Source organism: Coregonus clupeaformis, chromosome 30, assembly GCF_020615455.1.
Source record: "Coregonus clupeaformis isolate EN_2021a chromosome 30, ASM2061545v1, whole genome shotgun sequence".
Lineage (NCBI taxonomy): Eukaryota > Metazoa > Chordata > Actinopteri > Salmoniformes > Salmonidae > Coregonus > Coregonus clupeaformis.
Genome location: NC_059221.1, coordinates 11,116,810 through 11,260,988, shown reverse-complemented (window position 1 = coordinate 11,260,988; position 144,179 = coordinate 11,116,810). Strand labels below are relative to the sequence as shown.

Here is a 144,179-nt window from a genome sequence, read left to right as displayed (position 1 = left end):
CCAATACTCTTCAAAAAAGAGTTCTACCCATATTATAGCTCTACCCATATTTGGGTTTAACACATGTTCACAGGAAAGTCAAACAGATCTGTTTTTGGTCGTCACTCTAATCCCTCGTTAAAGGGTTAACTCATTACTCCTGACAGACTGTGTGTGTGTGTGTGTGTGTGCGTGGGGCGTTGAGTCTGTTTAGTCTGGAACAGGGTATTGATTTCATAACATATCACGAGCAGGCCCTTTTCCCAGGAAGGTGTTAATTCCTAATGGTAACATACTGATTAAAGCAATTTAAAGTAATTCCTAGATATCTATTCCATAGACATTGATCATGAACCATGCTGCAACTGTGCTATTGAGATTAAATAATAGGATCCCTGCAAGATACGTGGTAAAATAGCTGCATACACACATGGAATAGCAGGTGCTACACATACCGTATATAACATGGTAGTAAAATGGTTACGTATGACTAGGCTACATTAGCCTATATGGGCAGAAGTCATTTTAAAACAAATGTGCTACTGCATGTAAACTAGATAAGTGGTTCTGGGGATATTATCTGCATGAAGACCGTGAGGTACATTTTTCTTACTCTGACATTAGGAAACCTCATTGTAATACTATTATATTACTTATGTACTATACGTTATGCGTCAGTACCCTCTATACCCCAAAGCTGATATTGTTCTATAACTCCATCATGTTGAGACATGATGGAGACAGTTCATTTAGTTGTCTCTGACCGAAACTCAGCCTCACCTTGTCCTCTAAGCCAATAAGTCTTACAGTGTAACTGAAGGGGCCGCAAAGGGACCCGATACACTACTATCTCTTCCTGGATGTTGATATGAAGTGTTTCACTGTAGGAAACTGTAAGGCATTTTATATATCTGCTATATGAAACTTTGTTATATAAGCAGTGGTTTAGAGGTGATGGAGGTTGGGTTTATGAGATCCTGAGTAAGGCTGTTTGTGGAGCCCCTGTGGGGCAGGGTGGGACGCCCAGGCATTGGGAGGGGAGCCATGATTCCCATCACCTCCACAGCTCAGTTAGGCTACACTCTGGCTCTGTTCGAGCTTGTCCCTGATCTCAGCCCCGTAGCATACAGTAATTACTGATAAGAGCTGGCAAAGGCCAAAAGGTGGGAACTTGAAATTACATAATCCCGCATGCAGCAACCACAAAGCGCTTTAGTTCCAAATTTGAAGAATGGACACTAAGGAATAATATAATAATATATATTTTTTATATATTTTTTACTGTAAGTTGAACCGGGTACAAAAACAAGACAAACCCTTATTTTAAAGCGTCATGGTGTTTTCACAATAAACGGTTTGGGTTCAAACCTACTGTCCACTAGTAACCCCATATCAATGTTCCCCTGCAAGTCTGTACAGACGTGAAAGTGTGAGTGCACCAACTTAAATGTGTTTGTGCCGATCTATGCTTGCCTGCATGCATGTACAATATATATTGTGTGTGTGATGAAATGCAAGAGGAATCACAGCTGTATAGTATATTTGTCATTTGGTTTTATGGACATGAAGAGAATCAGAGGAATGCCAAAAACACTATCTTTCATTACAACACAAGGCACTCAATTTGCAGATGGCTGGAGGTGCATATTTCCCAAGCTCACTTCCATTTCCTGACCAGGACGAGGGAAGGAGGAGGAGGGCTCCCTCAGACAGAGAGCAGTCTCTGAAGGCCACACTGTGCCCTGGGGGAGGTGGGTGGATACCACAGGACTGCTGAGCACTGCCAATCTTATCAGACTGCTGAGCACTGCCAATCTTATCAGACTGCTGAGCACTGCCAATCTTATCAGACTGGAGACCTTCTCTCCAGCTATTCCCTCGTTTACACTGAGCTTTCTATGTCTAGCGTTTAGCTGTGCAACTGTCGGGTGAAGAGGTTAGGGAGACGGATTTGAGACCAAAGGGCTGCAAGTTCATAGTTCATACAATAGGTTGAACTTTGGTTGTTGAAGAATTAACTGGATGTTGGATTTCCTATTTGTGGGACTACATATCTGGCTGGTGAATGAATGATATGCAGGTTGACGTTTATTGTCATGAGTCTTGTCCTGGAGGCAGACCTGAGCGATTCCCTCTTAGTTAGGCCAGCTGCAAAGTCAAAATTGGCTATATTGTAAAAATTCATGAAAACTAAAATTAGCGTTTTGGTCTTAATTTAGGGTTAGGCATAAGGGTTAGCAGGGTGGTTAAGGTTAGGGTTAAGGTTAGGGTTAAAATCTCATTTTATGACTTTGTGGCTGTGCCAGATAGTGACCACTCTGCAGAGCTGCCCCCAGAACAAGATTCATGACAAAAAAACACTAACCCACAAATAATATGGGACAAATGCATGCTTTATGCTTGCTGAGTGAGTGGAAACAAAAAAATATGTTTAAAACTCATTTGGCCCAGTATTAGGTCATGGATTATAATCTAATTAGTATGACAGAAAGTCAGTCAAAGCAAAGTGCTGCTTGCTACCAAAACTTTTAACTTCATTCTGCAAGTGTGTAACAGAATGCAGATGGAGAGCAAACAGAGAGACAGCTACTGTAGAGGGGGCAAAGTCTGCCCGCACTTCAAAGGCCTTAATCTAATCTCAAACTCTGCAATAGAAGAAAACACAGCGATATGGAGACAACGAGAGAGCATGAGAAGATAACAAATTATATATGGATTTTATACAAGGGAAACAAATCATTTTAGTTCATCATATCCAATCGAGCTGACGTACAATTTGGAAAATTAATTATGTTTTCTCGTCAAATTCAGCTCTGTGTTTTGCAAAACAGCTGGAGGGATTGACTTTGAAAGGAATCATATCACTCCCTGGTAATCAGCAAGCGAAGGAAGTTGATAACCCTGTTAACCTCTGTGAAGAATTGATGAATCTCAGATAATACAACCACAGTCAACAGAGATAGTTGCATACTATGTTGCATCTGCAACTAAAACATGGACTGGTGTCCCTAAACTGTCATACCTGGATGGACCATCACAACTAACAGCTGAACATCAACCCTGTTGCACTAACTGTCACTCCTGGACTTCACTTTTAACATACAGTGCATATAGTCACATGAATAACCACACACTGAGTATACCTATGAGCTCCACCTGTGAAGTAAGACTCTAACCCAACCTATAACGTGCTTGAACCCACTCACCTCCATCCACAGCCAGGCCAGGTGCAGGCAAAGGGCTTCTCCCCCGTGTGCCTCCTCAGGTGGGCCTTCAGGTGGCTGCTCTTGGTGTACATCTTGGCACATCCAGGGAAAGTGCACTTATGCATTTTTATAAGGTCCGCTACCGAGCTCTTCTGGAACTTCTGTCCTCCCACCAGGATCCCTGCAGCCTGGCCACCTGCAAGCCCACCCTCCCCGGGACCCAGGGGTTTGGAGGCTATGGGTACAGGCGCGATACGCACAAATTTAGAAGATGTGCCATTGAGATTAGCTGGAGACACCAGCTGGGGCACCAGGGCAAAAGTCTGGCCCTGGATGTTGACCAGGAGCTGGGCGATTTTGATGTCTGAGGAGGGCTGGGAGGTCTGCTGTGGTACTGGTGTTGGTATCGCACTTGGGATTGGCTCTTGCTTAATTTGGATTGGTTGAATTTGCAGGATGACAGGCGGCACACCGGACCCCTCTACTGATGCTGGTGTACCAGCAGTGTCCTCCTGTTTAATCCCACTACAAAAGTTGGAGTCTATTATTGGGGATGTTGGTGTGTGTTTGGTCTCTGTGGTAAGGAGAGTAGCACTGGCAACAGGTACTGTTTGGTCTGAGTGTGCTAGCCCAGGCTCTGACCCTGTCACCTGACTGTTTACATCCAACATCCCTCCCTCACAAGCCTCATTCTTCAACGCCACCACCTCCATATTCTCCTCCAGGAACTCCTCTATCTCCTCCAGGGTGGGCTGAAACAGCAGCCCTATGTGATCATCCAGGTCCGCTGGGAACTCAGGGAACTCAAAGCACTCCTCTTTGGTTGGCGGAGACAGGCGGTCCCTCTTTGACTCCCATGCTAGACCCATGGGGAGGATGGGTGGTACTGAGGGGGATAGAGAGGGAGAAACTCCACTTCTCAGTGTGGCCTGGGAGAGCAGGAAGTCCAGGAGACCATCCTGGCTCTCTCCACTGCTGCTGCTGCTGCCGTAGCTGGAACCCAGCACCTGGGACTCAGGGCTGGAGCAGGAGCAAGGGCTGGACGAGTCACTCAGGTCGTCCTCTGAGAACGGGGAGGACAGCGCCTGGTAGACGCCCATGTCTGTCACCATGTCCGATGCGTAATGGTCTGCCGGAGAGCCGGCGTAATACATGAAGGTCTCCTCGCCTATCGGCAAGTGATCCACCACTCCTGACCTGAGCCAGTCACAGATCTGCTCCTCTCTGGTTTATACTAGTTATAAGTGTGATTCAGTTCCTCCTCTTCTCCCTAGAAAAGAGGAATAGATGTCCATCATGTGTGGAAAATTGCATGGCAATGGAGAAAATTACAAGAAAGAGAGATCATGTTATCCTCTGCTAACAACAATAACTCAAGTGTCATAAGGATAAAACAAAACAGTTATTTGTATAACACTTCTATAACACTGCCTCTTGCACCAGAGCATGAGCCTGCCTGGGGCTTTAGACCAGTATTTCCCATCTCCAGTCCTCCAGTACCCCTAACAACACACATTCTTGTTGTAGCCACGGACAAGCACAACTGACTCAACTTATCAGCTAATCATCAAGCCCTCTATTATCTGAATCTGGTGAGTTAGTCCAGGGCTAAAACAAAAATGTGTGTTGTTGGGGGTACTTTAGGAGCTGGGAAACACTGGTTTAGACAGTAAATACCAGCTGGCCTGCCAGGGGTTAATGAGTTCTTATTAAACCTCAGCTTGGGCCTGGAGCACTGCCACTGAACTTTTTAGATGTTTAGATTTTGGTGAGCCGTTTTGCACGCCAGGAGTGTCCTTATAGCCATTCCCATTTAAAGAGTATGTTTCCACTTCACTTTCACATATGGTTGTAAACCAAGTTCGAAAATAGATGACCGACCACAATTGTCAAAGCTTTTCTTCTAGATATACAGGTAATTGACAAAATAAAGGAAACACCAACATAAAGTGTCTTAGCATTGGGCTACCACGAGCCAGAACAGCTTCAATGCACCTTGGCATAGTGGTGGAAAACACTGTCTTGGCGCCGCTCCAGAATCCAGAAAGTGTTTAATTGGGTTGAGATCTGGTGACTGAGACGGCCATGGCATATGGTTTACATTGTTTTCATGCTCATCAAACCATTCAGTGACCACTCGTGCCCTGTGGATGGGGGCATAGCCATGTGAGCCAAAATAATGGCCCAAAAAATAGCCTGCCCAGCAATTTCATAGATGAACCTAAGCATGATGGGATGTTAATTGCTTAATTAATTCAGGAAACACACCTGGGTGGAAGCACCTGCTTTCAATTACTTTGTATCCCTCATTTACTCAAGTTTTACCATTATTTAGGCAGTTACCTGTGTATCATTGCAACATTAGCCTAGTGTAATAGTAGTCCTAGTCTAATTCCCATAGGCTACTCCAGGGCATTCAACAGTTGCAGTCAACCTAACTTGTCCGCTTTAAATAATAGACTTGCTTAACCACACATTTCAGTGAATTTTATCATCAAGTGATGGGCAACTGATTTTTCTACTATTCATTCAATAAGATTAGTGGATATGATAAGTAAGGTACATGGTGTATTCTATCTTTACATTATTTAAAAACATTTTATTCATTTAGTAGACGCTCTTATCCAGAGCGACTTACAGTTAGTGAGTGCATACATTTTCTTCCAAGTAGTACCTGCTGGGGATTTTCCTTGGTAAAATTTAGGAAAAAATTGTCTGTACAATCGAAGAGATTTTGTTGGCAATGATTCTCTGCTGTTGGCTTTGATCATTATTAAAACATACGTGTTTTACACTGTAATAAATGTGGGTGCTTGAAACAAGTTGAGCGCCCCCTTCCGTAGACCTACAGCGTTCAGTGATTTGACCGATAATAACCTGAACATCATAAAAGCGTTGACAGCGTTGACTTGGCTACAACAAACACTTTGAATGGATCGGGCTGGGGGCAATGAACTTCTGTCATACTACACAGTAGCCTATTTGAATAAACCAAAAACATTATTTAAAAATACGTAGCAGATAAAATGGTGACAACTATGGTGTAGGCAATGTTAAAGAGATTTACATTGTAGGCCTAACCACATTGATAACATGTGACAGTCTCCCATTCCCTTTCTGTAAAAAACATTTTTTCTAGTTGAATGCAATAACCTATGCATCTAAAATATAGCCTATCCAAAACAGTGCCATTTTGATGCATACATCCACTGTGAAGAATATGTCCCTACACTATGCACATTATGAGCATATGTCAACATACTCAGCATAAACCTGTTCATTCGACGTAGCAGTTTTCCCTGGACTGTGTGCGCCCCATAGGCAGAAAGGATTGAGCACCATGCGTCCTCTCGACGTAAATATGTTGTAGTGTCCAGTGAAGCGATGGCCGAGGGAGCGCACCAGGGGACTCATGCGTTTTCTGCCATCACTTCCCATGTAAAACACTATTCACGGCATCATTTATGCACTTACCTTTATGTATAGAGAGAATTTTTTTCCTTTCACTTTTAGCAAGTCTTAGTAAGAGATCACTTCTCCGTTGGTGAGATGGCGTCAATAGGGTTGTAGATAACCCCTTGAGAGGAGCTTCTCATCGCAATGCGGAGCGGTAGGGCTGGCGCGACGATCTACTGTAGTAGTAGTACACGGTTACAGATGATTGGTGCTGTGTAGTTTATAAGTAAAATAAGGGGTTGGCAGTTGGTTTATGAAGGCTCGTCTGCTCTGCGCTTCGTATTGGTTGACAACGCTTGGAGGCTGGACTCCAAATGTGTCGTCAGTAAACTCTCTACAGACAGACTCTACCCACGTTCACGTCCACAGTTTTTATGCTAGTAAATTCATACCGTATATACAAAAAACACAACAGCTGTGATGGACAATTATATAAATGCCGACAGATAATTAGTTGTATGTTCGACATGGTGGGATCTTTTTGTGTCGGTAAAATGAATTAAAGTTTAAGTTTACTTCGATACAATGGTTATTAAATAAATGTTTGCGCATAAAGGCGTTTCCACCGCTATTTCTCTCAAGTATTGATTTAATAACCATTGTATCGAAGTAAATGTGGAGTCACGCGATGATATGGTGTGTGGTCCTCCCACTACGAGTCCGGAAACCATGCAGTTTATTAGGCTACAGATGAAATAAATGATGATGAACTTCACATGGTGGTGAAAGTGCACGGTGATCTTGATGCTCCTTTCCAATACATATCGAGGGTATTACTCTGATGACGTGATGATCGATGGTTGACTGCCGTTCGACAAATAAAACTATTCTCGCTCTTATCCAGAATAACCTCACTACGTAGACTAGCCTACATGCACATCCCACCCGCACTGTATCTGCGAGCTGTTGGCTGTAGCGCACGTGCCAAGACCAGAGTAGGCACATTTGCTATTTAATGCAACAGTTTTTGAGACAAAACTATCCGTAGAGTTGAAAATGCATGGCATTATATTGAACTTTAGATTTTTATTAGGTACATGATAACTTAAGCGAAAAAGTAAATGTTGTGTACACTAGGTCATCAAGTACTCAATCAATCAATCACATTTATTTATAAAGCCCTTTTTACATCAGCAGATGTCACAAAGTGCTTATACCGAAACCCAGCCTAAAACCACAAACAGCAAACAATGCAGATGAAGAAGCACGGTGGCTAGGAAAAACTCCCTAGAAAGGCAGGAACCTAGGAAGAAACCTAGAGAGGAACCAGGCTCTGAGGGGAGGCCAGTCCTCTTCTGGATGTGCAGGTGGAGATTATATGAGTACATGGCCATTAAGGCCAGATTGTTCTTCAAGATGTTCCAACGTTCATTGATGACCAGCAGGGTCAAATAATAATCACAGTGGTTGTAGAGGGTGCAACATATCACCACCTGATTTTTTTATCTGCAACAAGTCAATTTGGTGGAAACACCTGGTGGGAAAATGTCCATATTTTCTTTATGCGGATTCTAGAATCTGTCGCCATTTGGATGGAAAAGTAGCTACTGCAATTAAAATTAATTCCCTCTCATCTTCCTGCAGCTAAACACAATAGAGACTGTTGGAAACTTTTATGCAAGCATAGTGAATACCACATAGAAATTGATTTAATTATAAGAACATGTGTGTTTGTATCTAAAATTGATTGTGCTCCATAAAATAAATTGAATCTAGCAGATCTGGTCATGGGCAATTTGTACACTGTAAAAAAAAAAAAAAGAATACACCCACAAATGTTGTTGTTTCAACTAATTATTATGAAGTAACTGGTTCAATAGCCTTTTTTTTGTGAGATGGCCAAATAGTAATTTCTAGTTGAATGAACATGAGACAATTTGAGCAAACACAACATTTTAAGTTCAATTAATTTTTGCATACATTTTCTCATGTTGGAGCTACATTTGGGTGAAATGTTGCGTAAACTAAGTTGAGTAAACTAATATTCAGTTGAAACAACTAGATTTGTTTTTACATGGTACATTTTAAGTGCCTCCTGACTGCTCCTTGAGGTCACGCCACACCTATGGCACAGTCCAAAGGTATAATGAAAGGCAGACTATACTCCACAGTGGCCGGTCTATATTTCCCATACAGATTAGATCTCTCCTGATTAGTTAACTAGCTAATGGTAACTTTAGGGAGCACCAGATTACACATGGGTGATTACGAATAACATGGGAGTAAAAGTCTCACCTGGCCGTTCTTTCTCCCACTAAATAAGTTGTTTTGGACTGGTTAAGGGACATGTTGTTGTTTCAATAGCCTACTCACAGACCCCTACACATTAGCTGATTGATTCCATAAGAAATAATAACATGTGATAACATAGCATTTGCATGATGGATTTAGTACATTTAAAATGGTAATCTTCTCTCTAGACAGGATTACTCTAATCTATTCTATATGTACGCCCTACATGTAAAGAAATATCTACCATGTTGGTTGCATGCAAATAGAATAATGGCATATTGTGTATAGAATAATGGCAGACAGGACAATACATCTTAGTGCAGGATACTGGGGACATGTTTACTGTCCATAAATGAATGTCATTGTCCAGTGCAACGCCAGCCCTTAAAGGGGGTTAGTGTGGTAATAGACAATCCTGGTCCCCCATAACTCCAGTCCCAACAGGAAGCTTAAGCATGTAGTGGCCAGGCCAGGCTGGGGTGTTGAGGTTTTTCTCCAAGCTGCTGAGTTAAGACAGGAGGAATTATTCTGGGAACTAGGGGGCAATTAGGGGCAGCGGGACACTTGACTTCACCCTCAGACAGATACTCCCACCTAGACACAGAATAGGATCTATGCTGGATTGCTGTCAAGAGGTCTCACTCCCAACAAAACTATGTTAAATACAGTACTAAAAACTCTAGTTGAGAGCCAATGAGAACACAATGTCAACACAACAGAGCCCCTCCTGGCTCTCCCCTCTGGCCCCTATATCTAATGCACTTATTAGACAGCTTAGAGAGCCTTTGTTACATCGGACTGTCTCATCCTCTTTAATGGATTAGGCCCTCGCCTTTTGCCTACTTCCACACATGTTGGCGGGGGATATATATATATATATATATATATATATATATATATATATATATATATATATATATCATACACCAAACCTGTGTTCACCTTTTCACTATTGGATTTGTGAAAATGTGTTATTGTAATTTAATGGATGAATGCATTTACTTCATGAATGGACATTGATATGTTGTTTGTACAGTCTAAAAGGCATTTGAGGGTAAGGTGATTATTTTAGAGCACCTAGGATGATTGTGTATGATAGCAGAGTTGTATAGACACACACACACGCATGCATGCACACACACACACACACACACACACACACACACACACACACACACACACACACACACACACACACACACACACACACACACACACACACACACACACACACACACACACACACACACACACACACACACACACACACACACACACACACACACACACACACACACACACACACACACACACACACACACACACACACTCTTCTGGAAGTATAAGGGAGATGATAGGTGAGAGGAGAATTGGACTCCTGAGTGTTTCTCAAGTTGCTGAACCAGAACCCAGGAGAGAGAGAGAGAGCAAGAAAGAAAGAGAGAGCGAGATAGAGAAAGAGAGAGAGACACACAGAGACAGAGCGAGAGAGAGAAAGAGACAGAGAAAGAGAGAGGGAGAGAGATATAGAGACAGAGAAAGGGAGACAGAGAGAGAGAGAGAGAGAGAGAGAGAGAGAGAGAGAGAGAGAGAGAGAGAGAGAGAGAGAGAGAGAGAGAGAGAGAGAGAGAGAGAGAGAGAGAGAGAGAGAGAGAGAGAGAGAGAGAGAGAGAGAGAGAGAGAGAGAGAGAGAGAGAGAGCTGACCTATATCCTCTGGAGGCCATGACTGAACTTGAGCTCCAACCCCAAAGCCCCCCACTCTGCCTTCAGCCAATATCCAAGCTATTCATTGTAGACTGCCTATTCATTGTGGACCACCAGACAGGTTCACTGCCATCTATCAGTTGCTGTTGGTTTAGCTCACATAGCCCTGCATCTTGATCAATTGTGACGCTCCTGCTATGTCACGCTGATTGCCAAATCTGTAATATAACATTTGCCATAATCAATAGCCTACAGATAAACCTATGAAGACATTTTCTAAATAGTTATTTTTTTTCAAAAAGCTAATATTCCTTATGGGAGAATAGCTACAACAATAACTTCACAATGTAAGGTAGGCTATTGTTTGCAAGAAATGATTTCCATTTTGTTTACCTGGGAAGTTCAAGGCCTCGATATACCAACATGGTGTCCTCCCACGGATTCTCTGGTCCCTCCTGGTATACGAGGTCCCGATCTCTACAGTCGAAGGCTTTGAGAGAAGGGTCAGCAGTTACCTCCGCAAATGGTTGTGTTTATCTCGAAGCTTGAGCAGCATCGCCCTGTATGGTCAGAAGAACAAACTGAATCTACCCATCAGCAGCCTGAATCAGGAATTCATGGTGGACCGTACAAGGGAGGTGCTGCAATACAGGGAGTCAAGCGACCCAAAAGTCTCCCAGGCCGGTATAGAGGTGAGGGCGGGGAGGATGTGGAGTGCTCAGGATGCAGTGGAGCAAGCTGAATCACGGCTGCAGCACAGCGTGCTGTTGGGCACGGTACCTCCCGGAAGAACTGGCCTTGAAAGCATTACAACACCACGCAACGACAAGGCCCAATCACAGCCAGCCTTCTTACTTATTTAAGGTACTTTGTAACACAGTAATTACACTATTCCCTATGTTGCTAACTATCATGTAAATAGGACTAAATAATTGGTATCCTAACCAGTTTTCTCGGCCGAAACATCACTTTGTAGTCCTATAACCCCCACTATCTACAGAGAAACATACAGCCTTCAGACTAGCAGGACCTCTGACCTCTGGCAGTGACACCAAGCCTCCAGTCTCAGGTGACCTGACATCCTGGTGCATTGGACTACTACCTCTATCTGGTATTCACCTGGCAACAATCACAGTGTTCAGTACGGTTATGTTCAGTAAAGGTATGTTTATGTATGCTTATGCAGAGGGAAAAATAGAAGTGCAGACAGTGAGGAGGAATCCCTTCAAACTCCCAGCAGACAACATCTTCCTCCTGAGAAACAAGGAGAATGAACAGAGGAAGCTGGTAAAGAAGCCATGTTGTGTTGTCTGTAGTTTTTGACCATGCTCTGTTTGACTGTATCAGGGTTCCCTTTCCACTGTGGATGTGGACCTGGCCATATATATATATACATTTTTTTTTACCAAACTCTATTCCTCAGTGCCTTCTTTCAACATCTTTTAACATACCATTCAAGGACCATGCTCATTTTTGTACTGAACCATAGGCGCGCCAGTGGCAGCAGACTCTGAAGGTCCATGAGAAGTGCACCTACAGTACGCTGGATTGCATCCCTGAGACGACTATGGGAAAAATCTGTTGATGTGCCCTTGAGCAAGGCAGTTAATCCTAATTGCTCTTGTAAATCACTCTAGATGAGAGCGTCTGGTAAATTATGCTTTTTTACTGTAGTCTCAGAGAGGGGAATCCTAACATTTTCACTGATTCTCCCATTAACATCAACGCATTACTAAGTGAAAATTCGACTTGGAAGTGGAAGCTAGGATTTGCCCCAGAGACATTGAGGATAAATTACTAACTTGACAAGTTATTGAATATGACAATTGACGAATAATGAAATGATGTATGCTCTGTTGTTTTCCAAGACCAGGATTACTTAGCCATTGCTGTTTTTCAAGACAAGAAAGTGTTTTGTGTTTCTGTAGAACATGCCCTTTAGTCTTGGTTCTGGTCTCCTAATCCTAATCCAAACCATTTTAGAGAAGAGAACAAAGATGGTTCTGTATTCAGAGTCAAAGGGACTTCATATGTATCCCATCTCCTGTCTTTGCCTCAAAGTATTTGAGTTAGCATAAAAGCACTGTCCAGGTGATTGATGGTAAAAGGACAGGCAGTAATCAATTAAAGTTTTTCCCCTCATCAGACTCCAATGACGGGGAGAATATTAGTGAGTACATCACCAAGGAGAGAGAGAGATGTTTCTCATTACATAATGCTTACGCCCCGATTAGACCGATAGCGTCATTGCATCAATGCTGCATAATCAATTCTGCAATCCAAAAGTTTTTGTGTATATGTGTGCAACAGAAGTTCAACATTCACCTTTTGCTACTATTTCTGTTAAGTTTGCGTATAAAATTTGATGCATCCTTTGGATAAATCCAACATACAGTATATATATAAAAGCATGTGGACACCCTTCAAATTAGTGGATTCGGCTATTTCAGCCACAACTGTTGCTGACAGGTTTATAACATCGAGCACACAGCCATGCAGTCTCCATAGACAAACATTGTTAGTAGAATGGCCTTACTGAAGAGCTCAGTGACATTCAACGTGGCACCGTCATAGGATACCACCTTTCCAACAAGTCAGTTTGTCAAATTTCTGCCCTGCTAGAGCTGCCCCGGTCAACTGTAAGTGCTGTTATTGTGAAGTGGAAACATCTAGGAGCAACAACGGCACAGCCGCGAAGTGGTAGGCCACACAAACTCACAGAATGGGACTGCCTAGTGCCGAAGTGCGTAGCATGTAAAAATGGTCTGTCCTCGGTTGCAACACTCATTACCGAGTTCCAAACTTCCTCTGGAAGCAACGTCAGCACAAGAACTGTTCGTAGGGAGCTTCGAGAAATGGGTTTCCATGGCCGAGCAGCCACACACAAGCCTAAGATTACCTTGCGCAATGCCAAGCGTCGGCTGGAGTGGTGTAAAGCTCGCTGCCATTGAATTCTGGAGCAGTGGAAACGCAGTGATGAATCACGCTTCACCATCTGGCAGTCCGACAGATCAATCTGAGTTTGGCGGATGCCAGGAGAACGATACCTGCCCAAATGCATAGTGCCAACTGTAAAGTTTGGTGGAGGAGGAATAATGGTCTGGGGCTGTTTTTCATGGTTCGGTCAAGGTCCCTTAGTTCCAGTGAAGGGAAATCTTAATGCTACAGCATACAATGACATTCTAGACGATTCTGTGCTTCCAACTTTGTGGCAACAGTTTGGGGAAGGCCCTTTCCTGTTTCAGCATGACAATGCCCCGTGCACAAAGCGAGGTCCATACAGAAATGGTTTGTCGAGATCATTGTTGAAGAACTTGACTGGCCTGCACAGAGTCCTGACCTCAACCCCATCGAACACCTTTGGGATGAATTGGAATGCCAACTGCGAGCCAGGCCTAATCGCCCAACATCAGTGTTCGACCTCACTAATGCTCTTGTGGCTGAATGGAAGCAAGTCCCCGCAGCAATGTTCCAACATCTAGTGGAAAGCCTTCCCAGAAGAGTGGAGGCTGTTATAGCAGCAAAGGGGGGACCAACTCCATATTAATGCCCATGATTTTGGAATGAGATGTTTGACGAGCAGGTGTCCACATACACTACAGTTGACCGGGGCAGCTCTAGCAGGAAAGGTGGCATCCTATGATGGTGCCATATTGAAAGTCACTGAGTTCTTCAGTAAGGCCATTCTACTGCCAATGTTTGTCTATGGTGATTGCATGGTTGTGTGTTCGATTTTAAACACCTGTCAGCAATGGGTGTGGCTGAAATAGCCAAATCCACTAATTTGAAGGGATGTCCACATACCTTTGTATATATAGTGTACTTTTGGTCATGTAGTGTATGCACCACACAGAACACAGTCAGAACGCACTGAAACTGCCTCTGCAACGCAATCAAATTAAATCAATTGTTATTTGTCACATGATTCATAAACAACAGGTGTAGACTAACAGTGAAATGCTTACTTACAATGCTGCAAGGCAAACGCAGCGTTCCATTGGAAACAAATGTATTTCTGGTGTACCAAAACGCAATGATGTCAGTCTGATCGAGATGTTAATACTGTTTCTAACCCACCATACACCAAACCAATCACAGTCCAGTTATGTACGATAACTGTTTCTCACTCACAAAACCTAAGAGACACATCAATGCACTAACAGAAGTTAACACAGCATTATTGTTTTCACCACTGGAATATATATTTTCTAACCCTTCAAACCACAAGGCTTCTTAGCTTTAGCGTTAATAAAAACAACAAAAGCTGTTTTATACGTAAAGTAGTTTGGGGATGAGGTAAGTGGAAAAACAGAAAGGTGCGATTGTTGTTATTGGTAACACAGCACATGGCTTGGTTCAGCTTCGTGTGCGTCTCCTATTTGCTTGAAGGCTCCGTTTATATTTGCCCAAAGTTTCCCTGAGCTATGCTTGTCTGAACTATTACCAAAGCTCTGACAAAACCCGGTTTGTTTGAGTCTCTGTAAAAACGCACATTTTCGCCAGATGTTCCCCTTATTTCTTTCCACAGCCTCATAAAAAGCTTTTTTTTAAAGGGCATAATTACATCAGGATATGCTTGTTGTTGTCCAGTCCTAACCGTTACAGAGAAAGTAAATAGGGAAAGTAATATGAAAACACCTTGAGGCAGTAGCTTACTTGAAAGGCATCAATCCCCAGGTCTCGAGCTGCGTGTCTAATAGGTCCCTTGGCGTCACATTTCACCCTCGTAAGTCCCAGAGCCACACACACACTTCCATTTCCTGAGAAATCCAGACCCTACAAACCTATAAATACTTCCTTCACTGAGGAGTCTGTTTGCCTCAAGAGACAGAGCTCTTTAACTGATTACATTTATTAGAATAACACGGCAAGAAGAACACTTCTAGTTCCTCAGTGCAATTGCAGCTATCTCTTTAATGTTACCTTTCCTCGTATCTTCCCATTGCTATACAACACAACAATAAACACTATCTGTCTCCATTCTTACTTTGACCTGTTGTCTGTCTCTGTTTTGAACGTCAAGTCTCTCCTCTCTTTCCTTCCTGTGGTCACTGACCTCTAACCATGGTGTATTCCCCAGTGCTCCCTGGCTGTGAAGAGGGAGGTGATTCAGAAGCTGGCCAAGATGGCCACCAAGGAGGAGAAGAGGCTGCAGCAGGTGGAGACATAGTGCCAATAATGATCGAACTACCTGTATTCAAATGACCTTGTGTGTGTAGAAAAATGTGTTGTTGTGTTCTACATTCTCCCATTCTTAATCTTCCAAGAACACCTGAGAGAGCATACTGTCAAGAATGCATCAATGCAAAGCACTTAAAATCTGTCAAATTTGAAACTTACTTTGCATGTTTCCAGGGAGCAAGAGACCGAGCAGCTGACCCAACAGATTGACATAAGGAAATTAAATTCATTCAGCCTCACATGGCTCTTGTACTGACATGATGCCCGTTAACCCTATGTGCAAGATATGATGTTGGAGGCCCTGGGCAGGAAGGTGGTGGAGGTGTACAGGAGCTGTGCTGGGGACAGTGAGGCCAACCTGACCACGCTGCAGATGCCGACCAACATCGAGGGCCGCTGGAGAACGTGGAGCTGGTTCCCAGGGACCGCATGCTCATGGCCAAGAGGGTCAAGGAGAAGAAGAAGAAACTCAGGTGGGTCAACAGTACATTCAGTTAGTGGTCCTCTGTAGCTCAGATGATAGAGCATGGTGCTTGCAATGCCTAAACTGTAGGTTCGATTCCTGGGACCACCCATACGTAAACTGTATGCACGCATGACTGTAACTCACTTTGGATGAAAGTTTCTGCTAAATGGCATATATTATATTATTATTGTTTAGCTAAAATATCAGGGTACGTTTGCATGTGTGTACTACAGTAACTGACCCACTATACCGTAACTGTATAATCGACATTGGTTGGCATACAGTACAATAGTTTTTCTATTTTAAGAATTAAGTCCTCAGAGTGGAGTTAGCTATAGGACTGTGGATCTTAGGGCTTTCCATATGTCTGTATTTGCAGGCTAAGGGAGGAGAAGGGCCGTGTGCAGAAGATGCAGCAAGAGGAACGCCTGCGTAAAGCCCTGGAGAGAGCTCAGGCTGACATCAAGAGACCTGTGAGTGGAACACACAGCAATACATACACAATACCAGGGGCGCATTTTTACACAATCCAATATGCCGTCTCCATTTAGAACAAAAAGTAAGACAAAATGCCCACAGTTATCAAGCTAGGTAAGAGACCATTATTAAATATGTTTCAGTGATTAATGAGACTGAACTAGATCAAAGGTAATTCAATAATAAATATTGTGTTGCACCTTTAACCAATAGCCTAACAAATTAAAAACTCTTGAAAAAATATGAAGACTTTTGATTGTCTTTATTAAAACATCCTCTATATCAGATTTCAGCCAGACTGACCAGCCAGCCCGAGCCGCCTGCACTCCCAACCCCCACCAGTCTAGTCAATAACTCAACTCTCTCCCAACACAATTTCCTTCCCAGTTCACACCTTTAATTTTTTTTTATTCCCAAGGGAAAGGTTTGGAAACAAAATACAAAACAAAAAACCCCACATACACCTCAAATATACATGAACACACAGAAACAGCAAATTCTCCATACAATTACTCTCATAGTCTCATAGACTAATAGGACTGTAGAGCTCTTTTTACTTGCACACAATATACAGTTGAAGTCGGGAATTTACATACTGTACACCTTAGCCAAATTCATTTAAACTAAGTTTTTAACAATTACTGACATTTAATCCTAGTAAAAATTAGGATCACCACTTTATTTTAAGAATGTGAAATGTCAGAATAATAGTAGAGATAATTATTTATTTAAGCTCTTATTTCTTTCATCACATTCCCAGTGGATCAGAAGTTTACATACACTCAATTAGTATTTGGTAGCATTGCCTTTAAATTGTTTAACTTGGGTAAACGTTTCGGGTAGCCTTCCACAAGCTTCCCACAATAAATTGGGTGAATTTTGGCCCATTCCTCCTGACAGAGCTGGTGTAACTGAGTCAGGTTTGTAGGCCACCTTGCTCGCACACGCTTTTTCAGTTCTGCCCACAAATGTTCTATAGGATTGAGGTCAGGGCTTTGTGATGGCCACTCCAATACCTTGACTTTGTTGTCCTTAAGATATTTTGCCACAACTTTGGAAGTGTGCTTGGGGTCATTGTCCATTTGGAAGGCCCATTTGCGACCAAGCTTTAACCTCCTGACTGATGTCTTGAGATGTTGCTTCAATATATCCACATAATATCCTTCCTCATGATGCCATCTATTTTGTGAAGTGCACCAGTCCCTCCTGCAGAAAAGCACCCCCACAGCATGATGCTGCCACCCCCGTGCTTCACGGTTGGGATGGTGTTCTTCGGAAATTGCTCCCAAGGTCTTGGCTGACCCCTAGATTTCTTCTAGGGGTCCACCACCCTGTAGCGCCCCAACCCAACACATCCCGCTCAGCTTTAGGATCTTAGTGAAACATTCATTATTGGTTTCGGGTGTTTTAGGCCAAGGCCAGAGTGACAACCCACAGGACGGCAGACCTCCAGGGCCAGGACTGAGCAGCCCAGCCACTAGGGATTTCCTAAATAGGTTTTCAATACAGACTCCTTTAATCGTACTGTATTCCATATAAGGCATCCAGACCTTATGAAAGTTACCCAGCATACCCTTAATCTTGTAATAAATCTAACCTAGTGATACATAACTTGACATTTTGGGAGGATAATCAACTTTCCAATTAATGGCAATGCTTTTTTTAGCTGCTATAAATGCTTGGGTACACAGTTTCTTCAGATAACAGTCTCCAGTATCAACATTTCCAAGCAAACAAAAACAGGGAGAAGGGAGAAACTGTAGACATACTGTGATAAAAGAACATACTCTTTGCCAGAATTCAGCCAGCCTTCACAAGACCATAACATATGCAAATATGTCCCCTTTTGTGTTTTACACCTCCAGCAGAGGAATTACATTTATGAGTGCATGTAATTCAGTTTCACTGGCATATAGTACGTTCTATGGATGGCCTTAAACTGCAGTAATTTATGTCTGAGATGATATAAACATGACTGGGCATTCTAACATCTGTATCCATTCATCATCATCAGTAGCATCTACCAGGTCTTCCTCACATTTTTATTTTACATGTTTTGTGTCATCGGGAAAAGCCTCTATCAACCCTTGATACAGTTTGGAAATCAACTTTGGAGGTTTGTCAGACTGCCTTAAAATAGCATCTGGCTTGTCCAGTGTTTTATGCACAGAGAGAATAAAGTGTTGTATCTGCAAAAATTTACCTCACCTCCGTCACAGACTGGACTTCCCTGGCTGCCTGACCCTGCTGAGACCCCTGTCACCATCTGATCCTCCTAAATGAGGCATGACAAAGAATTATCTTGGTGTACATTTATACATTATATTATCCAAGAATAGAATCAATGATTCAATAATTGAAATGTCCATTATTCCCAGATCCCAGACTGTAGCGTTAAGCTTAAGCTGCTGTCCTGTAGCTACTGCAGGTCTACCCATCAATTCAAGATGGAACTTTGTATCATTCAAAAAAATTGTTAATATAGGCCTACTGCAAAATTAACCTGAGCTCCATAGACTGGTCTTCCCTGGCTGTCTGACCCTGCTGGGACCCCTGTTACTATTTGATCCTGCTAAGACATGATGAGCATACTGTAATGTTGTGTACTGACTACACTAGAGGGCTGCATTCCTGCGGGATGCCTGCGGGACCTGCAGATTTTTCATGCTGCGGCCGGGAGTGGGTGGTCAGACAGACTTCATATTTTTTGCATTATTCACACACTCAGAATTCGCTGCTTCAACTTCAGTAGCCTACCTCTCCTAGTTGGGCGTGAGAGTTCAAGTGCGCCTATTATGTGTGGTCTCATTGAAATAAAGTAGACTGCCTACATTGGCGGAGAAGCAAGTGGCAGCTAACTTGAATATGAAATTAACTTAAATATGATTAAACTGTAGTTTAATACAGTGTCTGTAAATAAATATTAATAATGAAAAGAAGTGGAGGGCGCTCAACCAACGTGAGTCGAAGTGCAATCATTTTTTTTTATTATGATTGAAAAGGAAAAGGCACAACGCGCACATAGGTTTAGGCTGCTATGGTGAGCGAGTGTTGCGCCTTTTCATTTTCAATAAATATTGATTACCCATTTATTTGTCTCTGCCTGCAAATAGTCCTCCTAAAAGGTAGGCTATATCCTATAGGACTATGCAAAACGTAGCAAGTGTCGCTGTCATCATTTATGCTGCTTCCAGTTCAGTAGCCATACATGCGAGATCAGGTGCGCGTGTGGTCTCAATTAAACACAGTAGGCTATGGCCTATGCATGGGCGGAGAAGCACGGGCAGATATTATTCCATGGAAATGTTCTTCCTAAATAGTCCTATGATTAGGCTATAGTTTACTACATTGCCTAGAAATAGGCCTAAATATTGATCACTCCATCTGAAAATCTTCCCACTCTTAAAAAGTAGGCTATAAAAATAGCTCAAGAGAAAATGCAAGTCTCTCCAACTCTGCTCTCTTCAAACTACCTATATAGCCCAGTAATACAATATAAGGGCCATGTGAGAATCTCTGGTAACTTAAGTTATTTTTGTGCATTTGATATTATAGGGCGCAAAATTGCTGGGACCATGGCTGGCAAGTGAGCTGCGTCACATACGCATAAAATAACATTGCGGGACTGCGGTTGGGTTTGGGACCAGTTCTTGCGGTAGCGGGTGGGAGTTGGTCAGAAAGCCAGCAGGTGCAGGGCAGGAGCAGAATGAATCAGTCCCATGCAGACCTCTACTGTGCACCATGACAGTGAAGCCTGTAACGTTAGAGCTGTTTATTACAGTGTCAGTGTGAAAAGTAGAGAATTAGCTAGATCAATAACGTGACATTGCCAAAAAACATCAGAATGTCAATCTTCAATTGTTTGGTCAATGGTTTCATAATTTGATTCAGGTCTAGTGTGATTGAGGCAAAAATAATAGCTAAGGTTAGCCAACTTTTGGGCAGCTCTCGCTCTAACGGTACATCAACCTGCAAAAGTTAATTTACTTCTGAAATGGGACAAAACAAAGGCTACAAAACATTTCCGTACAAAAAAAAAGCTGTTAGATAGTAATTTTAGCCACCTCATATCGCTCTCTGACAGATAGCTAGAGACTGGAGCTGACCTGGCTGTGGTAGCTGCTAGCTAGCATAGCTTGTTCATTCACCTCAGTGATAGCTAACGTTACATGTAAATTACAATACTAGCTCAGTACTGCGAATAAACACTAGTTTATTTATTTTTTGTTAAGTTAAACAGCAGTTACCTTGCCAGATACATCAGTCAACTAAAGAGTAGCCAGTTTCTGCTCTGCTTGCTTTTACAACTCGGTGAAAGAGCGCAACACATACAAACTGAACTATGCTCAACTCTCCCGTGCTGTTCCAGCCAGCCTTCCAGAAGCTTTGCCTTCACACAGCCTGTCAGCCCACTCTGTGGAGACTGCGGTTCTAAATCCAGCTGGCTGAACACTCCAAGCAGCCTGTCCGACCGCTCTGAGGTCCTAAAGCACACCGTTGCCGCTTTTTGTATCACATTGCAATGATAAAACTGGAGGGGACAAAAATGCAAATTCAGAATGTAGGGAGGACATGACCCCGTCCCCCATCCCCAGTGAAAGTTGCACCCATGCACAGTACACACAGACAATACACAAAATGTTGGACACAGAGCTTACAAAGCATCATACATGACAAGCCTTACCGGATATAGGTGTATAGCTATATCGACACAGACACTAATGTGAATTTTGTGATTTCAGGCTAGGAAGAAGCTGATGCCTGGCTCACTACCTCCAGGGAAAGAGCAGCTGGTTAACGATGATGGAGACACTGACATGGAGATCGAGAAACAGCTCTACTTCTTCACCTAGACCCACTATCCCCTCCTTCTACACCATGGACCTTGATGGAGCTTCGGGACTTGATGTACAGACATTTTCTAAACGTGTTCTGTATGTTAAAACAACATTTTCTTGTAGGTATGTGCATATTCTACTTTATTGTGGAGAGTTTATATTTTGCCAGTACATTTTCACTACCACAAGATGGCACCAAGATCCCTAGATCAAGAGTATGTAGAGGCTAAGGAAGACACCATGAATGGTCCTGTAAACTGAAAGTACAGGTCTTTAGAAATACTGAACACAAATACACCCACACACTCTGGGACTTTGTTTGAAGTGTTTTAATGTAACTTGATGCGTTCACATAAAGCTGAGTTCGGCTGGGATTCAAGCCAATCGAGGGTGATAGGTATCGCACATTTTAAAGGTAATTCTCCATTGAGCCGAAATATGCAGTGTTTACTGTGAATGGGATCTCTATGAAAGCAGGAACATTGCCTTTTAAAACTGCAAGCCTATAACCCGCAATCGTATTGAATCACGGCTTTATGGTATCTGAAGCCAAAAACCACAGGAATGGGTTTCTAGACATTGGCCTACTGTGTGAATCTCAACATCAGAACCAAACTGGCAACTCACAGACAAAATAGGTGAAAAAAAAGCATTAATTTAGCATTTTGCATTAATAAGGGCTCTCTCCTCATTTAAATCACCCGATAGTTAACACTCACTGCACAATCTATACAAATACGTTTGGATTGGGAGTTCCCTTCCACCTTCTGTAGCCTATAAACGTGTAATAACCGCTAAAATACAATCAAAATGATGAATATCCAATATGGCAAACTAAACGTATTCAGATTAGTTGGCTGTCCTTGGTTGAAATACTGTACATTGGATAATAACAGAATCGGACATTGACAAACACATGATCTATTTGACAGGAACAATAACTGATTACTATATGTATTGTTTACATTCATGACACATCAAAATAAGAGGACACCCTCATATAAAAAGTAAACCTCTAATTCTAGCATATTACGGTAACAAACTCTTCAGTTGATGTTCATTTTTACAATGGATGGACATTCAAATCATATCGGTTGCATTATACATCTTCATTGAGATAACATTTACATTCATTTATCTATTCACATGTGTTGTTCTAAACACTAACTAAATCCCATAGTACAAAACATTTAGCATTCTCGGTTTCAAGTGAAATATGTTGATCAAAAGGAAAATGTTAAGAAACACAGGTTAAATGCATATTATTCTGATGGAGATATATATTAGTGGACAGCGACGAATCATCATCAACGAAACATTATCATCAAACACCAAAAAAACAAGGATTATATAATATAAGTCTCAGCATGCTAATTCTTGTCATTGTACAAGACAAGGTCTAACCTACAGAGATGCACAACTAACTGTGGCACACAAATCCCTAGCCACACTAACAGACATGACTTTGCAAAGTGAGGGATTGTATGGTCACACACCAGTCCACATCAACTGAACACATATCTACCACGGATTCATGTTGGTCTGTAATATCCTTATACTGTGACCGCACTCTCTGCGGATGTCTCAGGGGGAGTTGGAATATGCAAAAAAACACCTTTCCTGTTCATGAGTACACAATAGGACAAATATAAGCACCTACCAAATGATTATTATTACACTATCAGTGACCACTAGGTGGTAGCTCTGAGCCACTCTACAAAGCAGTCAGTTGAATGAATTATTGAATTATTGCTGCATCTTAGTGATTCATTCGGTTTCCATTCCATCTGATACTGTGCAAATACAATTAATAGTAGGGTCTACAGTGTTAACTCAACATTGGCAATGTCAGGTGCTGTGGTCAACACATACTGGTGTAAAAAGTGCTGTATTCATTTTAATGAACATTTTGAACATTTATCAAGCTTTTTAATGATGTCACAACCAGGGGATGTATTGACATTGTAATGCTGTGATGTCAGCTCTGATAGAACATGAGTCAGAATCAAAACCATAGAAATAGAATCAGAACCATAGGAACAGAATAGGATTCTATTTCTATGATCAGAACTATGCCTGGATCTTCAGGTGGCAACAGGGTTCTAATTCCTAGTTATATGGTTGCTAGTTCTCCACTGAATTATGACAACACAATTAGCAACAAATCCAATAAATCTCACCTCCCTCTCTTTCTTTCTCCTTTCTTTTCTGACAACCACAAAAAAAAAAACACTGGAACCCTACTGTCACACTCCTCAACCTCCCTCCCCTCCATCCTCTGTCTCCCTCTCCCTCTATCTCTGCAGGGGGGCACTGAGACTGCCATTTGTGTTCCAGCAGGGAGTAATCTGGGCCAAGCCTCAGCCCATGCTGGGCAGGATGGGTATGATAGAGAGGGGGGTGAGAGTGACTGGCACTAATGAACATGTGACCTGGGCCCCATGCCTGCCCTGTCGACACTCTCCTGTTTCATGACACAGGACCTGCTTCCTGCATCAGATCAATCAACAACAAAACAAACAACAAAACACTGAATGTTAAGTTTGTCAAGGATAACCTCTTCATTCACCTCCCCACTAACAGTCAACTGTCTGAGCTCGTGTTTTTGTGCTTGGTTTGTATAATATGACTCTTTTAGTTTCAACAAAGCAAATGAAAGTCAAAGCATACAGATGTCTGATCTTAATTTGACCCGTTTCGTCGCAAGGGGGAATAATCCTGCAGCATGATGATTTTAATATCTGAAGAAATATTTAGAATTGCCACCAGGGGGCAGCTGGAAGCGATGTTTGTATACAATGCAGTACCGTACCTACATTGTACACTATACATACAAAAGTAGTGGATTCGGTTGCTGACAGGTGTATAAAATTGAGCACACAGCCATGCAATCGCCATGGACAAACACAGTCAGTAGAATGGCCTTACAGAAGAGCTCAGTGACTTTCAACATGGCACCGTCATAGGATGTTGCCTTTCCAAGTCAATTTGTCAAATGTCTGCCCTGCTAGAGCTGCCCTGGTCAACTGTAAGTGCTGTTATTGTGAAGTGGAAACATCTAGGAGCAACAACGGCTCAGCCACAAAGTGGTAGGCCACACAAGCTCACAGAATGGGACCGCTGAGTGCTGAAGCGCATAGCTCGTAAAAAATAGCACTTCTGTCCTCGGTTGCTACACTCACTACCGAGTTCCAAACTGCCTCTGGAAGCAACGTTAGCACAATAACTGTTCATAGGTAGCTTCATGAAATGGGTTTTCATGGCCGAGCAGTCGCACACAAGCCTAAGATCACCATACGCAATGCCAAGCTTCGGCTGGAGTGATGTAAAGCTCGCCGCTATTTGACTCAGGAGCAGTGGAAATGCGTTCTCTGGAGTGATGAATCATGCTTCACCATTTGGCAGTCCGACGGACTAATCTGGGTTTGGCAGATGCCAGGAGAAAGCTACCTGCCCGAATGTATAGTGCCACCTGTAAAGTTTGGTGGAGGAGGAATAATGGTCTGGGGCTGTTTTTCATGGTTCGGGCTAGGCCCCTTAGTTCCATGAAGGGAAATCTTAACGCTACAGCATACAATGACATTCTAGACAATTCTGTGCTTCCAACTTTGTGGCAACAGTTTGGGGAAGGCCCTTTCCTGTTTCAGCATGACAATGCCCCCGGGCACAAAGCCAGGTCCATACAGAAATGGTTTGTTGAGATCGGTGTGGAAGAACTTGACTGGCCTGCACAGAGCCCTGACCTCAACCCCATCGAACACCTTTGGGATGAATTTGAACGCCGATTGTGAGCCAGGCCTAATCGCCCAACATCAGTTACAAACCTCACTAATGCTCTTGTGGCTGAATGGAAGCAAGTCCCCACAGCAATGTTCCAATATCGAGTGGAAAGCCTTCCCAGAAGAGTGGAGGCTGTTATAGCAGCAAAGGGGGGACCGATTCCATATTAATGCCCATGATTTTGGAATAAGATGTTTGACGAGCAGGTGTAGTGTACCTTCGACTGCCGTTCCACTGGGCTCTGGTTCAAATAGCCTATTTAGGCTACGTGCAGGCAACAGTGCATCTGGTGTGAATTCTTATGTGAATTACAATAAATTACAAAAAGAAGTGGGACTGCCCCACTCCTTAAAAAATACCTTTAAGAAATAATAAATCATTGGAAAATAACAATTAGATTGTGAGCGTACATCCAACATAAAACAGGATTATAAATAGTACAAAGTAGGCTAAATGAATTCATAGAACATACACAGACCTAGCAAGCAACAATTAATGCTATGCTGACTGATTCCACCTGTGCTGAGATTCAGGTCGGAGATTTTGAGGTGGAAATTAAAAACTTCAGAGGACTTTTAAACCTCAAATACATTGCAAGTTTGTCCTTGGAGTTCCACCATCGGATCGTAAATTTGTCAATTAATTTAGATATTCTATAGCCTACATTAGGCCCACAAGTTAATTGCATTTATTTCAATGTTTTTAAGAAGTAAAACGAATAGTCTGTAATTTACACATCAAAGAAAAGTGTCTCAGCTCAACGAAACCAAAGTCTTTCAAGATATGTTTCCCCTCTGGTTGGTATTGTCATCGGAACAACGTAGTCCTTTTTGAACAGACTAAGGGCGATTTATCTATTTGACAAGCATTCAGTACAATATAAATAAAGTATTTCCTTGTTTACCACAGCAAATCTACTGTGGCAATTTACCAGACACTTTGTATGAATAGAAACTAATGTTGGTGTAGCCAGTTATTATTTTATTTGTTTCCTATTTATGTTATCCATTAAGGCGTCACTACAGACCCCCTGGTTCGATTCCAGGCTGTATCACAACCGGCCGTGATTGGGAATCCCATAGGGCGGCGCACAATTGGCCCAGCGTCGTCCGGGTTTGGCCGGTGTAGGCCGTCATTGTAAATAAGAATTTGTTCTTAACTGACTTGCCTAGTTAAATAAAGGTAAAATAAATAATAAATAAAACAATTTGTGTCTGGTATGGTCATTTCTTATCAAGATTGACCCAGCTAACAACAAACATTCCCACAACTTTAGAGAACGTTCCCTTAAGTGTCTCTTTAGGTCAACCAAAGTTTTCATATGAATGTTCCCGTGATGTGCAAGGAATGTTTCCAAGAGACCATTCCCTTAATGTCAAATAGAGCTTGGAACGTGGTTAACATGTTCTCAGAACTTAGGATATGAATGTTCTAGACATGTTTCATGGGAACATTGTGAGACCATTCATGTGTCCAGTTTTTTGTGGGTTAGGAGAATATTCCATCAACGTCCCACAAAACATACACAGAACATGGTTGCCATGTTCTCAGAATATAAGATATTAATGTTCTCGACACGTTTCATGGGAACGTTGCAAGAACATTTCTGTGTATCAGTTGTCAGGACGTCGCCTGATGGTCCCAAAGAAACGTTCTCCAAATTTTGTTGCATTACAGAACACGTCTTGTTACTATTGCGAAGCCCTGATTGCTGAACCACTGATCTACTCACAGCTCTTTTTGTCTGTTGGCAACATTAGGGATACTCACACACAGAGTACTTTTATCTTGCGTACAGTGCCTTCAGAAAGTATTGAAGTACACATCTACATTTTAGTCACTTAGCAGACGCTGTTATCCAGAGCGACTTAAGCAAGGTTAAGTGCCTTGCTTAAGGGCACATCAACAGATTTTTCACCTTGTTGGCTCAGGGATTAGAACCAGCGACCTTTCGGTTACTGACACAACGCTCTTACCCACTAAGCTACAACACCCTTGACTTTTCCACATCTTGTTGTGTTACAGCCTGAATTTAAAATGTATTATATTGAGATGTTTTGTCACTGGACTACACACAAAAACCCATAATGTTAAAGTGGAATTATGTTTTTTTTTCGAAATTAATAAAAAATTTAAAGCTGAAATGTCTTGAATCAATAAGTATTCAACCCCTTTGTTATGGGAAGCCTAAATAAGTTCAGGAGTAAAAATATAGGATGTTGCATGGACACACTCAGTGTTTAACAGGATTCTTTAATGACTACCTCATCTCTGTACCCCACACATACAATAATCTGTAAGGTCCCTCAGATTCAACCACAAAGGAGGTTTTATTGGCAAAGGGCACTTATTAGTAGATTTAAAAAAAGAAGCAGATGTTGAATATCCCTTTGAGCATGGGGAAGTTATTAATTAAACTTTGGATGTTGTCACTACAAAGATACAGGCGTCCTTCCTAATGCAGTTGCCGTAGAGGAAGGAAACCACTCAGGGATTTCAGCATGAGGCCAATGGTGACTTTAAAACAGTTACAGAGTTTAATGGCTGTGATAGGAGAAAACTGAGGATGGATCAACAACATTGTAGTTACTCCACAATACTAACCTAATTGACAGAGGGAAAAGAAGGTAGCCTGTATAGAATACAAATATTCCAAAACATGTATCCTGTTTGCAACAAGGCACTAAAGTAATACTTCAAAAAGTATGGCAAAGCAATTTGGGCCAAATCCAATACAACACATTACTGAGTACCGCTCTCCATATTTTCAAGCATAGTGGTGGCTGCATCATGTTATGGGTATGATTTTAATCGTTAATGACTGGGGAGTCATTCAGGATAAAAACGGAATGGAGCTAAGCACAGGCAAAAACCTGGTTCAGTCTGCTTTCCACCAGACACTGGGAGATGAATTTACCTTTCAGCAGGACAATAACCTAAAACTCCAGCAGTACAATAACCTAAAACTCAAGGCCAAATCTACACTGGAATTGCTTACCAAAAACAGTGAATGTTCCTGAGTGGCCGAGTTACAGTTTTTACTTAAATCTGCTTGAAAATGTATGGCAAGACCTGAAAATGGTTGTCTAGCAATGATCAACAACCAACTTGACAGAGCTTGAAGAATTTTGAAAATAATAATGGGCAAATGTTGCACAATCCAGGTGTGCAAAGCTCTTAGAGTTACCCAGAAAGACTCACAGCTGTAATCACTGCCAAAGGTGATTCTAACATGTATTAAATGAAGATATAGTGTTATAGTTTTCATGAATTTTTTACAAAAGCCAAATGGGTGTGAATACTTTCTGAAGGCACTGTATTGGACATACGTGATTATATTGTGCATGTTCATTTATACAGTAATAATTATTAAACATGTCCACACCTGGGATTTGAACTCACAACCTCTTGGTTCATGGCATTCAGATCTTCCTGCTACACCACCATGTCTGTTATCAGTTAATTTGACTATTCTCTCATCATTTATTTGATTTACTTATTTCAACACTTTAAGGGCTTTCTGTATAGTTGTCTAATGTTGGTGGGGCATGTTAACCTGTTTTAAAGTTTGTTATTTGCCAAAAGGGAGTGGGCCAGAATCGAACCCACAGCGACATGTTAGGCCTTTATCTGCACGTTGAAGGCAGCGGCCATAACCGCTAGACCACCTCAGGCCACAATTGAACTACATTTTGACAGTTGATTCGTAACCCTCTTTTTCAACAATATATACTAAATTGTCTTTTTGGTTTTAAAATCAGTCGCTCACTTTCAAGCGCCATTACGCTCCGTTCCGTAGGCTACCTCACTATTCTCAATTTTGTGTTGTCTTTACATCTGATATTATAGGCCTGTGTGTGATTAGTTTTGATAGGCTACAGTAAGCTATAGTTTAGTTCTACTGTACGGCCGCATTTCGGATACACTTGTGTCATAGTGGAGACTAATATCTATGTTGTGTTATTAAGCAATATAAAATGATGGTTGTTGATGTGTATGGATACATTTCAGATACATTTTTGTACATTTGAATGTTGTGGTAATAGGACCTATAGGCCTACAGTAGCAGTAGGACATTTATTAATATTCTGTCGGGTGCTTTTAGCGTTTGAGAGTGAGGAAGGATGATTTTGATAGCTGGCACTGGTCCGAATGACTCGACTGCCCCCACATGGAGAATAAGAAAAACTGTGGGTTTTCAGTGAACATATCTAAATCGCAAGACTCATTTGAATGTCCTGATATTCAGGAACATTTTCTGCGACAAAAGAGGGATCAAATTAAGATCCAACATCTGCATGAAGTAGAAAGTCAACATAAATAAAACATATTGTTTGTTGCATGAGAGCATTTATTCCTGTAATTCCAGTGGATAGGATACAGTAATTCAAGCAGATTTTATGTGTATAAAAAGAGTAACCTCATGTATGAGGGTGTGGGTTTGGAGGTGTGGGCTGAAAGCAATATGTCAAGTTGTTTACGTGTTTTCTCTTCAGTTGATGGCTAAGCTGCTTTGTATATACTGTATATATACACACACTCCAGAAGCTGAGGATTGGATTTTTAGATTAAAAGTGAAAATCTAATTGTCTTTTTGTGTCTGAGTTTCTTAGATATGTATATTCTACATCAGTAACTTTCACAGTCTGTAACTCCCCCCTCTGCATATGCGTGTGAACTTGTGTCACATCATGGCATAGTAAGTTATATTTCTTCCTTCTCTTCAGAAGTCACTGTGCTTGTGGGTATTGCATTGGGTGCTATATCTACTCACCCCTATGTGTTCAAATGCACAATGTATACATAGACTCATTCTTTGTGTGTATGTACTGTACTGTGTTTAGCTGCAGTATGTGCACTGTAGTGTTAGGGAGAGGGGCCATCGACTTGCAATGAGATGGCATAGGTTTTGGAGAGATGAGAGAGATGTCAAGTGTGTGTGTATGTGCACATCAAATGTGTGTAGACCCAGTTAGGGTGTTGAGAGGTACTGTCCCACTACAGTAAAGGGTGTCAGATGTGCCTGTGGAGCTCGGGCAGGTCTGAGGAGGAGAAAGCGGGCCGGGGCTCGATGCCTCTGGTCTTCATGAAGCCCAGAAGCTGCTCAGGGATCTCAGCCAGTACGTCTTTGGCCAGCCGGGCCATGCTCAGGACCTGGTTCCCTGACTGGTCCACGTAGTCCCGGAAAGGAACAAACTGTATGGGGGTTGGGGGATGGATGACAACAGGGACAGGACACACAACTGTCGTAGGGTACTGAAAGTATTGAATGTCTGGGAGAAAAAACGTATTGGTCCTACTACTGATCATGAGCATCAAATACTAAAGACTAAAGCAACAAATTCAAGTTTCTTTTGGAGAATCTCAGTTGCATTTCCTTGATTCCTCTGCTGCTTCTCAAACCCCATTGGATGAGAAGGTCAGAGGGGAGGGACCACTGACCTTCTCATCCAATAGCTTTTGAGAAGGAGGCGAGGAGAGAGGATGTGAGGAATCAATGATATGCAATTGAGATACTCAGTTGTTGTCTGGCCATAACCTACCTGCACAATGTCTCTTTCAGCAAAGCGCCCTCTGGAGGACACTCTGACTTCGTCTCCATCCAGCTCCTCCATGGCTAGACAGAGACACAATACATGAGAAGCTTTTCAGACTAGCACTCTGGGGAACAGTTGAAGTCAAAACATCTACAGATACTAGAAGGAAAATGTTATGTGCTACTAGCAGTTATTTAAAATCGGACTAATCACTGCTAAGCACTGTGGACCCATTTATGCTGTAAGTGCTTTTGAATAGAAAGGTCATTCTAAAAGGCTTGCAGAATTCAGCTGGCTTTAGAACATCTCATTGAGTCTGATACTCAGACAACTCAACCCAGACATAAACAAGTATTCATAACTGCACACAATCCTGCCACACTACAGTGCACAAACTCTTAGATAGACACATCCAAACGAATGCACAGACACACACAGGAGTGCAGCAAAAGGAAAAGAAACCAGACAACAAGGCTTGAAGCACACATATCAACACACATTTTCAGACACAGCTACTGCTGAAGAGTAACTCCTCTGAACTGCCATCAAGTGGTCTGAACTCATGACCTCTGCAATGCCTGACTGACTTCACAGCGTTCGATTGCCTAACCAAGTGAAAAATTCAGCCGAATCGAGCGCAGATGATGCCCAGAGTTACGCCTCACTGGGCTGAAACAGAGACTACCCTCCTTCTGTCTTTCTGTCTGTCTGTCCCTCCCTCCCTCCCTCCCACCCCCCTTAAGGAGTCATTGATCTAAAGAGGGCCTGGATACTTGACACTGCAACACTGACTTTCTAAAGCAACCCTCAAAGGAGAAATGCACCGTAAAAATACAAAAGCAGCTGAGCAGGACTGTGCTTCTCTGTTCTACCTTTATGGGCGCCACACTCACCGTCAAACTTTGCAGGTCCAACCCCTACGATGATGATAGACATGGGGAGAGCAGCTGCCTAGTAGGGAGAGAAAGAAAGAGGAGTTACAGACAAACAGTAGTAGCCTCGATAGTTCGATAGTTCACTGTCTACATATAAGCTGGCCCTGCTGAAGGAGGAGCTGTACTGTGTACTCCACTCACGTTGACCACAGCCTCCTTGGTCTGCACCATGTCAGAGATAACTCCGTCTGTGATCATCAACAACACAAAGTACTGAGAGCCATCTGTCACATCCTGCGCAGACCTGAGGGAGCACATGCACGCACGCGCACACGCGCACACACGCACACACACACACACACACACACACACACACACACACACACACACACACACACACACACACACACACACACAAGAGAGTTAACAAGCAGTGTTAGGAGTGTGTGCCTGAGCGAGATTGAGAGTGAGTGAGTTTATATGTGATGGCAAATGTTTACAGCCTCTCACTAGAGAGATACAGTAATTAAGGACCGTTGTCCAGTGAGACTTGACACTTTGACCTCTGGCATTACCCAGTCGTTTCCTCTCATCTCAGAACAAGAGGAGCGAACAAAAACAAAAGAGAAAAATTACATTTTTTCCAAATCCCCTTCATTCCAATTTCAGCAAGGGAGCCACAGGCACTGTGAGAAATAAAATGAACAACAGAGACACTCATTTCAGGCCCCAGGTGTTATTATGTTAGACAAGCTCCAAGACGCGTCTCACAGTTGTTTGTCTGAGTCGGAAATGTTCTCCCTGGAGTGTCCTTCACCTGGTTTAGGCTCCGAGAACACATTCCTAATAAAGGTAAATAAGATGTTCCACCTGGCTGAGTGTAGCATCGATCCCTGTCTGAGACCAGAGCTGTGGGGGAGTAATGACCACTATCCCCCCCGGACCGAGGGATATACTGCACTCTGATATATCCAAGAGCCAGGGGTGTCAGCGACATACAAAGACCAATGGGATGTTAGACAGGTAACAGTGAGCTGTAAGGGTAGGGGATGGCACAGAGGCTAGTGCACATCTCAATGAGCAAAATTGGTTGAAATATGTATTTCCAAAATTTTTTTCAATGTTTTTTCAACATCTTTTCAATGTATTTTCAACCAAAAACATGTATTTTCAACTTCTTGTGCTTATAGGGGTGACTGGTTGTTATTCTAGTCACTTTACACAGCTGCTATTGCAATGCCCTGTTGCCCTGTCCTCTTCCCTTCACCATCATGGTGGAATGGGATGCTAAAACCGTTTGTAGTTTTTTAATTCTTAGCCAGAGCTCTCCTGAAATGACAGCCTCTATGATTTGAGAAGAACCAAAAACTTTTAAATGACACTCTGGAGGAGACAAATTCTCTCAGCACGTGTAGAAACATGCATATTACTCAGAGCAGAAGCTACAGAACAACATCAGTTGTCTGAAAGACATCCTCCACATTGTGCTGTTGGTGCTCCTACAATTAGACCTAATAGACTCATACTGTATAAACCATGGAATGAATTATACGTGCGCCAGCCATCTGCTCGTCGGAGAGGGAGAGCATCGCTGCCTAGGGGAGAAAGAGCCTGGCAGAGATAACAGCTTCAAGTACATAGTATAGCCTTGCATCTCAAGGGGCTGTGTATATGTGTATGTTCTAATCTAGTACAGGGGTTCCCAAACTTTTTCACTCGGGGCCCCTCCTCCAGCATTGGGGAACATCCCGTGCCCCCCCGCACACACGCCACTGTTCATGACACAAACTGTTCACACCCCTCTTGTTAGTGTAGAGAATTTTGCAGGTTTAAAGACAATTTACTGCAATTCTACATATTTTGTCATGGGGTGCAAAGAAAATGGTGCAGTTTGCTATGTCTAATGTGTATTCATGTGATATTTGAGAGACAAAAAAATTACAACAATATCTATGGGCTAAAAAACCTAAATAAAAAAACGTTAGCTGACATGGGCTAGTTGATCTGGACATTTCTGACAAGTTATAAATAGATCTCTAAGGTATGGAATGACTGACATGACAAAAGGAACTGATGATGCACTACCCAATTTCGAAATTGCACCTTGTGCAATCTACTACTACAACTTTCAAGAGTAAGTTTAAAGCCGGCTAGGCTACCTTCCGTAGCATTCATATCAATTCCATTCCTATATAGTGTGTCAGAGGTTTCCAGAGGTCTAGTCCATTGTGATCTCTTTACCGTGCCACCTGGTTGATGACTGGAGAGAAGTTGGTGGGTCCGTAGAGTTGGACCGTCCTGAGGCTCTGGAAGTATGCCTCCAACACTCCCTCTATCCCCACACAGTTAGGGTTTTCATTGTCACCACTCTGCAAGGGACAGGAGGAGATGCATGTCACCATGAAACAGTTGTCAGACTTAATGTACTTAAAGACATTCAGTTATCAATAACTTCATGGTAAATTGTGTCACTGGTGATCAAAACCTCAACAATCAACCCACCTTTACACATCCACTCCTTTCTACAATAAGGCCCAGGAAAAGTAAGAGCTAAATGTGCAGTGTAATAACAATAAAACGACAAACACCTGCCAAGATTTTTTTAAAATAATAAATAACGTTCTGTTCATAATTAATATGGGTCTTCAATATTCAATAGCCACTGGAGAACCAACCAGCCCAGTGTTCACAATGCTCAAGCCTTTGTTGTTGTTGTTGTTGTTTGGGAAGTAATGCTGCAGGTCAGAGAGACGGAGAGCTCTTTTGGCTTGACAACAGCAGCCAGTGGAGCAGAGCCTGTGATTGGAGGAAGCTCCTTAGAAGGATGTGAGTGAGGATGCTGGGAGTCCCCCGCAGGGCTGGGAGATGAGCCGGCTTCTGAGTGCGTGCGGCCAGCTGTCACCGCGGCGATGAGGCTTGGCCCCTGTCCTCAATCAGGTCCTCACTCAGCGGGCAGAACGCTGTCACAGCTGCACTGAGACAGTGACAGAGCACGTTTACTGCTGGTGTTGGAAATATGATGGAGTGATGAGAGGACACTCTGCCATCATACAGACAGACAGCAGACACACTCAGGGGTGCCCTTGAGACGTTAACTTTTGGAAAATGTGTCAGGAAGCTAATCAGCTTTTTGGTTTGATGAACAGCAACTTTAAAGCAAGGCATACTTTCTCTGATGGATTATTTATGGTCACAGTGTCCTTTTCTTCTGAATCTGAATGATCTGAGAGAAATTATTTATTTTAGGCAAACATTTAAGTGGAGGGAAAGTACATGAAGCCAAACAACGGAAAATTACTTTTATGTGTCTGCCAGTTGATTTGCTTGTTTACTTTTCTCATCATCAGCACATCTCCTCCTCATGGGGGAGAGATTCCCAGAAGCAGCGCTCCACATCCTCAAGCAGATGATACCCTTCTCTATCCCCTTCCCTTCCTGATGGAGGGTTGGCTTCAAAAGTCTCAAATCAAACAGGCTGCATCATCACTGTGATAACTACAGAAACACAGCAGGGCGGAGGGACAGGTGTTCTCTCTCTCTCTCTCTCTCTCTCTCTCTCTCTCTCTCTCTCTCTCTCTCTCTCTCTCTCTCTCTCTCTCTCTCTCTCTCTCTCTCTCTCTCTCTCTCTCTCTCTCTCTCTCTCTCTCTCTCTCTCTCCTCTCTCTCTCTCTCTCTCTCTCTCTCTCTACTCTCTCTCTCTCTCTCTCTCTCTCTCTCTCTCTCTCTCTCTCTCTCTCTCTCTCTCTCTATCTCTCTCTCTCTCTCTATCTCTCTCTCTCTCTCTCTCTACTCTCTCTTCGTCTCTCTCTCTCTCCCTCAATCTCTGAGTCTTGCTGATTGGGAGAGCTTATCACTAAGCAGGATAAGACACACATTCTTACTCCAGAAACTCATCTTTTGATGAATAACAAATAAACAAAAAGAAAGAAGAATGCCTTCATTCTGAGGAGTCAATAGCTTGGTTATTGAAGGTACACACTTGCTTTTTTCTTGCACAGGTGTGTTTTTGATATTCAGGTGCTGGGTGAGTCACAGGCTTCTCTAGCTCTCAGAAGGTTAAACGAAGCAAGGTTAACCATGAATAACCGATAACAAGCCTCTCTGCCGACTGGCCTTGTCCACACCAACCCGTAATGTGCAGCATTACACAATATCCTGCTCTAATACAGTACATTCGGAAAGTATTCAGACCCCTTGACTTTTTCCACATTTTGTCACATGCCTTACTCTAAAATTGATACAATAATTTTTTCCCCTCATCAATCTACACACAACACCCCATAATGACAAAGCGAAAACAGGTTTTTAGAATTTTTAGCAAATTTATAAAAAATAGAAATACCTTATTTACAGAAGTATTCAGACACTTTGCTATGAGACTCTAAATTGAGCTCAGCTGCATCCTGTTTCCAATGATCATCCTTGAGATGTTTGTACAACTTGATTGGAGTCCACCTGTGGTAAATTCAATTGATTGGACATGATTTGGAAAGGCACGGACCTGTCTATATAAGGTCCCACAGTTGACAGTGCATGTCAGAGCAAAAACCAAGCCATGAGGTGGAAGGAATTGTCGAGGCACAGATCTGGGGAAGGGTACCAAAACATTTCTGCAGCATTGAAGGTCCGCAAGAACACAGTGGCCTCCATCATTCTTAAATGGAAGAAGTTTGTAACCACCAAGACTCTTCCTAGAGCTGGCCACCCGGCCAAACTGAGCAATTGGGGGAGAAGGGCCTTGGCCAGGGAGGTGACCAAGAACCTGATGGTCACTCTGACAGAGCTCCAGAGTTCCTCTGTGGAGATGGGAGAACCTTCCAGAAGGACAACCATCTCTGCAGCACTCCACCAATCAGGCCTTTATGGTAGATTGGCCAGACGGAAGCCATTTCTCAGTAAAAGGCACAAAAGGCACAAAAGTGGTCCTCTGTAGCTCAATTGGTAGAGCATGGCGCTTGTAACGCCAGGGTAGTGGGTTCGATCCCCGGGACCACCCATACGTAAAAATGTATGCACACATGACTGTAAGTCGCTTTGGATAAAAGCGTCTGCTAAATGGCATATTATTATTATTATACAGCCCACTTGGAGTTTGCCAAAAGGCACCTAAAGGACTCTCAGACCATGAGAAACAAGATTCTCTGTTCTGATGAAACGAAGATTGAACTCTTTGGCCTGAATGCCAAGTGTCACGTCTGGAGGAAACCTGGCACCATCCCTACAGTGAAGCATGGTGGTGGCAGCATCATGCTGTGGGGATGTTTATCAGCAGCAGGGACTGGGAGACTAGTCAGGATCGAGGGAAAGATGAACGGAGCACAGAGAGATCCTTGATGAAAACCTGCTCCAGAGCGCTCAGGACCTCAGACTGGGGCGAAGGTTCATCTTCCAACAGGACAATGACCCTAAGCACACAGCCAAGACAACGCAGGAGTGGCTTAAGGACAAGTCTCTGAATGTCCTTGAGTGGCCCAGCCAGAGACCGAGAGACTTGAACCCGATCAAACATCTCTTTTTTTTTTTTTTTTTTTTTAATGTATTTGCAAACATTTCTAAAAACCAGTTTTTGCTTTGTCATTATGGGGTATTGTGTGTAGATTGATGAAAAAAACAATGTAATCAATTTTAAAATAAGGCTGTAACGTAACAGAATGTGGAAAAAGTCAAGGGGTTTGAATACGTTCCAAATACATTGTATATCTGTATGCCTACTACACAAGCATTGAAGCTGAAGGCCCTATTCAAAACTGCTCACCAAGTTATAGCGTGACGTTTTTTTTTCAAAGTTTGCACATTAAGTGAACATTTAAGTGATAATGCCAGGGAAGCCGTGATTTGGAGGAAATTGGCACGGGTGTTGTTAGGCCCGAGATGAAGTTGAGGTTGTTAGTTCGATTGGCAGGTTGCTACGGCAAACACAAATGGTTGCTATGGAGGCTCTCTCCCAAGGAGTAGGGTTAATCCAAGCGTTCTGACCTCATAATGGCAGTCAAGCAGCCAAGATGACTGGCTAAAGTTGGCTAGCTTGCTAGCTACTTCCAGACACAAATGAGAAGACACCCCACTCTGAGCGATGTACTAGCCTAGCTGGCTAGTGTTTTCATGTTATCAAGAGGGTTAGTGATTGTAACTGTGTTACTGGCAACAATTGAATTATGTTTTTTTAGCCGATGTTTACTTACACCTGTCATAACAAATCGAGTTTGGGCGTTCGTAAATTCCTCAATTATTCAGCGCTCAGGCACTCTCAAACCAGAGTGCTCTGAAATCGGAGTGCCAGGGTGAATTTACGAACACACCCATAATGTTTTATGAACATAATCAGATCACATTTACACTTCTCCAGAAGTTGTATTGCATGTGCCCCATGGACATTCTCACCATAAAACCAGGACGGTGAATCATTCTAGTAAGTTTGGTTTTAATAAAATTAAATGAAAAACAAGCAATCAGATTTTTTTTTTCAACAACAACAACAATAAATACATGTAAAATGTAATGATATCATACAATTGCCAGGATAAAAAATGACAATGACGCATTGCTGTTGAACCAGCCTTCATTATAGTAGGCCTAGGGCTTGAACATAAGAAATGGAAAACAAGCAATTGTTACAGGAAAATAACTTATAAATACGAGGTTTAAAAAGGAAATGTCAGCTCACTGTTTTGCTCCTCTCAAACTTGATCTTTTAATAAAGCTTTGATGATTAAGATGTATTTCTAAGTGGTCTCACGAGCCAAACCCTATATTGCATTGGGCAGGACAAAAAAAGGCTCAATTGGAGAGTAGGGGAGGCTATGTTTGGTTTTTACTCAAATAAAACAAAATGGAAAAAACGTTTTTTTATGTTTCTAAATACGAAGTATACAGGCACCAAAAGCTCATTAGTTGTTCCATGTGCATATGGGCAGTGTCTGTCACGACTGGGTAGGCTGCGTTTCCGCGGTCAAAATTCATGCCATAATCAACCGCGTTACCGCTAAAATCAGGTTTTGGTTGGTCTTAAAGGCGCAATATGCAGAAATCGCTCTGCCATTCCCTGGTTGCAAAAATTCTAATAGTTCGCCTAATTTCAGTTTATGTGAAAAAACAAGCATGTAGAGCACACATGTCAAACTCATTGCACGGAGGGTTTTTCGTTCCACCCTTGTACTTGATGAATTAAGGTCACTAATTAGTAAGGAACTCCCCTTATCTGGTCGTCTAGGTCTTGAAAGGAAAAAACAAAAACCCGCAGACACTTGGTCCTCAGTGGAATGAGTTTGACACCCCTGGTGTAGAGCATACAGGGGCGCAACTTTCACTGGGGACTGAAATTGCATTTTTGTCTCCCCCAGTTTTATCATTGGAATGTGATACAAAACTAGGCAACGGTGTGCTTTAGGACCATGTGGATGCCTCCTAGTTGTCGGGTAGGCTGTTTGGAGTGTTTATCAGACAAAAAAACTAAAACTACAAAAAAATGATTATGTCCCCCCCACTTCTAAAACCAAAGTGGCACCCGAGATAAATATATTTTCAATAACCATCTAAACCACTGTGAAATATATGTTCAATAACCAAAATTGTATTGTTTTTTCAGCTGTTTGAAACTGGTGTTTAAAACAGAAAGTAAAAGATGCAAAAACGAAACTTGAGAACAGGAAGCATAGAAATAGCGCACATAGAACAGACCTACCGCTTCTTAGACTTGCTTTCAATGAGAATGACAGATCTATAATTTACTTTTATATGTGAATTTGGTAGGGTCACCCAAAAAGTGCCATATTGCAACTTTAAATATCCCTACCAGCAGTGCCTGAAATTAGCACTTTGGATCATGTTTTTAAGGACACACCTCAAATATTTCCATCCTTCCCATCTGAGCGCAAGCGAGCTGACATAAGACAGGTAAATTACCAATCCTTGCGCAACAGTTTAAAAATAGCAGAGCGCTGGCTTTAACAGGTCAAAATTGCAAATGTGCGTTTGACACTAGCGCCACATTAACGGCAGCCGAAAATCTCTTCAGTTTGTGTTGGAAAGGAAAGGGTTAACACTGAAGAGAAAAAAACATCCAATTAAATTTTTTACATATTGGACCATGCAAATAGCCTATGCATGGTCTAGATCAGGGGTATTTAACTCTTACCCTACCAGGTCCAGAGCCTGCTGGTTTCTGTTCTACCTGATAATGAATTGCACCCAGGTCTACATTAGTCCCCGATTAGAGGGAAAGAATGAAAAAACGCACTAAAACTGGCTTCGAGGTCTAGAGTTAAGTTTGAGGAGTCTATAGTATCAGATGTGCCATTGGCAATAAGCGTTCTTATAATAATAATTATTAATTATTATTCACCCAAAAAAATTGATTATTTTGGTTTCTATTACAAAGTATGTCATTGCCATTTTAAGACGCCATTGCCCCTTTAAGAGACCTTTACTTTGCCAGCAGCAACAGTAGGCTACACACCACTGTTTGAGTTGAGCGCTGCAGTGGTGCACATTATAGACTTTTTAATTCCCTTCATCACACAGAGAGAGTTTTATTGCGGATCTACAGTGATCTCAAAAACAACCATCCATATGAGGGAACTCTGTCGCAGTGACGGATAACTTTAACCTTCGTAATAATAATAATAATATGCCATTTAGCAGACGCTTTTATCCAAAGCGACTTACAGTCATGTGCTAATACATTTTTACGTATGGGTGGTCCCGGGGATCGAACCCACTACCCTGGCGTTACAAGCGCCATGCTCTACCAATTGAGCTACAGATGACCGTATAGGTTCGCCCTTTTCAAGAAAAAGTTACACTGATATATACAAAGGTACGTGGAAACCCCTTCAAATTAGTGGATTCGGCTATTTTAGTAACACCCATTGCTGACAGGTGTAGAAAATCGAGCACACCGCCATGCAATCTCCATAGACAAACATTGGCAGTAGAATGGCCTTACTGAAGAGCTCAGTGACTTTCAACGTGGCACCGTCATAGGATGCCACCTTTCCAACAAGTCAGTTCGTCAGATTTCTGCCCTGCTAAAGCTGCCCCGGTCAACTGTAAGTGCTGTTATTGTGAAGTGGAAATGTCTAGGAGCAACAACGGCTCAGCTGCGAAGTATTAGGCCACAAGCTCACAGAATGGGACTGCTGAGTGCTGTAACGCGGTAAAAATTGTCTGTCCTTGATTGCAACACTCACTACCGAGTTCCAAACTGCTTCTGGAAGCAACGTCAGCACAATAACTGTTAATAGGGAGCTTCATGAAATGGGTTTCCATGGTCGATCAACCGCACACAAGCCTAAGATCACCATGCGCAATGCAAAGCGTCGGCTGGAGTGGTGTAAAGCTCGCTGCTATTTGACTCAGGAGCAGTGGAAAGACGCTTCACCATCTGGCAGTCCGACGGACAAATCTGGTTTTGGCAGATTCCAGGAGAACGCTACCTGCCCGGATGTATAGTGCCAACTGTACAGTTTGGTGGAGGAGGAATAATGGTCTGGGGCTGTTTTTCACGATTCGGGCTAGGCCACTTAGTTCCAGTGAAGGGATATCTTAACACTTATCACGACTTCCTCCGTAGCTGCCTCCTATCCTTGTTCGGGCAGGCTTCAACGTTCGTCGTCACTGGCCTTCTTGCCACTGCCGCTCCTCATCTCATCATTCCATTTGTTTTGTCTTGTTTTTACACACACCTGGTTCATATCCCCTCATCAGTCCTTGTATAATTATTCCCTCTGCCCCCCATGTATTTGTGTGTGATTGTTTTCATGTGGAGGTGACGATAGCTCGGTGGAGCTTTATGTATTTTATCGCCGGGATATTCACACGTGTGTTTTTGTTTTCTCCAGTGCACTGTTATACCGCACTGTAGTGTTTATTCTGTGAATTACCCCTCCTGCGCCTGACTCCGTCCAAATCACCGCTACAGAATCACACACCCAACAGCATGGAGTCAGCAGGAGCGGACTATATGCCTGGAGTTGTTGAGCGGGTCTGGGAGCATGCCAACATGATAGCCAGCTTGGACAAAGCGATGGATCGGGTTCTCCAGGTCGTCCAGTGCCTGGAGAGGAGAGGACCCAACCCTATGGAACCAGCTGATCGACCAGATCCAGCCACCCACACCTCATCGCCCAGAGGTATTCACCTGTCTCGACCGAGGGAATACGATGGGACAGCGGCCCGCTGCCAGGGTTTCCTTCTGCAGCTGGACCTCTATTTTACCACCATCAGCCCAGCTCCATTGGATTGGGAGAAGGTGTCCACCCTCATCTCCTGCCTCTCGGGGAAAGCCCTGGAGTGAAGGAGGAGACGCTTTGGACAACTACGGGGAGTTTGCTCGTCTCTTCCGAGCAGTTTTCGATCATCCCCCCAAAGGAAGAGAGGCGGGCGAGCGTCTGGTCCATCTGAACCGCGCAAGACTTTCCCCTGGAGATTACAACTCTAGCGGCAGGTTCCGGGTGGAACGAGCGGGCCCTCATCGACCACTTCCGATGCAGCCTGCGTGAGGACGTCCAAAGGGAGCTAGCCTGCCGGATATAGATACTTTTGTACCTGTTTCCTCCAGCATCTTCACAAGGTCCTTTGCTGTTGTTCTGGGATTGATTTGCACTTTTCGCACCAAAGTACGTTCTTCTCTAGGAGACAGAACGTGTCTCCTTCCTGAGTGGTATGACAGCTGTGTGGTCCCATGGTGTTTATACTTGCGTCCTATTGTTTGTACAGATGAACGTGGTACCTTCAGGCGTTTGGAAATTGCTCCCAAGGATGAACCAGACTTGTGGAGGTCTACAATTTATGGAGGTCTTGGCTGATTTCTTTTGAATTGTTGGAAAAATTACTTGTGTCATGCACAAAGTAGATGTCCTAACCGACTTGCCAAAACTATAGTTTGTTAACAAGAAATTTGTGGAGTGGTTGAAAAACGAGTTTTAATGACTCCAACCTAAGTGTATGTAAACTTCCGACTTCAACTATACGTCTCCGAGTCCCTGCGCCAGGGGTTCATACGTCCCTCCACTTCACCCGCCTCCTTTTTCGTGAAGAAGAAAGACGGAGGTCTGTGGCCTTCCATTGATTACTGTACACTTAATCAAACTACCATTCACTATAGTTACCCTCTACCCCTCATCTCCTCTGTTATCGAATCAATGCATGTGGCGCGCTTCTTCACATAATTAGATCTCAGGAGTGCGTACAACCTTGTACGTGTCCAGGAAGGGGATGAGTGGAAGACAGCATTTAGCACAACCTCGGGGCATTATGAATACCTGGTGATGCCGTACGGGTTGATGAATGCTCCATCAGTCTTCCAGTCCTTTGTGAACGAGGTGTTTCGGGACATGCTTGGTCGCAGTGTGGTGGTCTACATCGATGACATTCTAGTGTATTCCGCAATGCACGCCGAGCATGTGTCCCTGGTTCGCAGAGTCCTGGGCCAACTGTTGGAGCATGAACTATATGCCAAGGCAGAAAAGTGTCTGTACTTCCAACAGTCTGTCTCTTTCCTCGGATACCACATCACTCCCTCAGTTGTGGAGATGGAGGGAGACTGCATTTCAGCCGTGCGTAATTGGCCGACTCCAACCACGGTAAAGAAGGTGCAGCGCTTAATTGGCTTTGCCAATTACTATCGGAGGTTTATCCGGGGCTTTGGCAAGGTCGCAGCTCCCATCACCTCTCTGTTGAAGGGTGGGCCATCCCAGATCCGCTGATCTGCTGAGGCTGACAGGGATTTCAGTAACCTGAGGGCTCTGTTCACCTCAGCCCCGGTACTGGCCCATTCCGATCCATCATTGCCATTTGTAGTGGAGGTGGATGCGTCCGAGGTAGCGGTAGGCGCTGCCCTATCCCAACGCTCGGGCACGCCATCCAAGCTCCGCCCCTGTGCCTTCTTCTCTAAGAAGCTCAGCCCAGCGGAGCAGAACTATGACGCTGGTGATCGGGAGCTGTTGGCTGTTGTCAGATCCCTGACCACATGGAGGCACTGGCTCGAGGGGGCAAAACACCCTTTCCTCGTCTGGACTGACCACCGTGACCTGGAGTACATCCGGGCAGCGAGGAGGCTGAACCCTCGCCAGGCCAGGTGGGCCTTTTTCTTCACCCGGTTTGATTTCACGCTGTCCTACATACCAGGCACAAAGAACGTGAAGGCAGACACATTGTCACGGCTGTATGACACAGAGGAGAGGCCAATAGACAACACCACCATACTCCCGGCCTCCTGCATTGTGGCGCCGGTAGTGTGGGCTGTGGACGTGGACATAGAGCGGGCGTTACGCACAGAGCCATCTCCACCTCAGTGCCCAGCTGGCCTGCGGTACGTGCCGTCTATTGTCCGTGATCGTCTTTTCTATTGGGCACACACGTCCCCCTCCTCCGATCACCCAGGCATCGGCCGTACAGTGCGCTGCCTGACCAGAAGTACCGGTGGCCTACCTTGGGTAAGGATGTGAGGGTGTATGTCTCCTCCTGCTCGGTGTGCACCAAAGTGAGGCACCTAGCCACCTTCCAGCGGGTAAATTACATCCCTTACCAGTTCCACATTGAGAAAGTATGAGAAAGAATCTGTATGAGAAAGAATCTGAGAAATAGCTAGAGGTATCTTACTCCAATCTGATACAAAAGATGTGTATTTACTTCTGGGTTTGGATGTAGCAGAGTGTGTCTAGTAGCAGTGTTTGTGTTTGTGTGTGTTTGTGTGTGTGTCTAACCAGAGGGAAGGCATGGGAGATCTTTCCGTCGGGGGGCAGCTTGGCTCCGAAGCCATAGGCTGGGAAAAGCTTGTCACTGTCATAGTCCTGGATGATCTCCCCCACAGCTTTGAGTGCCATGGCGTAGGCGTTCATCTGGTACGGGTTCATGTAGTGGAGGGAGGTGGGCTGAGACGGATTACCTGTCAGAGAGCACAGACAAACACACATAGAGACACAACTGAAATGAAGATAAATGAATGTCCGCTCACTGCGGATTCCTGTCGTGACCTATCCCACTGTGTTATATAATATGTGCATAAATATATTTTTGATTTGGCCTATGACAGCCCTAAGCTCCAGATTTACCATTAGAAGCAGTGAAGTCGATGGCTACTGTGAAGTTGAGTTGTGTCCTGTTGGGAAAGACAGGACATAAAATAGATCAAACTTGATCCAAATTAGAATACTGGCGTCCGAGAGGACCAAAGCTCTTCAACCAGGACTTTGATCAATAGTTTATTGAGTAGTTATATTACTCTGGCCCTGGTCCTATGGGCCCAATTGACTAACTGGTTAGATGTAGCAGTGTGGAGCAGTGTGAATATGATGCAAATAGCTCCATGTCCAAGACCTTTAGTCAGGGGGGTTCTCAAGCCCTTTATCCACATAGCGATGGGCCTAATTAACACTGGGCTAATTAACATTCCACTCACCCGCCTCGGATGAAATCCACAAACGTATACTCTGACTCCACTTTGAAGGACAGCAGTGTTACCTGGTGACCGTAGTGAGGGTGGGGGGATGGGGAGAAGGAAAGTATGATAACAATAATTACCCCTATAAATCAATACAATGGTGAAGCTGACAGGCAGATATGAGGAAGGTACTTACCGTGCCGGAGTTTACGTATTTCTTTTTCTTGCCCTTCTTTTTTGGATTTAGAACCTGGTTTGTGGAAAATAAAAGAATGGATAAGAAAACGATTACAGTAAATTATTAAAGCAATATGAACTGAAGATGCTTGTGGTAAATACTGTGCATAATGTGTATGTGGATGTACATATCTATTCAAGGTGCAACATAAACTTGACAACTGAAAGGATATGCCTGATAATAGTAATCACATACAGTATATATGTATACTGAGTATACAAAACATGACATAGACTGACCAGGTGAATCCAGGTGAAAGCTATGATCCCTTATTGATGTCACTTGTTAAATCCACTTCAATCAGTGTAGATGAAGTTGAGGAGACAGGTTAAAAAAATGATTTTTAATCTTTGAGACAATTGAGACATGGATTGTGTATGTGTGCCATTCAGAGGGTGCCAAAATATTTAAGTGCCTTTGAACGGGGTATGGTAGTAGGTGCCAGGCGCACCGGTTTGTGTCAAGAACTGCAACGCTGCTGGTTTTTCATGCTCAACAGTTTCCTGTGTGTATCAAGAATGGTCCACCACCCAAAGGACATCCATCCAACTTGACACAACTGTGGGAAGCATTGGAGTCAACATGGGCCAGCAACTCAATATTAGGAATGTGTTCCTAATGTTTGGTATACTCAGTGTATTTACTATTGAAAATTAACAAACATTTGTGGCTCACCTCATAGACATTAAACTGGTTTTGTCCACGTGAGAAATCTCTGTAACTTGTGGTGAACTCACCGATGAAATCATGGCTGAAGGGAAGAATAACTGAAGGTTTGACACACATTCACAAAGCCTTACAGACATTCATGTGTTCATCAAAAAGCGCACAAAAAGTACCTTCCATCTCTGTCCCAGTCATACACATCCACTTTAACCGTTCTGGTAGGGAAGCAGAAAAAACAATTCAAGAAACGTATTTAACTTGTTCAACATGACCTTAGACACAACCACCATAGACCTACTTACTCTACATGTCCAAGAGAGTTAGGCTACTGTCCTGTCAACACAACACTGACTCACAGAGACTCCGTCAGCATCGTTGACATTGATTGGTGTGAGATGTGGTGTAAATACTCTGAGTCAATTCCAATAACACCAGTGCTGGCCCCTGGGACACCACGGCCGACTGCTGGAATTATTCTGAATGCCCCAGTGACTGACAGGTGGCGTCATCATCTGGCTCTGCACTGTAGAGCCGGGTTTCCCAAACTCAGTCCTGGGGCCTCCCCTGGGTGCACGTTTTGTTTTTTTGCCCTAGCACTACACAGCTGATTCAAATAACCAAGTCATCAAGTTTGGGAAACCCTGCTGTAGAGGTTCCCCATTGGCTCCCCCCCAGACAGTGTCTTTCTCTAACCTGTCATAGTCCCCATTGCACAGGGCCCTCACTGCGATGGTGAAGGGCTGCCAAACAGGGTTCAGTGTGTTCTTAACCACCTCTGTCTTATGACAGATAGTGAACCTGGAACAGAGTAGTAGAGAAATTTACAGAGAGGAACTCACAATGTACATACCTCTGAAACTAGGAACTATCACAAGCATTGAGAGAATCCCAAGAACATGGGATACTCAGAGCTAGAACACTCCAAGTACATGACAAACTGTGGTAGAATATTGAAAACACAGATGGAACTAGACATTGGATGTTCCCTCGGCAGGAACACTCACGTTCCATCCTCATTACTTCGGTAGAAGACCAGGAAGGGGTCAGACTTCCCAAAGAAGTCCTTCTTGTCCAGCTTGTTGGCACACAGCTGCATGGTAGCAATGTCCTGGAGAGGAACATTAACAGAGAACTTTTGCATAGCCTCTCACTGTAGCACATAATCAACATATTACTCTAGTCTAACCCTAAGGCAGGGGTTTTCAAACTTTTCTTGCCCGGGGTCCCCCGCCCAGGCAAACCTGTGACCCAGGGACCTCCATCATATGTTAGCACAAAACAAATTAACATCTGTCTTATCATCAGGTGAAGGATAAAGGCAAGTAGAAGTAATCAACATTTTAACATGAATAGATTTGGTAGACAGTTTCATTATTTTGACCTCCCCAAAGTTCATTGGAAGAGGAAGTGTAAACTTTAACATAGTCTACTAGCTAGAAAGGTATCTTGGCGGCGTATAGAACATTTAGCTGTTGTAAAGCAAATTATCTGCAAATCTATGCAATTTTCAATTGAGCTGAAAGCAATTCTACACAGTTTGGCATGGAGCTGAGAGACAATTTGGCAGTTTTAAAGCTACTTTTCTGCAATTCTATGCATATTGCCATGGCTAATGATGTGTTCCTCTGCTCAAACATTATAACAAAATCAATGGGCATGTGCCCTGAATGCCCGGTTTATGGAATTTTAGATTCTCCCTGACTGTCTAGCTTTTATTTGATTGTTAGTTCTCAAAGATGGTACTATTTAAAAATATAAATAGTTCCTTCTCTTTTCTGCATGCTTTATATCTGGTTTTGGTCGTTTAAGTTGACACAAACTGTTTTTCCATCCTGAAAATTACCACTTAGATGGCCCGCCAAATAATTTTCTATAAACAATAAAAACCTCTAATTAGCTCCAATTACTGTAATTTCCTCCATAGAAAAAATAAATGTGACTTGTTTCAAGAAACTAGGTGTATGTCGCTCGTCACTACCTTACAGGAGAGGCATTTGAATGTAAACATTTTTTAAAAATAAAAATGATTTTCTTTTGCCAGAAATGCCTTCTGGAACATGTGAACTTTCATGTGCTTTAATAACAAACTTGTATGCCAAATGTAAAAACAAATAAAATTGTTAAATTACGAGCCTAGTTGTTTTAGCCACAGAAAAATACAGGAACTTTCCCGCTAGCCATGATTGGCTGAGCTAATGGAAGGGCTGGACATGCCGAGAGATGAGTTTGTATTGGTCTGCCATGTAGCACGCTTCTGTCTATAACATGAGCTGCTCAGTATGTTTAGGTAATCCTTTCTAACTCAGCATTTTTTTTTGTTATTCAAGTTGTATTTCTTTTTTCAACAAACAAACAAATAAACAAAACCAAAAATGTTTTAAATAAAACATTGTACAGCATAAAAACATTAAGCATGACATCCAGACATATCCTCCAACATAGCACACATTCACAGTCACATAGTATCTCACAAGCTACAATACAGAACTAAATCGGTTCACAAGCAGAAGTCATCACCTCCCAGTCTTAGAAACAACATGACAAATAAAATGCACCCAGCTTCTAGAATTGTCGTTTCTACCAGTGATGCTAGCAAGCATTTGTTCATAAGATGCTACCTCCAACATTGATTCTATCCACTTTCAGAGTAGGAGTAGCATGACCCTTCCAAATTCCAAGGATTACTCTAGCTGCTGTAGTGATACCAACCGTGATCAGTGCAAAATACTAATTTGTTACATTAGGTAACTCTGCTCTATCTCCCAAGAGACATATTCTCTGTGAAACTGGAATTGTTTCCAGTTTCACAAAGACCAGCAGTAGAATATCGTCTGCATACATAAGCAGCTTATGTTCTTTTCCTCCTCCATGGACACTCCTAATTTCTGGATCTGTTCTTATCATTGTTGCAAGAGGCTCTAAAACTATGGTAAAAGGAGAGGGGAAAGCTAGCAACCCTGCCTTGTGCCTCTAGAAAGACAGAAAAAAAGGACACAACCCAATTGAGATGGTTTGGGATGAGTCAGACGGCGGAGTGAAGGAAAAGCAGCCAACAAGTGCTCAGCATATGTGGGAACTCCTTCAAGACTGTTGGAAAAGCATTCCAGGTGAAGCTGGTTGAGAGAATGCCAAGAGGGTGCAAAGCTGTCATCAAGGCAAGGGGGGGCTATTTGAAGAATCTCAAATATCAAATATATTTTGATTTGTTTAACACTTTTTTGGGTACTACATGATTCCATATGTGTTATTCCATAGTTTTGATATCTTCACTATCATTCTACAATGTAAAAAATTGTAAAAATAAAGAAAAACCCTTGAATGAGTAGGTGTGTCCAAACTTTTGACTGGTAGTGTATACACATCTTCATAAAAACATTGAAACACACTGTTGATCTCTTTGGATAAAGTCACCACCTTTATTGCCCTTCTTAATTGCTGGGATTACATTAGAAGTGTTCTGCATTTTTTGTTGTCTTGCTAGTAGCCTGCCTGTCTTCTCACCTCCCTCATAAAAACTGGTTCTAAGCCTAAACAGTGCATATTCTGCCCTTTTTGTTATACATTTAGTGCAACTGAAGTCTCAGTTTGCATGCAGTTTGAAACGTGCTATCTGTGAAATGTCTTGCCAAATCCCTTTCCAAGACACATATCTGGGTTTCTATTATTTGTATTGCTTCAGCCCCTTCTCTCTTCTTTTTGGACGCATTTGTTATTATTTTCCCTCTAATATATGCTTTAGAGGTTTCCCATACTGTGGAAATCCTTTCAGTTGAGCCTATGTTGATCTCAAAAAAGGATCTAAGATCATTTGCTAGTGATTGGCTAAATATCTCATCTTGTAATGGTGTTGAGTCAGCACCGGTACCCCCCTGTATATAGCCTCCCTTACTGTTATTTTATTTTACTGCTGCTCTTTAGTTATTTGCTTTATTTTTTTACTTAACACTTTATTTTATTTTAAAATATGCATTGTTGGTTAAGGGCTTGTAAGTAAGCATTTCACTGTAATGTCTACACCTGTTGTATTCGGCGCATGTGGCAAATAAAATTTGAGTCTAAATCTACCCTTCCTTACATTTTCGGAGTTTATATCAACATGTAACTCTACTATAGCATGATCTGTGAGGGCGATTGGCCCAATCTTGCAATCAATCACATTATTAACCATGAAATTAGATATCAAGAAGAAATCTATTCTGGAGTGTGTCTTATGACAGTGGGAGAAAAAAGTATATCCATTAGGATGGACTAATCTCCATATGTCTGTAAGGCCCATAGCTTCTGGTAGCATATGTATTGCAAGTCTATCTTTTGGAGTGGAGTTACATGTACATTTACTTCTATCAATCATATTGTCCGTCACTTGGTTAAAGTCACCAGCAAGGACGATCTGCCCCTCCATATTTCCCAGTATCACGTTGACTTCAAGGTCCTCCTTGTTATGAGCATATATGTTGCATAACACTATCTTAATCCCATTTATAAGAGCTTCAATGCAGATAAGCCTGCCAAACTCAGAGTGTTGCTTAACATTACAAAATTAAGTATTTTGCTTATCAGAATGATCACCCCATTTTGTTTGGAATTAAATGAGCTATGATAAACTTCTGCAAACCAGCCTTTCAGTACCTCTGTATCTGTTAAATGTTATTCCTGTACTAACATAATATCCGCTATGTCAAAATCTTTTTAACTTGGTTACCACAACCATTTACAGTATGTTCCAAGAGATTATGTTTCCATAACCATTAGCCATATTTGCTCTGAGTAGTTATAGCCTGTGAGCATAAAGTGTCCCAGTTAACACGTTACAACTCTAATGAACATCAAATCAAATCAAATGTTATTTGTCACATGCGCCGAATACAACAGGTGTAGACCTTACCGTGAAATGCTTACTTACAAGCCCTTAACCAACAATGCAGTTCAAGAAAGAGTTAAGAAAATATTTACTAAATAAACTAAAGTAACTCAATAAAAGAACAATAACGAGGCTACAGTATATACAGGGGGTACCGATACCGAGTCAATGTGAGGGGGTACAGGTTAGTCGAGGTTATATAACATTTCACAATATATGCTCCTGCTGTAGAAATAAAACAGTGTAAATAAACGTAGAAAAACAATCCCCAAATAAAACAAAGCAACTACGAATGTAACGTTGCTTCTCGTCATCACATAACTGTCAAAGTCCAGACCTAATCCCAATTGAGATGTTGTGGCAGGACTTGAAACGAGCAGTTCATGCTTGAAAACCCACACGTCACTGAGTTAAAGCAGTTCTGCATGGAAGGGTGGGCCAAAATTCCTCCACAGCGACGTGAGAGACTGATCAACAACTACAGGAAGCATTTGGTTGGAGTCATTACAGCTAAAGGTGGCACAACCAGTTATTGAGTGTAAGGGGGCAATTCGTTTTTCACACAGGGGAATTGGGTGTTGCATAACTTTGTTTATGAAATAAATTAAATAATATGTAATTGTTGTGTTATTTGTTCACTTATGTTCCCTTTATCTAATATTAGGTTTTGGTTGAAGATCTGATAACATTCAGTATCACAAATATGCAAAAGTAGAGAAAATTAGAAAGGGGGCAAATACTTTTTCATAGTACTGTATGTGTTTATCCATGTCTTGGTGGGGGGATTCAGGAGGACTTGCTGTTTGTTTGCTAGTCGATGTGGCCTTCTGTGAATACCGCGTGATAGGCCCAAATACATTTGTAGCGTGTGTCGACATTCCAATAATGCCACTTTAGCGAGATGTTTCAAAATGTAAATTATCTTTATATTAGACTGTACTTAAAGTCAATATATTAAGACAAAAATGAAAGTGTATGCCGTTGAATTTCAATATTTACATGCGGGTATTTGGAGCTCTCTAAAGTGCTGCCATCTTTTCGGCGGTCCCATGTGAGTTTTGAAATCAGTGGAATGCCCGGTGGAAGCACAGTATGATAGCTAAGGAGATAAATAAAATTCTGCCATTTGACTGCAAATAATGAGGAGGAAAAGAGAACACACAGAAGAAGGCTGTTGTATAAAACACCTGTCTCCGGATTACATTTACATTTTACATTTTAGTCATTTAGCAGACACTCTTATCCATAGCGACTTACAGTTAGTAGTTCGTTTTTTTATACCATGGCATCCATGACAGAGAGTGAGAAGCGTTCATCCATGTATACGGGTAAGAGTTTAGCTAGCTACATTTTCAGATATTATACATTTCTAATTTTGTCAGAATGTCATTTCCATTGCAAGTTAAAGCGTACTGTTAGCTAGCTAGCTAACGTTAGCTGGCTGGCTCACTAGCTAACATTATGTGTATGATCTGTGTAGTAATATTATTCGTATCTCAGAGCCATTTGCATTGCTAGTTATAGCCTAATGTTAGCTAGCTAGCTAACATTGAACCGAGCTAGTTGGTTAGCTTTAGCTACCAGCAGATGCAGGGTAGTAATGTTATTAGCTGGATTTATGGTTCATTGTTTAGCTAGCTAGCTAGCTAGCTACATGTCTAAACAAAAGACTCCACTATGCAAGTAACCATTTCACTGTAACGTTTACACCTTCTGTATCCTGTGCATGTGACAAATAAACATTGATTTTATTTGATATAGTGTGTATTTACCAGAGACGGTAATGTGAAGAACAACATGACCTACACCAAAGTCAAATTAGGATATAACGTTAGGCCAATGAGACAGTGTCCAAGTTCTCAAATTCACTGGTAGAATGTCCTGCTTTTATTTCGTCACACTCACAAACGTAAGCTATTTTCAGTAATTAGCTCGCCATTAACTTGTAAATAATGATCTTGTTGTGTGTTTATTTTCCTGTAATAACGAATACAAATTAGCTAAAGTTAAGACGTTGTCAGCTGTATGCTATGGTCATTATTTGAACTGGCTAGCCAGCTATCTTAACATTAGCTAGCTAACAAGCTAGAAACGACTAAACATTGTTTAGAAAGTTGCTTTTAGTTGCCTGGTTTGCTAGATTGACATATACTAAATACATTTGGGTTAAATAAACGGATGGATTTATTGGTGTTAAAATATACCAGTTATGCTATTTTGGACCACCAGGCTGCTGATGTCATGTAGCCTGTCGTTTATACTTTTTCAAGTTTGATGTCGGACGACAATAGAATGTTCATGATGTCACTGCGACAACTGTCTACAGAAATGTTGATAGACATAGTATAAACCAGCCTTTAGTCTTGAAGTCTTTGGTTGTTTAGTACCGTCCTCACTCTGTATAGCACATGGCCTCATGTGAATCCTTAAAGAGATGGGTGGGGCTAAGGCTTAAGAGAGTGTGAATGATGCTGCATGGGTGTAGACAAAGAAGAGCTCTCCAGTTGGTGTAGCAAAACATTCAAGGCCATTTTCTCAAAAGTGGGGTTACAAGTTTATCAACTTTCAAAGTAGAATGACTTTCCCATTGTTCCTCAACTGTAGTATATGATATACCATTTTCTAGCTCGGAGTCTCTACTTTTATCCAATGTAAAAATCACAAGACCGAATCGAGCTGGTCGGTCACAAATAGTTAGAGATTTTGGAAATTAAGCCCTTTATCTACTTCCCCAGAGTCGGATGTTCCTGTAGACTTCCAGTCATTGTGTTAATGCTAGTTAGCATTGGCTTGTGAAACTACCTCTAACTTCCTTCATATTCGACGCAGAGACATAAATTCTGATGCAGATAGCGATATTCATAAAATAAGGAATAGTCTTCTGGACAGCAGCTCTACAGCACAACTCAATTACAGGCGCTCCAACATGTGAAGCTAGCCAGACAGCATAATAACCACAGCAAACATGTTTAGCTTTAATTGTGACTCCGAGCCAACCCCTTTTACCTCGCAAGGAAATGAAAAAACAACACCGTACAGAATTCCTCACATGGACGCTATTATTTAGTCTGAGGGCTTAATAATATGTATGGCTGTTAATGGTCTGTCGGTGGTTGTGCATCCGTTGGTTGGTCCGCTGCTCTGTTTTGGGTAGAAGGACTAGTAGGACAGGTCCCTGTGGAGAAGCCCCGGGACTGAGGCATCCCGCATGGAGCCACTGTATTGAGCTCGTCTTCTCCAGCGCGGTGCAGCGCAGCGGCAGACTCAAAGGTGGCTGATAGCAGGAGAGGGGCATCATGGGAAATCCCTTAGCAGCCAGTTCCTCAGTGACAGAGTGACGAGCTCCGCCCACGCACATCTGAATTTCTAAGCAGTTTCTCTTTCAGTTATTCCTGGAGTAAACAACCATGGAGATTAACTCAGCCCTCTCCTTCTCCTTCTGCCCTCCCTCTCCTTTCTCTCCTAGTCCTAAATATTTCAAAAACTAAAAGCATTGTATTTGGAACAAATCATTCACTAAACCCTAAACCTCAACTAAATCTTGTAATAAATAATGTGGCAATTGAGCAAGTTGAGGTGGCTAAACTGCTTGGAGTAACCCTGGATTGTAAACTGTTATGGTCAAAACATGTTGATACAACAGTAGCTAAGATTGGGTGAAGTCTGTCCATAATAAAGCGCTGCTCTGCCTTTTTAACAACACTATCAACAAGGCAGGTCCTACAGGCCCTAGTTTTGTCTCAAGGTTCGCACCTGGACTACTGTTCAGTTGTGTGGTCAGGTGCCACAAAGAGGACGGCTGGCCCTTATATGTACACGGAGAGATAACATTAATAATATGCATGTACATCTCTCATGGCTCAAAGTGGAGGAGAGATTGACTTCATCACTACTTGTTTGTAAGAGGTGTTGACATGCTGAATGCACCGAGGTGTCTGTTTAAACTACTAGCACACTGCTCGGACACCCATGCATTCCCCACAAGACATGCCATCAAAGGTCTCTTCACAATCCCCAAGTCAAGAACAGACTATGGGAGGAGCACAGTACTACATAGAGCCATGGCTACATGGAACTCTATTCCACATCAGGTAACTGATGCAAGCAGTAGAATCAGATTTTAAAAAACAATAAAAATACACCTTATGGAACAGCGGGGACTGTGAAGAGACACACACACAGGCACAGACACACATACACATCACATGATAAGACACGCACTCTACACACACGTACACAGGGATTTTGTATTGTAGATATGTGATAGTAGAGTAGTGGCCTGAGCGCACACACTTAATGTGTTGAGAAAAGGGTTATGTCATGTACAGTGGGGAAAAAAAGTATTTAGTCAGCCACCAATTGTGCAAGTTCTCCCACTTAAAAAGATGAGAGAGGCCTGTAATTTTCATCATAGGTACACGTCAACTATGACAGACAAATTGAGAAAAAAATATCCAGAAAATCACATTGTAGGATTTTTTATGAATTTATTTGCAAATTATGGTGGAAAATAAGTATTTGGTCACCTACAAACAAGCAAGATTTCTGGCTCTCACAGACCTGTAACTTCTTCTTTAAGAGGCACCTCTGTCCTCCACTCGTTACCTGTATTAATGGCACCTGTTTGAACTTGTTATCAGTATAAAAGACACCTGTCCACAACCTCAAACAGTCACACTCCAAACTCCACTATGGCCAAGACCAAAGAGCTGTCAAAGGACACCAGAAACAAAATTGTAGACCTGCACCAGGCTGGGAAGACTGAATCTGCAATAGGTAAGCAGCTTGGTTTGAAGAAATCAACTGTGGGAGCAATTATTAGGAAATGGAAGACATACAAGACCACTGATAATCTCCCTCGATCTGGGGCTCCACGCAAGATCTCACCCCGTGGGGTCAAAATGATCACAAGAACGGTGAGCAAAAAATCCCATAACCACACGGGGGGACCTAGTGAATGACCTGCAGAGAGCTGGGACCACATTAACAAAGCCTACCATCAGTAACACACTACGCCGCCAGGGACTCAAATCCTGCAGTGCCAGACGTGTCCCCCTGCTTAAGCCAGCATGTCCAGGCCCGTCTGAAGTTTGCTAGAGTGCATGCGGATGATCCAGAAGAGGATTGGGAGAATGTCATATGGTCAGATGAAACCAAAATATAACTTTTCTGGTAAAAACTCAACTCGTCGTGTTTGGAGGACAAAGAATGCTGAGTTGCATCCAAAGAACACCATCCCTACTGTGAAGCATGGGGGTGGAAACATCATGCTTTGGGGCTGTTTTTCTGCAAAGGGACCAGGACGACTGATCCGTGTAAAGGAAAGAATGAATGGGGCCAGGTATTGTGAGATTTTGAGTGAAAACCTCCTTCCATCAGCAAGGGCATTGAAGATGAAACGTGGCTGGGTCTTTCAGCATGACAATGATCCCAAACACACCGCCCTGGCAACGAAGGAGTGGCTTCGTAAGATCCGTGTTGCCCAGCGACAGCCCCAAAACATCACTGCTCTAGAGGAGATCTGCATGGAGGAATGGGCCAAAATACCAGCAACAGTGTGTGAAAACCTTGTGAAGACTTACAGAAAACGTTTGACCTGTGTCATTGCCAACAAAGGGTATATAACAAAGTATTGAGAAACTTTTGTTATTGACCAAATACTTATTTTCCACCATAATTTGCAAATAAATTCATTAAAAATCCTACAATGTGATTTTCTGGATTTTTTTTCCTCATTTTGTCTGTCATAGTTGACGTGTACCTATGATGAAAATTACAGGCCTCTCTCATCTTTTTAAGTGGGAGAACTTGCACAATTGGTGGCTGACTAAATACTTTTTTCCCCCACTGTAATATTTTAAATGGTATATACTGTAACTGCCTTAATCTTGCTGGACCCCAGGAAGAGTAGCTGCTGCCTTGGGGATCTGGGCTGATGTAGCTAAACAATTGTTACCAAATGGATGAGATGCTGAGAGTTGGAATGAAGGAGTGTAATTAATACTGTAGGGTTTTGACAAAGGAGTTGGGGGATAATAGCATGTGTGTCTGTGTATGTGAGTGAAGGGGAGCGCTACAAAGGGAAATGTACAAATCACGGAGTGAAACATTTTAGAGAAGAGAGAACAAACCCATCAGCCTTTTTTTGAAAATATTGCAAATATAAAGAGATGGGATAAAAGAGGTCCCCGCCCTCCTGAGAGTCAACTACAGTATGAGAATGGCAAAATTATCCAGTAAAAGAATAAGCTTAGACATTATGGATCAATATAATCCCTCTTGAGGTGGGGTTTACTGGCATCCTTCTCCACAGCAATGGCTGAAACATAAGCTGACTTTTGTGGCCTCAGAGGGGAAAAGGTGACTTGTCAGATACTGACCCTACAGTTACTGAGCTCCTCCGCCACGAAGATAATGGTCCCTAACTTCTTCCCAGGAATCCCACTGTGAAAGAGAAAAAGAGAAGGAGAGGCAAAAGAGAGAGGGAGAGAATGACAGAGAGAGATATTTTAATACTAATGACAATATGATACATAGTCATATAGTCACAGCCCCGCTCTTCCTCTGAATATTGAGGCAGCATTCATTAACCATGCAACACTTACTGCATAGCACATCAACACAGCCGTCTTTCCTTTCTTGTTCTGCTTTAATGCAGTTGCCATCACATCAAGGTTAAAGCTTTTGTTTTTACTTAATTTAAACTTACTTTCACTTTGTCGATTCAATTTATTCCAATAAAGGCACGATTCAATGAACTGAGAGGATAGCGAGCGAGAGCGAGGGCAGAGAAAGCCAGAGGAGACAAGGCGAGAGAGGGTAAGCGTGAGGCTGTGTGACAGTTAGGGGCTTGCGAGGTCAACCCTGCAAGCTGGTCAATTACTGTGCAGTGGGAAAATCTGGGTAACTCTGGGCCAGCGACAGCTCGCTCCACTCCCCTCCTCCAGTCATTAGTAGAGTGAACTCCTGGGGAGAATCTCAATTGCATTGCCTTGATTCCTCGCGTCATCTCTCCTTGCTTCTTTCTCAAAACCCTTTCGATGATAAGGTTAGAAGGGAGGGACCTCTGATCTTCTCATCCCATGGGGTTTGAGAAGGATGTGAGGAATCAAGTAAATGCAATTGAGATTCTCCCCTAGTGCAGCTCATCCTCTCACCACATCCAGCACATCACTCTCTCTGACATGGCCGACCTCCTAGCACATCACCTTATCACCTACACTGAGCAGAGGCCTTGTCTCACAGTAGTACAAGATGGTGATGGGTTACCTATCCAGCTATCCACCTCATTCTTCCACCTTGACACACATTCTCCTATTGGTATTTTCTGCATAACAGAGCTGTCCAATCAAACCATGTCCAATCTCATAGAGTGCTCACTGAGTTACAGAGGTGGCACAGTGCAAGACTATAACAGTGTGCAATTCTGACTGAGATTGGGCATCCCTCATTATATCTAGGGTTGCAAAGCTATCGGTAATTTACCTAAATTATCGTAATTTTGGTAATTAATAGACAATCTATGTTAACTTTGGTCATTTTATACTTGAATAACTTTTACAAAATGTATTCATATATGGTATACATTCTTTATATCCGTATCCATATTGTCCATGAGTTTCTAGTGGACAGACCATAAGGTTCAAGAGAAAATTACCTAATTAATAAAAAACACATCTAATCAACAATGGCATTATTTTTCATTAACTCTACAACTCTTCCAACTATTGACTTTTTTCACAACTGCTACCAGTTTGATGCCAAAACATTGACAGCAAATACAAATTGACATAGTTAAATAAATAAAAGTGTGTATAAAAATAGTTACAAGATATTTGATGATGAAACCCTCATATTAAACACCGATTGTATTCACTTAGTTGATGGTTTATATTTAGGATAATGTTTTATGGCTTTGATATTCAATGTTTTATTAAAAAATAATCTTACTTAATTATTTCATCTTTGTACATGTGATAAGGCCACACAGAGGGCCAGAGATAATTACAGACACCTATGATAATCTGAAGTACCCAAAAAGGCCACTAGATGTCATTTTATAAACTTCCATATCAACCTTGAAAGTTACCTAAATTCTGTTAGTTTACTGGTAAACTTCGAAAGATTCCAGTAAAATACACTCCCTTTGAAACCCTAGTTATATCACACATGGTGAGTAATCGCAGTAAATTGGGGAGGAAATTGAAAATTAAGTGGAAAACAGAGTTTTCGTCTTCACCATCCTGAGATTATATACAAGGATGTTCTGGACATGGAGAGAAAATGACAAATTACTGTAAATTTCCTTGGTAACAGAAGTCACAGTTTCAGCAGCAAACAGGACACGTCGTCTAATTATGTCATAGAAACAGCCATCGAGGCCCTTTAGCAGACAACTGAGCACCAGGGCAGAAATCCTGTTAGCTAGAGGCCCACCATGTCTCAATGTGATTAGACCTGGGAGAGAAGGATACCCTTCAGAAACCTATCTCCTCCCTGTCACTTCCTCCCCTGTCTCTAGGCAAATGGGATAGCAAGAGTAGCGACAGGTTAGCAACCTATTCTTAAGCTGAAGATTCCAGAGATTTCTACACTTGTCACGATCGTCGAAAGGAGTAGACCAATGCGCAGCGTGGAATGAGAACATACTTTATTATATTCACCACACGAACAAAAACAACAAAACGATACGTGAAGTCCTTGGTAACAAACACTAACCATACACGGAACAAGATCCCACAATACACTGTGCCAAACAGGCTCCGAGGGCATTCCAAACAGGCTCCGAGTGCCAAACAGCCTCCGAGGGCATTCCTCCTCGGAGGCGGTTCCGGCTCCGGGCATGACCACCACCCTCTAATAACCCCCCTGTAGTGCCCCTGGTCTGGTCTGGCCCTGCTGGCTGGAGCTGGACAGGACATCGGTGGAGCGGATTGCTTAGGCTCCGGTGTGGAGCAGCTGACCGGTACCTGACCAGGCACCGGTGAACCGGGCACGGGCTGTGCCGGACTGACGACACGCACCCCAGGCTTGATGCGGGAAGCAGGAATGGGCCGGACCGGGCTGACGACGCGCACCCCTGGCTTGGTGCGGGGAGCAGGAACGGGCCGGACCGGGCTGACGATGCGCACCACAGGCTTGGTGCGGGGAGCAGGAATGGGCCAGACCGGGCTGACGACGCGCACCCCTGGCTTGGTGCGGGGAGCAGGAACGGGCTGGACAGGGCTGACGATGCGCACCACAGGCTTGGTGCGGGGAGCAGGAATGGGCCGGACCGGGCTGACGACGCGCACCCCTGGCTTGGTGCGGGGAGCAGGAGCGGCCGGGCCGGGCTGGCGACGCGCACCATTGGCTTGGTGCGGGGAACAGGCCGGGCCGGGCTGGCGACGCGCACCATAGGCTTGGTGCGGGGAGCAGGAACAGGCCGGGCCGGGCTGGCGACGCGCACCATTGGCTTGGTGCGGGGAGCAGGAACAGGCCGGGCCGGGCTGGCAACGCGCACTATTGGCTTGGTGCGAGGGGCAGGAACAGGCCGGACCGGGCTGACGACGCGCACCATAGGCTTGGTGCGAGGGACAGGAACAGGCCGGACCGCACTAGGAACACACACCACTGGCCTTATACGGGGATCAGGAATGGGCCGGACCGGACTGGCAACACACTTCAATACCTCCCGTAACCCGGTGGCCTTCTCTCCTCGTCCACAAACTCGCCCTTTATCTGCCTCCAGCAGCCCCGTCGCCCATGCCATGTGCCCCCCCCTAAACATTTATTGTGGGTGCCTCTCGCCTGTCCGACGACGACACTGTTGGCGCCGTACCTCCTCTCTCGCCAAGGCTTTAACCTTTGCCCATGGTCCTTTGCCCTCGAACATGTCCTCCCAGGACCACCATTGGCCCACCTGGGCCATCGCCAACTTCTCCATCTCCTTACCCGGCGTTAGCTCCGAAACACGCTGCTTGGTCCAGTATTGGTGGGATCTTCTGTCACGATCGTCGAAAGGAGTAGACCAATGCGCAGCGTGGAATGCGAACATACTTTATTATATTCACCACACAAACAAAAACAACAAAACGATACGTGACGTCCTTGGTAACAAACACTAACCATACACGGAACAAGATCCCACAATACACTGTGCCAAACAGGCTGCCTAAGTATGGTTCCCAATCAGAGACAACAGAAGAAGAACTTGACTGGTCTGCACAGAGCCCTAACCTCAACCCCATCGAACACCTTTGGGATGAATTGGAACGCCGACTGTGAGCCAGGCCTAATCGCCCAACATCAGTGCCCTACCTCACTAATGCTCTTGTGGCTGAATGGAATCAAGTCCCCGCAGCAATGTTCCAACATCTAGTGGAAAGCTTTCCCAGAAGAGTGGAGGCTGTTATAGCAGCAAAGGGCGGACCAACTCCATATTAATGCCCATGATTTTGGAATAAGATGTTCGATGAGCAGGTGTCCTCATACTTTTGGTTCATGTAGTGTATTTCAGAGCTGCATTGTGGTTGATCTCCATATCAGAACCTCATTATGAAAATGTAACAGCCGTAACATCAAAGGGCTAATCTACATAGATATGCAATTATGCATATACTGTATGTACACCTACATCATGTATGCAAATTAGAGTTTCCCAACTTGGTGTATGGGGCAGTGTAAAGTGTGTAAATCATAATACACAGTAAAACCTTAATCACAGTTTTGTGTGTGTGTGTGTGTGTGTGTGTGTGTGTGTGTGTGTGTAAGTGGGTGTGTGTGAGTGTGTGTGTGTACGTGAACTCGCAGCAGGTGTGAAATTGTGGAAGCATGAGGTACGCTCTCCACACCAAATCTTACAGATAAAAATACGACCATCATGCAATGTCTTGTAGAGCACCTATCTTATCTTCTAAAAGGGGAAAATGAAATGTATTTGCCCAATCATACTTTTACACTATGGAGCTTACAGTCCTCTTCAGTTACCATAGAAACCAACAGGTAAGTGGTAGAGAAGTGCTTCTTCCTCCACAGCATGATATTCCGTTCTCAAAACAGTGACCTACAAAAAGAGGAGGCGGAGGCCATCGCCAGGCATTTTGTATAGGCTCTCCTCCTCCTCTCACTCTCAGGGGAGTGTGTGGTATAAAGGCAACGCTGGGAGGATGTTTATTTTTATTTTTTTGCAACTAGATTTTTGCTTCTATCAATGTAATTGTCTGCATCATTTCCAATCCAGCCTTATATATATATTTTATAAATATATATATTATTTTAAATATATATATATATTTTAAATATATTTTCCTTTATTATTTTCCCCTAACCCTACCACCCTTCCCCTAATTGGAGTAAACTAATGGACAACAACACTTAGGCTTGTACTTCCAGCTTATACATACAATATACATTTTACGGACACAGTATCTTATACAGTGGGGAAAAAAAGTATTTAGTCAGCCACCAATTGTGCAAGTTCTTCCACTTAAAAAGATGAGAGAGGCCTGTAATTTTCATCATAGGTACACGTCAACTATGACAGACAAAATGAGGAAAAAAAATCCAGAAAATCACATTGTAGGATATTTAATCAATGTATTTGCAAATTATGGTGGAAAATAAGTATTTGGTCAATAACAAAAGTTTCTCAATACTTTGTTATATACCCTTTGTTGGCAATGACACAGGTCAAACGTTTTCTGTAAGTCTTCACAAGGTTTTCACACACTGTTGCTGGTATTTTGGCCCATTCCTACATGCAGATCTCCTCTAGAGCAGTGATGTTTTGGGGCTGTCGCTGGGCAACACGGACTTTCAACTCCCTCCAAAGATTTTCTATGGGGTTGAGATCTGGAGACTGGCTAGGCCACTCCAGGACCTTGAAATGCTTCTTACGAAGCCACTCCTTCGTTGCCCGGGCGGTGTGTTTGGGATCATTGTCATGCTGAAAGACCCAGCCACGTTTCACCTTCAATGCCCTTGCTGATGGAAGGAGGTTTTCACTCAAAATCTCACGATACATGGCCCCATTCATTCTTTCCTTTACACAGATCAGTCGTCCTGGTCCCTTTGCAGAAAAACAGCCCCAAAGCATGATGTTTCCACCCCCCATGCTTCACAGTAGGTATGGTGTTCTTTGGATGCAACTCAGCATTCTTTGTCCTCCAAACAGTTGAGTTTTTACCAAAAAGTTATATTTTGGTTTCATCTGACCATATGACATTCTCCCAATCCTCTTCTGGATCATCCAAATGCACTCTAGCAAACTTCAGACGGGCCTGGACATGTACTGGTTTAAGCAGGGGGACACGTCTGGCACTGCAGGATTTGAGTCTCTGGCGGCGTAGTGTGTTACTGATGGTAGGCTTTGTTACTTTGGTCCCAGCTCTCTGCAGGTCATTCACTAGGTCCCCCCGTGTGGTTCTGGGATTTTTGCTCACCGTTCTTGTGATCATTTTGACCCCACGGGGTGAGATCTTGCGTGGAGCCCCAGATCGAGGGAGATTATCAGGGGTCTTGTATGTCTTCCATTTCCTAATAATTGCTCCCACAGTTGATTTCTTCAAACCAAGCTGCTTACCTATTGCAGATTCAGTCTTCCCAGCCTGGTGCAGGTCTACAATTTTGTTTCTGGTGTCCTTTGACAGCTCTTTGGTCTTGGCCATAGTGGAATTTGGAGTGTGACTGTTTGAGGTTGTGGACAGGTGTCTTTTATACTGATAACAAGTTCAAACAGGTGCCATTAATACAGGTAACGAGTGGAGGACAGAGGAGCCTCTTAAAGAAGAAGTTACAGGTCTGTGAGAGCCAGAAATCTGGCTTGTTTGTAGGTGACCAAATACTTATTTTCCACCATAATTTGCAAATAAATTCATTAAAAATCCTACAATGTGATTTTCTGGGAAAAAAATTCTCTATTTGTCTGTCATAGTTGACGTGTACCTATGAAGAAAATTACAGGCCTCTCTCATCTTTTTAAGTGGGAGAACTTGCACAATTGGTGGCTGACTAAATACTTTTTTTCCCCACTGTACATTAGTTATCTTTTGTTTGTTTTTAGTCCCATCCTCCCCTTAACCCCTCCCTTCTATCTCTGAAGACCATATATTTTTCAACTGTGCTGTGATGTTTCACAAAAGTTCTGAACCTATATACATTTTACAGACACAGTATATCTTACATTCGTTTTTTTTGTCCCACCCTTCAGCTCCCGTCAACCCCTCCCATCTACAGTTGAAGTCGGAAGTTTACATACACCTTAGCCAAATACATTTAAACTCAGGTTTTCATAATTCCTGACATTTAATCCTAGTAAAAATTCCCTGTCTTAGGTCAGTTAGGATCACCACTTTATTTAAAGAATGTGAAATGTCAGAGTAATAGTAGAGAGAATTATTTATTTCAGCTTTTATTTCTTTCATCACATTCCCAGTGGGTCAGAAGTTTACATACACTCAATTAGTATTTGGTAGCATTGCCTTTAAATTGTTTAACTTGGGTCAAATGTTTCAGGTAGCCTTCCACAAGCTTCCCACAATAAGTTGGGTGAATTTTGGCCTATTCCTCCTGACAGAACTGGTGTAACTGAGTCAAATTTGTAGGCCTCCTTGCTCGCACACGCCTTTTCTGTTCTGACCACACATTTTCTATAGGATTGAGGTCAGGGCTTTGTGATGGCCACTCCAATACCTTGACTTTGTTGTCCTTAAGTCATTTTGCCACAACTTTGGAAGTAAGCTTGGGGTCATTGTCCATTTGGAAGACACATTTGCGACCAAGCTTTAACTTCCTGACTGATGTCTTGAGATATTGCTTCAATATATCCACATCATTTTCCTTCCTCATGATGCCATCTATTTTGTGAAGTGCACCAGTCCTTCCTGCAGCAAAGCACCCCCACAGCATGATGCTGCCACCCCCGTGCCTCACGGTTGGGATTGTGTTCTTCGGCTTGCAAGCTACCCCCTTTTTCTCCAAACATAACTATGGTCATTATGGCCAAACAGTTCTATTTTAGTTTCATCAAACCAGAGGACATTTCTCCAAAAAGTACAATCTTTGTCCCCATGTGCAGTTGCAAACCGTAGTCTGGCTTTATTATGGCGGTTTTGGAGCAGTGGCTTCTTCCTTGCTGAGCGGCCTTTCAGGTTATGTCGATATAGGACTCGTTTTACTGTGGATATAGATACTTTTGTACCTGTTTCCTCCAGCATCTTCACAAGGTCCTTTGCTGCTGTTCTGGGATTGATTTGCACTTTTCGCGCCATTGTACGTTAATCTCTAGGAGACAGAACGCGTCTCCTTCCTGAGCGGTATGATGGCATGGTGTTTATACTTGCATACTATTGTTTGTACAGATGAACGTGGTACCTTCAGGCGTTTGGAAATAGCTCCCAAGGATGAACCAGACTTGTGGAGGTCTACAATTTATTTTCTGAGGTCTTGGCTGATTTCTGTTGATTGTCTCATGATGTCAAGCAAAGAGGCACTGAGTTTGAAGGTAGGCCTTGAAATACATCCACAGGTACACCTCCAATTGACTAAAATTATGTAAATTAGCCTATCAGAAGCTTCTAAAGCTATGACATCATTTTCTGGAATTTTCCAAGCTGTTTAAAGGCACAGTCAACTTAGTGTATGTAAACTTCTGACCCACTGGAATTGTGATACAGTGAATTATAAGTGAAATAATCTGTCTGTAAACAATTGTTGGAAAAATTACTTGTGTCACGCACAAAGTAGATGTCCTAACCAACTTGCCAAAACTATAGTTTGTTAACAAGAAATTTGTGGAGTGGTTGAAAAACGAGTTTTAATGACTCCAACCTAAGTGTATGTAAACTTCCGACTTCAACTGTATCTCTGAAGACCATCCCGTTTTGATTTGTATTTGCCATATATTTTTTAACTGTGCTGTGATGTTTCACAAAAGTTATGAACCTTTCTATTCTCATAGTTTCTACAGATTGTAAATTATATATAATTTTCTTTGCTAAGAGTATTTTTATATTATTGATCGATTGACTATGACTTTTCAGACCACCCAGCAGTGCTATTTGCAGAGTTAATTCCAGGTAAATGTTGCAGGGAGGATGTGTGTTTGGGGTTGTTTTGACATTCATGTGAAACACACTAAACACATAGAGGAGTTGTCTCCAGGCTTTGTCATTACAGATGCCCTCTGGGATGCAGGCTCTGTCTGCTGTTGGTTATTCTGTATCTGTCCCTCTCTCTCTCTCTCTCTCTCTGTCACAGCTTGCTACATGTCTCCCAGGAATGTGGCCTTCTAAATGCCAGAGAGTCGAGTAGGGAGAATGGCAGATTTTGGAACAAAACCCACATATTTTTCCTTCGCTGCTCTCGGCATCTTTGTAGCTTCATCCATTGTTGGTCTAAAATGGTGGTCTTTTGAGTGACCAACCATACAGGCTGAATTATGATTGTTTTTATTGTTGAAAGCAAGGGTTTTCTTCAGGGTGAAGCATTTCTAAAGGATTCTCAAAATGACATGTCATTGGCAAATCATTTCTGTTTGAACAAGACTTTTAGTTTGTGATGGAGGATGCAATTTGCATGCTTTACTTTTCAGAATGTGTCAGTATGTGAGCAGGACCATTGGTGAGTGTGCCTGCGTGCATGCATGTGTGCACAGCCACAGGGTCGCTTTACTCTGGTAACGCCAAGCTGGCAGAGCACATTTTTATCTTGCCAATAGAGAAAGTGCGTGCATCTCTCTCTCTCTCTCTCTCTCTCTCTCTCTCTCTCTCTCTCTCTCTCTCTCTCTCTCTCTCTCTCTCTCTCTCTCTCTCTCTCTCTCTCTCTCTCTCTCTCTCTCGTCAGGTCTAACAAGGCTTGAACTGGGAGATACACAGTGATGGCTTCATGGGGACGATAAGCTTGAACACGTATAAATAGAGAAATGGATGAAGATGGCCAATGGGATCTTTTATTGTAATAGAGAACATTGGCTCCCATGGTCATGTGTAAAGTCAATGAATGGCCTCTGTTTTAGGAGTCTGTTCCTGAGAAATAAAACATGATCGGTATTTACAAATGTTGTTGATGTGTTGTCGCTCCATACGCCTCCAAATAAGAACATAAATACCTCCACACAAACACACAGACAAAAAGCTAAGTGCACTCAGTCTGCTATTCTGTAATTAACATTTTCCAGCTGATGAACTCATAACATAAATGCAAACAGCACATAATTTTTTTGCGCACAAAATTACGGTATCAAGAAGTTGATTACAAGATGTTAGGATGTCGTGCACCAGAGGTGCTTCGGCAATCTATGCTTTTTCACTAGTCTCTTTCTGAGGCTATAGAGTATGGAATATTGCCATGGGTTTATACCATAATTAAATGTCAACGTTTACAGTTCATCTACAGTGCTGTGCTCCATTTCCAATCTACAGACAGATAGTCCTCCCTCAAGACCGAGCCACATTTGCCATTCACATGGGCCATGACATCCAGCCAGAGAGAGGTACCATTCCCTCATTAAAATGCTAATCAATTTATAACATTTTTGACATGCGTTTTTCTTGTTCAAATAAACCTACCATTAAAATGATAGACTGATCATTTCTTTTTCAGTGGGCAAACGTACAAAATCAGCAGGGGATCAAATACTTTTTTCCCTCACTGTATGGGCCAGTTCTCACTTCATTAGGCCTGTAATGGTGTGATGGATAGTGGGAGAGAGAGTGGGTTAGACTTACGAGAGGCTCTTCTCCAGCCGTCCGCCCGGGGAGCCAATGATCTCCCCCAGAGTGCAGAATGTCTGACCCAGGAAGTCCTAGTGCAGAGAGCCTGGGGTTAGTCATTTGACCCTTCTGACAGCAAGGCAGTTCATTGTAGTACCGTACATACAATGCTTTATCATTCTGAGTAAGAAGTAATACAGCTAAGGCATCACACATGCCAGGTTGAAAGCTAAGTGATCCAAATCAAATCAAATCAAATTGTATCATTCACATACACATATTTAGCAGATGTTATTGCAGGTGTAGCGAAATGCTTGTGTTCTTAGCTCCAACAGTGCAGTAGTATCTAACAATTCACAACAATACACACAAATCTAAAAGTAAAAGAATGGAAATATATAAATATTAGGACGAGCAATGTCAGCTTTTCATTGAATGAAATACAGTAGAATACAGTACATACATATCATATACAAAGTGGCTGAAGACACTGAAAACGCAGCATTTTATTATGGACATACAGTATGTTATCAAAAAGGTTAAAATGATCAAATCTATCAGGTGTATCTTATAAACCCGATACATCTCATTGTCCAAAGTTGTTTTTACCAAACTAACATTTCAAGCTGGGGTTATATCTGCCCACACAACACAGAAAAGCAGATGGGGACATTGAGAAGCACAGACATGGCAAAGCAAATAAAAACACTGGCCCAAGAACAGCAACAGAGATCTCTGACACACTACATTACATACACTACAGTATGAAAAATAAAAAAGGTATGCACTCACTAACTGTAAGTTGCTCTGGATAAGAGCGTCTGCTAAATAACTAAAATGTAAAATGTACATTATGCTGTTTCAAAATGCAACTAGCGTACGGTAGCTTTGGCTTTGACGTCGTCTCTCAAAGTGCTTTACCTGAGTGTTTGATATAATGGGATGGCTTAATGATACTATGGTTGATTGGAACAAAAAAAACACCACAGAGATTGGACAAGTGACAACAGAAGTACAGAAAATCACACCAATCTCACATCATGAATGGCTGTCTCTAAATACAAATAAGGAGACGTTACAAAACACGCCATAATGACTGACATTACAGCTGTAAATGTATTTACTAGGTGCATCAATACTAACCTTCTGCGCTCCCGTATTTTGTTGAGCACAAAGGGAATAGAACACAGTCAGAGGTCAAATATAGAATAGAATATTGTAGACTATTGTATTCATACAAAGACAACAAGCTTCCTTCTGATAATTATAGTTCCTCTGTACTGTCAGTATTGGGCCACGATGGCATGATTAACAATTTAACATTAACAACGTGTTTTATACTGTGAGGGGAGACACTTACAAATTTTGAAATATTTGAACTTCTGGAGTCCACATTGTATCTGCAAGAAACCAAACGTAGTTAGGTATAAATCACTTAAAATGACAAAATATATCAGTGTGAATAGCCAGTGAGCTAGGGAAGTACATCCTTACCTATCAGTTCAGATATTGGATACGTGTCGTCCTGAACTAAATGAGCAAATCAAATGATCTCTAAATTAACCTTAACATTTCACAGGGATGTTTCTGCAGGAAGGAGGGATACACAGTAGAGGGGCTGAGAACATTATCTTTGGCTGTGTCCCAAATGGCACCCTATTCACTTTATAGTGCACTAAACAGGGAATAGAGTGCAATTTGGAATGCAGCCCTTATATCCCAACATGAGAACATCCATTGACTGTTGGACTAGTCAACATCCATTGACTGTCTCTGAATCCTATTCACTGTGGATATGAAGCCAATCCTCCACCTCGGGTTCAGGGCTTCGACGCATTGGTTCAATGGTATAGAACATGATTGAGTCCCATCATTTAGGAGTTATCAGTTTGTCTGTAGCATGACTGTTATGCTGGAGTAGACTGATTGATTATTTGCCCTTTGCTAATTAAAAATGAATATTGACCCTGTTAACACCTGAGACACACTGACTGTTTGTAAGAACTTTGTCACAGCGCAGAACAATTGCACTTGATTATTATTATATATTTTCTTATAATTTATTTGTATTGTTTTTCCATGGCATATAATTGGACATTTAAAATGTATACAATGTCAATACATACCGTATATCCCTTTCCCACCCCCTCCCTATACCCCACCCCACCCACACAAACTATTTGATGTATTTAATTAAGTTTGAAGAATTTGTTTTTACGGTAAAGTTTAAATAATACAGTAAGTATAAACAACAAAGCAGAAATTAAATACAAATAAACAGAAATAACACAACACAAAAAATACATATTACAACATACCCATATTTGTTTATGAATACACAGAAATACACAGTAGCTTTTTTTATTATATCAAATTAGGTTGCTGGGGTTCTCATTTCTATCATATGGAACTGTTACATTCTTTAAAATGGTCAACATAAGGTTTCCAGATTTTGTCAAACATGTCTTCTTTCTGCTTGACTTTATAAAACAAAGAATCTAGTGGAACGTAACTATACTGAACAAAAATATAAACGCAACATGTAAAGTGTTGGTCCCATGTTTCATGAGCTAAAATAAAAGATTACAGACATTTTACATACGCACAAAAAGCTTTTTTCTCTCAAATTTTGTGCACGAATTTGTTTACATCCCTGTTAGTGAGCATTTATCCTATACCAAGACAAACCATCCACATGACAGGTTTGGCATATCAAGAAGCTGATTAAACAGCATAATCATTACACAGGTGCACCTTGTGCTGGGAACAATTAAAGGCCACTCTAAAATGTGCAGTTTTGTCACACAACACAATGCCACAGATGTCTCAAGTTTTGAGGGAGCGTGCAATTGGCACGCCGGCCTCAAAACCGCAGATTACGTGTAACCAAGCCAGCCCTTCCACATCCGGCTTCTTCACCTGCGAGATCGTCTGAGACCAGCCACCCAGACAGCTGATGAAACTCTGGGTTTGCACAACCGAAGAATTTCTGCACAAACAGTCAGAAACCGTCTCAGGGAAGCTCTTCTGCGTGCTCGTCGTCCTTACCAGGACCTGACTGCAGTTCGGCATCGTAACCGACTTCAGTGGGAAATGCTCACCTTTGATGGCCACTGGCATGCTGAAGAAGTGTGGTCTTCACAGATGAATCCTGGTTTCAACTGTACCGGACAGATGGCGTCGTGTGGGTGAGCGGTTTGCTGATGTTAACGTTGTGAACAGAGCGCCCCATGGTGGCAGTGGGGTTATGGTATGGGCAGTCATAAGCTACGGACAACGACCACAATTGCATTTTATCAATGGCAATTTGAATGCACAGAGATACCGTGACGAGATCCTGAGGCCCATTGTCATGCCATTCTTACACCGCCATCACCTCATGTTTCAGCATGATAATGCACAGCCCCATGTCGCAAGGATCTGTACACAATTCCTGGAAGCTGAACATGTCCCAGTTCTTCCATGGCCTGCATAATCACCAGACATGTCACCCATTGAGCATGTTTGGAATGCTCTGGATCAACATGTATGACAGCGTGTTCCAGTTTCCGCCAATATCCAGCAACTTCGCACAACCATTGAAGAATAGTGGGACAACATTCCACAGGCCACAATCAACAGCCTGATCAACTCTATGTGAAGGAGATGTGTCACGCTGCATGAGGCAAATGGTGGTCAAACTAGAAACTGACTGGTTTTCTGATCCAGGCCCCTACTTTTTTAGGTATCTGTGATGAAAATATACATCTCTGTATTCCCAGTCATGTGAAATCCATAGATTAGGGCCTAAGGAATTTATTTCAATTGACTGATTTCCTTATGAACTATAACTCAGTAAAATCTTTGAAATTGTGTCATGTTGCGTTTATATATTTTTTCACTGTACATAGTTCAGCCCTCCAGTTCATTATTGAAGGTGAGTGTGATGCTTTCCAAATGATAGCTATAAATTTTTTGCAGCAATAAGATCTAGCTTACAAAACCTTCTTTGATATATATTTTCCAACAAACATGATTGTGGAGATGGATGGATATAAATTCCAACACAATGATATAATGGCACAGACATTATCCCAAAATGGTGTCAGTTTGTCACAGGACCACAGCATATATAACAGGGTTCCTCTGTGCTTTCTGCATCTCCAACAGAGATGTGACATTTCTGGGTGCATTACATGCATTCTGGCAGGAGTGTAGTAAATCATATGGATTATCTTGAATTGCAATAATTCATGTCTAAAGTTGTAGAAGCAGGTATGAACATTTTCACATACTATATCTGTGACCAATAGTTCTCATCAATTTCTTCGTTCAGATCTGTTTCCATTTTTTCCTCATAGGTTCTGAGCTATCAGGTAGAGATTCAATCAACCCTTGATATAACTTGGCAATCAACTTCTCTGGCATAGCAGCTTTAGGTTCATCCAGATTATGTTGAAGCGATTGAATACGATTTCTTAGTTGTAAGAACTTAAAGAAATTGGCCTTGGATAACCCACATTTTTCTCGTATTTGATTGAATGACAGTAGGGAGCCATCATAGTGCATATGCTCAAAATTCATGATGCCACTTTGGAACCAGGACTTAAAGGTGTTGTCATTAAATGCTGGCGGTAATGTGGGGTTGTTCCAAATAGGGGTGCCTGGCGATATGGGTTCGTTCCATTTCATGAATTTATGTACATTTTCTCAAATACGAATGGAATTGACAATCATTGGATTATCAGTTTTTTTCTTTAAAGCCTTGGACCCAAAGTAGAGAGTACATTTTAAATCATAGGGTATTACATGTATGGCTTCAATACTCCTCCAAGCACAATGATAGTCTGCTGTCCCTTGTTTAAGTGAACACAGTTGTGCGGCCCAGTAATGCATTTCCATATGAGGTAGTGCAACACCTCCAGCTCTATAAAGTAGGTGTAAAATATTAAATTTGACTCTTGAGGTCTTTCCATTCCAAATGAAGTTGGAGAGTAGGCCATTTATTTTCTTAAAGAAGTTGGATGGAATTGAAACTGGTAAGGCTTGGAATAAATACATCAATCTTGGTAATTGTTCATTATGTTGACCCTACCTAACATAGAAATCTACTTTCCAAGCTTGAAAAGTCATAATTCGTTTTAGTGTTCTCCCAATTCACTTTGAATCCTGATACAGCACCATGTGGCCAACATTGGCAAAATAAATGACAGAGAAAGTTCTGGTTCAGATAAATACAGTAAAATGTAATCTGCATAAAATGATATCACATGTTGTTCTCCACCAATCTCTATTCCCCAGATTGAGCCATGAGTTCTGATGATTGATGCCAGGAGTTCCGTGGATAAAGCAAATAAATAACTAGACAGGGGGCATCCTTGTCTTGTCCCTCCTGTTAATTATTTATGCATAGTCACTTTAACTCTACCCACATGTACATATTACTTCAACTACCTCAACTAGCCGGTGCCCCCGCACATTGACTCTGCACCGGTACCCCCCTGTATATATAGCCTCCCTACTGTTATTTTATTTTGCTTCTGCTCTTTTTTTCTCAACACTTTTTTTTGTTGTTGTTTATTTTTACTTTTCTTGTTAAATAGAAATGCACTGTTGGTTAAGGGCTGTAAGTAAGCATTTCACTGTAATGTCTGCACCTGTTGTATTCGGCGCATGTGGCCAATAAAATTTGATTTGATTTGATTTGATAACTTAAATGGATCTGAGATTTGTCAATTTGTTCTTATATCTGATTTGGGGGATTTATTACAAAAACTAAATCCAGGAAATAAATACCAGACCAAAATGAAACTTTTTTACGACAGCCACCAAATATGGCCATTCCACTCTATCGAACACTTTTTCAGCATCTAATGAAACTGCTACTTTTGGAACGTTTAAGTTCCCGGTATGATGGATTATATTGAAAAATTGGCAGAGATTGTCTGAACCCGGTTTGATCTGAGTGAATCAACTTTTGTTTTACCATTTCTATGCGAAAGCCAATACCTTTAGCAATGATTTTGTAATCCACATCCAAAAGTGATACTGGGCGGAAGGAACCACATGACAATGGATCCTTATCTCGCTTTTTAAGTAGGGTGATTGTAGCCAAACAGTGATTGGGAAAGTTCATTTTCCTCTAGAGCTGATGTGAGCATAAGTCCCATAGGCTTTAGTAATTATAGTTTATAGTGTCTATAAAATTCCACTGGGAATCCACCAATACCAGGAGATTTCCTATTTTGTAGATTATTGATGACCTCCACCAGTTTATCTAGGGAAATGTTTATATCCATATTAATTTTCTCTGGTTCACTTATAATTGGTAAATTGGCCTTATTAAGGAAATCTTTCTTTGAACTTTTGATATCGGTTTGATACAGTTCATGATAAAAAATATAAAAGACTGAGTTAATTTCAGAAGGATCCATTGTCAAGCCACCATCTGAGGCTTTAATGTTGTGGATGGTACATTCCTCTTTCTAGTTCTTAATTTGCCAAGCAAGCATTTCCCCACACTTTCAACTTGCTCATCATAGTGTTGTTTGGATTTCAGGGCAGCAATCTCTGCAGAATGGGTGTTTATTGTGCTATATTCAAGCTTCAAAGTTTTCAACTGTTTCTATCTAAGCTGTGTTTTCTTTCTAAGTTGTAGATTTTCTGTTCTAGTATTTCTAATTCTTTATTGGTCTTATTTTTCTTATGAGAAGAGTAAGACATGATACAACCTCTCATATAAGCTTCAAGAGCTTCCCAGACAACAGTTGGGCATACTTCATTGTCTACATTTATTTCCAAAAACATGTCTATCTGTGTGTTGAGATATGAGGTAAACTCTTTATCTCCAAGTAACATTGTGTTCATTCGCCATGTCTTTGTTATTGACATAGGAGGATTGATCTTAAACATGAAGGACATTGGGCTATGGTCTGTAATTATTCTAGGAAGGTATTCACATTCAGAGACACAGTCAGTTAAAGGAAAGTTTACAATAAAAAAGTCAATTCTTGAATATAAGTTGTGGACATGAGAGTAATAGGAGTATTCTCTTTCAGTTGGATGTTTATATCTCAACAGTTCACATAGACCCATCTCTTTGATGTTATGGTTTAATACCATTGACATATTAGGAAGAGGATATACACTGCTCAAAAAAATAAAGGGAACACTTAAACAACACAATGTAACTCCAAGTCAATCACACTTCTGTGAAATCAAACTGTCCACTTAGGAAGCAACCCTGATTGACAATACATTTCACATGCTGTTGTGCAAATGGAATAGACAACAGGTGGAAATTATAGGCAATTAGCAAGACACCCCCCAATAAAGGACTGGTTTTGCAGGTGGTGACCACAGACCACTTCTCAGTTCCTATGCTTCCTGGCTGATGTTTTGGTCACTTTTGAATGCTGGCGGTGCTTTCACTCTAGTGGTAGCATGAGACGGAGTCTACAACCCACACAAGTGGCTCAGGTAGTGCAGCTCATTCAGGATGGCACATCAATGCGAGCTGTGGCAAGAAGGTTTGCTGTGTCTGTCAGCGTAGTGTCCAGAGCATGGAGGCGCTACCAGGAGACAGGCCAGTACATCAGGAGACGTGGAGGAGGCCGTAGGAGGGCAACAACCCAGCAGCAGGACTGCTACCTCCGCCTTTGTGCAAGGAGGAGCAGGAGGAGCACTGCCAGAGCCCTGCAAAATGACCTCCAGCGGCCACAAATGTGCATGTGTCTGCTCAAACGGTCAGAAACAGACTCCATGAGGGTGGTATGAGGGCCCGACGTCCACAGGTGGGGGCTGTGCTTACAGCCCAACACCGTGCAGGACATTTGGCATTTGCCAGAGAACACCAAGATTGGCAAATTCGCCACTGGCGCCCTGTGCTCTTCACAGATGAAAGCAGGTTCACACTGAGCGCATGTGACAGACGTGACAGAGTCTGGAGACGCCGTGGAGAACGTTCTGCTGCCTGCAACATCCTCCAGCATGACCGGTTTGGCGGTGGGTCAGTCATGGTGTGGGGTGGCATTTCTTTGGAGGGCCGCATAGCCCTCCATGTGCTCGCCAGAGGTAGCCTGACTGCCATTAGGTACCGAGATGAGATCCTCAGACTCCTTGTGAGACCATATGCTGGTGCGGTTGGCCCTGGGTTCCTCCTAATGCAAGACAATGCTAGACCTCATGTGGCTGGAGTGTGTCAGCAGTTCCTGCAAGAGGAAGGCATTGATGCTATGGACTGGCCCGCCTGCTTCCCCAGACCTGAATCAATTGAGCACATCTGGGACATCATGTCTCGCTCCATCCACCAACGCCACGTTGCACCACAGACTGTCCAGGAGTTGGCGGATGCTTTAGTCCAGGTCTGGGAGGAGATCCCTCAGGAGACCATCCGCCACCTCATCAGGAGCATGCCCAGGCGTTGTAGGGAGGTCATACAGGCACGTGGAGGCCACACACACTACTGAGCCTCATTTTGACTTGTTTTAAGGACATTACATCAAAGTTGGATCAGCCTGTAGTGTGGTTTTCCACTTTAATTTTGAGGGTGACTCCAAATCCAGACCTCCATGGGTTGATACATTTGATTTCCATTGATAATTTTTGTGTGATTTTGTTGTCAGCACATTTATCTATGTAAAGAAAAAAGTATTTAATTAGATTATTTTATTCATTCAGATCTAGGATGTGTTATTATAGTGTTCCCTTTATTTTTTTGAGCAGTGTAGTTTAGCTGATGACTTGTCTAGTGTTGCATCCAGCACACAGTTAAAGTCACAACCCCATATAATATGAATGTTACATTGAGATAGTTTTAATATTCACTGAGTATACCAAACATTAGGAACACCTTCCTAATATTGAGTTGCACCCCCCGAAAGCATTCCACGAGGATGCTGGCCCATGTTGACTCCAATGCTTCCCACAGTTGTGTCAAGTTGGCTGGAAGTCCTTTGAGTTGTGGACCATTCTTGATACACACGGGAAACTTTTGAGCGTGAAAAACCCAGCAGTGTTGCAGTTCTTGACACAAACCGGTGCACCTGGCACCTACTACCACACGCCGTTCAAAGGCACTTACATGTTTTGTCTTGCTCGTTCACCCTCTGAATGGCACACATACACAATCCATGTTTCAATTGTCTCAAGGCTTAAACATCCTTCTTTATCCTGTCTCCTCCCTTTTATCTAACCTGATTGAAGTGGATTTAACAAGTGACATCAATAAGGGATCATAGCTTTTACCTGTATTCACTTGGTCAGTCTATGTCATGGAAAGAGCAGGTGTTCTTAATGTTTTGTATATTCAAATAAATTTTTATTTGTCACATGCGCTGAATACAAGAGGTGCAGACCTTACAGTGAAATGCTTACTTACAGTGTAAGGTCGTTAATGAACTTTGGTTTGTCTTCATTTGGGAAATAGCAATTCAGTAAAGTGACTTTTTCTTGTGCCAGGTTTCCTTTTACAATTAAAGGTAAACTTTCTATTGGTGATAGGTAGTGTTGCATTATATACCGAAACTTCTGTACTTTTTCGATACTAGAACATGAAAAACGGTTCGGTACTAGAATTTTTGTTACTTTCAATACTTCTGTCAAATGTGTCTCACGGATCAAGCTTGTCTATCAGTGCAGCCGACCCCTTATTATAGCGCGCATCGCGCCTGCTCCACTTACTCATTGCTAGCCTGCACTGGGAGTCTGGGCTGCATCATGTTAGCGCCCCACTCATGCTGCACAGAAGTTAACACACTGTTAATTACTGTCTGCAAAACAATGTCCTGGCTATAACACTTTACAATGGAAAAAGATATGGGTAGCTTCCAGCTTTGTAGGCTAACTTTCCTTGCTAGCTGACAGCTAAAGCTAACATTAATTCACTACCCTAGTACTTTACTTATGATAACCATAATGCAAACCATAATGCAAAATCTGTTGATTTCAAAGCTGATTGCCACCAAAACCTTTATTCATTCACTTATTCAGTCTCTCTCACATCTCTCCCAAGGAAAAGGCTATAAGGACACGCATGATGCCCAAAACGATATTTCATTTCAGAATTTATCAAAATTAGGTTACGGTTAGGGTAAGGGTTAGGGTCAAGTTTAAGGGTTTGGTTAAGGTTAGGGTTAAGGTAAGGGTCCGTTTTAGGTTTTTGCTAGTCAGCTGTGTACTTATAGTCTTTCCCCTCTCCCAAAGATTATGGTGAATAAAGTCATTACTGGTGAAAGAGACATCACACATTTTTAAAAAAAAAATAAGCTACTTCTATGCAAATGTTGTTGATGAGTACAATAAAATAACTCCCAAATGGAAGGGAAACAGATTGTTTGTCATCTGTAGCCCAATGTAATGAGAGGTCCCCTGTAGCTCAGTTTGTAGATTATGGCGCTTGCAACGCCAGGGTTGTGGGTTTGTTTCCCACGGGGGCCAGTATGAAAATGTATGCTCTCACTAAACTGTAAGTCGCTCTGGATAAGAGTGTCTGCTAAATGACTAAAATGTAAAAATGAAATAAACCAGAACAAGCTCAATAACCCAACACAATCCTATTGCATATGCATTCACCTGTATTTTGGATAGGCCTAAAATATTTATTCAGTTTATCAATAGAGATTTACCATTCAAATAGATGTAGTTTATGTTGGTAAAAACAATGTCAAATGGATTGTTTGATTATATCATTAATTAATTAATGCATACATGGCTGTCTGAAAAATGTTGAGGTAAAAAAAATCAAAATGTAATGATATTGAACTAAAAAAAAACAACAACGATTGAACAGAGCAGTAGCTGAGTTTATCTGTCTGGATCAAGTGCCATTCTGTAGCTTTGACCAATATGCCTTCTTTTTTTGCTGTGGTATCGTTTTGGTATCATTTTGGTATCGAGTATCGTGATGGTATCGAGTATTTTGATATACTAAACCTGGTATCGAAGTCAACATTCTGGTATCGTGACAGCACTAGTGATAGGGGAGTTTCTTGTAAATAACAGATGTTGGCGTTATTCTTTTTCAAAAAAGAAAATACCTTAATTATTTTGGCTGGCTGCACAATACCATTTACATTCTATGTCACACATGTTAATGTATTTATATCTTAATGGTTATCCACAACACGTGATATTGGGATTGGTCTTTAGTAGGGCTGTCAAACCATTAATCGCATGATTTTCTGTAGTTAATCGCATTTCATCATAATTTTTTTTTTTGCTAGAATTTGGCCCTAAAGAAAGATTTTTCCATTTGAAGTTTAACACTTCTGCGCACACACGCACACACACACACACACACACACACACACACACACACACACACACGCACACGCACACGCATTCACGCTTCAGGCATTCTAAATCAGGGGTCTCCAACCTTTTCTAGCATGAGAGCTACTTTTAAAAAATGAAACATGACGCGAGCTACTCATTTTTTTCTACTTTTCAAATAGACACATTCTTCTCCTCTCCCCTACAACTCTTCCCCGGGTCTTTAGTGTACAAGAGAAAGTAGTGCACTATGTTTTCTGTCAATACACCTGGTAAACTAATGGTTATTAAAAAACTCTAAGTGGGGCCTTATAAAAGCAGAGATTTTTTCTCCCAAATTATGTTTAATATTTTCCCAAATTAGGTTTTTTCAGTTTTATTTTTCCAGGTTTTAGAAAGAAAAAAAAATGTCACACTCAAAATTACAATTGTTCATAGAGAAACAATGAAATTGGATGTTCTGAGTCCATGTCAATGCTTAAATCACATCAGAATACTTTGTTTTTGGTCTGGAAGAAAACTAACACATTTTGTTTTTTGAGTGTAATCCCCCTTAATTGCATATCTAGCGAGTGAGTAATGTGCCGTCTAATGTGCCGGTCTAGCGATGGTTCTGTACTGCTGCTACTCATTTCAAGTTTGCAAATAACATATTATATACTTCTGCCAGGTAAGCCTACTTTGCAGTTAACATTTCATTGACAAGGTTTTGGGGAAAGTATTTCTGTTAACCCACAAGACGGTTATCACATCAACTGGCTACACATTGAGTGATAGACAAACGCGCGCACCACACAGACAGACAGGGTCAATATTGCTGGAAATTGTTTGGCAGATATTATGTTAGGTTTGGCTTTTTAAGCAAATAGTGGCTTACCAGGGGTGGGATAATGTCAATGTCTAGTTGATTAGATAGTAGCTGGGAGCTTGTGGTGTCTGGTACTTGTGATATTTGTTTATGACAGTTTGCAGTAGAATACATGAAAATTGCATGTACTTTCAGAGTTGTTTGGCGAGCTACTCATAGATGGGCTGTGAGCTACTGGTAGCTCGTGATCGACCTGTTGGAGACCCCTGTTCTAAATGATGTTCCTCCAATTTCTGGTTGGAGGGTTGACTGTAGGAAAAAAATAACTGCCTCGACAGTGCATTCAGAAAGTATTCACACCCCTTGACCTTTTCCACATTTTGTTGTGTTACAAATTGGGATTAAAATGGATTTGTCTTTTTTTATTTTTTTTAAACTACAGATTATTTTTTTTATTTTTTTAAGATGAATGAAAAATACAACACTATTATATCTTGATTAGATGAGTATTCAACCCCCTGAGTCAATACATGTTCAAATCACCTTTTTGCTTAAGTCTCTAAGAGCTTTACAAACCTGGATTGTACAATATTTGCAATATATATATATTTTTTTACTTTTCAAGCTCTGTCAAGTTTGTTGTTGATCCTTGCTAGACAGTCAAGTCGTGCCATAGACTTTTCAAGCCAATTTAAGTCAAAAATGTAACTAGGCCACTCAGGAACATTCAATGTAGTCTTGGTAAGCAACTCCAGTGTATATTTAGCATTGGGTTTTAGGTTATTTTCCTGCTGAAAGGTGAATTTGTCTCCCAGTGTCTGTTGGAAAGCAGACTGAACCAGGTTTTCCTCAAGGATTTCGCCTGTGCTTAGCTCCATTCCGTTTCTTTTTTAATCCTGAAAAACTCCCCAGTCCTTGCCAATGACGAGCATATTCATAACATGATGCAGCTACCACCATGCTTGAAAATATTAAGAGTGGTGCTTAGTGATGAATTTGCCACAAATATAATGCTTTGTATTCAGGACAAAAAGTTAATGTCTTTGCCACATTTTTTGCAGTATTACTTTAGTGTCTTATTGCAAACAGGATGCATGTTTTGGAGAAAAAAAAATTCTCTACAGGCTTCCTTCTTTTTACTCTGTCATTTAGGTTAGTATTGTGGAGTAACTACAATGTTGTTGATCCAACCTCAGTTTTCTCCTATCACAGCCATTAAACTCTAGTCCTCCTCTGTTCCTCTGGTGATGTAGAGGCTAACCCAGGCCCTGCAGCCCTCAGTATCACTCCTACTCCCCAGGCGCTATCATTTGATGACTTCTGTAATCGCAAAAGTCTTGGTTTCTTGGTTTCTTGCACATAAATATCAGAAGTCTACTTCCTAAGTTTGAGTTATTCACTGCGTTAGCACACTCTGCCAACCCTGATGTTCTAGCAGTGTCTGAATCCTGGCTCAGGAAGGCCACCAAAAATTCTGAAATTTCCATCCCCAACTATAACATTTTCCGTCTAGATAGAACTGCCAAAGGGGGTGAAGTTGCAATCTACTGTAGAGATAGCCTGCAGAGCTCTATCATACTATCCAGGTCTGTGCCCAAACAGTTTGAGCTTCTACTTCTAAAAATCCACCTTTCCAGAAATAAGTCTCTCACTGTTGCCGCTTGCTACAGACCCCCTCAGCCCCCAGCTGTGCCCTGGACACCATATGTGAATTGATTGCCCCCATTTATCCTCAGAGTTTGTACTGCTTGGTGACCTAAATTGGGATATGCTTAATACCCCAGCCATCCTACAATCCAAGCTAGATGCCCTCAACCTCACGCAAATTATCAACGAACCTACCAGGTACAACCCTAAATCCGTAAACATGGGTACCCTCATAGATATCATCCTGACTAACATACCCTCTAAATACACCTCAGCTGTCTTCAACCAGGATCTCAGCGATCACTGCCTTATTGCCTGCGTCCGTAACGGGTCCGCGGTCAAACGACCACCCCCTCATCACTGTCAAACGCTCCCTAAAACACTTTAGCGAGGAGGCCTTCCTAATTGACCTGGCCCAGGTATCCTGGATGGATATAGATCTCATTCCGTCAGTAGAGGATGCCTGGTTGTTCCTTAAAAGTAATTTCCTCTCAATCTTAAATAAACATGCCCCATTCAAAAATACAGAACTAAGAACCGATATAGCCCCTGGTTCTCCTCAGACTTGACTGCCCTTGACCAGCACAAAAACATCATGTGGCGTACAGCATTAGCATCAAATAGCCCCCGCGATATGCAACTTTTCAGGGAAGTTAGGAACCAATATACACAAGCAGTCAGGAAAGCAAAGGCCAACTTTTTCAAACAGAAATTTGCATCCTGTAGCACTAACTCCAAAAAGTTTTGGGACACTGTAAAGTCCATGGAGAATAAGAGCACTTCCTCCCAGCTGCCCACTGCACTGAGGCTAGGAAACACTATCACCACCGATAAATCTACAATAATCGAGAATTTCAACAAGCATTTTGCTACAGCTGGCCATGCTTTCCATCTGGCTACCACTAACCCGGCCACCAACTCTGCACCCTCTGCTGCAACTTGCCCATGCCCCCCCGCTTCTCCTTCACACAAATTCAGACAGCTGATGTTTTGAAAGCGCTGCAAAATCTGGACCCCTACAAATCAGCTGGGCTAGACAATCTGGACCCTTTCTTTCTAAAACTAGCCGCCGAAATTGTCGCTACCCCTATTACTAGTCTGTTCAACCTCTCTTTCATAACGTCTGAGATCCCCAGAGATTGGAAAGCTGCCGCGGTCATCCCCCTCTTCAAAGGGGGTGACACTCTAGATCCAAATTGCTACAGATAGCTGTCTAGCTACGTCAGTACAGGGCTAAATTACAGAGGCCGGCCTTAGCTACGCTAACTTGTTATGTTAGCTAGCTACAGTAGCTAACTAAATTAGGTAGCTAGAGTAATGTCAACAATCTAGCTTGATTTATATTCGTTTGCTAATATCTGATCAGACACATTCAGCATGCTATAATGTAACATAAATCAAGTGTATTATTTTGCCATTGACTCGAAAAGCAGAGGTTGTGAAATATGAACACGAGACTCACATCCTTTTGAAAATATAGATTGCTATTATTTTCTGTGCATATCATGAAAGAAGTCCCAATTTAACACCCTACGCCTGTTCCCTATTAGGTGTAGAATACGCCCAGGAGTAGCTCATAGAAAGGCTTACTCCCAGGTGGTGCAACACGTAGAGTTATGACCCACTTACGACCATTTTGCAAAACAATACGAATATAGAAACATGAAGCTGATGTGAAAACATTCCATTCAATAGGGTGAATTAGTGTCACAATATTGATGCATAGAGATAAGCATCACGTACGTGAATCATAAGGTAATGCATTGCATTCAATGGGGGGAAGATTGGTGTCACAATATTGATGCCTAGAGATAAGGGTCAGATACATGATGCCTAAGTGAATACATTGCATTCAATAAGATTGACGCATAGGTATGCATCAAGTCGTTGACACATAAGTCAATTGCATTCATGTCTGTCGGTTTTCTCTCACTCTCTCTATTCCCCTTTCCCTCTCTCCTCTCTCTCTTTCTGTCTCCCTCCCTCCCTCCTCTCTACCTCTCTTTTCCTCCCTCTGTCTCTCTCTCTCTACCTCCTCTTTATCCTCTCCTTCTCTTCTCCCTCTCTCTTCTTTCACCCCCTCCACCCTCTCCCCCCTCTCTCTCACTCCTTCTCTCTCTCTCTTAGGGAGAGAGAGAGAGAGAGAGAGAGAGAGAGAGAGAGAGAGAGAGAGAGAGAGAGAGAGAGAGAGAGACGCAAAGCGAGGGAGAGAGAAGGAGGGAGGGAGCAATAGAGAGAGAGGGATTAGAGAATAGCGAGAGAGCACGAGAGAGAGACAGAGAGAGAGAGAGAGAGAGAGAGAGAGAGAGAGAGAGAGAGAGAGAGAGAGAGAGAGAGAGAGAGAGAGAGAGAGAGAGAAAACCAACAGACATTAATGCAATTGACTTATGTGTCAACTACTTGATCCATATCTTTGCATCAATCTCATTGAATGCAATGTATTCACTTTCGCGTCATGTCTCTGATGCTTATCTCTTGGCATCAATATTGTGACACTAATCTTCCCCCCGTTGAATGCAATGTATTAACTTAAGCATCATGTCTGTGAAGCTTATCTCTAGGCATCAATATTGGGACACTAATCTTTCCCCCATTGAATGCAATGCATTCACATAGGCATCATGTATCTAGAAGTGTATATTTTTGCAAAAACGTACCAGATTGATGCTTTTCAATTATATACTGTAATGTTGTATTTGATCATGTTCAATTATATCTGCTAATTTCATATCTGATGTAACCCCTTTAAAAATATATATATAATGATACTTACATTTACATTACATTTGAGTCATTTAGCAGACGCTCTTATCCAGAGCGACTTACAGTTAGTGAGTGCATACATTATTTTAGGCAATCGAACCCACAACCCTGGCGTTGCAAACGCCATGCTCTACCAACTGAGCTACATCCCTGCCGGCCATTCCCTCCCCTACCCTGGACGACGCTGGGCCAATTGTGCGCCGCCCCATGGGTCTCCCTCTAGGCTAGAAGCTAAAATAAACCTTTAATTTATACATAGGACCAATTTATGATGATCTGTTTCAAGCATTTTCTTTGCTTCCTTGTTATTCTTTCAGATCACAGTGTAGCCATGTCCCTCAGTCCCTTGTCATTCATCCCCTTATAAGATTGAGGGAGCCACCATAACGGGCTGGCCAAACATAGATCCAGCTCAAGCCTTTTCATTTATTACATTGATTACATGCTGTCATTACATTCACTTGGATTTTCTGGTAAGCCACCCCACCTCTTATTCCAGATCTAGATAAAGATCACGTAGGTGCCGTTCTAGGTTGAACGTAGTCAACGATATACAGTAGGCTTTGTTGTTTTATTTTATTTTATTGAACAGCGTCTAAACTGTGTGGCTGTGTGAGACCTAAATCTTGCATCTCGCTCATCTCAATATCTGCGTTGCTGCTTGTGGCAGAATTATACAACTGCATAATTATATGATTGAACCTCAAAATATTTTCTTTCAATAACTAATTGTGGCTCCTTGTTAGACGTTGGTATCGACTAAAGTGAGTTCAGAGACACTACTAACATACATTTGCACTGTCTAAGCAGATGAAGAAAATATCTGAACTGATATGACTGAACTGGGCAACGCGTGGAGGCTGAAACTGGGTTAACCCTGTAAAGAAAACCGCGGATGAACAAAAATACATAATTACGGGGCTTATTGAATGATTAAACGGGATGGAAGACTTCTGTCACCGTTCAAATCTTAATTTAGAAAATTTCCCGGAAAGCTGTGGAACAAATGGAATGGAAGAATTCCTGGAAAAGTTAATACCACAACTATTTGGACAGGAGAACTTCACACGGGCTCTCATAAACCAACGAGCACATCGAACAAGTGGCCTAAGAGGGGACCTGAGCAGCAAACCAAGGGGCATCATCGCAGAGTTCCTTAACTATAGGGACAAAGATTTGTTCTACGACTGGCCATCCAAGCCAAAAAGTCAGGATTCCGACCTTTGATGTATGAGGGCCATCGGATCTACATCAACGCCAACATGAGCAGAGACCTCTACATGAAACGTACCTACAGATTGTACACCAGATAATGTGATATAAACTAAGATTTTTGGTATCTATTACTGGGTGTTACAGGTTTAGCTATACAAAACATCGCCATTCAACTAACCTGGAATTGGCAATACTATCTTTGTTCTCGTTTCGGCCAAACATGTATCTTCTAAAATGTTTGTGTCCAGTTGCAGGTGGTTCGTTTGAATTTAGAAAATGCTCTGTTATTAAAATAAATAAAAATGTTGCTCCATGAAGTAATCCAACAATGTGTATGCCGACATCTTGTCTATTTCAAATCTTCTCTCATTGATCAAGACAGGTCCCACTGGGCAAAAACTGGTTGAATCAACATTTTTCCCATGTCATTTCAACATAGAAATTCAATGTGATGAAGTTGAATCAACGTAGAAAACTGAAAAAAGTAATCAACATAAGGGAATTTCGTATTTTTCTCAATCAACTTTTTACCTAAATCCACATTTTTTGTTGAATTCACGTTGGTTGACAACTCAACCAAATGTAAATCAAAACTAGATGTTGAACTGACGTCTGTGCCCAGTGGGGTGAGTGTAATCATGACATGTGGACCCAGCTGTCTCAATCAATGAGAGAAGATTTGAAATAGACAAGATGGCGGCGTACTCATTGTTGGATTACTTCATGGAGCAAAACATTTATTTATTTGAATAAAGCATTTTCTAAATTCAAACGAACCACCTGCAACTGGACACAGACATTTTAAAATATACATGTTTGGCCGAATCGAGAACAAAGATAGTATCGCCAATACCAGGTTAGTTTAAAAAATCTATTGCAACGTTTTGTGTAGGCAAACCTGTAACGTCCAGTAATGGATACCAAAAATCTTTGGTTATATCATATTATTTGGTGTACAATCTGTAGGTACATGAAACGCAGAGAATTTGACCCCATAAAGAAAAAGCTATGTGAAAAACGAATCCCGTTCTCTCTGGTGTAACCTGCATAACTACGGGTTAAATGAAAGGAAAGAGACATCACTCTGAAATCAGCAAAATAAGCTACCCGATTCCTGTATAACCTGGAAAAGGAGAACGGTGGAAATGGCAATGAAAAAACTCTATAGACTACAGGACAGCTTCTCAACAGACGCGGTGTTTAGGCAACTGAAATTAGGTGAATGATGGAATGTTGCACCCCACCACATCAAAGACACCGAAGAGAAAGGTACTGTATGTGTTGTTAATGCCTTCACTCACACGCCTATTGAAAAGACAATCACAGCACCACTCAGGTGATGAATAATGAATAACACTTTAATTACTATTGGCTATGCAGCCTAAATGACAACCCATTAATTGGTAGGCTATAGATACAGTTGAAGTCGGAAGTTTACATACACTTAGGTTGGAGTCATTAAAACTCGTTTTTCAACCACTCCACAAATTTCTTGTTAACAAACTATAGTTTTGGCAAGTCGGTTTGGACATCTACTTTGTGCATGACACAAGTAATTTTTCCAACAATTGTTTACAGACAGATTATTTCACTTATAATTCACTGTATCACAATTCCAGTGGGTCAGAAGTTTACATACACTAAGTTGACTGTGCCTTTAAACAGCTTGGAAAATTCCAGAAAATTATGTCATGGCTTTAGAAGCTTCTGATAGGCTAATTGACATCATTTGAGTCAAATGGAGGTGTACCTGTGGATGTATTTCAAGGCCTACCTTCAAACTCAGTACCTCTTTGCTTGACGTCATTGGAAATTCTAAAGAAATTAGCCAAGACCTCCGAAATAAATTGTAGACCTCCACAAGTCTGCTTCATCCTTGGGAGCAATTTCCAAATGCCTGAAGGTACCATGTTCATCTGTACAAACAATAGTATGCAAGTATAAACACCATGGGACCACGCAGCCGTCATACTGCTCAGGAAGGAGACGTGTTCTGTCTCCTAGAGATGAACGTACCTTGGTGCGAAAAGTGCAAATCAATCCCAGAACAGCAGCAAAGGACCTTGTGAAGATGCTGTAGGAAATGGGTACAAAAGTATCTATTTCCACAGTAAAACGAATCCTATATCGACATAACCTGAAAGGCTGCTCAGCAAGGAAGAAGCCACTGCTCCAAAACTGCCATAAAAAAGCCAGACTACGGTTTGCAACTGCACATGGGGACAAAGCTCTTACTTTTTGGAGAAATGTCCTCTGGTCTGATGAAACAAAAATAGAACTGTTTGGCCATAATGACCATCATTATGTTTGGAGGGAAAAGGGGGATGCTTGCAAGCCGAAGAACACCATCCCAACCGTGAAGCACGGGGGTGGCAGCATCATGCTGTGGGGGTGGTTCGCTGCAGGAGGGACTGGTGCACTTCACAAAATAGATGTCATCATGAAGAAGGAAAATGATGTGGATATATTTTGAAGCAACATCTCAATACATCTGTCAGGAAGTTAAAGCTTGGTTGCAAATGTGTCTTCCAAATGGACAATGACCCCAAGCATACTTCCAAAGTTGTGGCAAAATGGCTTAAGGACAACAAAGTAAAGGTATTGGAGTGGCCATCACAAAGCCCTGACCTCAATCCTATAGAACATTTGTGGGCAGAACTGAAAAAGCGTGTGCGAGCAAGGAGGCCAACAAACCTGACTCAGTTACACCAGCTCTGTCAAGAGGAATGGGCCAAAATTCACCCAATTTATTGTAGGAAGCTTGTGGAAGGCTACCCGAAATGTTTGACCCAAGTTAAACAATTTAAAGGCAATGCTACCAAAAACGAATTGAGTGTATGTAAACTTCTGACCCACTGGGAATGTGATGAAAGAAATAAAAGCTGAAATAAATAATTCTCTCTACTATTATTCTGACATTTCACATTCTTAAAATAAAGTGGTGATCCTAACTGACCTTAGACAGGGAATTGTTACTAGGATTAAATGTCAGGAATTGTGAAAAACTGAGTTTAAATGTATTTGGCTAAGGTGTGTGTATGACTTCAACTATATGATCTATCCGTTTAGGTAACAAACTGACAAGTGAACAAGACAACATGCTGATTGCAATGCTCTAGTGTCACGATCGTTGAAGGGAGTGGACCAATGCGCAGCGTGATAAGTGAACATACTTTATTAGATTCACCACACGAAACAAAAACAACAAAACGATAACGTGAAGTCCTTGGTTACATACACAAACCAACACGGAACAAGATCCCACAATCACACATGCCCAAACGGCTGCCTAAGTATGGTTCCCAATCAGAGACAACAAGCAACAGCTGATTCTCGTTGCCTCTGATTGAGAACCACCCCGGCCAACACAGAAACACATTAACTAGATAATGAACATAGAACACAAACACATAGAATCTACACACCCTGGCTCAACATATAAGAGTCCCAGAGCCAGGGCGTGACATCTAGAGCCAGGGTTTCTCAAACTCGGTCCTGTTGGACAATTATATTGAAATTAATTAGTTAACCCTCGAACAGCTATACCTCGAGGGACCCCCCTTCAAGCTAATGAGCAGTCATTCTGACTGCAACAGTGTAATTAACGCATTTCATGTATTCTATCGCAAAAATAATCATTTGGTTGTGTTCATGAAGGTCTTAGGTAACATTAGAATACATTTTATTTTCTTCTTCAAATAACACAATAGCGTTTTCATTACTTTATGTTACTGTAGGCTACATGTAAAAACAAAAAGCCACTAAAATCACCGACATTCAAGTGTTCAATACATTTTATTAGTGGAGTGCCTTTGTTACAACTATGAAATAGAAAGCATCTGTGTTGGAACGCGTGACCCTCTCCTATACCCAAAATAATAATTAAAACAAAGTGGATAGCAGAGAACATGTCGACCGTTTACCCTCACTTCTTGGACAGAGCAGAGCCTTAGAAATGCAGTTTTAGAAACTGTTCTTCCTACTGTAAGCATTGAATGGCAATGCGGGAATTTTGATAGAGCACAGGGCTGCGGGCCAGAAGGTTGTGGGTTCGCAGACCACTGTGGACAAGAGTAGGGGTGGAAAGATCTCCTTTGTAGTAAAAGCATTGCATGAATCAATCTATCATCGTATTTACAGGCCAGAGAAAAAATTGCCTTTTATAAACATTTAATTACATTCTATGTAATTTTACATATTAACAGAATCTTTTTTTATAACATTTACATAATTTAGCAGACGCTCTTATCCAGAGTGACTTACAAATTGGTGCATTCAACTTATGATAGCCAGTGGGACAACCACTTTTTTTTTTATGGGGGAGGGGGTTGGGGGTAGAAGGATTACTATATACTATTCCAGGTATTCCTTAAAGAGGAATTACCACACAAATTACCAAACCTACAGGTTAAGAATGGACAGAGAGATAGGCCTATGTGTTCATCTTATCATATTTCTCCAATGCCAAATCAGTGTGTCTTGTTTGCAACAAAACTGTCTGTGTTTAAACATCTTCTATTGTACAGGAAGTTAATAGCTTAATCAATTGATAGTGACAGAATTAGATTACTTCCCAAGCAAAGTCAGCTTCTGAATGTCAAGGAAACTAAACAATGATATCCCCATATGCATCGGAGTCACGTCTTTCCCGGGTATTTTACAGCTTGATTCTAGCATAAAGCATCACGGACCAAAGCGCTATTACAGATCACTTCATATAAACAAATCCATTTTAATTTTCTTAAAAATCTTAAACTAACAAGGGGTAGGCATGTCCGTTTTGCCATTTTCTCTAATAAAAGCAAGGCCTATGGCATACCCTCTCATAACCCCTTATTTCGAGTCTTGGTTTTAACTTAACAGCCCTTCACTGACACGGAGGTAGGCTATTTAAAGAGTGCATGATGGGTGGAGGAATTGACCAACAAATCTATGGATACAGCAGCCTATAGGCTAATTTCGTCTCTCAAACGGGTAGGCCTACCTGTTATTTCTTAAATAAGAAGAAATAGGCTCCAACACAAAGCCCTATTTTTGTTAGTAAAGTCTAATTAAAATGAAGACGGTTTTAATTAATTATGCCTACTTGAATATGCCTACTTTCAGCACCATGAGCTGTCCATTTCCGATTGATTGTGCCCCGGCTGCTGCTTCAAGTTTCAGCACCACAATGTAAGTTAGTCAAATCTGTCTTATTGTGAGGTCAGTAACTCTGATAAATATATCATGGGCAAGAAACATATTGTGTTTAATAAAATCTATTGTAGTAGTAGCAAGCTATCAAAGTTGACCTCCGGTACTCCATCTCAACTGTGCACTCTCCTTTTCAAACTGAACAGAACATAGGCTATAGGCTAGTCTGCGCGCAAGATAGTATATTCTTTGGACTAGGCCTAATCAAAAAATAAATAATCGGAAGGAGCTTTTGACTCTCCTCCTGAACTGCCACTGTAGCCCTTCACAGCACAGCCATTGGTTAAGCAGCACACAAAAAAAGTTTTTAATCAGTAAGAGCAGAGCAGGCCGGGGCTCAGGGTTGGAGTGTCCATTGCAGTGTGTAATGCAGCCTAGTTTTATTTACACCTTCCCAACAGCTATCTTAGAAATATAACTTTGCTCTGTGCTTCTCCGAGCATGCACTTCGTAGCCTATATCCTATAGGCTATGGATCATTTGCTTGAGACCACACTAAATAGTCTATAGGTGCACTTGATATTGGGCTCCCGAGTGGCGCAGCGGTCTAAGGCACTGCATCTCAGTGCTTGAGGCGTCACTACAGATTAGATTCCAGGCTGTATCACAACCGGCCGTGATTGGGAGTCCCATAGGGCGGCACACAATTGGCCTAGCGTCGTCCGGGTTTGGCCAGTGTAAGCCGTCATTGTAAATAAGAATTTGTTCTTAACTGACTTGCCTAGTTAAATAAAGGTAAAATAAAATATATATATATTGCGCGCCCAAAAGAGAAGCAGAGATGAGGGGCGGCATCAGGCACACATGGATATAGCCTAATAAGTAACTAATTCTAAAACACTATTATTGACATTTCATCAATTACAAATTACATGACCCTCCCCTGGTCTAGATTTTAAAAAATACTAAACCCTCCCCTTGACTGAAATTGAAAAAACAGACAATGAATATTCCTTTGAGCATGGTGAAGTTTTGAATTACACTTTGGATGGTGTATCAATACACCCAGTCTCTACAAAGATACAGGCGTCCTTCCTAACTCTGTTGCTGGAGAGGAAGGAAACCACTCAGGGATTTCACCATGAGGCCCATGGTGTTTTTTTATTTTATTTTTTTATATATATTTTTTTATTTCACCTTTATTTAACCAGGTAAGCCAGTTGAGAACAGGTTCTCATTTACAACTGCGACCTGGCCAAGATAAAGCAAAGTAGTGCAATAAAAAACAACACAGAGTTACATATGGGGTAAAAAACATAAAGTCAGAAATACAACAGAAAATATATATACAGTGTGTGCAAATGTAGCAAGTTATGGAGGTAAGGCAATAAATAGGCTATAGTGCAGAATAATTACAATAGTATTAACACTGGAATGCTAGATGTGCAAGAGATTATGTGCAAATAGAGATACTGGGGTGCAAAAGAGCAAAATAAATAACAATATAGGGATGAGGTAGTTGGGTGGGCTAATTTCAGATGGGCTGTGTACAGGTGCAGTGATCGGTAAGGTGCTCTGACAACTGATGCTTAAAGTTATTGAGGGAGATAAGAGTCTCCAGCTTCAGAGATTTTTGCAATTCGTTCCAGTCATTGGCAGCAGAGAACTGGAAGGAATGGCGGCCAAAGGAGGTGTTGGCTTTGGGAATGACCAGTGAGATATACCTGCTGGAGCGCAGACTACGGGTGGGTGCTGCTATGGTGACCAATGAGCTAAGATAAGGCGGGGATTTGCCTAGCAGTGATTTATAGATGGCCTGGAGCCAGTGGGTTTGGCTGACGAACATGTAGTGAGGACCAGCCAACAAGAGCGTACAGGTCACAGTGGTGGGTAGTGTATGGGGCTTTGGAGACAAAACGGATGGCACTGTGATAGACTACATCCAATTTGCTGAGTAGAGTGTTGGAGGCTATTTTGTAAATGACATCGCCGAAGTCAAGGATCAGTAGGATAGTCAGTTTTACGAGGGCATGTTTGGCAGCATGAGTGAAGGAGGCTTTGTTGCGAAATAGGAAGCCGATTCTAGATTTAACTTTGGATTGGAGATTCTTTATGTGAGTCTGGAAGTTTAGTTTACAGTCTAACCAGACACCTAGGTATTTGTAGTTGTCCACATACTCTAGGTCAGACCCGTCGAGAGTGGTGATTCTAGTCGGGTGGGCGGGTGCCAGCAGCGTTCGATTGAAAAGCATGCATTTAGTTTTACTAGTGTTTAAGAGCAGTTGGAGGCTACTGAAGGATTGTTGTATGGCATTGAAGCTCGTTTGGAGGTTTGTTAACACAGTGTCCAATGAAGGGCCAGATGTATACAAAATGGTGTCGTCTGCGTAGAGGTGGATCTGAGAGTCACCAGCAGCAAGAGCGACATCATTGATATACACGGAGAAAAGTGTCGGCCCAAGAATTGAACCCTGTGGCACCCCCATAGAGACTGCCATAGGTCCAGACAACAGGCCCTCCGATTTGACACACTGAACTCTATCTGAGAAGTAGTTGGTGAACCAGGCGAGGCAGTCATTTGAGAAACCAAGGCTATTTAGTCTGCCAATAAGAATGCGGTGGTTGACAGAGTCGAAAGCCTTGGCCAGGTCGATGAAGACGGCTGCACAGTACTGTCTATTATCAATCGCGGTTATAATATCGTTTAGGACCTTGAGCGTGGCTGAAGTGCACCCGTGACCAGCTCGGAAACCGGATTGCATAGCGGAGAAGGTACGGTGGTATTCGAAATGGTCGATGATCTGTTTGTTAACTTGGCTTTCGAATACTTTCGAAAGGCAGGGCAACCACTTATTTGCCCAGCCAGATATCAAATAACCAAATATACAGATGGAGATTCAATGAAACAAAAACAAAACTGTTGGATGACATTGGTAGTTTCAGAAAGCAACAATGATAAATGCCTTCAATGGCATTAGCCTACTTCATTATAATATTTTCGCCATTCAGTGATATTAATTCCCACAGTAATTACTGATTGATCCATCCAGCTGTGGTTAAGAAAACGTGCATGCATAGTGGTGGGCTTTGCGAAGTGATGGGACATACCTCGTAAAGTTTAGAACTGCCACAAGGATGGTAACAACCTAGTAATGGGCGCTGCCTAGAAACCATCATTATGAAGCATCACATCTCATGAACGCGCGTTGCTTATGTCGGACTTAGCTACGACTAGTCTTACTTTTGGTTGGTGCAACAGGTGTAAATTCTGATCCCAAAGTCGGACATAGCTACGCCCAACCTAGCATTTAAGACCAACTTGTTTACGCCCAACTGGTGCAACCGGCTCCAACTGTCTAGCAGTAGGTATTTCCCAGTTGGCATGGAGACCGAGAGGTTGGTCACTTACACATCAAAGCGGAGATTCTGCTTCTCTTCAAAGAAGAAGTCCAGGAAAAACTTCCGCACAAAGTTTGGATTCAGCGTGTTGTCAATCATCTCTGTTCTGCCAAACTAAAACAGCAGCCAGGGAAAGAAAATACAGAGGTGACAGAGTGATGCTACATGTAACAGAACCTCACATTTCTGTTTAATCCACCAGAAAAGACAGAACAAATATTACAACAAATATTATGTTTAAACTCAAATATACTAATTGATTATATATTTTTTTACTGTATAATCTTTGTAAATGATCTGATAAAAAGGACTGCTGGAGTTATGTCACACATGCAGCTAACAAAAATATATGGAAATGTCTGCTCTATCCAAAATTACAACTAACTAATTGCAGCATTACCGCAAAAATGTAGGAGGCAAGTGGAAGTGGGAGAAGCTAATGAACTTGTCTGTCGGTCCTACATTAAAGACCAAAATTGGTTAAAGAAAATTGTGATAAATAAAAAAGTATACCAGTTTCATTTAAGGACCAACAAATTTACTGCTGCGCCATACAGTTTTAAAAATTGTTGGAAAGAGATGTTTTATGTACCGATTCCATGGCACAGGGTTTATGAACTGATACACAAAACAACGCCGGATTCAAAACTTTGAGTTTTTCAATGTAAATGATTATACAACATTTGTGCAACCAATAGGATGTGTATGGGGGATTTTGCTGCGAAGAGACAGAATCATTACTAGATCACTTGTTTTGGTACTGCCCATATGTAGCTTGTTTTTGGTCGCAGGTTCAGGAATGGCTGAAGAATTGCAACATTTACCTGGAGCTAACTCTGCAAATAGCACTGCTGGGTGACTTGAAAATCCATAGTCAATCGATCAATAATATTATAATACTCTTAGTAAAAATTTTCATCTTTAATTTACAAACTGTAGAAACTATGAGAATAGAAAGGTTCAGAACTTTTGTGAAACATTACAGCACAGTTGAAAAATATATGGCAATTAGAAATCAAAACAGGATGGTTTTTAGAGATAGATGGGAGGGGTAGAGGGTAGCTGAAGGATGGGACTAAAAACAAATAAAAAAAGATAACTAATGTAAAATATACTGTGTCCGAAAAATGTATATAGTACGTATAAGCTGGAAGTAGAAGCCTAATTATTGTTGTCCATTATTTTACTTAAATTAGGGGAGGGGTGATAGGGTTAGTGGAAAATAATAAAGAACTATATGGGGGATTGGAAATTATGCAGACAATTACATTGGTAGAACCCACAATCTATCTGCAATATTAAAGATGATCTAACCCCTATTTGTTTAAATAAAAAATAATTACAGAACCTACATCAAAACATAATCTCCATGATAGATATCAGGATGACCCATATGATAATCAATGACACAATGTCACTGTAAATCTAAGCATATGAACGTTTAACATCACTAGCAATAACCGTATATGTTAACTTCAACATTGTGATCAACACAAAAACAATGATCAGCAAAGCCACAGTAATCTAAATGGGATCAATAGCACAGTGCCACACCCATTCCCATTACAGCCTGTGATGTGATCTACATCTTCAGTGAGTCAGAATCACCACTATGTTTAAACAAGGGGAGTGTTATGTTCTAATGGCTGGCTCCCCAGACAGACCAGAACCAAAGGAAAAGAGAGTGTCTCAGTGATTCTGAACTTGTCTCAGCCGGCCGGGCCAGGGCTGTGGCACTATATGTATCTGCCTGGCAATCAGACGCTAATCCCCATTGGGCAGAGGGCCTGGCTGGTATGCTCCGACAGCACAGAGTAGTAATAAGCTATTGATCCCTGCACTGCCTCAATACCAGGCTCATGTCCTTACCACCCAGCGCACATAATCCCAGCTATCAACTCTGTCCCTCCCAATCCATTATCAGGCCTGGGAGGGTCGTTTATTGGAACCCTACCGGCCTACCTGGCATCCATTGACCAAGGAACGTCCAATGATACACTTCCACCTGTTCTATTTTGGGCTGCGTTCTTTGAGGTACGATTGGTTAATGGGTAGTGGAGCCTTGTGGGGAATGTTAGTGGATAAATTGTGTTGTTAGGGGGATACACTTTAAATGATTGTGAAGTGACTGAAACTAAGAGGTCACAGCTACAGAGGAAACAAATAGATTTACTCTTAACACCATTTTACTCTTAGTTTACACCAACACTTAAGTGCATATCATTTATCAAACCTTTTGTTGGTGTCTCAGTGTATGTGGTATTGATCAGAAATAGAGAGGGGGGGAGTGAGGCAAGGTGCTTTGGCTTGTGAGTTTTCACTAAATGAATGGTGCAAATATCTCTGTAGTTGGTGATTGAAAGTTTACTCTGCTGAGAGCGTTACAATATTTATGCCCTCTCATTGATTAGCCCTGTCACATTGAATAAGCAGGTGGAAGACATCTTGCTGTAAGGGGATAGACTCAGACAAAGCCCTTAATTACATTTTTTGTCAAGCAGTGTTGACTTTTGAATCATGAAATATATAAACAAACAAAAACCATCAGCACCATGTCAGAGATTAAATTGGTTATGTGCTTTAAAACCTTATCCTGTCTGCTTCTTACCCCAGGCCATTCTACACTAATAGGAAGGCTGGTAAAATCCATGCCAATTACTGTTAATGGCTAGTGGTGCCTTATCCCACCTGTTAGTTAGGGCAATGTGCTGGACAGTACAGTATGTTTCGACTCCATGCCCAAGAGGGTTAAGGCAGTGCTGGAAAATGATGGTGGCCACACAAAATATTGACACTTTGGGCCCAATCTGGACATTTTCACTTAGGGGTGTACTCACTTTTGTTGCCAGCGGTTTAGACATGAATGGCTGTGTGTTGAGTTATTTTGAGGGGACAGCAAATGTACACTGTTATACAAGCTGTACACTCACTACTTTACATTGCAGCAAAGTGTCATTTCTTCAGTGTTGTCACATGAAAAGATATACTCAAATATTTACACAAATGTGAGGGGTGTACTCACTTTTGTGAGATACTGTATGTCATTTGGAACAATCAGGATATAATAATATCAGGAAATCATTTCAGTGTCAGTGGCTCAGCTACCTACTGTGCACAGGCGTCATTTCAACGTCTAGTTTTGATTTACATTTATGTTAAAAGTTAGGTGAAAAAAAGACAAAATGCCTTTATGTTGATGACTTTTTTTAAATCCAAAGAGTTTTCTACGTTGATTCAACGTCATCACATTGTTTTTTTTTGTTTGACATTATGTGGAAACAACATTGATTCAACCAGTTTTTGCCCAGTGGGCAGAGAAGAAGATGGAACAACATGAGTCTCAGTCCGGAGGGTCTTACATTTTCCCCCAATCATAGAAATCAGTACCTGTAAGTAAGCAGAACAGTGACTAAGGATGAAAATGAAAAAAGCTGAAAATATAACTTAATTTTCCACTCACCTCCCTCCACTCTTTGGTCCCGATACCCTGCACATACAGCACAACCACTGTATAGAAAGAGACAGATAGACAGAGTCGAAAGAAGGCCATAAGAGAACTTCTGAATGCAGAGGACTCAATAGGGCCAGTCTTCAACAGATTAAAACCAAAATGTAAAAACATTGAAATTAGTCGAGAAAACTGATTTGGTAGCATAGGTTCAGGTTGGTCACATCCATTTAAAACAGCTCATCAGTGGTTGAATGTTGGGCATTAGCGGTATAACCCACTTCACTCTGGCTTCGTGCAGGCAATTAAAAAAGGTTATCTTCTAATGACCAATTAAGAACAGCATCGGGGCCGGGTACCTTGGCAACGTTACTGCATTGGCAGCTGCTGTTCACTGCACTCATGGTAGGTCTATCCCGCTGATGATTTATGCTAGCTAATGCAACTAGAAACCCCTTTGGTAACGATTATGCATAATTATGCAGACTAGCTGCCCAGATTCAAACCACTGGTGAAATGCCACAATAGAGAGCAAAATTACATTACATTATCAGTCATTTAGCAGATGCTCTTATCCAGAGCGACTTACAGTTAGTGAGTGCATACATAATTTTTTTAATTATTTCATACTGGCCCCCCGTGGGAATCGAACCCACAACCCTGGCGTTGCAAGCGCCATGCTCTACCAACTGAGCTACATCCCTGCCGGCCATTCCCTCCCCTACCTTGGACGACGCTAGGCCAATTGTGCGCCGCCCCATGGGTCTCCCGGTCGCGGCCGGCTACGACAGAGCCTGGATTCGAACTAGGATCTCTAGTGGCACAGCTAGCACTGCGATGCAGTGCCTTAGACCACTGCATCCCTTGGATCATTAATTGTTTATTTTATTTAATCTTTATTTAAGCAGGCAAGTCAATTAAGAACACATTCTTAATTACAATGACGGCCTGGCAAGAGGCCTCCTGTAGGGAAGCGGAATAATAATTTTTAAAATAACAATGTAAGACAAACGGACAACACAGACAGAAGACACTGGCAACAGCACAAATACATTTACATTTACATTTTAGTCATTTAGCAGATGCTCTTATCCAGTGCATACATTTTTTCATACTGGATACAACAGGAAACAAACAGTTGATGTGTGTGTGTGCGTGCAGGCATGAGTACGGCAGTAGAGGCTCCTCAGTGAAATTTTATAAAAATACAAATTGTGAAACATAAAAAAAGTTATCCTTTTTAGATAAAACTATACTAAATATATTAATATGCCACCAAATAATTGATTAAAATACACTGTTTTGCAATGAAAGCCTACAGTAACTTCAACAGCACTGTCTGGGGTAGCACCATGGTGTAGCCGGAGGACAGCTAGCTTCCTTCCTTCTCTGGCTACATTGACTTCAATACAAAACCTAGGAGGCTCGTAGGTCTCACCCCCTTCCATAGACAAACATGGTAATTATGACCACTTCTGGAGGACGTCCTCCAACCAATCAAAGCTCTTGCAAATCAAATCAAATCTAATTTGATTTGTAACATACACGTGTTTAGCAGATGTTATAGCGGGTGTAGCGAAATGCTTGTGCTTCTAGCTCCGACAGTGCAGTAATATCTAACAAGTAATATCTAACAATTTCACAACATAAGAAAATATACATATATGGACAAGCAATGACAGAGCGGCATGGACTAAGATACAGTAGAATATTATAGAATAGAATGCAGTATATACATATGAGATGAGTAGTGCAAGATATGTAAACATTATTAAAGTGACTGTAAACATTATAAAAAGTCACTAGTGTTCCATTTCTTAAAGTGGCCAGTGATTTCAATAGGCAGCAGCAGCCTCTAATGTGCTAGTGATGGCTATTTAACAGTCTGATGGCCTTGAGATAGAAGCTGTTTTTCATTCTCTCGGTCCCAGCTTTGATGCACCTGTACTGAACTCGCCTTCTGGATGATAGCGGGGTGAACAGGCAGTGGCTCGGGTGGTTGATGTCCTTGATGATCTTTTTGGCCTTCCTGTGACATCGGGTGCTGTATATGTTTTGGAGGGCGGGTAGTTTGCCCCCGATAATGCGTTCGGCAGACAGCACCACACTCTGGAGAGCCCTGCGGTTGCGGGCGGTGCAGTTGCCATACCAGGCGGTGATACAGCCCGACAGGATGCTCTCAATTGTGCATCTGTAAAAGTTTGTGAGGGTTTTAGGTGCCAAGCCGAATTTCTTCAGCCTCCTGAGGTTGAAGGGGCTCTGTTGCGCCTTCTTCACCACACTGTCTGCGTGGGTGGACCATTTCAGTTTGTCTGTGATGTGTACGCCAAGGAACTTGAAGCTTTCCACCTTCTCCACTGCGGTCCCGTCGATGTGGATAGGGGGGTGCACCCAATGCTGTTTCCTGAAGTCCACGATCATCTCCTTTGTTTTGTTGACGTTGAGTGAGAGGTTATTTACCTGGCACCACACTCCCAGAGCCCACACCTCCTCCCTGTAGGCGGTCTCGTCATTGTTGGTAATCAAGCCTACTACTGTTGTGTCATCTGCAAACTTGATGATTGAGTTGGAGGTGTGCTTGGCCACGCAGTCATGGGTGAACAGGGAGTACAGGAGGGGGCTGAGCATGCACCCTTGCGGGGCCCCAGTGTTGAGGATCAGCGAAGTGGAGATGTTGTTTCTTACCTTCACCACCTGGGAGCGGCCCGTCAGGAAGTCCAGGACCCAGTTGCACAGGGCAGGGTTCAGACCCAGGGCCTCGAGCTTAATGATGAGCTTGGAGGGTACTATGGTGTTGAATGCTGAGCTATAGTCAATGAACAGCATTCTGACATAGGTATTCCTCTTGTCCGGATGGGATAGGGCAGTGTGCAGTGTGATGGCGATTGCGTCGTCTGTGGATCTATTGGGGCGGTAAGCAAATTGAAGTGGGTCTAGGGTGACAGGTAAGGTAGAGGTGATATGATCCTTGACTAGTCTCTCAAAGCACTTCATGATGACAGAGGTGAGTGCTACAGGGCGATAATCATTTAGTTCAGTTACCTTTGCTTTCTTGAGTACAGGAACAATGGTGGCCATCTTGAAGCATGTGGGAACAGCAGACTGGGAGAGGGAGAGATTGAATATGTCCATAAACACACCAGCCAGCTGTTCTGCACATGCTCTAAGGACGCGGCTAGTGATGCCGTCTGGGCCGGCAGCCTTGCGGGGGTTAACATGCTTAAATGTCTTAATCACGTCGGCCACAGAGAAGGAGAGGACACAGTCCTTGGTAGTGGGCCTCGTCAGTGGCACTGTGTTATCCTCAAAGCGGGCGTAGAAGGTGTTTAGCTTGTCTGGAAGCGAGACGTCGGTTTAGGCGACGTGGCTGGTTTTCCTTTTGTAGTCCGTGATTGTCTGTAGACCCTGCCACATACGTCTCGTGTCTGAGCCGTTGAATTGACACTCCACTTTGTCTCTTTACTGATGTTTTGCCAGTTTAATTGCCTTGCGGAGTGAGTAGCTACACTTTTTTTATTCTGCCATATTCCCAGTCACCTTGCCATAGTTGAACCGCGTGGTTCGCGCTTTCAGATTTGCGCGAATGCTGCCATCTATCTACGGTTTCTGGTTAGGGTAGGTTTTAATAGTCACAGTGGGCACAATGTCACCTATACACTTCCTGATAAACTCAGTCACCGTTTCAGTGTATTCGTCTAAATTATTTTAGGAAACTACCCTGAACATTTCCCAGTCCGCGTGATCAAAACAATCTTGAAGCATGGATTCCGATTGGTCAGACCAGCGTTGAATAGTCCTTAGCACAGGTATTTCCTATTTGAGTTTCTGCCTATAGGAAGGAGGAGCAAAATGGAGTCGTGGTCAGATTTGCCGAAAGGAGGGCGTGGGAGGTTCTTATAACCATCCCGGAAGTTCGAATTGCAATGCTCAAGGATTTTGGCAGCGCGAGAACAACAGTCGATATGTTGATAGAACTTCTGCAGCCTAGTCCTCAAATTTGCTTTGTTAAAAATCCCCGGCTTCAATAAATGCAGCCTCAGGATATGTGGTTTCCAGTTTGCATAAAGTCCAGTGAAGTTCTTTGAGGGCCGTCGTAGTATCGGCTTGAGGGGGGATATACACGGCCGTGACTATAACCGAAGAAAATTCTCTTGGGAGATAATATGGTAGGCATTTAATTGTGAGATATTCCAGGTTGGGTGAACAAAAGGACTCGAGTTCCTGTATGTTACTACAATTACACCATGAGTCGTTAATCATGAAACACACGCGGAGGCCCTTCTGCTTCCCGGAGAGATATTTATTCCTGTCTGCGCGATGAACTGAGAACCCCTCTGGCTGGACCGATTTTGACAGAATATCCCAAGAGAGCCATGTTTCCGTGAAACAAAGTATGTTACAGGCCGTATTGTCTCTCTGGAAAGAAATCCTTGCCCGGAGTTCATCCATCTTGTTAACCAAAGACTGAACATTAGCGAGTAGTATACTTGGAAGAGGTGGGTGGTGTGCGCGCCTCCTAAGTCGAACCAGCAGGCCGCTCCGAGTGCCTCTCCTCCGCCGGCGATGTTTTGGGTCAGCCGCTGGAATCAGTTCAGTTGCCCTGGGGAGAGCAAACAAAGTATCTGCTTCGGGAAAGTCGTATTCCTGGTCGTAATGCTGGTGAGTTACCGCCGCTCTGATATCCAATATTTTCCCCCGGCTGTATGCAATGATACAAAACATTTTCTGAGCTAATAATGTAAAAAAGAATACATAAAAAAAACAAAATACTGCAAAGTTTCCTAAGAGCTAGTCACGAGGCCGCCATCTTCGTCGGCGCCAGTATGAACTGACATGTTCATCCAATCTTAGAATTACAGTGGGGAGAACAAGTATTTGATACACTGCCAATTTTGCAGGTTTTCCTACTTACAAAGCATGTAGAGGTCTGTAATTTTGATCATAGGTACACTTCAACTGTGAGAGACGGAATCTAAAACAAAAATCCAGAAAATCACATTGTATGATTTTTAAGTAATTAATTTGCATTTTATTGCATGAAATAAGTATTTGATACATCAGAAAAGCAGAACTTAATATTTGGTACAGAAACCTTTGTTTGCAATTACAGAGATCATACGTTTCCTGTAGGTCTTGACCAGGTTTGCACACACTGCAGCAGGTATTTTGGCCCACTCCTCCATACAGACCTTCTCCAGATCCTTCAGGTTTCGGGGCTGTCGCTGGGCAATACGGACTTTCAGCTCCCTCCAAAGATTTTCTATTGGGTTCAGGTCTGGAGACTGGCTAGGCCACTCCAGGACCTTGAGATGCTTCTTACGGAGCCACTCCTTAGTTGCCCTGGCTGTGTGTTTCGGGTCGTTGTCATGCTGGAAGACCCAGCCACGACCCATCTTCAATGATCTTACTGAGGGAAGGAGGTTGTTGGCCAAGATCTCGCGATACATGGCCCCATCCATCCTCCCCTCAATACGGTGCAGTCGTCCTGTCCCCTTTGCAGAAAAGCATCTCCAAAGAATGATGTTTCCACCTCCATGCTTCACGGTTGGGATGGTGTTCTTGGGGTTGTACTCATCCTTCTTCTTACTCCAAACACGGCGAATGGAGTTTAGACCAAAAAGCTCTATTTTTGTCTCATCAGACAACATGACCTTCTCCCATTCCTCCTCTGGATCATCCAGATGGTCATTGGCAAACTTCAGACGGGCCTGGACATGCGCTGGCTTGAGCAGCGGGACCTTGCGTGCGCTGCAGGATTTTAATCCATGACGGCGTAGTGTGTTACTAATGGTTTTCTTTGAGACTGTGGTCCCAGCTGTCTTCAGGTCATTGACCAGGTCCTGCCATGTAGTTCTGGGCTGATCCCTCACCTTCCTCATGATCATTGATGCCCCATGAGGTGAGATCTTGCATGGAGCCCCAGACCGAGGGTGATTGACCGTCATCTTGAACTTCTTCCATTTTCTAATAATTGCGCCAACAGTTGTTGCCTTCTCACCAAGCTGCTTGCCTATTGTCATGTAGCCCATCCCAGCCTTGTGCAAGTCTACAATTCTATCCCTGATGTCCTTACACAGCTCTCTGGTCTTGGCCATTGTGGAGAGGTTGGAGACTGTTTGATTGAGTGTGTGGACAGGTGTCTTTTATACAGGTAACGAGTTCAAACAGGTGCAGTTAATACAGGTAATGAGAGGAGAACAGGAGGTCTTCTTAAAGAAAAACAAACAGGTCTGTGAGAGCTGGAATTCTTACTGGTTGGTAGGTGATCAAATACTTATGTCATGCAATAAAATGCAAATGAATTACTTAAAAATCATACAATGTGATTTTCTGGATTATTGTTATAGATTCCGTCTCTCACAGTTGAAGTGTACCTATGATAAAAATCACAGACCTCTACATGCTTTGTTAGTAGGAAAACCTGCAAAATCGGCAGTGTATCAAATACTTGTTCTCTCCACTGTATGATCAGATAATTAAACTGGTCTGTTGTATTGGGATTGTGCCACAGAGCATTATGGGGGTTCTATGTGTTGAGAAGCTTGGTGACATTGTTGGATAGAGATTAAGAGTGATGGCTGAGCATTTTCTGGATATTATTATATTCAAATTCGTTTTTTCAAATTACAGGAGACGGAGGAAGTATATTATCAAAAGTTTACTTGGTTTTAGAACTTTCTTTTTGTGTCCAGTTAGTGCATTTTATTTAAATGTGCCTCGCTAACTTCAGTAGCTAGCTACCAGCTCGAGTGTGCAGTTTTCTCCGCCAGAATGGTGGAATGGCCAACACTGCCGAAAATGTTGTGGACTTTTTGTTGAAGAACCCCTTTCATTCTCTGGGGTACACGGAAAAGGTGCAAATTAAAAGCGAAGTTCTACCTCTGCCTGAGATCAGTTTCATGAAGAAGGATGAAAAGGTGAGGGCGTTCAATACCAACTGGTGTCAAAAGTATAGCTGGTTAACATGGAGCCTTTCATCAAGTCGCCTGTATTGCCGGCCCTGCCTGCTTTTTTGGAAAGGTCTGAACCTTGGTCGAAAGGTGGGTACAGTGACCTGAAGAACATCGATCATTCAGCTAAACAGCCAAACAAAAGCAGGGAGCATATAAACGCCCACATCAGATTCAAACTTCTGGGAAAAAGCTGCATCGATTATGACGAAGGTCTCCGGATTTAAACTGAGCAACACAACAAGAAAGTACGAAGAAACAGGGATATGCTCAAGCGGTTTATGAACACCACTGCGTTTTGGGGCATGCAATAATTTGCTTTTAGAGGACACGACGAGAGGGAAAGTTCCGCCAACAAGGGCAACTACAAGCAGCTTGCAGAGGTAATTACACGTTACGATGCTTTACTTGCTGAACATTTCAAATGTTCGACTGTCTTTTCTGGGATGTCGAAAACTATTCAGAATGATTTGATAGCTTTCATCACATCATCCATTAAAAGTTAGATTTAAGAGAGAGGTTGATGCAGCGCATTTTTTTTTGTGCGCTCAAGTAGGCTTTCCACTTTCCTACGGTATTTATTTAGCAAAGATGATAACACATAATCACTCCGGACAGACACAAGCAAAAACTCATGACATAAATGTTGCATCAGCCTAGGCTACACCTAAACATTAGACATCTGACATGCTGTATGGGATGAAAACAAGACTATTTTTCAGTCTGATCAACTGTAGGCTACTAATAAGAGCAGCTGCATACATCCTATGCGCCCGGTCCATCTGGTCAGGGTAAACTAATTGGTAACGTTATGTATTTATAGTCCATTTGTGTGTCAGGAGAAAATGTGAATGTGATCAAATTTAGTTTATATTCAAAATTGAGCTGGCTAGGCTGCCTACACGTTTTTAATCCAACATTATTAACCGGAATTAATCAACATAATAGTGATGACAGATGTGAGTAAATTTTTTATAAGGCCTACAGTTGCATACATGCAAACATGCATAAAGCAAGCTCAGCCCTGTGAGTTCTATTGTCTATCAGTTGTTGTCTATGTGTCTGGGTAGAGGAAATCCCCCTCCTAATCTAGTCTAAATATAATTTATATGAACAAATATAAGGTAGCTGCAGTTTGACAGGGTTTTCATCCCCCACCAGGGCCAGGAGTTTCTTTCAGGAGTTTTTTGTAACCATGTGACCTGATTAGGAAAAACTGGTCCCATCATATCAAACCTTTTTACAACTGATTAATCACTGTCATACCTTATAGGGTCCAGAGTTTTCCTAGTTAGGTTAACATATAAGGAAAAACTCCAGGCCCCAGGGGGTAAAAATTGCCCCACCGCTCTGGGACCTATGGTGCCACCAGTCTGCTTGCAGTTGTCAGTTACGGTATGTGGATGATCAGGGCTTTATTCAGGAACATTTATTAGGCTACTTTGATGTGTCAAGTGGGCGAGATGCGCAGTCTGTGTTTGACTTTATGAATTTTGAGATGTCTGAGTTTAACTTCATAGAGGAACTCGTTGTCCAAACCTACGATGGCGCTGTAATGTATCTGCTATTTGTATTTACAGCTAAGTCCCCTCCTGTTCCCTGATTTAAGAGGTGATGACTACTCCACTCCACTACCATTGTCAACTTTCTCTTGACATGAACTGAAGCCACGTCTCATCCACTGGCATATTGAATGTTTCCTCTCCAAGCACTGTGAGTACCCCTATCAATTTTCTCTCATTACTGTATGTAGAGTCAATCACATACACAAACACAATCACATTATTGCACATCAATGATTTTACTCCTTGCTTGGACTAACTCATTCTTAGCTCTTTTGTCTAACTGTGTAGTGTGTTGTGTTATTGTTTTTTGTCTTCCCAGTCAAATCCTGAACACCTCAACTCATGCCTCATACCCTCATTCAATCACTTCTGTGATCCCTTTCCAACACTGTGTAAGTAGCCCTCTCATTCCCATTCCCCATAATATTGTACTATAAATGTCTTTATGAAATGCTTTAGGTTAAAATAATTTGTTATGATTTAACTGGATAGAACCCAAATGCAGACAAGTACACCAAGCCAGAGAAGTTTTAACAGGTTTATTATAATGTTCAATAGTCCAGGTTTCCAATAAATGGGGAAGAGCAAGTCCAGGTTACAGGGAGGGTACAGATCCAGGTCAGGGCAGGTGTGGTACCGTAATGTCCTAGTGTCCGTGGTGAGTCCAAAGGAGAGGCCCGATAGTGGAGAGCAGGATGGTGGTGGCAGGAGTGAAGCGGAGGCAGGAGTCAGGTTCCAAATATCTGTGGTACAGGAGAAAAAGTAAATAACCAGTCCAAAAACACAAGAGCGAAAACAGACAGGTTGAGTCGGCAGCGAGACTAACATGGTTGTCTTGACTATGATCTGACGATGAGTGGAAAGTTTGACCGGGTCTTAAAGGCTGAGGTGATTATGGTGAATGAGCTGCAGCTGGAACCCTGACTCCCGCACACCAGACTTCACTCCTGCAATCAAGGACAGACAGAGGGGAGGGGAGAGCAGAGAGAGAGCTACCTAGCAGCAGTAGGCCTAACAGTACCCCCCTCTACGGACGCCACCTGGCGGCCGACGGGGTTTATCGGGATGTAACCTATGAAACTCTCGGACCAGATCAGGATCCACAATGAAGCTCCTGGGCACCCAGGAACGTTCCTCGGGACCATAACCCTCCCAATCCACCAGGTACTGGAAACCACGACCTCGGCGGCGAACATCCAGAAGTCGCCGGACAGTGTAGACCGGACCCCCACCCACGATCTTGGGCGGAGGAGGGGACGAGAGGGCGGGCACAAAGGGCTAACCGACACAGGCTTAATCTGGGAAACATGAAAGGTGGAATGAACCCGTAGGGAGGCAGGAAGCTGTAGCTTAACCGCGCAGGGGTTAACAATAGACAGTATCTTGAACGGTCCTATAAAACGAGGCGCCATCTTCTTAGACTCCACCTTCAATGGAAGGTCCCGTGACTTCAGCCATACCTCTTGACCAGGAGAGTAACCGGGAGCCTGGGACCGGTGACGGTTGGCTTGCCTCTGCATGTACGCCGAAGCTCGGGACAGAGCTACCCTGGCCTTCCTCCAGACCTTGAAGCAGCGGCGCATGTGGGACTGCACCGAGGGTACCGCAAGTTCCCTCTCTTGGGAAGGGAACAGGGGAGGTTGATAACCCAGAGCACACAGAAAAGGAGACAAACCAGAGGAAGCGTTAGTCAAGGTGTTATGAGCATATTCCACCCAGGGGAGCATGGAGCTCCATGACCCAGGGTTAGACCCAGTGACACAGCGAAGAGCGGTCTCCATCTCCTGGTTCGCTCTCTCGGCTTGCCCGTTGGTCTGGGGGTGATATCCAGAGGACAGGCTGGATGTAATGCCCAAAGCTTTACAGAAAGCTTTCCACACCTGGGAGACAAACTGGGGACCCCTGTCAGAGACAATATCCGTGGGTAGACCATGAGAGCGGAACACATGTTCAACCAAAATATCAGCCGTCTCTCTGGCAGTGGGCAGTTTAGGTAGGGCCAAAAAATGATCGAACTTAGAAAAACGATCAATCACCGTAAGAATGACAGTCTTACCAGATGAGGGGGGAAGTCCAGTGACAAAATCCATAGCGATATGCGACCAGGGCCGGCTGGGTATAGGTAGAGGTCGTAGATGACCAGCGCTGGCCTGGGTGGAGTTTTTACTTCGTGCACATACCGTACAAGCAGCAATGAAGGCTCGAGTGTCCGCCTCCATCGTGGCCCACCAGAACTTCCGTCGCACAAAGTCAAGGGTCCGCGAAACTCCAGGGTGACAGGTAAGGGGAGACGAGTGAGCCCACTGAAGTACCTGGGAGCGAGCAGACTCAGGGACAAACATCCGGTTAGGAGGACCCCTCCCAGGGTCAGCTTGCTGATGTTGAGCCTGTCTAACAATCCCCTCGATGTCACATGTGATGACTGCAATACTGCAGGTAGGAGGCAAAATGGGTTCAGGGTTACTACCAGTATCAACAGCCGAATGAACACGAGACAGGGCGTCAGGCTTGACGTTGCGTGACCCAGGACGGTAAGACAGAGAAAAATTGAATCTCCCAAAAAATAGTGCCCACCTGGCTTGACGGGGTTGAGCTGCTTCGCTGACTGGAGGTAAGCCAGATTCTTATGATCCGTCCAAACGATGAAGGGTTGTTCCGCCCCCTCCAACCAATGTCGCCACTCCTCGAGAGCCAGCTTAACGGCGAGCAGTTCACGATTTCCAACATCATAATTCCTCTCTGCCTGAGAAAGTTTCCTTGAGAGAAAAGCACAGGGATGCAGTTTGTTATCTTCAGGAGAACGTTGTGACAACACTGCACCTACCCCAGTGTCGGATGCATCCACCTCCACGACAAACTGGCGGTCGGGGTCCGGCTGCATCAGAATGGGAGCCGAGGCGAGCGATGTTTCAGTTCTTCGAACGCTGATTCGGCCCCTTCATTCCAAGCGAACGGTCGTGAGATGGAGGTGAGAGCGGTGAGTGGCGCCGCAATGCGGCTGTAGTCCTTGATGAACCTCCTATAGAAGTTCGCAAACCCCAGGAATCGTTGAAGTTGTTTGCGGGTAGAGGGAGCTGGCCAGTCCGTGACAGCAGAGATCTTAGCTGGGTCCATCCGCAGCTCCCCCTGAGCTATGATGTAACCCAAAAAAGAGGTCTCAGACACATGAAATTCACATTTCTCCATCTTCACAATACAGGCAGACCCGAGCCTGAATACGACGTGCACTCTCCTCTGAGGACAACCATGCACGACCCACCTCCATGGCTTCGGGTTCAGTCCTCCTCGTATCGACTCGGGAAGACACGGCTCTCTCCGTAGGGACGATGCAGGGAGGAGTTTGTTGATGACAGACAGGTTGCTTGGAACTAACACTCCTCTCCCGGCGGCGCTCCCGAATCCGATTATCCAACCTGATAGTGAGTGAAATAAGATTATCCAGCGTAGGCGATTCATCATATGACACCAATTCATCTTTTAAGGTCTCAGACAAAGCATTGATGAACACTCCTTGTAATGCCTCGTCATTCCAACCACTCACTGCTGCTAAAGTCCGAAACTCCACTGCCATCTCCGCCACACTACGAGCCCCCCTGCCGAAGAGAAAACAGCCGTTTCGCAGCCTCCTTGCCTCATACGGGGTGGTCAAAAACCTTCCTCATCTCCGTGGTGAAGGCAACGTAAGCGTTGCAAATGTCCGACTGACTCTCCCAGACCGCGGATCCCCAGGCACGAGCGGAACCGCTAGTAGAGTTGATAAGGTAGGCAATACGGGCTCTTTCTGAGGCGTAGGTGAGGGGCTGTTGTTCAAACACTAACGAGCATTGAGTCAAAAAATCGCCACAGGTTCCCATGTTCCCGTCATAGCGGTCTGGAGCAGGAACAAAAGGCTCTCTGATCTGGGCTGAAGGGGTAGTAAGGGCAGACACTTGATTGGTGAGTAATTGAACCTGATTAAGCAGCACCTGACTGTCCTCAGCAATCGTCTTAAACAGGGTATCATGTTGGCCAAGTAGAATGCCCTGATTGGCTATGGCAGTCCAAATTTGAGTGCACTCTGGGGTGGTATCCGAGCTACTGTCTGCTGGGTTCATGTTGGTCAGATCATACTGTTATGATTTAACTGGATAGAACCCAAATGCAGACAAGTACACCAAGCCAGAGAAGTTTTAACAGGTTTATTATAATGTTCAATAGTCCAGGTTTCCAATAAATGGGGAAGAGCAAGTCCAGGTTACAGGGAGGGTACAGATCCAGGTCAGGGCAGGTGTGGTACCGTAATGTCCTAGTGTCCGTGGTGAGTCCAAAGGAGAGGCCCGATAGTGGAGAGCAGGATGGTGGTGGCAGGAGTGAAGCGGAGGCAGGAGTCAGGTTCCAAATATCTGTGGTACAGGAGAAAAAGTAAATAACCAGTCCAAAAAACACAAGAGCGAAAACAGACAGGTTGAGTCGGCAGCGAGACTAACATGGTTGTCTTGACTATGATCTGACGATGAGTGGAAAGTTTGACCGGGTCTTAAAGGCTGAGGTGATTATGGTGAATGAGCTGCAGCTGGAACCCTGACTCCCGCACACCAGACTTCACTCCTGCAATCAAGGACAGACAGAGGGGAGGGGGAGAGCAGAGAGAGAGCTACCTAGCAGCAGTAGGCCTAACATAATTAGTCTTTCACAATTTTTGAAACATATTTTGTCATCTCCGTGCGTTCTGCGCCTATACCATGGGTCTCCCATCCTCCTCAATTTTTCAAGTCACCAGCCTCCACTGGTGTACGGTGTGTGAAGTAAAACAAAATGCTTCCTTACATAAGGCAATGCAAACTAGTGACATTGGGTGACAACTAGAAACATTTACATGTCTCAACAACCTGTTCATCTATTTGTCCTTTGAACTGCAGGGATACCAGGTCCTGGAGTTTTAGGTTGGCTTGGAGGGAATTCCAAGACTAGGGGGCTGAGTAATGGTTCATTGCTGTACTCTGAGTACTGCACTGAGCCTGTCACGTTCGTTTAATGACTGGACAGACAAAGGCGCAGCTAATTCTGCACTATCAGCTCAAACATAAATACAGTGGGGAAAAAAAGTATTTAGTCAGCCACCAATTGTGCAAGTTCTCCCACTTAAAAAAATGAGAGAGGCCTGTAATTTTCATCATAGGTACACGTCAACTATGACAGACAAAATGAGATTTTTTTTTCCAGAAAATCACATTGTAGGATTTTTCATTAATTTATTTGCAAATTATGGTGGAAAATAAGTATTTGGTCAATAACAAAAGTTTCTCAATACTTTGTTATATACCCTTTGTTGGCAATGACACAGGTCAAACGTTTTCTGTAAGTCTTCACAAGGTTTTCACACACTGTTGCTGGTATTTTGGCCCATTCCTCCATGCAGATCTCCTCTAGAGCAGTGATGTTTTGGGGCTGTCGCTGGGCAACACAGACTTTCAACTCCCTCCAAAGATTTTCTATGGGGTTGAGATCTGGAGACTGGCTAGGCCACTCCAGGACCTTGAAATGCTTCTTACGAAGCCACTCCTTTGTTGCCCGGGCGGTGTGTTTGGGATCATTGTCATGCTGAAAGACCCAGCCACGTTTCATCTTCAATGCCCTTGCTGATGGAAGGAGGTTTTCACTCAAAATCTCACGATACATGGCCCCATTCATTCTTTCCTTTACACGGATCAGTCGTCCTGGTCCCTTTGCAGAAAAACAGCCCCAAAGCATGATGTTTCCACCCCCATGCTTCACAGTAGATATGGTGTTCTTTGGATGCAACTCAGCATTCTTTGTCCTCCAAAGACGACGTGTTGAGTTTTTACCAAAAAGTTATATTTTGGTTTCATCTGACCATATGACATTCTCCCAATCCTCTTCTGGATCATCCAAATGCAATCTAGCAAACTTCAGACAGGCCTGGACATGTACTGGCTTAAGCAGGGGGACACGTCTGCCACTGCAGGATTTGAGTCCCTGGCGGCGTAGTGTGTTACTGATGGTAGGCTTTGTTACTTTGGTCCCAGCTCTCTGCAGGTCATTCACTAGGTCCCCCCGTGTGGTTCTGGGATTTTTTCTCACCGTTCTTGTGATAATTTTGACCCCACGGGGTGAGATCTTGCGTGGAGCCCCAGATCGAGGGAGATTATCAGTGGTCTTGTATGTCTTCCATTTCCTAATAATTGCTCCCACAGTTGATTTCTTCAAACCAAGCTGCTTACCTATTGCAGATGCAGTCTTCTCAGCCTGGTGCAGGTCTACAATTTTGTTTCTGGTGTCCTTTGACAGCTCTTTGGTCTTGGCCATAGTGGAGTTTGGAGTGTGACTGTTTGAGGTTGTGGACAGGTGTCTTTTATACTGATAACAAGTTCAAACAGGTGCCATTAATACAGGTAACGAGTGGAGGACAGAGGAGCCTCTTAAAGAAGAAGTTAAAGGTCTGTGAGAGCCAGAAATCTTGCTTGTTTATAGGTGACCAAATACTTATTTTCCACCATAATTTGCAAATAAATTCATTAAAAATCCTACAATGTGATTTTCTGGATTTTATTCTTCTCAATTTGTCTGTCATAGTTGATGTGTACCTATGATGAAAATTACAGGCCTCTCTCATCTTTTTAAGTGGGAGAACTTGCACAATTGGTGGCTGACTAAATACTTTTTTTCCCCACTGTACGTACATGTTTATTAACGTAATAAACACTTGACAAAACAAGAAACGAAACGAAACGTGAAGTCCAAGGTAGCACACACGACATACCTTACAAGGAACAAGATCCCACAACTAGACAGTGCCAATAGGCTGCTTAAGTATTGCCCCCAATCAGAGACAACGAGCGACAGCTGCCTCTGATTGGGAACCACACTGGCCAACATAGAACTAGACATACTAGATCCTCATACATAGAACAAGCACAACAAGGAATATACACACCCTGACTCAACATATAAGCGTCCCCTGAGTCAGGGCGTGATAGTACCCCCCCCCCCAAAGGTGCGGACTCCGACCGCACAACATAAACATAACAGGGTAGGGGCCGGGTGGGCATTCCGCCTCGGAGGCGGATCCGGCTCGGGGCGTGACGACCTCTCACTCTCCGCCTCCCTGTTGCGCCCCTGGTCTGGTCTAGACCTCGGCGCGTTGCTTCCCCTCTCCTTCCTCCCATGATACGCCAGGCCCTGTCTGGACCCTGGTGTGGGAGACCCCGAACCTGGAGAGGGGCTGACGTCATGGTCTGGACTGGAGCCACTTACCGGAGCCGGACTTGGCACCGGTGGAGCGAACTGCTTTGGCTCCGGAGTGGAGCCGCTGACCGGAGCTGGATCAGGCACCGGCGGAGCGGACTGCTCTGGCTCCGGAGTGGACCGGCTGACCGGAACTGGATCAGGCGCCGGTGGAGCGGACTGCTCTGGCTCCGGAGTGGAGCAGCTGACCGGTGCCAGACCAGGCACTGGTGGAACGGGCACAGGCCGTGCCGGACTGGACAAACGCACCACTGGTCTGGTGCGAGGAGCAGGCACGGGCCGGACCGGACTAGGAACACGCACCACTGGCTTGGTGCGAGGAGCAGGAACAGGCCGGGCCGGACTGGCGACACGCACCACTGGCTTGGTGCGAGGAGCAGGAACAGCCGGGCTGGGCTGGCGACGCGCACCACTGGCTTGGTACGAGGAGCAGGAACAGGCCGGGCCGGGCTGGCGATGCGCACCACTGGCTTGGTGCGAGGAGCAGGAACAGGCCGGGCCGGACTGGCGACGCGCACCACTGGCTTGGTGCGAGGAGCAGGAACGGGCCGGACCGGACTGTGAAGGCGGACTGGAGGTCTGGAGCGGAGAGCTGGCACAACCCATCCTGGCTGGCTGCCCACTTTCGCACTACACGTGTGGGGCGCTGGCACAGGATGCACTGGGCTGTGCACGCGCACTGGCGATACAGTTCGTAGAACTGCCGCAGGATATGCAGGACCGAGGAGGCGTACTGGAGACCAGGAGCGTTGAGCCGGCACACCCCGTCCTGGCTGGATGCCCATCTTCGCATGGCACGTGCGTGGTGCAAGCACAGGACGTACAGGACTGTGCCGGCGCACTGGCGACACAGTACGTAGCTCCGCATAACACGGAGCTTGCCCAGTCATACGCCTCTTCGCGTGAGTACGGGGAGTTGGCTCTGCTCTAACCCTAGGCTCTGCCAACCACCCCGTGTGCCCCCCAAAAATGTTTTCTTGGGGCTGCTTCTCGGGCTTCCTCCTCGACCGGCCTCCTCCGTGTTGCCGTTGCTCCTCTCCTGCCTGGGCATCTACCTTAGCCCATGGTCCTTTCCCCGCAAATATCTCCTCCCATGACCACAAATTGGCCACCTGTGACATGGCCATCCGCTCCACCTGGGCACGCTGCTTGGTCCTCGTTTGGTGGGATCTTCTGTCACGTTCGTTTAATGACGGGACAGACCAAGGCGCAGCGTGATATACGTACATGTTTATTAACGTAATAAACACTTGACAAAACAAGAAACGAAACAAAACGTGAAGTCCAAGGTAGCACACACAACATACCTTACAAGGAACAAGATCCCACAACTAGACAGTGCCAATAGGCTGCTTAAGTATGGTCCCCAATCAGAGACAACGAGCGACAGCTGCCTCTGATTGGGAACCACACCGGCCAACATAGAACTAGACATACTAGATCCTCATACATAGAACAAGCACAACAAGGAATATACACACCCTGACTCAACATATAAGCGTCCCCTGAGTCAGGGCGTGACACAGCCAAAGAGGTGACACATAGGAACAATAACAGAGAGGACGATAGAACTGCTAAACTGCTGATCAACAAGGGGATTCACGTGGCCAAAAGTCGTTACAAGGAGCGGCTAGAACAACAATTCGCCACCAATGACTGCTTGTCTGTCTGGAAGGGTCTCCAGCAGATCACCAACTACAAACAGAATACCCCCCAGGCACCAGACGACCCACTACTGCCAAACCAGCTGAACGAGTTCTAATGTCGTTTTGAATCTCAGCCATCAAGAGTCTCCTCAGCTGTCTTGCCCCTCAGCTGACAACACCCTCAGTCTTCTGGACACTCCCTCCACGCCCTCCCCCACCCCCCTCCTGACTACTTTCTTCCCTTTCACCCCCCCTCACCCCCCCAACTTCCCTCCCTCCCTCCCTCTAGCCTACCCCTGACTGCCCTCCCCCTTGTCATCACAGACAAGAGGCAAAACAGCAGAAAGGCTGCAGGCCCAGACCGGGTCTCCTCAGCCACACTAAACCACTGCGCTGACCAGCTTTCCCGTTTTCACTGACATATTCAATCAGTCTCTAGAACTATGCACTGTACCTGCCTGCTTCAAATCCTCCACCATCATCCCATTCCCGAAGAAACAAAAGGTGACCGGCCTAAACGACTACAGACTTGTAGCGCTCATGAAAACCTTTGAGCACCTGGTCCCATCTCAAAACCACCACCGATGCCCTCCTTGACCCCATGAAGTTTGCCTACAGAGTCAATAGGTCTGTGGACGTCGCCTTCAACATGGGCTTCACTACATCCTCCAACACATCGACAACCCAAAGACATACGTGAGGATATTGTTTGTGGACTTTAACTCAGCGTTCAACACAATCATTTCATGAACATATCGGACTCCATCTGCCGGTGGCTCACCGGCTTCCTGACCAAGAGAACACAGCACGTTAAGATGGGAAAACATCTTTCAGACTCCCTATCTCTCAGCACGGGGGCACCACAGGGTTGCATGCTCTCCCCCCTCCTCTACTCACTCTACACCAATGACTGCAGCTACAACGATGCATCTGTCAAACTACTCAAGTTTGCTGATGACACCACCCTGGTCGATCTCCGATGGCAAGTACCATGGAGTCCAAGTACCATGGAGAGGTTGACCGCCTGGTGGCCTAGTGAAGTCACAACAGCCTGGAACTCAACACAGTCAAAACCATGGAGATGGTGGTTGACTTCAAGATATGACTTCAAGAAATACAGGGCCAACTCATTAAAATTCCTGGGGACTATCATCTCCCACAACCTCAAGTGGGAGGACAACATCACAGAGGTGACCAAGAAGGCTTGACAGAGAATGTACTATCTGCGCCAGTTGAGGAAACTCAAACTCTCTCTGACAATTCTGGTTCGGTTCTACACGTCCATCATTGAGTCCAACCTCACCTCTTCTATCACCGTCTGGTTTGGGTCTGCTTCTTCCCGCTGTAAGGGCAAACTACAGTGCATCGTCCGGTCTACGGAGAAGGTCATCGGCTGTCACCTTCCCACCATCAAGGACCTGCACACCTCCAAGATAAGGAAGCATGCAGGTAAGATCATCACCGACCCTGCCCACCCCGGAAACCACATCTTTCAAAGACACCGCTCTGGCAGAAGGTTTAGGTCAATCATGACCAAAACAGCCCACCACCTGAACAGTTTCTTCCCCCATGGTGTGGCCCTCATCAGCCGGCCATCGGGCTCATAGGGATTTAGTGACTTTGAATTGTGCCGATTACTGCACCTTGTAATCAATGACCTCAAATACTAATCTGCATTATACTGCATTTACACTATGTACACCTCGCACAACACAGTATATATTCGCCATGGCAGCATCCCTCCCTCTGCTTATATAGATATATCCCCTCTGTAAATGGTATATTCCCACTGAAACCAGCCTATACTGCAGAATGTTATGTTTTATGTTTACTGTACTGATATTATATATTCTGTATGATGTCTATGTGGACTTGTGTCTGTATTCTGTTTGTATATTGCCTATTGCTGGCAGCACCTTCACACTAAGGCAATGAAGAAGTCTACCAAATAAAGTCTACCAAAGTTGACTCTGTGTTTGTAAGCATGCCAGAGGTAAGGAAGTGAGATTGAGAGAGACAGGTCAAGGCAGAGATACGAGAGCTCCCAGTAGTGCCCTGTTGTCTGTTAAGTGAAAAAAAAAGCTGTAATAAATTACTAAAATAGTCTAATTCCAAAATACTACAGGGCCCGTTAGAGCATTAGTTAGTGCCTAGCAATGCAGCCCATTAAAAAAATGGAACTCTGTCAGGGATTTCCCGGTCAACAAAGTAAACAGCTTCAGTGGATATCGGGGGTGCCTTGCAGAAACAGCCTTTAAAGTTTGAACCGCGGTATGGAGCGAATCATTCTGAGGAGATGAGAAGTGGATTCCTCCAGGATGAGAAGCCCATAGCCTAACTCCCAGCATCAGACGGATAGTCTGCTTTATGGAAAGTGACTGGCAGAGGATACCCCATCTGGTGGGAAAGTGCAGAGCCAAATCAAAAGGAGCTGCACGCCAACTCTTCTACTCTGGCTTCAGGATCAGGTAACCAGGTGAACAGAAATTCAATTCAATCAACCTTACACTCTTAGAAAAAAAGTTCCTGTTCAGAAGAGTGCAGAGAAAGTTGACAATGATAACGATTGTTTATTCCACATAAGGAAACATGAACAGCTGAGGAACCTGTTTCCTGTGAGTATACTTTTTCATATCTTAATAATGTTGTACTTTTAATTACACATTACATTTGACACATAACACATTTTATTGAAATGTTAATTTACCACCGTCATGTGAACAACTAAAGTGTGAAAGGCCACTGGTGCACAGTTATCAAAAAAGTTATTTGACAGCCTCCCAAGTGGCGCAGTGGTCTAAGGCACTGTATCGCAGCACTTGATGCGTCACTATAGACCTGGGTTTGATCCCAGGCTGTGTCATAATCGACTGGGGCGGCGCACAATTGGCCCAGCATTGTCTGGGTTAGGGGAGGGTTTGGCCGGGGGTGCTTTACTTGGCTCATTGCGCTCTAGCTCCTTGTGGCGGGCCGGGCATTGGCTGAAAAGATACCTTGGTCAATCAAGCTAACCTTTACATGGTTAATTACAATATCAAATGTGGTTAATGAGTAGAAGTCAATCTAAACACATGATAAATACACTTATTTGTAAAGAAAATACAGGAATTCTAATTCAAATACAATTTTAGTATACTTCAAATTTACGAGAAATATACATGAAATGTACATAAGGTGTATTCAAAGTATATTTATTTTGCTCTTTATCTAATATACTAAGAATATATTTAAGTACAAAAAAAGTGTCCCAATTTACAATAGATAATTTAAAATGTATTTAATATACTTAAATGCTAAAAAAAATACAAATACACTTGACACTAAATGTATTACAATTTAATTAATTTACTTAAATATATTTATCACAGACCTACTTAAATATATTCAAATATATTAATGAAGTATGATTTAAGTATATTTAAATATTTCTTTCATTTGGGATTGTCGCAGGAGATTTTAATCAAGCAGGTTAAAACAAATTATTCCAAAGTATCACTAACATGTATCCTGCCCCAAGTGAGGAAACAACGTGCTGGACCATGTGTACACAAACATCAGCCAATCAGACCGTCTCTCTGTCGATCTATACAAGCAGCAACTCAAGAGGGAGCCATCAACACAGAGAATAGTGAGGCACTGGACAGATGGAGGCAGACTCAATGCTGCAGGACTGTTTTGAGAATACTGATTGGAATATGTTTAAAGATTCATCCACCCAGGACTAATCCATCAACATTAAGGAATATAAATTGTCAGTCACATGCTTCATTAGGGAATGTGCTGATGATGTTGTACCCACAATAACAATCCAGACATACCCCAACCAAAAACCCTGGATGAATGGAGAAATCCGTACTATGATAACAGCCTGTACAATACAAACTCAAACTTGAATCAATGTTTGACAACTCAGACTCGCGAAGCATGTGGCAAGGACTACAGGTTCTATTCTCGCTTCGAGGCAGACAATACCGAGCCATCCAGAAAGGCTCTCGCTGCTCCGGATGACAAGGTGCTTTCACACTCCGAGGCTGACGTGAGGAAAACTCTCAAAAGAGTGAATACTCACAAAGTCGCCGGCCCAGATGGCATCCCTGGCCGCGTCCTCAGAGTGTGCGCTGACCAGCTGGCGGGCATTTTTTCTGACATCTTCAACCTGTCCCTGTCCCAGGCTGTAGTAGCGACTTGCTTCAAGGAGACCACCATCGTCCCAGTACCAAAGAAACCAAGGTGACATGTCAAAATGACTATCGCCCCGTCGCACTCACCCCTGTCATCAAGAAGTGCTTCGAGAGGCAGTTCATGGCCCAAATCAAGGCCAGCATGCCAGGCCCAGTGGACCCATTTCAATTTGCCTACCACTCCAACAGACCCACGGAAGATGCCAATTCAATCGCTATTTATACAGCCCTAACACATCTGGACAACATGAACACCTATGTGAGAATGCTGTTCATTGACTACAGTTCAGCATTCAACACTATTGTTCCCTCCAAGCTCGTCACCAAGCTCAGAGCCCTGGGGTTTAGACACTACTCTCTGCAATTGGATCCTAAACTTCCTGACGGGCAGACCACAGGCTGTGGGGATTGGCAAAAACACCTCCTCCACACTGACTCTTAATACAGGGTCCCCCCAGGGTGTAGTCCCTGTTCACCCACGACTGCATAGCTATGCAAAACACCAACTCCATTATCAAGTTGGCTGACAACACCACGGTTGTAGGCCTGATAACCAACAATGATGAGTCAGCTTATAGGGAGGAGTTAAGTGAACTGGCAATTGAAGTGGTACATAACAACTAATAAAACTTAAAACTCCTCCGGCTCTCCCTTTGAATAACCCTTTTTCGTTCCAGGTAGAACCCTTTTGAGTTCCATGTAGAACTCTTTCCACAGAGGGTTCTACATGGAACCCAAAAGGGTTCTATCTGGAACCAAAAAAGGTTCTACCTGGAATCACAAAGGGTTCTCCTATGGGGACAGCCAAAGAACTGTTTTGGAACCCTTTTTTCCAAGAGTGTACTAATTAATCAATTATGCTTAATGTTGAGGTAGCCAATACAAAACGTATTTCAAATTTTGTCGTACTGTAACCTGAGGCATCGTTCCACCAATTAGATGCCTTTTGAGAAGTGTATCTTGGTGAAAAAAAAACGTTATTTCACCTAATTTGAACATTGTCAAAAAGAGCACATGTTCAACTTAATAAAATAAAAAATGTTTTCCCATAAATAAATAAAAAGTCTATAGTAAGTGCCTATTAAGTGCCAAATAAAGTAACAGGGTTGACGACTTCATCTTAAATCCCCTTGTGACAGGGGGAATGGAAGCTTGTTGTGTGCAACAGGGAGGGGAACATTTCTAGCCTGTTTATCTATGGGTAAGAGGGTTGACGTGTTATGCTCGACCCACTCAGTTTTCCACCACAAAACTCCAGGAAACCAAGAGTGTACCAAGAGAGTTCACCTGCTTTTACACTATGATTTGACTATTAGATGTTCAATGTTTCTCTTGAATAAAATTTTTAAAAAGGAATAGTTGCTATTATTTTTTTAATATACATTTTATTTACATTTACATTTTAGTCATTTAGCAGACACTCTTATCCAGAGCAACTTACAGTTAGTGAGTGCATACATACTGGCCCCCCGTGGGAATCGAACCCACAACCCTGGCGTTGCAAACGCCATGCTCTACCAACTGAGCTACATCCCTGCCGGCCATTCCCTCCCCTACCCTGGACGACGCTGGGCCAATTGTGCGCCGCCCCATGGGTCTCCCGGTCGCGGCCGGCTACGACAGAGCCTGGATTCTAACCAGGATCTCTAGTGGCACAGCTAGCACTGCGATGCAGTGCCTTTAGATCACAGCATAAACGTGCTTGGGCATTGGCATGTACAGTGCATTTGGAAAGTATTCAGACACCTTGACTTTTCAACATTTTGTTACGTTACAGCCTTATTCTAAAATTGATTAAATTGTTGTTTTTCCCCTCATCAATCTACACACAATGCCCCATAATGGCAAAGCAAAAACAGGTTTATAGAATTTTTTGCAAATGCCCCCCCATGTGTTATTTCATAGTTTTGACGTCATGGCTATTATTCCACAATGTAGAAAATAGTAAAAATAAAGAAAAACCCTTGAATGAGTAGGTGTGTCCAAACTTTTGACTGGTGCTGTATACAGTTGAAGTCGGAAGTTTACATACACTTAGGTTGGAGTCATTAAAACTTGTTTTTCAACCACTCCACAAATTTATTGTTAACAAACTATAGTTTTGGCAAGTCGGTTAGGACATCTACTTTGTGCATGACACAAGTAATTTTTCCAACAATTGTTTACAGACAGATTATTTCACTTATAATTCACTGTATCACATTTCCAGTGGGTCAGAAGTTTACATACACTATGTTGACTGTGCCTTTAAACAGCTTGGAAAATTCCAGAAAATGATGTCATGGCTTTGGAAGCTTCTGATAAGCTAATTGACATCATTTGAGTCAATTGGAGGTGTACCTGTGGATGTATTTCAAGGCCTACCTTCAAACTCAATGCCTCTTTGCTTGACATCATGGGAAAATCAAAAGAAATCAGTCAAGACCTCAGAAAAAAATTGTAGACCTCCACAAGTCTGGTTCATCCTTGGGAGCAATTTCCAAACGCCTGAAGGTACCACGTTCATCTGTACAAACAATAGTACGTAAATATAAACACCATGGGACCACGCAGCCGTCATACCGCTCAGGAAGGAGACGGGTTCTGTCTCCTAGAGATGAACGTACTTTGGTGCGAAAAGTGCAAATCAATCCCAGAACAACAGCAAAGGACCTTGTGAAGATGCTGGAGGAAACAGGAAGAAAAGTATCTATATCCACAGAAAAACGAGTCCTATATCGACATAACCTGAAAGGCCGCTCAGCAAGGAAGAAGCCACTGCTCCAAAACCGCCATAAAAAAGCCAGACTACGGTTTGCAACTGCACATGGGGACAAAGATCGTACTTTTTGGAGAAATGTCCTCTGGTCTGATGAAACAAAAATAGAACTGTTTGGCCATAATGACCATCTTTATGTTTGGAGGAAAAAGGGGAAGGCTTGCAAGCCGAAGAACACCATCCCAACCGTGAAGCACGAGGGTGGCAGCATCGTGCTGTGGGGGTGCTTTGCTGCAGGAGGGACTGGTGCACTTCACAAAATAGATGGCATCATGAGGAAGGAAAATTATGTGGATATATTGAAGCAACATCTCAAGACATCAGTCAGGAAGTTAAAACTTGGTCGCAAATGGGTCTTCCAAATGGACAATGAACCCAAGCATATTTCCAAAGTTGTGGCAAAATATCTTAAGGACAACAAAGTCAAGTTATTGGAGTGGCCATCACAAAGCCCTGACCTCAATCCTATAGAACATTTGTGGGCTGAAAAAGTGTGTGCGAGCAAGGAGGCCTACAAACCTGACTCAGTTACACCAGCTCTGTCAGGAAGAAGGGGCCAAAATTCACCCAATTTATTGACCCAAGTTAAACAATTTAAAGGCAATGCTACCAAATACTAATTGAGTGTATGTAAACTTCTGACCCACTGGGAATGTGATGAAATAAATAAAAGCTGAAATAAATAATTCTCTCTACTATTATTCTGACATTTCACATTCTTAAAATAAAGTGGTGATCCTAACTGACCTAAAACAGGGAATTTTTACTAGGATTAAATGTCAGGAATTATGAAAAACTGAGTTTAAATGTATTTGGCTAAGGTGTTTGTAAACTTCTGACTTCAACTGTATGTCTTCCCAGTCCTCTTGGGTTATTACTATTTGCAGTAAGGAATAGTTTCACCATATTAAAACAAGAGTTCAGTTCATGTAACAGTGCAGTCAAAAACGTGATTTTCCTGTTTGTTTTATGATATTTCCACACTGTGAAGTCGAAATAACCGTATGAAAATTATGATCGAGCCATTTTAGTGTAAGAGATTTTTTGAAAGAAAAATAAAACTAATGCAATTCCAGCCTGTTCAGGTGGGATGGAGATTTTGGCCCACAGCATGACATCACAATCTGATCTGATTATTCTGACCAATGACCTGTAGTCTTTTATTTACATATGTATCCTCCGACTCTGAAGGGGTAAGTGGAGTAGGCTCTAGAGTCTAGATTATCCTATCCACCAATCAGGGCTGTGTATAGTATGTAAACTTATTTACATTTTTGTATCAACACACCCACATGATCAGACTGAGCATTTCAATGGCAAAAGGAGGCTCAGGGAAATAAATGATAACAAAAATATTGAGTTATTTTCATGAAATAAACACACATAGTGATTTATGAAACATATTTAAAAAATACAATTAAAAAGACTGCTTTTGGGCTTTAACATGATGGACAGGTTTTTTTTCTTTTTTTTCCTTCAAATGAATCACTAATAACATGAAGTAAATAACAATCTTTAGAAATGACTTTGTCAAAGCAAAAAAATTACTAAGGCTTTACAATGATGGTGAAAACTTTGATAAATGTGGGGTTAAGTGGGTTAAACTCTTCCTAGAAGTCACAGAGGATGCACAGAGGGACATGTCAAGGCAGGTGGGGCAGAGCTACGTCACTGCAAAATCTACAGGGAGAGCTAGAAAGTTCAATCCCCTTTGGGTGCTGCCATAGATTTACATTAGAAGTGCCCATCCAAGAAGGCTCAAGGTCATTGGCCACAGATAAAATTATGTCAAATCACGTTATATCTACCGTAGCTTTGATTGGACTGATCATGTCAACATCATACTTTCAAAATCTTAGCCAGCAAGCTAGACAAGCAGTCATCATCATGAATCACGTCGACAATCTACTGGAAAATCCTTTTCAATCCTTGTCATATGAAGAGAAATTATAGATTACATGTATCGGTGCTCATCGGCCATTGGACATAAACATTACACAACAAGTTGGAAATTGCAAATTCAGGAAACAGTGGCTAACTGCAAGCGTTGCAAAGCAATCACTATTTTGCTTCCCCTGCCTGCTATTCGGTGGAGAGGGTTTAAGGGTATCTTTTCCAAGCTTAAAAGGATAAACATTCACACGCAACACCATGGGCCAGAAAAGGTTGAATACATTGGCCATACTGTCAAAACAACAGGAAACTCAGAACTGGGAAATCTCAGACTTATACTGGGAAAATATGTTTTGAACGGTCATGCAACTCGGAATTCCAAGTCGGGAACTCGGGTCTCTTTCTAGAGCGCCGACCTGAAGATCACTGACATCATAATTCAACCTTGTTGTTTTTCAGAGTTCCCAGTTTTCTTGAAAGCACCGTAAATCCAGAGAATGCCAGACTTTAATGACAAAGTTTTATGACAATTTGTCCACAAGAAGGACCACCGCGCCACCTTCCTGTTCAAGTGAGCACAGCACAACAGTGAGTCCAAAAGTTATTGTATGCTGCTGCATAAATGATGTAATATGCCAGGGAGATATAGCCCACTGAGATATAGAGATATAGCTCACTGATTGAACATACGTCACTTCCTGTTGAACGAGGAAGAGCTCGGATTTGTTGTTTTGAAAAATGTGTATTGGGAAGTTCTTAGTAGCTAGCTAACTTTTTAGTTTGGATCCCGCGACACAGTTGGCATCAGTTGCTGGGACTGCTAGTCTCTGTCCAGTGATCCTGCCGACCAAGGACGGATCTGAGGAGCTATTTTGCGTTGTAGCTGGCCTAGCTGCTAGCTAGCAGCATATCAAGCTAGCAAGGGTTTTTTGAGGGCTTGAACGCTGCACGCGACGCGGTTAGCCATTGTGGCTGGGACTGCGGATTGTCCCGGGTTTGTGGCTGTCTAGATCCCTGCTGTTTGTTGTTTTCAATCTTCCCTGTGACCTGCCATGTCTGGAACTGCGAGGAGTAACAGCGTAACCTACGTTGCTAGCTACCATGACAAAGACCAAAGCCGGCAGGAGTACCGTTGTCGAGGACAGTGGTGTCTCTCTATCACACGTGAAGGATCTTTTAAACAAACAAAAATAGTTCTACAAGCAGTTGTTACAACAACAAGAAAATAGCTTCAAGTGCTTTGTCCAAATACTGGTGGATTCAACTAATTAAAGAATGGACAACCTGACCAGAAAGGTCCAGGACCTAAAGAACAGTTTGCAGTTCACCTAGGGTCAGTTTGATTAGTTGAAACAGGAGAACGGCAATATGACAGCAATCTGTAAGTCACTGAGAGAGGACATCAGTTTTGTGTGTGAATCCATGATAACAATGACGGATAAATAAATAAATATAAAATAAAATAATAAATAAAATAAATAAATAAATCTCGAGGGACAATCAAGGCGGAACAACATAGTTGTGGACGGAATTGCAGAATCTCCACGAGACCTGGACGGAGTCTGAGGACAAAGTGAGGGAAATTATCTCTGAGAAATTGAAGATGGACCACAGGAAGATTGAGGTGGAGCACGCCCACAGGACTGGAAAACCCACCACCAGTCCAGGTGACAGGCCCAGGCCGATAGTGGTCAAGTTCCTGAGGTTCAAGGACAAGGTAGCTGTTCTGGAGCCAAGAACTTGAGAGGAACGTATATCTTCCTCAACGAGGACTATCCTGAAGCTGTGCACCAGATGAGGAAATAACTTATCCCAGCCATGAAAGCTGCCAGAGCGAGTGGGGACATTTCTTACATGACAGGCTCATTGTCCACCCTCCCTCCCAGAAGCCTGGAAGGGATGAGAGAGCCAAGCCTATGGGTTCGTAGCTTCAACCCCGCAGCACGCATGCAAACACACACACACACCAATTGATTAATGGACTGCTGAATGTATATTTTTGTCTCTTGTTTTGTTTTGTCTTTTCAGTATTGCGTCTATCTCTGATAAGCTACCCAGGAAAGGGCTGAAAATAGCCCATATTAATATATGTAGCCTTAGAAATAAGGTTAATAAAATCAATAACTTGCTAACATCAGGTAACATTCATATATTAGCAATTTCTGAGACTCACTTAGATAATTCATTTGATGATACAAGAATATAACATCTATAGAAGAGACAGAAATGCTTATGGGGAGGTGTTGCTGTATATATTCAGAGCCATATCCCTCTAATGTCAAGTGTTATTGAAGGGTTTTGGTTGCAGGTTCACTTGCCACATCTAAAGCCTTTTCTTTTGGGGTGTTGCCACCAAGTGCGAACAGTCAGTATCTAAATAATATGTGTGAAATGCTTGATAGTGTATGTGATGTAAACAGAGAGGTCTACTTTCTTGGGGACCTGAATATTGACTGGTTTTCATCAAGCTGTCCGCTCAAGAGGAAGCGTCTTACTGTAACCAGTGCCTGTAATCTGGTTCAGGTTATTAATCAACCTACCAGGGTGTTTACAAACACTACAGGAAAAAGACCATCCACATGTATCGATCACAACTTTACTAATACTGTAGAACTTTGTTCTAAAGCTGTATCCGTACCCATTGGATGCAGTGATCACAATATAGTGGTTATATCCAGGAAAGCCAAAGTTCCAACAGCTGGGCCTAAAAGAGTATATAAGAGATCATACAAAAGATTTTGCTGTGACTCGTGGATGATGTAAAAAATATTTGTTGGTCTGATGTGATTAATAAGGAGCAACCAGACGCTGCATTTGATGAATTTATGAAATTGCTTCTTCCAATTATTGATAAAGATGCACCTGTTAGGAAACTGACTGTTAGAACTGTTAAGGCTCCATGGATTGATGAGGAATTGAAAAACTGTATGGTTGAAAGAGATGGGGCAAAAGGAGTGGCTAATAAGTCTGGCTGCACATCTGACTGGCTGACTTACTGCAAATTGAGAAATTATGTGACTAAACTCAACAACAACAAAATTAACTGTATTATGAAGCCAAGATCAATGATATAAAGAATGATGGAAAAAATGTTTTGGCGTACTTTAAATGAAATTATGGGCAGAAAGACAAAATTCAACTCCATCTTTGATCGGATCAGATGGCTTATTCATCACAAAACCATTTGATGTTGCCAATTATTTTAATGATTACTTCATTGGCAAAGTGCGCAAACTTAGGCAGGAAATGCCAACAATGAACAGTGAGATATTGTATTCATGCATAAAAAAACAAATAATGAAATAAAAGCATTGCAAGTTTGAATTTTGTAAATTTAGTGTGGGAGAGGTGGAAAAAGTATTGTTATCGATCAATAATGACAAACCTCCTGGCATTGACAACTTAAATGGAAAGCTACTGAGGATGGTAGCTGACTCCATAGCCATTCCTATCTGTCATATCTTTAATCTGAGCCTAGAGGAAGGTCTTTTTCCTCAGGCCTGGAGGGAAGCCAAAGTAATTCCACTACCCAAGAATAGTAAAGCGGCCTTTACTGGTTCTAACAGCAGACCTATAAGCTTGCTGCCAGCTCTTAGCAAACTGTTGGAAAAAATGGTGTTTGACCAAATACAATGCTATTTCTCTGTAAACAAATTAACAACAGACTTTCAGCATGTACTGCACTGACACAAATGACTGATAATTGGTTGAAAGCTATTGATTCGAAATTGATAATTAGAAGATTGTGGCAGCTGTACTGTTACATTTCAGTGCAGCCTTTGATATTATTGACCATAACCTGTTGTTGAAAAAACTTATGTGTTATGGCTTTTCAACCTCTGTCATATCGTGGATTCAGAGTTATCTATCTAATAGAACTCAAAGGGTTTTCTTACATGGAAGCTTCTCTAATGTCAAACATGTAAAGTGTGGTGAACCACAGGGCAGCTCTCTAGGCCCTCTACCCTTTTCTATTTTTACCAATGACCTGCCACTGGCATTAAACAAAGCATGTGTGTCCATGTATGCTGATGATTCAACCATATACGCATCAGCAAACACAGCTAATGAAGTCAACAAAGAGTTGCAGTCTATTTTGGAATGGGTGGCTAGTAATAAACTGGTCCTGAACAGCATTGTATTTGGTACAAATAATTCCCTCAATTCTAGACCTCAGCTGAATCTGGTAATGAGTGGTGTGGCTGTTGAACAAGTTGAGGAGACTAAATTACTTGGCGCTACCTTAGATTGAAAACTATCATGGTCAAAACATATAGATTCAATGGTTGTAAAGATGGGGAGAGGTCTGTCCGTAATAAAGAGATGCTCTGCTTTTTTGACACCACACTCCAAAAAGCAAGTTCAGCAGGCTCTAGTTTTGTCTAATCTTCATTATTGTCCAGTTGTATGGTCCAGTGCTGCAAGGAAAGACCTAGTTAAGATGCAGCTGGCCCAAAACAGAGCGGCACGTCTTGCTCTTCATTGTAATCAGAGGGCTGATAGAAATACTATGCATGCCAGTCTCTCTTGGCTAAGAGTTGGGAAAGTGACTGCATCACTTCTTCTTTTTATAAGAAACATTAATGTGTTGAAAATCCCAAATTGTTTGCATAGTCAACTTACACACAGCTCTGACACACACATGTACCCCACTAGACATGCCACCAGGGGTCTTTTCACAGTCCCCAAATCCAGAAAAAATTCAAGAAAGCGTACAGTATTATATAGAGCAATTATTGCATGGAACTCCGTTACATCTCATATTGCTCAAACAGACAGCAAACCTGGTTTCAAAAAACAGATAAAGCAACACCTCATGGCACAACGCCTCTCCCCTATTTGACCTAGATAGTTTGTGTGTATGTATTGATATGTAGGCTACGTGTGCCTTTAAAAAAAAATTATGTACACTACCGTTCAAAAGTTTGGGGTCCCTTTTTATTTGTTAATTAAAAAATAATAATAATAGGGGGTAGATCAGCTTTAATATTTCAGATAGATTGTAACTTCCATCAATGTAATTCTCTGCATCACTTCCAATCCCCCATATGTTTTTTTTCTCGCATATATATATATATATATATATATTTATATATATATATATATATGTATACAGTGGGGGAAAAAAGTATTTAGTCAGCCACCAATTGTGCAAGTTCTCCCACTTAAAAAGATGAGAGAGGCCTGTAATTTTCATCATAGGTACACGTCAACTATGGCAGACAAATTGAGAATTGTTTTTCCAGAAAATCACATTGTAGGATTTTTTATGAATTTATTTGCAAATTATGGTGGAAAATAAGTATTTGTTCACCTACAAACAAGCAAGATTTCTGGCTCTCATAGACCTGTAACTTCTTCTTTAAGAGGCTGTCTAAAATGCATGCAAAAGAGCAAAATACCAGATAACATTCTTCACACTGTTAATTTATTTAAGTGTGAATCAAATTGAAGTAAGCAGAGGGTACGTTTGTGGTCAATGATGAATGATATTACATGGTTGTATGGAAGTTTACTACAGTGGCTTGCAACCTGGAATTAAAATGGATTTTGGGGGGTTTTGTATCATTTGATTTACACAACATGCCTACCACTTTGAAGATGCAAAATATTTTTTTTGTGAAACAAACAAGAAATAAGACAAAAAACACAGAAAACTTGAGCTTGCATAACTATTCACCCCCCCATTCTTCAAGGCAAAACTGCTACAGCTCCTTCAAGTTAGATGGGTTCGACTTGTGTACAGCAATCTTTAAGTCATACCACAGATTGTCAATTGGATTGAGGTCTGGGCTTTGACTAGGCCATTCCAATACATTTAAATGTTTCCCCTTAAACCACTCAAGTGTTGCTTTAGCAGTATGCTTAGGGTCATTGTCCTACTGGAAGGTGAACCTCCGTCCCAGTCTCAAATCTCTGGAAGACTGAAACAGGATGGTGTTCTCGGGGTGATGAGAGGTGTTGGGTTTGCGCCAGACATAGCGTTTTCCTTGATGGCCAAAAAGCTCAATTTTAGTCTCATCTGACCAGAGTATCTTCTTCCATATGTTTGGGGAGTCTCCCACATGCCTTTTGGCGAATACCAAACAAATGTTTTTTTCTTTAAGCAATGTCTTTTTTCTGGCCACTCTTCTGTAAAGCCCAGCTCTGTGGAGTGTATGGCTTAAAGTGGTCCTATGGACAGATACTCCAATCTCCGCTGTAGAGCTTTGCAGCTCCTTCAGGGTTATCTTTGGTCTCTTTGTTGCCTCTCTGATTAATGCCCTCCTTGCCTGGTCCGTGAGTTTTGGTGGGCGGCCCTCTCTCTTTTTGTAATGTATTTAATGGTGCTCCGTGGGATGTTCAAAGTTTAGGATATTTTTTTATAACCCAACCCTGATCTGTACTTCTCCACAACCTTGTCCTTGACCTGTTTGGAGAACTCCTTGGTTTTCATGGTGCCGCTCGCTTGGTGGTGCCCCTTGCTTGGTGGTGTTGCAGACTCTGGGGCCTTTCAGAACAGGTGTATTTATACTGAGATCATGTGACAGATCATGTTACACTTAGATTGCACAGAGGTGGACTTTATTTAACTAATTATGTGACTTCTGAAGGTAATTGGTTGCACCAGATCTTATTTAGGGGCTTCATAGCAAAGGGGGTGAATACATATGCACGCACCACTTTTCTATTATTTTATTTTTTTGAATTCTTTGAAACAAGTTATTTTTTTCATTTCACTTCACCAATTTCGACTATTTTGTGTATGTCCATTACATGAAATCCAAATAAAAATCCTTTTAAATTACAGGTTTTAATGCAACAAAATAGGAATAACGCCTAAGGGGGAGGAACACTTTTGCAAGGCACTGTTGATTTTCACAGGCTGGTTCTAGGATTTGCATTGCAAAAATAATCACAGTGGAAGGAACCCTAAAACCCTTGTTACCTGCATTCATTGCATAAAAGGTGCTTGCTATGAGGAACCCAGGAAGGTTCCTGCCGGTTTCAGGACTTGACTGTCACAAATCCATACTTAATCTCTCTCACAGCAATTTAGGAGAGGGAGGATTGCGCTGAGATCCCCGTTAATCTATGGGGGGGCACTTGCCCTAAATGAGCCATAAGTCTGGAGCCCCCTGAGCCCCAGCATGGATCTGCTTCAACAAGGTCACACACAAACACCACCAGTCTGCACCAATGATGTACACTGAACAAAAATATAAACGTAACATGCAACAATTTCAAGGACTTTACTGAGTTACACTTCATATAAGGAAATCAGTCAATTGAAATAAATTCATTAGGCCCTAATCTATTGATTTCACATGACTTGGAATACAGAAATGCATCTGTTGGTCACAGATACCTTTACAAAAAGATAGGTGCGTGGATCAGAAAACCAGTCAGTATCTGGTGTGACCACCATTTGCCTCATGCAGCGCGACACATCTCATTCGCATGGAGTTGATCAGGCTGTTGATTGTGGCCTGTGAAATGTTGTCCCACTCCTCTTCAATGGCTGTGCGAAGTTGCTGGATATTGGCAGGAACTGGAACACGCTGTTGTACACGTCGATCCAAAGCATCCTAAACATGCTCAATGGGTGACATGTCTGGTGAGTATGCAAGCCATGGAAGAACTGTGACATTTTCAGCTTCCAGAAATTGTGTACAGATCCTTGTTACATGAGGCATTATCATGCTGAAACATCTCTGTGCATTCAAATTGCCATTGATAAAATGCAATTGTGTTCATTGTTCGTAGCTTATGCCTGCCATACCATAACCCCACTGCCACCATGGGGCATTCTGTTAACAACGTTGACATCAGCAAACTGCTTGCCCACACAACGTCACATATGCTGTCTGCCATCTGCCCTGTACAGTTGAAACCGGGATTCATCTGTGAAGAGCACACTTCTCCAGCGTGCCAGTGGCCATCGAAGGTGAGCATTTGCCCACTGAAGTCGGTTACCACACCGAACTGCAGTCAGGTAAAGACCCTGGTGAGAATGACGAGCGCGCAGATGAGCTTCCCTGAGACGATTTCTGACAGTTTGTGTAGAAAGTTTTAATTTGTGCAAATCCACAGTTTCATCAGCTGTCAGATGATCCCACAGGTGAAGAAGACAGATTTGGAGCGCCTGGGCTGGCGTGGTTACACGTGTTCTGCAGTTGTGAGGCCAGTTGGACGTACTGCCAAATTCTCTAAAACGACTTATGGTAGAGAAATTACATTAAATTCTCTAGCAACAGCTCTGGTGGACATTCCTGCAGTCAGCATGCCAATTGCACGCTCCCTCAAAACATGAGACATCTGTGGCATTGTGTTGTGTGACAAAACTGCACATTTTAGAGTGGCCTTTTATTGTCCACAGCACCTGTGTAATGATCATGCTGTTTAATCAGCTTCTTGATATGCCACACCTGTCAGGTGGATGGATTATCTTGGCAAAGGAGAAATGCTCACTAACAGAGATGTAAAAAAAAGTGTGCACAAAATTTGAGGGAAATAAGCTTTTTGTGCTTTTTTGTTCTGTGATGTTTTATTTCAGCTCATGAAACATGTGGCCAACACTTTACATGTTGCATTTATATTTTTGTTCAGTATGTATAAACCCTGGATTGCTGATGCTATGTATTGGCCAATGATGGGCTTTGAAGCCACCGGTCAGCCATATCGGCAGTCCTCAGTAGAAGCAGTCATCCATAGGAATGAATTACATGTATTTAAGCTTTTTTTTTTATTGTAGTGGGAAAGTAACATTAGAATTACCCCCAAATTGTATGTTTAGCTCACATACTATAATTGTAAAGTATGCATTAAGGTTTATATAATAGAATAAACTTGGCAAAAACAAATGTAGACATTCATAAAGACATTTCTATAGCTTCCAAAATATTTTCTATAATGGTGGGGGAGTGCCAAGATGACGGCGCAGTGGCTTCAAAACAGTCCCCCTGCCAGTTATCTAGTGTATATATAAATCATTGGTCTGCACACAATACAGCTATGAGTCTTCCACCGCATGACACTGAGTCCTTATAGTTGACAAATCTAAAAATGGAAACAAAGAAGATACATGTCAATATCCCAGGGTAAGGCATAGTGTTGGAAATGGACTGTGAGTATAGACAGGGATGTCTGGGTCTACAATCCATGGGTGGTAAGTTCTTTAAAACTCAGTTGGATAGCATTATTCATTGTAAAGGATCTGGAAAACAACCAGCAACCTTTTTATAATCACCCAACTTCCCTTACTTCTTTTAAATCATAACCCACATTGCTGATGGTAGTAATGTTATGTCTGTAGGACGGTTACCTTTTAGGTAGTTATGAGTGTGGTATGCATACAGTATATAAGGCTGCCAATGAGAGGGTGGTGTAGGTGGCTAGAAAGGGTACATTATAGCTGTGTCATGATTCTAAGAGTGGAGGAGTCAATATAAATGTTATAAATATAGATGACTGTGGCTGCACCCTTCAGTTTCATAAAAGCTTTATTCCCACTTAAAAGAGCCATGCAAAAAATATATGAAATTGCAGCGTTTATATTAATCTGCAGCGGAGACCTACCCACCTCACTTTCAAATATTACCTTTTTAAAAGCACCTTGACTGGCTTAATAAGATTGAATAAACTAACGCACATCATTACCATCTCAAATCGACTCATGACAGGGACTAGCGTTTCCAAGCTTCGATCAGAGAGTATAACTTAATGAAAGTAATTATAGGTTTGTGATAGGAAACCCATACATTATTGGACCTCCTTAAATGACCTTTAATTACTTTTGGACAAGGAAGCAGTCCTTGGGTAGCTGACTTTGTAAATAGACTGAGGTGGTCATGCACATCGGGGGCAATAGGGTTTTCCACACTGCCTACTCCCTTCATATTCAAGAGGCTGGCGGTTCTGCATCAATGCGTGAGTCCAATTACTTGAGTCATACAGATCAGCTTTTGTAAGCAATTAAAAGCAATTGACTCATTCTGGCCAATTTATAATATGCAAAATGAGAAATCTTTAAATCATTGTTATAGAAACAACTCATTCCAAAACGGACCAACAGGTACAGTGGGGAAAAAAAGTATTTAGTCAGCCACCAATTGTGCAAGTTCTCTCACTTAAAAAGATGAGAGAGACCTGTAATTTTCATCATAGGTACACATCAACTATGACAGACAAAATGAGAAAAAAATCCAGAAAATCACATTGTAGGATTTATAACGAATTTATTTGCAAGTTATGGTGGAAAATAAGTATTTGGTCAACAACAAAAGTTTCTCAATACTTTGTTATATACCCTTTGTTGGCAATGACACAGGTCAAACGTTTTCTGTAAGTCTTCACAAGGTTTTCACACACTGTTGCTGGTATTTTGGCCCATTCCTCCATGCAGATCTCCTCTAGAGCAGTGATGTTTTGGGGCTGTCGCTGGGCAACACGGACTTTCAACTCCTTCCAAAGATTTTCTATGGGGTTGAGATCTGGAGACTGGCTAGGCCACTCCAGGACCTTGAAATGCTTCTTACGAAGCCACTCCTTCGTTGCCCGGGCGGTGTGTTTGGGATCATTGTCATGCTGAAAGACCCAGCCACGTTTCATCTTCAATGCCCTTGCTGATGGAAGGAGGTTTTCACTCAAAATCTCAAGATACATGGCCCATTCATTCTTTCCTTTACACGGATCATTCGTCCTGGTCCCTTTGCAGAAAAACAGCCCCAAAGCATGATGGTTCCACCCCCATGCTTCACAGTAGGTATGGTGTTCTTTGGATGCAACTCAGCATTCATTGTCCTCCAAACACGACGAGTTGAGTTTTTACCAAAAAGTTCTATTTTGGTTTCATCTGACCATATGACATTCTCCCAATCCTCTTCTGGATCATCCAAATGCACTCTAGCAAACTTCAGACGGGCCTGGACATGTACTGGCTTAAGCAGGGGGACACGTCTGGGACTGCAGGATTTGAGTCCCTAGCGGCGTAGTGTGTTACTGATGGTAGGCTTTGTTACTTTGGTCCCAGCTCTCTGCAGGTCATTCACTAGGTCCCCCCGTGTGGTTCTGGGATTTTTGCTCACCGTTCTTGTGATCATTTTGTTCCCACGGGGTGAGATCTTGCGTGGAGCCCCAGATCGAGGGAGATTATCAGTGGTCTTGTATGTCTTCCATTTCCTAATAATTGCTCCCACAGTTGATTTCTTCAAACCAAGCTGCTTACCTATTGCAGATTCAGTCTTCCCAGCCTGGTGCAGGTCTACAATTTTGTTTCTGGTGTCCTTTGACAGCTCTTTGGTCTTGGCCATAGTGGAGTTTGGAGTGTGACTGTTTGAGGTTGTGGACAGGTGTCTTTTATACTGATAACAAGTTCAAACAGGTGCCATTAATACAGGTAACAGAGGAGCCTCTTAAAGAAGAAGTTACAGGTCTGTGAGAGCCAGAAATCTTGCTTGTTTGTAGGTGACCAAATACTTATTTTCCACCATAATTTGCAAATAAATTCATTAAAAATCCTACAATGTGATTTTCTGGATTTTTTTCTCAATTTGTCTGTCATAATTGACGTGTACCTATGATGAAAATTACAGGCCTCTCTCATCTTTTTAAGTGGGAGAACTTGCACAATTGGTGGCTGACTAAATACTTTTTTCCCCCACTGTAGCTGACAAATGCTGTATGTGGTCTCTGATGTGGAGTAAAGAGAATTATCTCAACACTGTTCCTTTAAAGCTTTGACTCTTTCTTGACTGTCATCGTGATTAACTAGTTTGGACAGAGATTAAAGTGATATCGTAAATGAGGCCTTTTAAATGCAAGGAAGTACAATGGGACAAGTCAGAGCAATATACAGTACAGTGAAGTGCACTCAAACGATGAGATCAAATATCTCAAACATCACATTATGTATATCTCATACCAATGAAAGAGATTATGCTTGGAACTCAATTTTCTTTTCAGGATCCCAACTCCTCTAAGAAGCAATCACAACACAGAATGGATTTCAGTCAATCAGAGGAATTTGGGAGAGCAGTTTTCATCTCCTCATTGGTAGTCCATGCTTGGGTTAAGTGCATGCCTAGGGCTGTGACGCTCATGGAATTTTGGATGACGGTTGTTGGCCAGCCAAATGACTGTGGTCACCATAATAACCGTTTGAATAGCTTTTATTTTAAAGACGTATATTTTCTCCTCTCCTCCGCTACTGAAAGCATGTGCTGCCATAGAAATAGAATAAAGTAAACGTGAGTCCCGATTCAAGTCAATGACGGCATAATGGGTGGACTGGTGGCCATTGCGAGTTTACTCATAGAGCAGCGGTCACCAACTGGTCATCACCATGGTCAATATCTGTGTAGTATTTGACTGCTCTACAGATTACCTGCAATCATGAAAAACCAAGGAGATAAGACTCAAGAACTGTCAGAAAAGCGAATAAACATTTTTACCCGTCAAGACCTGAACCCAGACAGCTGTCAGTACAGGGTCTGCACCAATCACTTAATCACTGGTAAGTCTGATCGATTTCAAGTTTAGCTGATAGCTGTTATGCTAACCAGGTGTTAACAACAAGACTAAGTTAGCCAACATTAGCTAGCTAAATACCTTGTAGTCTAGCATGTGTCTCTCTCACCATAAAAATACACCTTTATAATAAAGCAACGCATGCATCTATCATCGCATTTACAGACAAATGTAATCCTACTATTCCTAATGTGATAAACAGATTGGATAGTCATAATTTATTAGGCTATTAATGTAACTCGATCTAATCACTGTGCATGACTGAACACATAGTGGCATAGGCCCATAGGTTATATCAGAGATGTCTCTTTTCTTTCCTTTGCTCTGAAAAAATGTGGCCTTTGATAAACACATTTCATGCAGTTGTACTACACTTTATATGTCTGGAGACATTAGCAGAATCTTTTTTAATCTGACAAATCATGGGGTAGCCTAGGCCTACTCTGTTGACAATGACAAACAGATCAATAAAAACGACCTTGTCTTCAATGCAACCATCTAATCTAAGCCTACGAAAAGGGGAGACACAAATTGTAAAATATGATGTCCATCTAGCCTGGACATTATTGTCCAAAAAAAACCCAGCGGCACTGACCCAATGATAATTTGTGTAGAACTTTATCCATAAGGAGGGAACATTTATGGACATTACAGCATAGGACAAAGGCCTCAATGGGATATGACAACCTGTTGTGTTGACTATTGGTTGTTCCAGCCCAACAATAGATGTAATCTTTATATGACACTAAAACACCTGAATGAATTAAACACAACCAAACATTCAAGAGCCCTGATGGTATAGGTGACCTTACGAAGTTATATTTTAACATCAGGTGTGCTTTGTATTTGTTTTTGTACTGTAGGTTCCCTAGCTGACCTCTATCAAGACCCTTGAAACCGAATGAAGGGTGTAGCATAACTGCGGCTTAAACAGAAACAGACGGTGTCGAAGTAACTAAAGTTTATTACAAAAACAGGGTGCAGGCAAAACGACAGGTCAAGGGCAGGCAGAGGTCCGTTACACAGATCAGAGTCCGAAAGGTACAGAACGGCAGGCAGTCTCATGGTCGGGGCAGGCAGAGGTCAATAATCCAGGATTGTGTGACAAGGTACAGAACGGCAGACAGGCTCAGGGTCAGGGCAGGCAGAGGTCAATACTGGGAAAACTAGAAAACAGGAGCTTTAGAAAATGACAGGAGCAAGGGGGGAAATGCTGGTAGGCTTGACGAACAAAACGAACTGGCAACAGACCAACAGAGAACACAGATATAAATACACTGGGGATAATGGGTTTGTGAGACAAAGGGCTGTGAGACATGGGTTTGATCCTAGACACATGAAAAGTGGGATATATACGGGTACGGGGCAACATAAGACGAACAGCAGAGGGGCTAATGATCTTGGAGATGGGGAAAGGGCTGATAAACCGGGGGGAAAGTTTGCGGGACTTCAACCGGAGGGGCAGATCACGGGTGGACAGCCATACCCTCTGCCCGAGACGATACCGGAGAGCCAGGTTCCGGTAGCGGTCCGCTTGTCGTCGATACCTGGAGGTGGTCTTGAGAAGAGCCAATCGGGCTCTTTTCCAGGTACGACGACAGCGGCGGCGAACAAACATCTGGGCCGAGGGTATGCCTTCCTCTTGCTCCGGGAAGAGCGGGGGCTGATAACCCAGGGAAGACTCAAAGGGCGAGAGACCCGTGGCAGAGCAGGGAAGGGTGTTGCGGGCGTATTCAACCCACACTAGTTGCTGGCTCCAGGTGGTGGGGTTTCATTATCACAGTGGCACATCCAAGTGCCACTCAGACCTCAGTATCTGGCATTGAACGTGGTGTTAGTAGTTGTGTGTATGTTTTGAATCAGGTATGTTTGTCCGTGGTTACAACACGTGTGCTGTTGGGGATACCCGTGGACTGGAGTTTAGAACCACTTCTGTAGGCCTATGGCTACATTGGTGTTGAATGTCATTATCAGATGCAAAATGGGTTCACATGGCTGATATCCTGAGAAAGAGTGACAATCAAATAAAACTAATTGGAGAAAAAGGTAATGTTCATTTGAGAATACAACACAGAAACACAAATTCATATTAGAGACAGATTCCCTTCCCCTCTTTATTGCAGGATTGTGATCTGTGATTACTCAACATTGACACTAGTTCATCTTGAATAATAGTTTTAAGTTAACAATTGAAACCAGTTTAAACACTTCACGTCCAAGAATCAACAAATTGTTTCATATAACGCTCTGGAGCAGGTTTTTATCAAGGATCTCTCTGTACTTTGCTCCGTTCAACTTTCCCTCGATCCTGATTAGTCTCCCAGTCACTGCCGCTGAAAATCATCCCCACAGCATGACGCTGCCACCAACATGCTTCACCGTAGGGATAGAGTCTTGGTGGTTCAAAACTTCTTCCATTTAGGAATGATGGAGGCCACTGTTCTTGGTGACCTTCAATGCTGCAGACATTTTTTGGTACCCTTCCCCAGATTTGTGCCTCGACACAATCCTGTCTCAGAGCTCTACGGACAATTCCTTCGACCTCATGGCTTGGTTTTTGCTCTGACATGCACTGTCAACTGTGGGACCTTATATAGACAGGTGTGTGCCTTTCCACAGGTGGACTCCAATCAAGTTGTAGAAACATCTCAAGGATGATCAATGGAAAAAGGATGCACTTGAGCTCAATTTCGAGTCTCATAGCAAAGGGTCTGAATACTTACGTAAATAAGGTATTTCTTTTTTTTATTTGTAATCAATTTGCTAAAATTTCTAAAAACCTGTTTTCACTTTGTCATTATAAGGTATTGTGTGCAGATTGATGAGGGGAAAAAAGAATCAATTTTAGAATAAGGCTGTAACGTAACAAAATGTGGAAAAAGTCAAGGGCTCTGAATACTTTCTGAATGCACTCTATGTAGCCTACAGTTAATCATTATAAAATATAAAGGCAACATGGAAAGTGTTGGTCCCATGTTTCATGAGCTGAAATAACAGATCCCAAAAATTTTCCATATGCACAAAAAGCTTATTTTTCTCAAATTTTGTGCACAAAATTATTTACATCCGGTTAGTGAGCATTTCTACTTTGCCAAGATAATCCATCCACCTGACAGGTGTGGCATATCAAGAAGCTGATTAAACAGCATGATCATTACACAGGTGCACCTTGTGCTGTGGACAATAAAAGTCCACTCTAAAATGTACAGTTTTGTAACACAACAAAATGCCACAGATGTCTCAACTTTTGAGGGAGCGTTCAATTGGCATGCTGACTGCAGGAACGTCCACCAGAGCTGTTACCAGAAAAGGGAATGTTAATTTCTCTATCATTTTAGAGAATTTGGCAGTACCTCCAACCGGCCTCTTAACCGCAGACCACGTGTATGGCGTTGTGTGGGCGAGCGGTTTGCTGATGTCAACGTTGTGAACAGAGTGCCCCATGGTGGCGGTGGAGTTATGGTATGGGCAGGCATAAGCTACAGACAACGAACACAATTGCATTTTATTGATGGCAATTTGAATGCACAGAGATACAGTGACGAGATCCTGAGGCCCATTGTGTGGCCCATATTTTTTAAGGTATCTGTGACCAACAGATGCATATCTGTATTCCCAGTCATGTGAAAACCATAGATTAGGGCCTAATGAATTTATTTTAATTGACTGATTTCCTGAAATGAACTGTAACTCAGTTAAATCTTTAAATTGTTGCATGTTGCGTTTATATTTTTGTTCAGTATAGTTATCATAATTGGCTTGGTGGATGGCCCTTAACTCTGACACAACACAACTAATGTTGTTATCACAAAAGAAGTAGCCTACTAGTAGGCCTAGCTAACGTTAGCGAACTTGAATGAAATAAAAATAAAATTACACTTATACACTTACAGTACACTTATACTGTACTTATTTACTTTACTTTTATAGTCTATAAATGGATTCCTTCAAATAATTTACTCTGGCAAGTTTGCCACTGGCGCGTTGCAGTATGGAAGTCGAACCCATCACTTCCGTTGTTTGGCTGTGCACATAGCAACGTTTGAAAATGAGGTGGATAGGAGCAAAGCAGGAAGTTAAAGCAAGACGTGTGCTGTGATTTGTTGATTCAACTCAACTGACGTTACATAAAATGCATTCCATTGCACGAGCCACATCAGTTAACATCATTTGAATGAACATTCTACGTTACCATGGAAAGTATTGCATCACAATCCCAGGCAGCCATTGCGAGTGTACCCATGAGTTTACCAGTCAGATTTCCAGGTTTAGAGGTTCCAAGCACGTTCTATTCATTGTATTTCTATGTGTGCTGCTACTGCAGGGAGGGGGGCGTTGCGTAGTTCATTCCACAAAAACAAAGTGGTATTATTTTGATGATGGTCATCAACAATAACAGTCGGTTACATGGCTACATGGTAGAATTATACAGCATCAAACACATGCATGCGCACACACAGACACACACAAACAAAACATCAAGCGCTTAGACACAGATGGATAATTGGACAGGTACATAGACAAAGCATTAAGTAATTCAATCATGGACACTTGTACACAACAATCTATTTACTTTTCACAGAAAATTGATCCCCGGCCACAAATTGGTACAAGGACAAAGTTATTTGATGTCTGAGCCATCTTTAAATTAGATAAGGGGGAGGGAGCTTACTACGTATTCAGAGCATGTTTGTCCATTTACACAAAGCCTGCACACAAACACACAAAGTAAATCTAATCTAAGTGATTGGCTCGGTAGATAGCACAAACTAGGAGAGGAAAAACACCATATCACGTTTCTTCATCACAGAACTTGTTGGAGATTAGGCACATCATTCAGGTGAATATAATCAAACCAAGTAAAGATTAAAACAACAACTACCTAAATCAATTTAAGCTGTCACCCTGGTATGACTCCAACCTGACAGGCTTTTGACTGGCATATAGTAGAGCTTTCCAAACAACACTATAGCAGGAACCATTTCTGTGTTGTATAAAGCATTTGAAGCACAGAACAAAATATAGGCCAAGTGGAAGGTGATTTCATTCCTGTGCTCCAAAGTGACGTGTGCATTTTGGAAGTCCAGTTTGGAGAGCAATATGACATACTCACAACAAAGTGAAATGAGAGGCCATGAACAAATGTCTACACACGAAAAAGATCAGATCAAAAACTCTTATCAAAGACTCAAGCAGATAACACTGCAGCTGTGGTTGTGTGACTGAGACCAAATCTTGGAGACAAGCAGAAAGGAGTGACAAACTGAGATGTAGGGAACAGATAAGGTAACCTATGTGACTTTGAAGACCAAAAGATAGGAGAAATGCTGAGTAAAACAGCTGTTAAAACTGACTATGAACCTGTGATGTGGAATCTCTACAATTTATCCTAAATCGTCATATTTCAAATCTCAGAATCATCCTTCTCAGAAATTATGACAAATATCTGTATCTGGATAAAATAAACTGCTTTATAATAGAAATGAATGCAGCTTAACTGCATAACGGAATGTTCATAACGTCCCTGACGTTTTTGTAAAAATGACTGAACCAACTCTCTAGAACAAAACCAATGAATTTACATGAGTACATTCAGGACAGATAGGACAAATTCATGCATGGAATTTCACACATTCTGATAAACACTCACTCAAAAAGAGGGGCACATACCAGGATCAGACTTGGAAAATGTGTCCACATCCAGAAGATCCCTATGGAAATAATATACAGGGCAAAGAAAATAATAATAATTTAATCAGGCTGTTATTCTTTCCATAGAATGTATTCAATGTCACTGCAGCACCCACTTGAACATATTTCAATGTAGTCTTTGTTTGCATGTTAGTACATCATTTCACATGGAAAACACTTGGTTGTTTTCCCTCCTCAAAACAAAATGTATTGCATACATCATTTAAAATGCTGTTGACTATCATTGAAGTGCTGAAGGCCGAATTTGCGAGAGAAAACAATAGCACTGAACAAACTGAATTGACTGTCATTATGTGAGATTCTACTTAGCCAGAGTCAGATGAACTCAAGGATACCATTTTTATGCCTCTGCATACAGTATGAAGGAAGTTAGAGGTAGTTTTGCGAGCCAATGCTAACTAGCATTAGCGCAATGACTGGAAGTCTACAGTTACGGTAGCGTATGTTCAGCGCTATTGTTTTCTCTCTTGAATTCTGCCTCCAGCTCTTCAATGATAGCCAACAGCATACTGTAAGTAGAGAAATTGCTTAATTGCCAGAATCGCAGTATCCCTTTAACATTTTGCTTATGTTTTGTGTTTTCCTCTGTTGTAGAAATACATTTATTCTGTGAGGACAACAAATTAATAATATTTCATGAAATATTCAGCATAACTGAAAAATGAATTGTTAAACAAAATACATAACAAATCATTGGGTGACACCAGAACATTTTTGCCTACATAATTGTGTAAGACTAAAGTGACATACATAATCAATTAGATAATAATAATATAATAATAATATGCCATTTAGCAGACGCTTTTATCCAAAGCGACTTACAGTCATGCGTGCATACATTTTTTTTGTGTATGGGTGGTCCCGGGGATCGAACCCACTACCTTGGCGTTACAAGCGCCGTGCCCTACCAGCTGAGCTACAGAGGACCACACAGCACATCACACAGCATCGTAATCAGTGGGCCGAACTTCCTGATAAGGAACGTGAACAACTGTTTCTACACCAATTTTGGCCCTGTACATAAATAACAATGACCTTATTTCACAATTACACACCTACAGAAAATGTCAGTAAAATAATGTATTTACAGGCCAAAATAGCCTAAACCCAATCTAGAGGCACACAAAATGTATGCCTCCATTAATGGCAGTCCCGAAATAATAGGAACTCGTTTGGTCCATTTACAGGTAATGTATCCTGATTAAAGTAATCACCTTAGAGTAGGAGATAAGATGTTGCTGTCATCACCATAGCACAATACTTTTGGTCATCAATGCTACAGGAGGTCTGAGTTCAACATCATCCCTCATGTATAGGATAAAATGCATGGTGCGATACATGTAAAATTATTAGTCACAGTAACCAACTCTTTCCTCCGCTGTCTCCTGGGACCATTTCTATATCGTCAGTATTTGAGTCACTGCCATTGGGTTCATGGTTCATATTATATCAAAGGGGAAACAACTACTCCCAATGACAGAAATGGCACAAACCCTGAGTGTCTGCGTTTGCTGGTGTCTGTTTCTGTGTGTCTGAAGAAGGTTGTAAAGCTGAAACGTCTGTGTACGCTCTCCCTGATGCAGTGAAAATAATCAGAAAATGATGTAAGCTTTATGCGACATTTTTGAGTGCGGACCCATTACATCTTTTTGTTTGGCTGCACTACTTGACCAGGTCAGTGAGTTGAGAATCCCTCGACTGTTTTCCTTTTTTTTTTACTCGTACCTCAGGTTCATGTGCAGCCAAACAAATGTGCAAAACACATCAAGGAAATGGGTTGTTGAGTGGCAGACAAATTAAATCAATGCTGTGGCTGATTGAGTAGTCTGTTTGAGACTTGCAATGTTTTATTAGCTGTGATAAGAGGAGAAGTTGCAGATGTGTCTCACACAGAACCCCCCTCTTGTTTCTAAGCATGGAGGAAATCCAAAGTTAAGGCTTTGTAATCTCCTAGGAGGCACCAGCAGCCATTCCATTCATTATTCAGAGGCAGGGAGAATTTTTGTCTGGTGCCAGTGGTGGCTGGGTTTGTGACCATGGATTCCTGACCATCACACTCTTTTCTTTGGACAGACAACACGAAGGCCACTCAGCCAACAGTGTATAATCCCATCCCACTGGGCGCACCATGTCATTTCATTTGGGTAATATTTGGTTAAGACGTTGATCAATCAGATTTCAACCAAGTTTGTTGAATTCCCAATGTGTTATCACTGCGCTTTCAACCATTTAAAAGCACAAGAAAGTTAAAATGGGACTACAATGTCAGATTTGCGTATTTATACAACAATTTAATGTGTTATCACTGTGCTTCATCTAATAGTCCAACCAAATGACCTGGATTGCAGTTCAGATTACATTAAGAGTTTAAGTGATCCATGCTGTTTCTGATTCTGTACAGATTATTAAAGCAATTGTGAAGATCTCCACAGACCTGCAACATTTGCATGGTATCCTGAACATGCACACTTTCTATGATTACATAAGAAT

The 144,179-nt window shown here is 42.5% G+C and overlaps 2 protein-coding genes and 1 long non-coding RNA gene across 3 annotated transcripts in view; 1 reads left to right on the top strand and 2 right to left on the bottom strand.

The window, feature by feature from the left end:
* Positions 1 to 6,841, bottom strand: part of LOC121545913 (Krueppel-like factor 15) — an 8,765-nt gene extending 1,924 nt beyond the window's left edge. Inside the window, exons 1-2 of the mRNA XM_041856832.2 lie at positions 6,660 to 6,841; positions 3,186 to 4,455 (exon numbers count right to left, since the gene is read on the bottom strand). Coding sequence (XP_041712766.1) covers positions 3,186 to 4,339 — 1,154 coding nt within the window. The 5' untranslated portion in view covers positions 4,340 to 4,455; positions 6,660 to 6,841. The remainder of the gene's footprint in view (positions 1 to 3,185; positions 4,456 to 6,659) is intronic.
* A 21,975-nt stretch (positions 6,842 to 28,816) lies between these two features.
* On the bottom strand, positions 28,817 to 93,883 carry LOC121545915 (copine-9). Its single transcript, XM_041856833.2, has 18 exons — positions 93,795 to 93,883; positions 68,930 to 68,969; positions 68,713 to 68,715; positions 67,585 to 67,661; positions 57,259 to 57,322; positions 47,022 to 47,125; positions 46,711 to 46,815; positions 46,191 to 46,232; positions 46,027 to 46,102; positions 45,310 to 45,363; positions 45,132 to 45,193; positions 44,785 to 44,831; positions 44,437 to 44,618; positions 33,974 to 34,101; positions 31,934 to 32,036; positions 31,751 to 31,808; positions 30,864 to 30,937; positions 28,817 to 30,516 (listed from the first exon to the last, which is right to left on the bottom strand). Exons 1-18 carry the CDS (start codon positions 93,881 to 93,883, stop codon positions 30,334 to 30,336), a joined length of 1,491 nt encoding a protein of 496 aa, XP_041712767.2. The 3' UTR covers positions 28,817 to 30,333.
* Positions 93,884 to 104,449: 10,566 nt separating this feature from the next.
* Positions 104,450 to 106,155, top strand: LOC121545916. Its single transcript, XR_005996308.1, has 3 exons — positions 104,450 to 104,565; positions 105,763 to 105,895; positions 106,067 to 106,155. It is a non-coding gene; the product is annotated as an uncharacterized LOC121545916 (long non-coding RNA).
* Positions 106,156 to 144,179: the final 38,024 nt, after the last annotated feature.

Bases quoted from the DNA above. Each gene is read 5' to 3' on its own strand.
- LOC121545915 (XM_041856833.2), bottom strand. From the start codon at position 93,883: ATGATTGACAACACGCTGAATCCAAACTTTGTGCGGAAGTTTTTCCTG. The intron at 45,194-45,309 runs GTAAGTACCTTC...TACGGTCACCAG, and splicing joins AATACGTAAACTCCGGCACG to GTAACACTGCTGTCCTTCAA. The intron at 34,102-44,436 runs GTTAGACACACA...TGTCCCTTGCAG, and splicing joins TCTCCCATGCCTTCCCTCTG to AGTGGTGACAATGAAAACCC.